Source organism: Nymphaea colorata, chromosome 8, assembly GCF_008831285.2.
Source record: "Nymphaea colorata isolate Beijing-Zhang1983 chromosome 8, ASM883128v2, whole genome shotgun sequence".
NCBI classification, from domain to species: Eukaryota; Viridiplantae; Streptophyta; class Magnoliopsida; order Nymphaeales; family Nymphaeaceae; genus Nymphaea; species Nymphaea colorata.
Window position 1 is genome coordinate 5,073,335 of NC_045145.1, and position 144,179 is coordinate 5,217,513.

Consider the following 144,179-nt stretch of genomic DNA (forward strand, 5'->3'; position numbering starts at 1 on the left):
CTCCAGCAGAAGAATCGTAAATTTCTAGCTGAACCTAGATCCACACTGATGAAAAAAAAATTACTGAACAATTGGTGAGCATGTTGGCCACCAATCACCAACCTCGCTTCAATAGGTACGCAGTCAGCAAATCAGCACGATAGTAGTCTCTCCATGCAAGGGCAGCAACTATCTTTCCTCAAGAAATCGACAACTTGTAGATTTAATAATTACACCAAATAGTTGGTGAACACCATATTCATGAACCAGGAAAAAAGTTGTAATCACAATCAGCAAATCAAAGCCCAAACCAGAGCTTTGATACCACAAAAATGTGGCTATGTAAACCCACGGTGAATCTCAATGACAAGCACCAAGTCCAAGTGACCAAGAAAATAGAGAATGAAAAAATATTATCGAATCGCACAAAAAGTTGTGGAAGACAACTTTCTTACAATCGTAGAAACAACACCTACATATACATTATAAACAATCGAAGAATTAAAGAATAAACAGGGAAAAAATAGAAGATAGAACAAAACTAGCAGTTGAACTTGGTCCAACGGCTCCAAAAGGAGTAATTGGAGCTAGCCAACTAAGCTGAAAACATACAAAACTTAAAATTGAAAATATAAAAATACTTATACACATATATATACATATGAAGTATGAACCCAAGTCACATATGTATCACACACATTTGATTATAGACAGTATATATATATACACACACACATGAGTATTTAACAGAACCTATATTTACTATGTTGAACCCTATGTTTACTAAGTACAGGATGTAAACTTTTCACACAAAAAAAAAGTCAAATCAACAAAGCAAACAAAAATACAAACCTTTCCACCAGTGCCCTGCAAGGTTAATGACAAAGATCCAAAATTCTAAAAAAGAATGATGATTAGTAAATAATATTGCAAACCCAACCTATCGACCGAAAACTGGTGTCAATTTTACAAATATCAAAGAAATTCAAATAAAAAATTAAGTTTGTTTTAAATTTTAAAACGATTTTTAATGTGGTGAAAATTTTGTCGAAAACGCAGAAGAACAACTACAATTCCACCTGAAATTTTCACCTTCCACTTGGAAAGGTAATAAGAATAAAGCAAGGCACATCATTGTGTGAGAAAACACTTTCAAAATGCTTTTAGGCAAAACTGAAAAGTTTCTCTTTTACAAAAGTTCTTGACATCAAACGGGAGAAATGAACTATACTACCTAAAGAGATGGGTGAATGTAAAACTTGGCTGGTTAAAAGAAACGAACTTCACCAAATCTCCCATAAAAGTAGGGTCTTCTATACAAAAGGTTGATTTAAGGGTGGCTCAGCCTAATTGAAAGGTGGTCACCTAGGGCTTAGGTGGGTGCCTAAGTGCTCTTTTGACTGCTATGCAAGTAGCAATATTTTGAAAATCCAAACATCAAAATGAATCCCATGACTGCAAAGTGTCAACCAATATGTAAAAATATAGCACAGCAGACACTGTTCTTTGTTCTAATGTAGGCCCAAGGGAAATTGTAATTGCTGGCATAGGGAACAAATATATATGCACCATGCATGTTTGGGTACAAATGGCATTGACAGGTGCCAAATGTTATCAATTCATTAAAAAAAGGAATGCAAACTTTGAATGGAAGTCAGAACAAAACAAACAAAATTTGATTACAATGACTTTTACATGCGCTAGCTCTTTTTGGTGAATAGTCTTTTCTATCCTGACCAAGTTGGATATAAAACCTGTTGAATTAGAAGAGTTTATGTTTCTAGGTGGTTCTTTACAATATTTAATAATTAGGAGGTCTCTTTAAACAATTCTCTATTTTCTATTGCTGTACTTTGTAAATCTCTCTTCAACCCTAATCTCTTTATTATGGAGATTAGGGTTAGTGAATGAAGTTACGTTTTCTCTCTCTAAGGCTGCCGGCTGTAACATGGTATCAGAGCCAGGTTTCTCCACCCTTCTCCGCCGGCGGCTGTCATGATTTTCCGGCGACCCCTTCTCTGCCTCTCCCATCTCTTCCCACTTCTTCTCTTCCTCTATCCCTCCTTTCTCTCCTCTCTGCTGATCGAAAGATAGTGAAGCAGCGTGAAAGGGGAACCTAATCACATGTGAAAGGTATTTGTGATTAGGTCCCCAACGTGGATGTAGTGGAGCGTAAGCAACTGTGTGAGAGTTGCAGTGGAAAGTTGTAAGTCAGATCTAGCTTCGTGGATGAATAGCAGCACATGGACTCCATTATTATTCAGATCTAGGCTCATGGGAAGCGTAGCTGCATGTGGATTCAGTTCAGATCTAGGCTCGTGGAAGATTAAATGCACGTGGACCATATTCTTATCATATTTTTGATGACTGTGGAAAAGTGGCTGCAAGTGGAGTAGCTGCACATTGAGTATATTTTCTATCAGATTGAATGTCTGTTTTATAATATGGCGGGCTGATTTGGAACAACAAAGTTTTTTTTATATGCATATGTGGATACGTAGAAGCCTCGTGGACTGTTTTGAACAGCAAGTTCATAAGTTCATATATTCCTGTTCATTTATTCATTGTTGAGATTGGTTGACTGATTTGAACAACAAAGTTATTTTTATATGCATATGTGGATACGTAGAAGCGTGGTGGCCTGTTTTGAACAAGAAGTTCGTATATTCTTGTTCATTTATTGATTGTTGTGATTGGTGGACTGATTTACTGAGCAGCAAGTTCACAGAAATTCTTTTTAAGGACTGCTTTTGGTGCAAGGAAATATATATATATATATATATATATATATATATATATCTGCTGCCTAAGTTTTCTCAAGCTGATTGCTGCATGTTATACTCTTGATTGTATCATAATGCAACCAGATTAAGATCACATTGTCAAGTCGTGCACTATGGCCGTTGAAGGTAAGGTAGAAACACAATATGAGCATAAGAACACAGGCAATCTCTTTTCTTATGGCTCCACTGTAAAGTTAGATGCTCCTAAGTTGGAAGACAGATGTTGGGATAAGCTTGGTCGTCCTTCCGCTATACCCCTAGGAAAAGGTGTTGCATCTAAGCAGGGCAAGAATTCATTACAGTCTCCTATTGGATCTATCCAGGTAGCTTCATCAGTAGTAGAGGGGTCTTTACCTTCTTTCAATCCTGAGACTTTGACTATGAATATCAACAAGTCAGAGTATGAGGAGTTCTTAGCACACAGATTTACTCAACCGTCGACCTCTACAGTTATGATAGACAGTGCTATGTCCGTTGATGCTGCTCTACATGATACATGTACTACTTGGATTATTGATTCAGGAGCATCAAGACACTTTTGTAGTAGGCCTTTTATGTTTATCGTGCTACACTCATTACCTCAGACACGTCATGTGAGACTTGCAGATGGTAGATGGTCTCCTATTATGGGCTATGGAGATATTAAGATTTCTCAATCTATGACAATTCCTAATGTGTTATATGCTCCTAAGTTTCCCACTAATCTTTTATCAGTTGGACAATTGATTAATGATTTACATTGTCATGTTACATTTGACTCTGGTATATGTTCATTTCAGGACTTGCAAACTAGGAAGATGATTGTTGGATGCTATGAGAAAGGGGGCATCTACTTCTTGTCTGATTCTATGGGTATTGCAGCCATCTCGACTTCTTCATTGTCGTCCTCCTTTCAGTGGCATCTCAGACTTGGTCATCCATCTGTCTCCAAGCTCTGTCACCTACTTCCTCATCTATCAGTTCCAGAGTCGTTCCAGTGTGAGACCTGTCAACTTGGCAAGCATACCCGTAGCAGTTATTCTTCGAGTCTTAGTCCGTCTAGTTGTGGACTATTTGATCTTCTTCATGTTGATGTGTGGGGTCCTAGCAGAGTTGCTAGTAGGTCTAGATTTGGTTACTTTCTCGTCATTGTCATTGTTGATGATTATTCTCGAGTCACTTGGGTTTTTCTTTTGAAATAAAGGTTTGAGGTCATATGTACTCTCAAGAACCTTATTATTGAAATAAAGACCCAGTTTGGTATTCTTGTTAAAAGCGTTTGCACTGATAATGCTCTTGAGTTCAAGGCATCTACCTTAATTAAATTTTACTCTGATAATGGCATTTCTCCTCAGTTTACTTGTCCCCATACCTCCCAACAAAATGGAGTAGCTGAGCAGAAACATCGCCAACTTTTAAATGTGACACGCTCCCTAATGCTTCATACTAATCTACCTGCATATTTTTTAGGAGATGCCATCCTTACTGTCTGTTACTTGACCAATCGTTTACCCTCATCCTCCATTGACAACAAGGTTCCCATTAAACTTGTGTACCCACAACGATCCTTGTTTCTAGTAGCTCTCAAAGTATTTGGTTGCACATGCTTCGTTCACATACTTGGACCCACACGTGATAAATTGGGTGCCCAAGCCATTAAGTGTATCTTTATTGGCTACTCCAGAAATCATAAAGGTTACAAATGCTTTGACCCCTTGATTCAAAAGGAGTATATCAGTGCGGACGTGATATTCTTTGAGTCTCAGTCTTATTATAGTTCCTCACCTACCTCTACTGAGATGCCATTGTCATCTTACCCACTACCTATTCCTCCTATTCCTTTAGAGTCATTCCCTTACGAGTCTCCTTCTGGGGATTCTCCCGTTGTAGTGTTCAAGTTTCGTGATCCTCCGCTGGTCTACACACGTCGACATGACCCTTTTCATGATCCTTCCCCAACCGCTTCTCAAGAGGTAAGTACATCTGAAGTGAGTATACCAAGTCCATCAGATCTCTGTCAGGACTGTTAACATATCGTGTATAGGGAACCGGGTCTGGATATAGACCCGATCCCATGGGCACGGGTACCGAGAGTGGCTCGGTATCCTAGGTAGGTCTCCCTCTTATTTAATCTCATTTATGGTGTAATTTTGGATTAAGTGGAATAACATTTTCTCTCTCCTAGGGTTGCGGTTGTGCCCCTAGGTTAGAGCTTCTCCGTGGTTTTTCACCTCTCTTTGAGGTTTTCCACATATATTGTGTGTTTCTTTTCTTTCTCTCTATCGTGGTTTGTGTTTCTACATGGTATCAGAGCCAACGCGTGAGAGATCGTTGGTGTGCTAGTCATTTTTTCGCCGCTATTGTTTCCGCCGCAGCCTTCGTTTTCTGCGCCGCTGCCTCTTGTTTGTCGTCTCTGGTGCTGGGTATTGCTTCTTTTTGGTGCTTGTGATGGCCGAGGAGATGTCCCTCAAGATCGATGGTGCCCTAGACACGGGCAGCAATGCCAAGAGCGAGATCTTGCCTGTTCAAGTCACCTCCATCCGGCTGAACAAGGATAACTATCTCTCTTGGTCTGCTGCCCTAGAAATTGGGATAACCAGTCGTGGTCGCCTGTCCTACATTATTGGGGAGAAGTCTGCACCTTCTAAAACCGATCCGTGATGGGCGACTTGGGCGTTGGAAGATAGTCAGGTTAAAGTATGGATTATTAGTTCTGTTTCCGCAGATATTCAGCCTTTGATCTTGCGTAAATCGACTGCCTACGACATGTGGACTGTACTTGCACGGATGTATGGCCGTAAGAAGAGAGTATTGCGTACGTACCAAATCAAACGTAGCATATACTCTCTTAAACAGGGTGACTTGTCTGTAGCTTCTTTCTTAGCAGCCCTGAAGACCAAATGGGAGGAACTTGACTACCATGTGAATGATGACTAGCATTGTGGTTCTGATCATGCCTTGTACTGAGACAAAGAATGGATGGATCGGACGTTTATTTTCCTTGGAGGCTTACGCGATGAATTTGAATCCATTAGGAGCCAAATTCTCAATTGTGACGAGGTCCCCGGAATTGAAGAGGTGTATGCTCGTGTGGAATCTGAGGAACAGCGTCACCAGGTGATGCATATTGACACCAGTCAGGGGAGTTCTCCATCAGCCTTTGTTAGCCGTGCTTCAGGGATTGGACAGCGTCCTGCTCGGCGGTGTAGCCATTGCAAAAAATTGGGACATTCTGTTGACTTTTGTTGGGATCTTCATCCTGAGAGGCGGCTTATCCGGGGTCATCCTCCTTCTAGCCGCCGGAGTCCTTCTGTGCCTAAGCCTAGTCAGAGTAGTCCTTCAAATGTTGCCAAATCTAAGCTTTCCTCCGATCAAATGAAAGAACTGCAAGCGTATATCAGCCGGCTGTCTACTACTCAGGAGGATGCTTCCACGTCTGGGGCGCTAAGTTAGCCCAAACTCTTGTGGCCACTAGTGATCAAGGTAATTCCTCACATGGTGATTGGATTGTTGACAGTGGGGCTACGCATCATATGACAGGGGACCCTAAGATGTTCCAAGAATACAAATTGTCTTCTGGGCAACAACGTGTGTCTATGGCAGATGGTTTTTCTATCTCTGTGGTTGGGAAAGGGAGTTTGTCCTTGTTAAATAAATACTGTCTTCATAATGCACTTCATGTTCCCAATATTCCTGTGAATTTGTTTTCTGTCAGCAGTATTACTAAAGAACTCAACTGTAATCTGATCTTTTCTGCTGATCGGTGTTTTTTGCAGGACTTGGTGACGGGGCAGAAGATTGGGATTGGTTCGGCTATTGATGAGCTCTACAGACTGCCTGTGCAGGTTGCGTCTGCTCTTATTTCAGCCACTAGTGGACAGTTGTCAAGCATGGAAGACAGATCTACTATTATGCGATGGCACGAGCGGCTTGGTCATCTTCCGTTTTCGTTGATTAAGAAGTTGTTTCCTATTTTGTTTCATTCTGTTTCCATGGACTCCTTCACCTGTGAAGTGTGTCAGTTGGCTAAACATGTTAGGGCCTCGTACCCTATTTCATTCAATAAAACCACTCGTCCATTTGCTTTGGTTCACTCTGATGTTTGGGGTCCTTCAGGAGTACCCACTTGTCGTGGTTTTCATTACTTTATGACCCTTATTGATGATTACTCCCGTTGTACGTTCGTGTACCTATTGAAAGAACGTAGTGAAGTTCCCGTTATTGTCAAAAACTTTATGGCTTTTGTTGAGACTCAGTTTCAGACGTCTGTCCAAGCTTTTCACACCGATAATGCTAGAGAGTATGTCTCTCAATCCCTCGATGATTTCTTGAAGAGCAAGGGTATTGTTCATGAAACGTCCTGTAGTTACACACCTCCCCAAAACGGCATGGCTGAACGGAAGAATCGCCATTTACTTGATGTTACCCGGGCTATTCTGTTCCATCGGCAGGTTCCCAAGCGCTACTGGGGTGATGCGCTTCTCACTAGTGCCCACCTTAAGGGTATTGTTCATGAAACGTCCTGTAGTTACACACCTCCCCAAAACGGCATGGCTGAACGGAAGAATCGCCATTTACTTGATGTTACCCGGGCTATTCTGTTCCATCGGCAGGTTCCCAAGCGCTACTGGGGTGATGCGCTTCTCACTAGTGCCCACCTTATCAACCGTATGCCTACCCGTGTGTTGTAGGGTCATTCCCCGTACTCTATGCTTTGGCCAACTCAGAATTCCTGGCCTCTTACTCCTCGGGTGTTCGGGTGTGTCTGTTTTGTTCATGGCCATAGTCCCACCTTCAAGAAACTTGATCCTCAGCCTATCAAGGCTGTCTTCCTGGGGTATTCCTCCACTCAGAAGGGATACAAATGTGTTGATCCTACCACTTCTAAAGTCTATGTTTCTCGGGACGTTACCTTTCATGAACATGAGGCATACTTTCATGTGAATCCTCTTCAGGGGGAGTATCTAGGGCACAGTAGTGAAGAGTATTCCTCAAATCAGTTGATTCAGTTTATGGATTTCTTGGATTACAAGGCTAGTGACAATGTGGCAGACACAGTCAGAGATGATAGAGACTGTTACATGGACGAGGACCTTGTTGATAATCAGCCTACAGCCACAGCCCGTGATCATTTGTTTGGCCAAGTGTACAAAAGGAAGAAGACAGATGTGGTTGAAAATGTTGATGTAACCTATCCCAATCCTGTGAGTTCCCCGGATGACCCAAGTCTAATCAATGAAGAGCTTCCTATAGCCCTGCGCAAGGGCACCAGGTCTTGTAATTCTCATCCAATTCAGAGTTTTTTCTCTTATGCGAAACTGAGTAAGAATTACAAATGCTTTATAACATCCTTGTCTAAGTCTGTTATCCCCAGGTGTGTGGAGGATGCTAGAGAGGATCCTAAATGGCTACAGGCCATGACAGAGGAGATGAATGCCTTGGCGAAGAATGACACTTGGGAAGTTGTGGATATTCCCAAGGGGACTCATTTAGTTGGTTCCAAGTGGGTGTTCAATGTAAAGTACAAACCAGATGGTACTGTGGAAAGGTATAAGGCTCCGTTTGTTGCAAAGGGGTTCAGCCAGAAATATGGTATTGATTATCTTGAAACCTTTGCCCCTGTTGCCAAACTGAAAACTGTGAGGGTCATCTTAGCACTTGCTGTGCAAAAGAGGTGGAGCATGGATCAACTTGATGTTAAGAATGCATTCTTGAACGACCATCTAGAAGAAGAGGTCTACATGAGTATGCCTCCTGGATATGTTCAAAGCGGAAAATGTTGTCATCTCAAGAAAGCCTTGTATGGATTAAAGCAGTCTCCTAGAGCATGGTTTGAAAGACTGAGGATAGTGATGAAGACGAATGGTTACAAACAGGGAAATGGTGATCACACCCTGTTCATTAAGCAGAGAGATGGCTTGGTGAGTCTTCTTCTTGTGTATGTTGATGATATGATAGTCACAGGTGACGATGAATAAGAGAAAAGGAAGATGAAGGAGAGGTTAGCTGCTGAATTTGATCTTAAATATTTGGGTAAACTAAGGTACTTTCTGGGGTTAGAGATTGCTCGGTCAGAGACAGGGCTGGTTATGAGCCAAAGAAAATACACTCTGGATCTTTTAAAGGAGACAAGTAAAGTTGGATGTAGGCCCTCTATGACTCCAATGGAGTCTGGTACAAAGATAAGCATCAAAACTGGCAACATCCTGGATGAAGAAGGAAAAGGGCGGTATCAAAGGCTGGTTGGTAAGCTCATTTATCTCACTCTTACTCGCCCTGATATTACTTATGCAGTGAATGTGTTGAGTCAGTTTATGCATGCTCCTACTGATTGTCACTGGAAGAGTGCAGAAAGAATGCTGGGGTACCTAAAGAATAACCCAGGAAAAGGATTGTTATATACTCAGCAAGACCAACTCAATATTGAAGGATACTCTGACGCAGATTGGACAGGGTGCACTGATATTAGAAGGTCTACCACGGGGTACTGCATCCTTCTGGGGGGCAACCTGGTTGTATAGAGAAGTAAGAGGCAGGAAGTTTGCTCTAGATCCAGTGCTGAGGCTTTATACAGGGCTGTTGTCATGGGGGTTACAGAAATGTTATGGTTAAAGATTCTCCTAGCAGATATTGGTGTTGAAACGGAAGAGAAGATGAAGATGTACTGCGACAACAAGTCTGCAATTAACCTCGTGAATAATCTCGTTCTGCATGACAGAACTAAACATGTGGAGATTGATCGCCACTTCATACGGGAACGCATAGATTCAAAGGAGTTGATCCTACCTTATATGAAGTCTGAAGATAAAATTGCAGATGTTCTAACCAAAGCCTTATGTACATCTCAATTCGAGAAAAATATGAGCAAGCTTGGCATGTTTGACATGTATGCTAAGCTTGAGGGGGAGTGTTAACATATCGTGTATAGGGAACCGGGTCTAGATATAGACCCGGTCCCATGGGCACGGGTACCGAGAGTGGCTCGGTATCCTAGGCAGGTCTCCCTCTTATTTAATCTCATTTATGGTGTAATTGTGGATTAAGTGGAATAACATTTTCTCTCTCCTAGGGTTGCGGTTGTGCTCCTAGGTTAGAGCTTCTCCGTGGTTTTTCACCTCTCTTTGAGGTTTTCCACGTATATTGTGTGTTTCTTCTCTTTCCCTCTATCGTGGTTTGTGTTTCTACAAGGACTTACCTATTGCTCTTCGTAAAGGCAAGCGACAATGTACTCTGCATCCTATATCTCATTTTGTTTCTGCTGACGGTGTTGGTAAAAGTATGTAATAGTTTGTTCAAGCTCTGCGGCCCATGCAGTTCCTACTTGTCACCAACAGGCCTTATTAGATACCCAATGGAGACAAGCTATGCAAGAAGAGATTGATGCATTAGTTCAGTGAGACACTCGGGAACTTGTTGATCCTCCTCCTGGTTGTGACATTGTTGGCTCCAAGTGGGTATTCACAGTGAAATATAATTCTGATGGTTCTATGGAAAGATACAAAGCTCGATTGGTTGCTAAGGGCTACACGCAGACTTACGGGATTGATTTCTTCGAGACTTTCTCTCCTGTTACTCGGTTGGGGACCATTCATCTTACCATCTTTGTGGTTGTACACCATGACTGGCACATGTATCAGCTTGATGTCAAAAATACTTTTTTGTATGGTGATCTCGATGAGACTATTTATATGCAACAACCACTATGGTTTAAATGACAGGGGGAGAGTAAAAAAGTGTGCAAACTGAAGAAAGCTATTTATGGACTCAAGCAGAGTCCTCGTGCTTGGTTTCACAAGTTCTCTGAGGTAGTCTCAAACTGTGGCTTTGCGAGATCCCCTTTTGATCATTCTCTGTTTATCAAGAAGAATTCCAGGGGTATGACCATTCTAGTGGTTTATGTTGATGATATTATCCTGACAGGTGATTCCGATCAAGAAATTTCTGATACAAAGTTGTTCCTTCAAAAACACTTTGTGACGAAAGATCTTGGTCAACTACGATATTTCTTGGGAATAGAGGTGGCTCGCAACAGAGAAGGTGTAGTTCTCTCTCAACGAAAGTATGTTTTGGATTTATTGCAAGACACCGGGATGCTAGGAGCTAAACCGGCCAATCTACCTATGAATCCATGCATACATCTTCATGATGACCAATCAGAATTAGTCGATTCTCGATCAGACATGTCTCTTATTGAAAAGCTCCTCTATGTTACTGTGACCAGACCAGACATTAGTTTTGCAGTGGGAAAACTAAGTCAATTTATGGAAAGACCCAAGAAAGTTCATTGGGATGCTGCTTTAATGGTGGTCAAATATCTGAAATCATCTCCTGGCAAAGGACTTTTGTTCACAAAAGGCAAGACCCTAGAAGTGAAAGCCTATAGTGATGCTGACTATGCTGGCTCAGTCAAAGATAGGAAATCTACCACAGGATTCTGTTTATTTGTGGGAGGCAACCTTATATCCTAGAGAAGCAAAAAGCAAGGTGTGGTGTCAAGATCTAGTGCAGAATCTGAATATAGAGCTATGGCTCAAACTGCCGCTGAAATGACTTGGGCTAAATCCATGCTATCTAGCCTAAGTGTGTCGATTCCGCTTCCCATGAAGATGTATTGTGACAATCGAGCAGCCACATACATTGCGAATAATCCAGTTTTCCATGAGAGAACTAAACATATTGAAGTAGACTGCCATTACATTCGAGATCTCGTTCAAGGAGGAACCATAACCACCATTCATGTATCATCAGAAGATCAAGCTGCTGCAGATGTCTTCACTAAAGCTCTTCCTATTGGGTGACTATTCTAGATGTTGTGACAAGCTGAGCATGATTAATATGTATGCTCCAGCTTGAGGGGGAGTGTTGAATTAGAAGAGTTTATGTTTTTAGGTAGTTCTTTGCAATATTTAATAGTTAGGAGGTCTCTTTAAACATTTCTCTATTTTTTGTTGATGTACTTGGTAAATCTCTCTTCAACCCTAATCTCTTTATTATGGAGATTAGGGTTAGTGAATGAAGTTACGTTTTCTCTCTCTAAGGCTGTCGAACAAAACCCATATGGTCCATTTTTCAACAAAATTTGCAAAGAAAAAACAATATGCATGACAAACAACAGGCACAAAGAAAATGAACTTCCCATGGATTTCATTTGTCAGAATCCTAGGCACCAACATGAAATACCAACCTTTTCATTAGAGGTTGGGTGCAAACCTATTAACTTTGGTTGGAAGCACGAGGTTTATCAACCACATCATCATCTTCATCACCAATAACTGTTTTAGCAATGTACCTACAAAGGACATCGCATATTGATTAGCTTAACTAGATTGCTGAACAGTGTTCGGTAGCATAGATAGCATTGTACTTTTACAGTTTTCACTAGCTGCTCTGAAAGGCCAAATAGATGCACATGAATGTAACATATAGGTGTGGGGGGGGGGGAGAGGGAGAGTTGTACTACATCAAACTATAGCTCATGAACAAAAATAGGTATTCAAAGACTACTTGCAGGCAACAACTGCTGGTCTAGGATAAAATTGACAAAAAATAAAATCTTGGTTGTAACATTTGACCAATATGAAATAAAGAATAACTAGTTTTACATGTAAAATCTGCAAGAGAAAAAGCAGGAGTAACTTTTCTAAAAAACTCACGAGTAATTCAACACTAAATTTTCCTTTATTTTTTCAAAAGTTGGAAATATGATTTTGCTCGGATATTTTGATGAGTTGCTGCATATGCTGATAACTCAATCTCCCAAACGCAGAGGAGGATAATTGTCATTACCAGATAAGAAAATGTTGTAAGCTACAATTTTTACACATATTTTTTTCTTTTACTTTGTGATTCACTTAAAGATGGAGAGAGAGAGAGAGAGAGAGAGGAACCCTGAATCATCGATACATTCGAGATCATTTTCTGCACACAGTCCTGTGTCTGTGTGACAAGCAAAACATAGCCACACTAGTGTCATTTTATATGACAGCATTTTTCATTATAAACAAACTTTTGTGCATATTCTATCAGTTCTTGAGTACCTTGCTCTTTTCTAATTCTCTGTCCTTTCATGTTTAACTTGGTCTCCTTAGCTCTGGTCGGAATTGCAAATAGCTTAATAATATTTACCATATCAGCACATTACAAAGATGAAAGTGTTTTCATGTTCATTCACTTCATTGTACATGCATTGGCCTCCTTGAGCACCCCAAAAGAAAAAGCAAGATTGAATGCATTCGCCCATCCATCAAAGCCACAACTCAATAGGTTAATATGTTAGTATCAAATCTCCCTCTGCTCATCTTTGGTCATTCAATTCTTGCCTTGGAATCTTATCTACAAATACAGATGCATAAAAGGGATGACGGTACAGAGTCTACAGACACATCTTCCCTTCCATGCATGCAATCCTCATACTCAGTTTTCTTGCTGCTACCTTTATTTATTAGGTGATATGAGACGAGAGAGCGCAGAAAAATTTTGAGGAACAGTACCAACGAGGTAAGAAAAAAGCTAAAACCAAGGCCTGCAAGCTGCGAATCCTTGAAGAGAAACCTGAAGAAGCCCCAAAACGAGGAAAAGAACCCAAAAAAAAATATCAGCCTACTCAGAAAGAGAGAGAGCAGCCTTGGAATCATGTCAGGACAGATTGAGTTGGTCATGAGAAGAGAATGCACGTTGTTGTAGTTGCAGCGATTAGCTAAACCATGAAGAACACGAGAGAGAAAGAGAGATAGAGCACCTTGCTGGATGGTCGCTTCTGTGGACAAGGTGGCTGCTGCTGGAGGGACGGTGGAAAGAAGCCGGAGCACGACGAGACGGAGGTTGATGGCACAGTATTTACTTGTAAAATGTCAGAGTTTACAAAACTTGTGAAAGTTGTAAATTTTGTAAATTAAAAACAATTTGCAATGTAAGAGCTTTGTAAACTAGAAAAACTGATGATGAACTTGAAAGCCTCCTTTCCAAAATTGTTCATCTGAATGATGAAACAAATGTCGAAGAACTCATCAAAATGTTCATAATGATCCTCATGAGACAACCGATCAAATGATGGTAACAATGATATCAAATGGGGTTCAACCTCAAAGTTGTATGTTTTCAGATTGCAGGATTTTGTTGCAGGATGCATGAACAAAATTTAAAAACTTGAAAGTTTAAAGGTGCACTATAAGCTAGAGAATTTGACAAGCTTCAACAAAAGTAAGAAATCAAATCCAAAAAATTTGAAGACCTCACTAGAAATTGAAAAAAAAAATCAAAGAAAATCCATCATTCAAACATTCATATAAACAAAGTAAAATACTGGAAATGATTTCAAAATTCATAAGGGTTTTGAATCGGTTCTATGATGCTTGATTTAAGATTTGGATATAAAAAATAGGTATGGAGTGTTGAATAGGGATTGACACCTATGGTTTGGATCAGAGCTCTGATCCGGTCTAGGATGTTGTATGCGGGATTTCATACAATCCAATCTACTTGAAAGTTGAAAAGTGCATTTAAAAACTTTATAATTTAACAAGCATTTAGGAAATGTAGCAAATCAAATAAAGGAAATTTAAATATACAACAAGAAATTGAGAGGATTCTAAGAAAATAAAATGAATTTGAAGTCAAATTGCACAATTCTTGTAGACTTGACAATGATTTCCAAGACTTATATAGTCAAACTAATATTCTTCAAGTGATTTAAAAAATTCCTAAGGGATTTGAAAAGAATATGCAAGAAACAGGCGTGGATATTTTCATTGCTCCTGATCCCTTGTAGCTCAAATGAATATGTCATTTTAGAAAATTATATACATTTGTCAGCCTCCACCATCTGCAATCCTCGTACATTGGAAAAAAATAAAAATAACAAGAACAGGCAACCGATCTTGTAGTGTGATAAAATTCTGCACAACCAAGATTCATTAATATAGCCACCAAACGCTATTGTACACAAGGATTTTCACACAAAAGAACTGACAACAAATAACCAAGAATAGAACAGCTGCTCTTTTTTATACACTTGCCAAGCAACTGACAGCCACCATTTGGAAAAGATTACATACAAATCATAGCTTGTACAACGTAACAAAAATGACATTGTACTCACGCTTATGCTGTAAGTAGTCAATACTGATCCACTCAGTCATATCTCATATGCTTGTGTTGACTATAAGTCCCATAACAATTCAGTAAACCTGACTAAGTGAGAACACAAGTATGAGATTTTCACCCAAAATTTCAAAAATTTTCACTTTGGCAAAATAAGAACAAAGGATCTACAAAAAAAGATTATTTACAAGACCTAATCAAAAGCTTATGGAAAATAATGACTTACGAAAAATCCAGTCCATCATTTCCCACTGAATTCCCAAAAACATGATTTATAAGTCTTTTCAAGAGCCAAACTAAGAATTTTTGAAGCTAGATTCTTCATCATGAACTGATTTTTCAGAGGGATTTATCCAAATAAGGTCAAATAAGCCATGATTTTTCAAAAGAACTGATTCTTCACCGTGGCTTCTTTTCACTCAAATGGATGATTTGTGATTCAAAAAAAATTCCCGAAAACCTAAAAGATAAGCAAATCAGGCATAAACAATCAACCATTCTAAATCGATTAAATCTGAATCTTGTTGCATATATGTTTGTCCTATATAGATGCTATCGATCTAATAGATGCATGTTACCAAAAACAATAGGAATTCCCAAATATGAAAAGAAAACAAGAAGAAAAACCACAGAACAGGGATTAGGGATTAGGGTTCAGGAAGAAATTCTAGAAGAAAGGAAAAAATGAGGCCTAAGTGGAAAATGAAAGAGAACGACACCTCTCAGAGCCAGCGACATCACAGATTTGAGCCATCACTCTCTTTGCGGAATTGTACCCGATTTGGCCTTGGAGAGGTTGAACTCGTCCCTGCGAACCAAAAGATGATTCTGATTTTTCGGTGGACCATTGCTGGATCTCTCTGGTGAACCTTGATTTGCGGCTCAGACCCTCACCTTCATTGCTAGAGAACCTTCATTTGCGACTCGACCTTCACCTTAATTGCAGATTCGATCGGATGGGATGGCACCAGAACCTCCACCTCTATTGCAGATTCAGTGAAACCCTCTGTTGTGTTGCGATCACGCAGCAGGAAAAGCAAGCTTAGATGAAAAAAAGGATCGACAATCCTAAGAGAGAAGGGACAATTTTAAAAAGCAAGGGAAAACTTCATTGCTAGAGAACTTTGATTTGCGACTCGACCCTCACCTTCATTGCAGATTCGATCGGATGGCACCAGGACCTCCACCTCCATTGCAGATTCAGCGAAACCCTGATCTCCACGCAGCATGATCTCCATTGCCTCTGCGATCGTGCAGCAGGAAAACAGACCGCGTTCTTGCCCTTTTCAAGATCCGCGTTCTTGCCCTTTTCAAGATCCGAGAGAGAGAAAAAAAAGACCGAGGGAAAAGTTTAAAAAACAAGGGACCGCGTGAGAACCGCATCAAGAACCGGTTACTCTATGCTTTTCTAGATTTGCCAATTTTGGAAATTGGAGTTGTTAAAATAGATTGTAATGGGGAACCGGGTCCATATCTGGACCCGGTCCCATGGGGCACGGGTACCGAGGCTGGCTCGGTACCCTAGGTGGCACTCTTTCTCTCCCTCTTATATATTCTTCACTTACATGTAATTGTTAAGTTAAGTGAATAGATTTTCTCTCTCATAGGGTTGCGGTGGTGCACCTAGGTTAGTGCTTCCCCGTGGTTTTTTCCTCTTTCTGAGGTTTTTCCACGTATACCGTGTGTTCCTTTCTTCTTCCTTCGTGTGTTGCATGTTTCTACATGGTATCAGAGATAGGTTGGTGAGATCGTTCGTTTGAATCTCGTGTTTCCGCCGTCGTCCCTGCGCCGCTGCCGCCTTTGGAGTTTTTTTTCGACCGTCGTTGGGGTTTTCTGTGCCGCCACCGTCGGACGATCCAGCGCCGCCGCCGCCGGTTGCCTTCTGAAGTTTCCGCTGCCGTGGGTGTCTCTCTTTTCCGCCGTCGGACGATCCACCGCCGTCACGCCTCTCGTCGCCGCCTTGGTTTCCATGTGGCGTTGGTGTTTCAGCCGCTGCTGTGTCGTCTTGTTGCTGCCTGGTGTTGTCGTCTTCCTGACTTGACTGCTTGTGATGGCGGAAGAGATCGCACCTAAAAGTGATGTGGCCTTTGACGCGGGCAACGCTCCCAAGAGCGAGAACTTGTCGGTCCAGGTCACGCCCATTCGTCTGACTAAAGATAACTATCTCTCTTGGTCTGCTGCTCTCGAGATTGGGATAACGAGTCGTGGTCGTCTCTCCTATATCACAGGCGACAAACCGGCGCCCAGCAAAACTGATCTTCAATGGGCGACTTGGGTGTTGGAAGACAGTCAGGTTAAGGTGTGGATCATCAGCTCTGTGTCCGCTGATAACGCAGTATTTATTCTCTGAAACAGGGTGACTTGTCTGTTGCCTCCTTCTATGCAGCCCTGAAAACTAAGTGGGAGGAACTTGATTATCATGTGAATGATAACTGGGACTGTGGTTCCGATCATGCCCGGTACTGAGAAAAGGAATCGATGGACCGGACGTTCCTTTTTCCTTGGAGGCTTGCGTGATGAATTTGAATCCATTCGGAGTCAAATTCTCAACTGTGATGAGATTCCTGGAATAGAAGATGTATATGCCATAGTGGAATCCGAGGAACAAAGACGCCAAGTGATGCAGATTGACCCCAGTCATGGGAGTGGTCCCTCGGCCTTTGTTAGCCGTTCTTCTGTGCCTGGCCAGCGCCCTGTTAGGCGATGTACCCATTGTCACAAGTCAGGATATTCTGTTGACTTTTGTTGGGATCTTCACCCTGAGAAGAGACTTGTTCGTGGTCGCCCTCCGCCCTCCGTCTAGTCGGCGAGGCTCTCTTGTGCAGGACTCAAACCAGAGTGGTTCTTCAAGTGGTGAAAAGTCGAGGCTTTCCCTCGATCAAATCAAGGAACTACAAGCTTATATCAGTCGTCTTTCTACTACGTCAGAGGATGGAGCTAAGTTAGCTCATGCTACTAGTGATCAAGGTAATTCCTCTCTCGGTGATTGGATTGTTGATAGTGGGGCTACTCATCATATGACCGGGGACCCTAAGATGTTTCAAGCATACAAGTTGACTTCTGGGCAGCAGCGTGTTTCTATGGCTGATGGTTCTTTTATTTCTATGGCTGGAAAAGAGAGTTTATCATTACTACACAAATATTGTCTTCATAATGTCCTGCATGTTCCCAATATTCTCGTAAATTTGTTATCTGTCAGCAGTATTACCAAAGAGCTAAACTGTAATCTAATATTCTCTGCTGATCGTTGTTTCCTGCAGGACTTGGGGACGGGGCAGAAGATTGAGATTGGTTCGGCTATTGATGGTCTCTACAGAATGCCAGTACAGGTTGCTTCTGCTTTGATTTCAGACACCAGTGGACAGTTGTCTGGCGTGGAGGACAGATCCGTTATTATGCGCTGGCACGAGAGACTTGGTCATCTTCCTTTTCAGTTGATTAAACAGTTGTTTCCTAAGATGTTTCAGTCTGTTTCTTTGGACACCTTCGCCTGTGTGAAGTGTGTCAGTTGTCTAAGCATGTTAGGGCCTCGTACCCTATTTCGTTCAATAAAACCAGCCGTCCATTTGCTTTGGTTCACTCTGATGTTTGGGGTCCTTCGGGAGTACCCACTTGTCGTGGTTTTCATTATTTCATGACTCTTATTGATGACTACTCTCGGTGTACGTTCGTGTATTTGTTGAAAGAACGTAGTGAAGTTCCCGGCATTGTCAAAAACTTCGTTGCATTTGTTGAAACTCAATTCTGTTCAAGCCCTTCGTACTGACAATTATGTCTCCCAATCCCTTGATGACTTCTTGCGAAGCAAGAGTATTATACATGAAACATCCTGTAGCTACACACCTCCTCAGAATGGCGTGGCTGAAAGGAAGAACCATCATTTGTTAAATGTCACCCGGGCCATTATGTTTCAACGTCGCGTCCCTAATCGGTACTGGGGTGATGCACTTCTCACTAGTGCTCATCTCATTAACCATATGCCTACTCGTGTGTTGAATGGTCATTCCCCTTATTTTGTTTTGTGGCCTACTCAGAATCCCTGGCCTTTGACCCCTCGGGTGTTTGGGTGTGTTTGCTTTGTCTATGATCATAGTCCTACTCTCAAGAAACTTGATCCTCGGTCCATCAAAGTGGTCTTTTTGGGGTATTCCTCCACCCATAAGGGATACAAGTGTGTCGATCCTAGCACTTCCAGAGTATATGTCTCCAGGGATGTTAACTTTCATGAACATGAGACATACTTTCCTGCGAATCCTCTTCAGGGGGAGTGTCTAGGTAAGAGAGTGGAAGAGTATTCTTCGCATCAGTTAATTCAGTTCACGGATTTCTTGGATTACACGGCTAGTTCTCAGAGACAGTCAGATGGAGGGGGGCCCTGTGGAAGAACAGTCCCGTGATCATTTGTTTGGTCAGGTATACAATAGGAAGAAGAAGGATGTGATGGAGGTTGTTGATGTTACCAATCCCAATCTTGTGAGCTCTCCGGATGATCCAAGTCCAATGAATGAAGATCTTCCCATAGCCTTGTGCAAAGGCACCAGGTCATGTACTTCTCATCCTATTTGTTTCGTATGCTAAACTCAGTAAAGACTATAAGTGCTTTATTACCTTTTTATCTATGACTGTTATTCCCAGGTCAGTGGAAGATGTCAGGGAGGATCCTAAATGGCTACAGGCCATGACAGAGGAGATGGACGCCCTGGCGAAGAACAATACGTGGGAGGTTGTTGATATTCCCAAGGGAACTCACTTAGTTGGTTCCAAGTGGGTGTTTACTGTGAAGTACAAACCTGATGGCACTGTAGAACGCTATAAAGCTCGTCTCGTTGCAAAGGGGTTTAGCCAGAAATATGGGATTGACTATCTTGAAACGTTCGCTCCCGTTGCTAAACTGAAGACAGTAAGGGTCATCTTAGCTCTGGCAGTGCAAAAGAAGTGGAGCATGGACCAACTTGATGTCAAGAACTCCTTCTTGAATGGTCACCTTGAGGAAGAAGTCTATATGACCATGCCACCTGGATATGCGCAAAACGGAAAGTGTTGTTATCTCAAGAAAGCATTGTATGGTCTCAAGCAGTCCCCTAGAGCGTGGTTTGAAAGACTTAAGGGTTGTGATGAAGACTAATGGATATAAACAGGGAAATGGTGATCACACCCTCTTCATCAAGCAGAGAAATGGTCTGGTGAGCCTTCTACTTGTATATGTTGATGATATGGTTGTCACAGGTGATGACGAAGAAGAAAAAAGGAAGATGAAAGAAACGTTAGTTGCTTAATTCGATCTCAAAGATCTGGGTAAATTGAGGTATTTTTTGGGAATTGAGATCGCACGATCTGAGACTAGACTTGTTATGAGCCAAAGGAAATACACTTTGGATCTTCTAAAAGAGACAGGTAAACTGGGATGCAGGCCCTTTCTTACTCCAATGGAGTCTGGCACAAGGATAAGTATCAAAACTGGGACGATCTTGGATGAGGAAGAAAAAGGGAGGTATCAGCGGCTGGTTGGTAAACTCATTTATCTCACTCTTACTCGCCCGGATATTACGTATGCATGCATGCCCCTACTGATTGTCATTGGAAAAGTGCTGAAAGAGTATTGGGATACTTAAAGAATGACCCAGGGATAGGACTGCTCTATACTCGACAAGGTCAACTCAGCATTGAAAGATACTCTGACGCCGACTGGGCAGGATGCACAGATACTAGAAGGTCTACCACAGGATACTGCATCTTTCTTGGAGGTAACCTGGTGGTATGGAGAAGTAAAAGACAAGAAGTTTATTCCAGGTCCAGTGCTGAGGCTGAATACAGAGCGGTTGCTATGGGGGTTACAAAAATGTTATGGCTCAAAATTCTTTTAGCAGATATTGGGGTGAAAATGGAAGAGAAGATGAGGATGTATTGTGACAACAAGTCGGCTATTAACTTGGCAAACAATCCAGTCCTGCACGACAGAACCAAACATGTGGAGATCGATCGCCACTTCATACGAGAACGCATAGATTCAAAGGAGTTGATCCTGCCCTATATGAAGTCTAAAGATCAAGTTGCTGATGTCTTAACTAAAACTAAGTCTTTATGTACATCTCAATTTGAGAAAAATGTTAGCAAGCTTGGCATGTTTGACATGTTGAGGGGGAATGTTAAAATAGATTGTAATGGGGAACCGGGTCCATGACCCGATCCCATGGGGCACGGGTACCGAGGCTAGCTCGGTACCCTAGGCGGCACTCTTTCTCTCCCTCTTATATATTCTTTACTTACATGTAATTGTTAAGTTAAGTGAATAGATTTTCTCTCTCCTAGGGTTGCGGTGGTGCACCTAGGTTAGAGCTTCCCCATGGTTTTTTCCTCTTTCTGAGGTTTTTCCATATACTGTGTGTTCCTTTCTTCTTCCTTCGTGTGTTGCATGTTTCTACAGGAGTAAACACGGCCACATCACACTAAAATGGGAAGATATCAATGTGCTGTAGTAGGGAGCTTGACAGGAAATTTATCGGCTCCTAGGTTCAAGTTTGGGTTTCAATACCCGAAGCACATGAAATCCAAGATTATAATATAAATCTCTTTTGCCTTAAGAGATCCAGATAAATGGGTCCAGCTTAACATTCAGATCCATAAATTTACCTCGCTGGTTTCAAGCCAAACTATGGTCGAACATAATTTTTGTACGGATTCAATGCATAATGCATACATACATTTATCATCCCTTGACCTATAAGTTGAAAATTGGAAAGCAAGAGATTTCTTAATAAACTAATAAATGCAAAGTTGAAAATCGCAAAGCAAGAGATTTCTTAATAAACTAATAAACGCTAAGCTGACAATTCAATATACAAAAAAAAAAAACAATTCTAACTATTCTAAACACAAATCATGAAATGAAAAAGTTAAAAAGAAATACAACTGAACTGACCGGATTCTAGTTGATCGAACTATGGTTTAAAATTTTAAAAACGAAAAACACATGAAAATAAGAAAAAGTTAAAACTACTAAAATTTTTCTCACAATGGACATGAAATGCATAGACATAAAAATAACAAGTAAATGCTGCCTGCGCTACCTACAAAATGCATTTTTCATTAGAAAAATCAGAAATGACTAATTACTCTCAACACTTAGACACTCATTGAAACGAGTAAGTTTTATTTGTATATGACATACTCCTTGGAACCTTTAAATAACTTAGAACCTCTGGAAAATCTTTGACAACAATAGACTGTACACCATGGATGTTCTGTGTTCATTTAGATGAAGTCGAGCTTAACATTCAACCTTCAGAAGTTTTAATAACATCAAGTGAGATTGCACCTTTATGTGGCTGGCGGATGATCATAGACCTCAAGAAGACTATTATAAGGGCAACTGACAAATAGCTTTATAAGAAGGGCATCTTGAATTGTTTTTGTTTTCCTACATGATCAAATAGTCACATCCAAATCCACAATCTAAATTCATATCCCTACAAAGCCTGAAATCCATCCAGTGCATGAGGTCCACTTTCCCAACTGCCGTTGCCCTCTAAACAACGATAACTTCATGTGTGAACAGTGACAGATAAACAAAACAAGAAAGTAATAAATGGGGCTAATCCATAACCCTCCAAAGTCACAACTAATGAACAACTTGAGAATTGAACAGAGCGTTGTGTTAAGTACATGAAAAAAAGAACACCGGCAGATGAATGAACTTAAAAGCGCAAAGCTGCTTCAGTTCGTGGGTAACAAATTTGTCCATAATGCACATAAAATATATCTTAATATAACTGAAAACAATAGAAAAATCTAAGAGCTTTGTGAGAAGTACGAAGAGATGCATCTATTCCAGGCACTAATAATCATTTTGAAAAATCCTGAAAATTGACACCAGAGCTAGCACTGTAGGACATGCAACTACAGCTCTACATGCCATCTCTAAAGTCTGTTATTCCTTCATACTTCTTGATGCAGGTACGCCTAGCGTCTGGGACATAGATTATTCAACAACTCATGCATTTGGAGCAGAGTATATCGTTTTAGAGCACCTCCTTATCCTGGACAGGCCTATTTGCAGCGTGTCATTGTTTACGGGGATACGGGAAAGATTTGGAGACTCCCTGCGCAAGCTTTTGAATGCAAAATGGAAACTATTTTTTTGATCCAATGTTAATAGGCTTCTGGATATATATTAAATTATCAGCTATACTTATGTGTCTCTGACCTCCATAAAGCATATTCTCGGATTGTTTTTTTCAGGCTGAGCGTGATGGAACTTCAAATGAATACAACAATTACCAGCCTGGGTGTTTAAACACTACAGATCAGCTTATCAAGGACCTGAAGAATACAAATATGGTCCGCCATATCGGTGACCTAAGTTATGCTAATGGCTACTTGTCACAATGGGATCAATTCATCGCCCAGATAGAACGTACCATATATGGTTGCAAGGTTAGCTACACAAATACACGTGCACACACACACACACACATATATATATATATATATATATATATATATATATATATATATATATAAAAGAGAGAGAGAATAGCTGATGCAAGATGAAAGTATAACCAAAACTTGTAATTGGATCTAGTTAGATTTTTAGTACTTGTAAATAGATCTAGATCTATTATCTATCTATCCCTTTCTCTATATAAAGGGATGTTGGTTCATTTTGTAAGGGGTCAAAAGTTCAAAGAAATGAATCTGTTCTTCTTAGTCGTTTGATCATTTGCTTGAATTTTAGTTAGTTTAAGGCTAGTTTAGTTTAATTGTGAGTGCAGTTGGATTAAGATCGTTAATCTTAATTCTTTTTTTTTGTTGTTGCTTAATTGGTATAGGCTTTACGAACATGACCAAAGCAAACCTTGCTGACCTTAGCAAGGCAGAAATCTGATTTATCTATATTAGACAAGGAGTTGTAGAAAAGTGGATGGATGGGAAGCCTCTTTGGATAGATCAATTCAGAGAAATGTTGTGCTCTATTTTGCATAACACACAAAATCTTCATGGATATCCTTTGACGTTAGGTCGAGCATCGTCTTCTTCAACCCATGAGCAGGCGGCTCTACTGTTGTCATCTGTACAGGATTGGGAACCGGCTTTTTCTTCTTCTTCTTCTTCCTGTGAACTGACTGACAGACGCCTTGGTTGTGGGAAGTTGGTGGCTGGAGGCGTGGCGATCCTTGGCATCACCATTTCCGATTGGTGGAGACGCTGGATGCACAACCACTTGCAATGGAACCACTGGCATCACCATTTCCGATTGGCGGAAAGGAACCAAACGATCTACCACCCGACCAACATCCGCCTACTAAATTTCTGGCCGCCGACACCGTGGGAAGGCGTCTGCAGGAGTGGCGTTCACCGACAAGTACGATTCCAGCTGGGAAAGGCACCAGATTCGCCGCCAACAATAAAGAAGCTGCCCCTTCTCCACCTGTTGCTTGTGGGCAAGGTTTGAAGGGGTCGCCTCTCGAATGGGCACCGCCCACCGGCAGGCCGGAGGTGATAGGCAGCCGCCTTCCGCCTCTTCACCCCCGGTTGTGCCCCCCTCCCGCCCTCTATTTGAGGCGGAAAAAGGGAAGCTTAAGCGGCACCTCGAGCTACCGCTCGAGGCACTCCGCACTCGAGAGTCGAGGGTTTGGCTGGTCTCTTTTGGGAGCGGTTCAATCTGACTCGGGTTTTGTATCCGATTCGGGTTCATATCATCCGATTCACGAGTATGAGGGTTCGAAGCCGGGTTTATACCAGTTTGTTCCACATTTAAGACTGGATCTAATTTAGGGATGCCCCCAAGCTCGCGTTCCTTCTCCAAAGCCAAAGCCACCACTAAGCCGCCACCTTGATCATCATCAAAAGAAAGTAAGCAGACCAACACTTGAACATAGTGGTGGGACCTTTTGTTAAGAATCATTTTGGCACAATGAAAGATTTAAACTCGTCGATGACGACTCTTCTTCAATTAAGGGAGTCTGATGATGAAAGCACAAACAAAACTTGTAATTGGATCTAATTAGATTTTTTGTATTTGTAAATGGATCTAGATCCATTATCTATCCTTTTTTTTATATAAAGAGAAGTTGGTTCATTTTGTAAGGGGTCAAAAGTTGAAAGAAATGAATTGTTTTGTTAGTTTTGTTCTGTTTTTCTTGGTCGTTTGATCATTTGCTTGAGTTTTAGTTTAGTTTAGTTGTGAGTGCTTAATTTTTTTTTTTTTTTGCATTAGTAACTGAACCCTCCCCCCCCCCCCCTAACGGGTCACACTTTGGCGATTCGTCCCCACTTCCATTCCTTGTAGAGGAAGGCTAACAGCTTGCTCGCTGAGAGCTGTATGAGCGGCAATTTGTCCTGATTTTTCAATAAGAATGAGTCCTAATCTCGCCACCAATTGCTTACTACCACCCTAATACGAAGGAAGGGTGGAAATTCCAAGGCGGAGATATCCGAGACCAGCGATTTCGGCATCGAAGGTTTTGCCGCTCTCACTGGGAGGAAGGGAAAGGGAAAGGAAGGGAAGGAGTCGGGGAAAAAATTAAAAAAACGAAAGCCAGCACTAGAGCCCCTGTCCATTTGACACAAAAATGGACACAATCATACTGCTGTGAAAATATGTAGTCTACGGAATCACTATAAAATATAAGTACTACTTTACTAATGTCTATTTTCCATCGACGCGACGGCCAGATGGTTCATAAATGAACACAACACGTGTAAAGTTATTCATCAAAAATCTTACATGGTTGTCACATTTTATGATCAACAGACAGGAATGCTCATATTCCATGAACCATATATGTACCGTTCTAAATAACACTTCCGATGTTTCATGCAGTGGGAACCATGAACGCGATTCTATACTACGACGGACTCAGGTGGGGAGTGCGGTGTGGTGGCTGAAACCATGTTCTATTATCCTGCAGAGAACATAGCTAACTTCTGGTGGGTACACTATTTGCAACCGAAGAATTCATGTCTAATTTCCCAAATGGTATCGCCATTTTAAGTCCAGCTGACAATATTGCAAGTACATCAATGGTTTCAAAATATTGCCAAAAATGAAAACATCACAATATTATCACGATGATATGCCAAGATGTCCCGGATATTTTCTTAAGAGTTTCAAGTTCCAATTCATGTTTTTAAGCGTGTGATTTACTCTTTTTGCTTCCATTATGCTTGCACTTGTTTTTATTATTATTGCCACAAACATACCAAAAGGGTTGTGTGTGTGTCATTGTAATAAATATCATTCTTGAGTTTTTTAACAGAAAAGAAAGAAGGAAAAGGAAAAAAAAAAGGAAGAGAAAAGCTGTGATATCATGACAAATAAGAAGGATAAGAAGAATTGAGGTTAAAAAAGAGAAAACAAAAACGAGAAGGTAGGGCAGCAGGAGGAAGAAGAAGGGGAAAAAGGAACTGGCTTTCATGGGTTATGTTTTACAAACTGCAACTGTTTTCAAGACAGCCAAGGGCCTATCTGCCATCATCAAACCATTGATGCTGACGAAAAGGGGGGTGCAAGTTGCAACCCTGCATGACCATGCCTAGGATATCAAGAGAGAGCCTAGCTTCACTAGTTATTTTGGCCACCCATAACCACTAAGCCAAGGCATACTAGCTAGCCTAGAGAACCTAAGAGTAAGCCTAAGCGAGCCTTGTACTTTATGGCACATAACCCATCCAAGTCCAACCCATCTACACCCGAGAGCAGCCTAGGTGATCTTAATTAACCTAAGGGTGTATTTGGATGTATTACACTCAAGGTTTCCACTTCCAAAAAGTATTGCCAAAATCAATTCTTGAACTGAATAGGTGAGGCTGCCAATTCAGCAAATCAGCCATTCACCAGTTTGGCTGAATCGGTTGTGACTTGATAGAAAACATTAATTTTTTTTTCAAATAAAAAATAATTAAATAAACAAAATATTCAAACACTATTCAAAGACAGCGCTCTTGAATCGGCCACCAAATTGAATAGGATTCCTGCGAGGGGATTCAAATCAGCCGATTCAGACAGCACTGCTTCCAGTAAGTACTTTATCTAGCTGGAAAAGGGCTGATAGGACTTGCAAAATTCTAATTCCCGTAGCATTGGATTCCTTAAGTATGATTACATTGTTCAAGCATCTCCTGAATCATCTCCTATATCCTAAAAGCATATCATTTACAAACTAGAAGTAAGATTTAAACATAGAACATATATGTTGACCTGGTTGTTTGTCCAAATCAACTGAGATTTACCGCTTAACAACAAAGATAAACCAGCTTCACAAATTGTTACATATCTAGCTCATACAAACCCCTTCTAAGGTTGTTGACCTCACATCATTAAGATTGCACTTGAAAGACAGAAGCATAACTTACCAGTTGTGGTAGTGCAGCTTCAAGCTGATTATACACAAAGTGTGGCTTTTGAACCTTTTTCTGAGACACTCTCATGACATTACACCCGGAAGTTGTATTACCCTGATACTTAATTGCTACAGTAACAAAGCTTCCACCGTTCTACGATGTATTCATATTTCATAGCTGAAATGTATATCTAATCTAACTGATAGTTGAATTTAGATGCTCATACATTGGGTCTTCGATCTCAGAAGAAGGACAAATTTGAAAAAAGATATAATGTTATTACTACAATTCTAGCCAAATCAATAGATATGGTGTCCTCCGTTTTCATATAAGGGAGGTCCAACGTTTTTATATAAGGCAAATCAAAAGTTAGAAGGAGAGAACAGTCACTGAGTTGACCCACCGAGCATGCACAAAAATGAAACGCAACATGAAGTATAATCCACCAGTCTGATAATGGCAAATTGGCAATGGCATACCTACCCCACTGAATTTTGTTTAACGTGAATATCGAATTAGAGCAGCACCTTGTTTACAAAAAGGCAGTTGATAGAAGTTCAGCGATACCAAAGTAGACATCAAGGCGAACTATTCTAACAAAGTTTGTGCGTCCTGCTCGTAGATCCTTTAGAAAGAGGATCACCATATCACCGTTATCAAGTGTAGTCCTACAAATCAGAAAGGAAATTATCCGATGCGGGCGTGAAAGCTTTAAATCATCATCTAGGTAACTGTGTTTTTTAGAAAAATATTGTGCATGAAGGTATCATCAGAACATAGAACACCTAGCAGAGCCATTCATAGATTAGTAGATCCAGTGTGAATGATCCTCCGCTTATTTGGCAGATCGATCGTTCTAGAATTTAGACTTCGATGGTAAATCTTGTCTCTTTAACATAAGGTAATAACATATTTTGAATTGAACAAGAAAGATTTCCCTCATTAAAATAGAGTAACTTAGACAAATCTCTTAGACAGCTACGAAGCAAGGTTATGGTACAGGAAGACATAATTGCACGGATTCCGTTCTTGCCGTATCAACATAGAGTAATTTAGACAAATCTTTTCGGTGACTATGAAAGAGGCAGCAAGTTATTGTATAAGATCGAATGCACAATCGACTAGAATTATACTTTCATTCTTCCACAGCGGGAAGCTCATCAAAACACACGGCAAGAACAAAAAATTGGGCCGAATCGAGGAAACCCCAAAAGGCAAACATGATCCACGAACTCTTCGAGACGCGCCTACCTAACCCGATCCGACGATGATGTTGTTGATGGGAATGAATATCAGCTTGACGAAGAAACCCACGAATCCCATCACTACAAACCCGATCGCGGTCCTGAACGCGACTTTCGTGAACTCTGAATCAAATTGAGAAAAAATTCAAGACGAAGCGACAAGAAGGGAAAGGGAGAACAAACGCATCAAGGGATTCAGAGAGGAAGGGAGAGAGAACACGAACCTTTCCTGTCTGGCTTATGGCACCTCTTGACAAGGCGAATGCTGTCCTTGGAGAATTCCCTGAGCGGATTGACGACGGAGTCGAGTGCGTCCATTTTCCGGCGGCAGAGGAAATCCTAGGGAGACTCTGGGAAGACGGGAGGAGGGACGAAAAAAGGTAAGAAAAAAAAAAACTAACTTGTAAGTGGTAAAATAAGAAAGAATAGTTGGTAAATAAGAGACTGACATCACAATATTGTGTAAAATGATAACGTAAGTAACGCACTTAATTCAAATCAACAAAATTTTGATTTTTTTACTATAAAAATTTATATGGTATAAGAACTTTTTTTTAATTATTAAAAACCATAATTAAAGTAAAAAAATGACTGATTTAATACGTGTTTCTCATCAAATTGTTCTTACAATCTTACCATTACAGAAAAAATATTTTAACAATGATTTTTGAGAGGCATGATGCCGATGCTCTGATCGAGGGAAAAGTATTTTATGAATTGAGCACAAATGTCTCTTATGGCTACAATTTTTAGTAATTTTGCACTTCGTTTCTCATCAAATGATAAAGCTACCTACGTTTAGAACTTAATTTAAAACTTGCGTCTTTTTAAGTTCTAAAAGTACAATCAAGTAAGATTTGAGCTCTAATTGTGTAATTATCAACCATATTTGTTAATTTTCAACATGAAACGGTCAATGCTTATCTAGTATATAGATAAATGCATATATGAGAGGAAAACAAAAAACTGGTGATTATTGATTACTACAGTTAGTTCAATCTTGACTTAATCCCTAACCGTCCCCTCTCTCTCTCTCTCTCTCTCGCTATATATATATATATATATAAAATAAAGCTATGAGTTTTTTGTTGCAAAGGCTCAACTATAGTTTCAAAATTTAACAGGTGTCAAAATAAATAAAAATAAAACTCCAATCACTTGAGCCACTTAATGCAAGATCTCAACTCAACTCTTAATGTCATTGAGAGGTTAACACTCATTGGACCAAACCCAAGACGTGTTGCCCACAGGTTGGACCAACTATACTATTGATTATTTATTTATTTATTTATTTATTTGTTTTGAGGAAGACATGCAACTATGAATTGGATAAGAGAATATGGAGACTTGCTTTAAAGTTGATTAGTTCTTAATAACTCAATTTTATAAAAAATGGGCAAATCAATTTCTGGTAATTTCCGTGTCTGTTACACCATAAATGATGCAAATGCGCTCATCAAATGCTAAAAAGTCCACGACAGTAACATAATTTTCAAAAAAAAAAAGAGAAAAAAACACAAGAAATCTTAATAGTCTGCGACTCTATACTACTAAGAATTTATATTAAGCATTTGATCAGGCACTAAGATGAAATTACCTTAAAATTAGGCGTCGAGCCCACAGTAACCCGATCCAACTCCAAATGAACCAAACTTGACCCGTTTCCAGGTCTGCTGCGTCAATCAGCTTCCCCTGATCATGATGGACAAGAATATTCCTACAATCATTCTCTATACTGCAAGCTTTGATTGTAAATCTATTCTGTTTTTGTTTTTTTTGTTTTTTTCTGTTTTTTGCCTCAAGCAGTAAAATCTAAGACTTCTATAAAATAGGGGTCCTCATGCAATCTTCGATATCCTAACGCTTAATTAGCTGACCACATAATCAAGTAAAGTAGGAAGAAGCAACCAGCCCATCTTTCGTCCTCTCCTTCTAGCTCCTGGTTTGTTTTTTGCTCTTTGTGCAGCTTTTCTATGTTGGTATTGAATAAATTTACCAGGGTGTCTTTTTTTGTTCCACACTTGGTTCTGGTTTGTGGGCACTCTCTTTTTTAATCCCCAACTCTCCTTTGTGTGTCCATGTGAAAGCGTGATTGGTGAAGCTTTTGGATGGTAGGTTTTGTTTGTTTGTGCTTTTGGATGACTGCACGTTAAGAAGAAGGAACTCCTTGTAATGGTTTCAAGGAAGTTAAGAGTGCAATTATTTCTTTCTGACTGGCGTGCTCGTCTTTGCGTTGGATTTCTGGTATACTTTGTAACATTGGTCACTTTGGTTTTTCTGATTTCGGTGTTCAGCAATTGTCTCTTAGACTCCAAGCATGAAGGATAAGATCTGGACATTGCTTTTTTTGTGGAGCCTCGTGGGCTTTATGGGTTCCAGTGAGGCGAGGATGTCGGGAGAACAACCACTCTCAAAAATTGCCATTCATAAGGCTATGCTTGCTCTAGATGAGTCTGCTCACATTGAAGCATCCCCTCTAGTTCTTGGCTTGAAGGTAGTTCCTCAGTTCCTGATGATATTCTTATTAGGCAGACGCATTCTTACTGTGGCTCACTGTGTATAAGTTGTAGACTCCTAAAAATTTCAAGTGCTTTTGCAATAATTCCATAATTTTGTTGAGGAAAGGGCTTACTGAATCTTAACTTTACCGAGAACGATCTTTACAAAGAAATAAATGAAGCTGTCAAAGTAATTGTGATTCTAATTAAAATCGGTTAAGACACTGTCCTAAATAAAATTTGTGATTCGCTGGTACTAGGTTCACTATGGGCAGCTATGTCTGATTCCATTCTTTTGACAAACTACTGATTCATGTCTATGAGGTTTTGATGTTCTCTATAGTTTTTTCGATGGCCGGTAATTGATGCTTTTGTTTGTTGCATAGTCACCAAAAACGCGTTAAAGATACTAAAAATAAGTGTGCTGAAAAACAGCAAAAAAGCACAGTTTTTTCGAAAAAAATACCAAAACAAAAATTACCCGTTTTAGATTTTTTTTTTCTTGTTTGTTTAATGTGAAACTGCTTGTTCCATTTTCTAATTTTTATTTGTTGCTTATCTGTTTATTTTTTATGTTGTTTTATTAGTGTCTCATTTATTTTATTTTCCCTAATTTTTAAGATTTCTTAAATTTTGTAAGAATTACCAAAATTTCCCCCCTTTTTCCCCATTTTTTCCAAGCTTGTCATACTATACCTAAGAAAAACCTTTATGCTTAAAAGGCAAAAATGATATTTGTGGGCTTAGGTTCATTCACCATATAAATTTCTCCATCCATCCTGCAAATTTGTGCATGTTGTAGACATGTTTCAAATCATCCGCTGGTTTTGAATGTCGTAACAATAGTTTTAGATCCATATTGTTGAAATGGATCAGACTTTATCCCCAATTCATACTTCTCATAGTTGTATAAAATTAACTGCACTGTAACTATCAGAATTAAGTTGGGTAAAATAATAGTGGAAGGTCAAAATATTAAATCAGTGAGAAAGGATTGGAAAGGAATTACAACTTCAAAGTTCTACTAATAGTTTTTCTTGGAACTTACATGTCATCTTCCTGAATTCATATTCTGTGCACCAGCATCCAGCATCCAGCAAGCTTAAAATATGGCAAGAAACGAGGATATGACTGGGAAGTGTCACGACTTGAATCATTGAGCTTCAAAGATTTTCTCAGATGAATTAGCGTTAGTAGTACACACAAGTCATTTGAAGCTGTTAAAGATACAAAAAAGGGGTTTTCTGAAATATTAGGAAGTTAGGGAAGGTCTCTTTAAATGTTTTGTTACTTTTAGTGGACTTCTCTTGTAATTTTCCCTAACCCTAATCTCTTAATAGAGATTAGGGTCACGTAATGCAAGATAACTTTTTGCTGCCTCTCTCTCTCTCTCGTAACATGGTATCAGAGCGGGTGTGGGCGTCGACGGCAGAGTGCACTTTCCGGTGACCTTCTCCGGCGATCACCATCTTCTCCGACGAACAGCCAAGTGAGTTCGTTCCTTTTTTTTTTTTTTCTCTCGTTCTCTCCCTTGTCACCGCTACTCCTTATTCCCTCTTATCACCCAATAAGGAGACAGTGAGGGAATAGGGGTTGGGCGTGCCGTGAGAAGGAGGACCTGATCACGCCTATGTGGAAGGCGTGATCAGATCCTCATATTGGTCGTATGAAGAGACTATTGTGGATGCAGCGTGACGTGTGACGCTGTGGTTTGTGATGATCGTAAATACAGTTTCGGTAAAGTCAAGCTGCGTGAGGTGTTGTGGATGCTTTGTGGAGTCTATGTGCTGCTTATAAATTCAGGTTTTTGAATATGATCAGATTTTTTCTATAGATCGTGGATACAAATTCAGTAAAGAAAGGCTGCGTGAGGACTGTTGCTGATCCTTAGTACAAGTTTTTGTTTGATTTCGTGGATTTCTTTGACACGTGGACAGGAAGTTTTATGAGAACTAGCTGCTGTTATAAGTGGCAGCAGTCTTCAGTCGTTGGGAGCAACAGTCTTCAGTCGTTGGGAGTTCATTCTTGTTTTTGTCATCGGCTAAATCAGATCTGAAGTGACAGTAATTTCCTAGCCCTCCTTCTTTAAACGTTTGCGTCAATCTGGTCTTCTTTATTTACTATGGTTGAAAACAGTAAATCTGAAGGGTCTACTGACTACAAGATGGCTGGGAATTCATTCTCTTATGGAACCACGATGAAACTTAATGGCTCAAATTATGAAATATGGTCTAGGGTATTCATAATGTCGGTGGCTGGTCATAGGAAGAAATATATTCTTGAGGAGGATGAACCTATTGAGAAAAAAGGAATATATGCTGCGTGGGATGAAGATAATTATATTGTTATGTCTTGGATTATGAATAGTGTGGAGTCTCATATAGCCCCAACTATTGCATATTATACCAAGGCCAAGGATATGTGGTCTTTCTTGAGAAAGACATACTCGCATGCCACTAATGTAATCAAGATCCTACAACTAGAAGAGGAGTTATGCAACATTCGACAAGGGGATCAGGACCTATCTCAATATTTTGCTACTTTGACTGCTGCATATGAACGGTTAAAGGCTCTTCGCCCACCTTGCCAGCATTGTTATACATCACACGTTGAGACTGGTATGGTGGCAAAGTTCTTATCTGGCCTATCTTCAGAATACTCTGTGGCAAAGTCTCAAATTCTAACAGGCAGTGAACTTCCAGATTTAGCAGACACGTATAATAGGCTGAGTCGCTTTGCAGCCACTCTTTCTCAGACTATGCATGACATACCAGTCTCTGCACTTGTAATATCAGGAGGACGGGGCCCTAGTTCTTTTGGAGGCACTAGGGGGCGTGGTACAGGCCGTGGTGCTGGACGTGGCAGATTTCAGTGCTCTTATTGTGGCAAAATTGGTCATCTAGAGGACCGTTGTTGGGACAAACATCCTCACCTCAGGTCTAATGTTTCCTTTGGACGTGGTGGAGGTAGAATCACCACAAGCAGAGGTCCTTCTTCATCCCAGGCAACTCATTCAAAGGCAACAATATCTATGGTTGAGTCTTCTACTGATCCTTCTATATCTATGTCATATTCTCTTAACCTAAGTAAGGATGAATATGATCGTGTTCTTGCTCAGAGGTCTGGCTCTACATCTGCCTCTACATCTACCAATGCTGCTGTTGTAGATTCAGCATTCTCTGTTGGTGCTCCTACTGCTGATCCAGGTATGACATGGATGATAGACTCGGGCGCTTCTAGACATTGTTGTAATCAACCACAAAATTTTTCATCATTTGTCAGATTTTCTACACCACAGTATGTTAAGCTCGCTAATGGCAAGTTGTCCCCTGTTTTGGGTAGCGGTGATATTTATCTTCCACATTTAGGCACTATTACACATGTGCTATATGCACCTCAGTTTCCTGTTAATTTGATATCTGTGAAGCAGCTAGCTATCGACTTACAATGTAAAGTCATTTTTGAATCTGACTCTTGTTCTTTTCAGGACTTACCAACTGGGAAGATGATTGGTGGCGGCCATGAGCATGAGGGCCTTTATTTTTTGTCAATCCCAGTTGATGTTGCTGCATCTTCAGTCCCTTCCAAGCCTTCTCCCTTCCAATGGCATCTCAGATTGGGTCATCCTTCCGTACCAAAACTTCGTCGCATGTTTCCAGACATTCCTGCATCAGAGTCCTTCTTATGTGATGCCTGCCAGTTGGGCAAGCATACACGGAGCAGCTTTCCTTCGAGTCAGAGTCCATCGAGTCAGAGTCCTTTTGATCTCATTCATGTGGATGTATGGGGTCCTAGTCGGGTTCCTTTTCGATCATGTTTTCGATATTATCTTGTTCTAGTTGATGATTTTACTAGAGTCAGTTGGGTTTTCTTGTTAAGGGAAAGATCTGAAGTCATATGTATTCTTCAAAAATTTATCAAGGAAATAAAAACTCAGTTTGGATTTATTGTCAAAAATATTCGCACTGATAATGCTCTTGAATTCAAGTCTTCCATTCTACTTCAGTTTTATGCCGACCATGGAATTCGACCTCAATATACTTGTCCACATACGTCCCAACAGAATGGTGTAGCCGAACGCAAACATCGGCAACTCCTAAACGTAGCTCGTACCCTCATGTTACATTCTCACATGCCTGCCTATTTTTGGGGTGATGCTATCCTTACTGCGTGTTACCTCATTAATAGATTACCCTCTTCCTCCATTCAAGACCGTATTCCAATTCAAATTCTATATCCAAGGCGTTCATTATTTCATTTACCTCCCAAAGTTTTTGGATGCACTTGCTTCGCACATATCCTAGGCCTGAACAAAAGCAAACTGGCTGCCCAAGCTATCAAATGTATCTTTATTGGCTATTCAGCTAATCAAAAGGGATACAAATGCTTTGATCCCGTGACCAAGAAAGACATTATCAGTGCGGATGTTACCTTCTTTGAGTCTCGTCCTTATTTCCCTCCGTCAAGTCCCTCTTCATCTGAGATGCATGCACCTATACCTCTTCCTATTCCACCAGTGTCACTTGAGTCATTTCCATCATCTCAACGTAGGTCACATGAACGTTTTCTTGAGCCTCCGTTGGTTTACACTCGTCGTCTAGGTCCCTCTCTCAACCGTCCACCAGCATCGTCTCAAGAGGTAAGCTCTACTGATAAGACTGACTCAGGTTTAAGTGATGACTATTCTGCAGCAGATCTCCCTATTGCTATTCGCAAGGGCAAGCGACAGTGTACCTTACATCCTATATCTAATTCTGTCTCTACTGCTCATCTGAGTACACACTTAGTACAGTTTGATCAAGCTTTATCTAGTCATGTTATCCCGTCCTCGCACCATCACGCCCTGTTAGATCCACGTTGGCGACAAGCTATGCAGGAGGAAATGGATGCTCTTCTTTCTCGGGAGACTTGGGATTTGGTAGACCCCCCAACACGCTGTGATGTGGTTGGCTCACGATGGGTATTCACCATCAAGTATCATTCTGATGGGTCAGTTGAAAGGTTCAAGGCCCGTCTTGTCGCAAAAGGTTATACTCAGACTTATGGTGTTGACTTCTTTGAGACCTTTTCGCCTGTGGCCCGGTTGGGCACTATTCGCTTGATTATCTCTCTTGCTGTCCAACGAGAGTGGCCTCTTTTTCAATTGGATGTCAAAAATGCCTTTCTGTATGGAGACCTTTCTGAAATTGTTTATATGCAGCAACACCTGGTTTTGAGCGACAAGGGGAGTGTTCCAAGGTATGCAAGTTAAAGAAGGCTATTTATGGACTCAAACAGAGTCCCCGTGCATGGTTCCAAAAGCTTACTGAAGTGTTATCTAAGTGTGGATTTAGCCGATCCCAACTTGATCACTCATTGTTTATCAAGCGAGGCTCAGCAGGACTTGTGATATTGATTGTCTACGTGGATGATATTGTTCTTACAGGGGAAAATGATCAAGAGATAGCTCAAACAAAGGAGTTTTTACAGCAACACTTTGTTACGAAAGACCTTGGACAACTTCGTTATTTTCTTGGTATTGAGGTGGCTCGTAGTAATAAAGGAGTTGTAGTGTCTCAAAGGAAATATGCTCTTGATCTTCTACAGGAAACAGGACTATTGGGGGCTAAACCTGCCACACTTCCCATGAATCCTCGCATTCATATACATGATGATGACTCAGAGCCGTTTGACTCTAGATCTTACAGATCTCTGATAGGGAAACTGTTATATTTGACTGTCACTCGTCCCGACATTAGCTTTGCTGTGAATAAGTTGAGCCAATTCATGGAAAAACCCCGAAAAGTTCACTGGGATGCAGCTCTAATGATTGTAAGATATTTGAAATCAGCCCCGGGAAAGGGGCTATGGTTCAAGAAAGGAGAATGTGTTGACATCGAGGCGTATAGTGATGCTGATTATGCTGGATCTGTAGATGATAGGAAGTCTACTACCGGGTTTTGTGTCTTTGTGGGCGGTAATCTTATTTCCTGGAGGAGCAAGAAGCAGAATGTTGTGGCTCGTTCTAGTGCTGAGTCAGAATATAGGGCTATGGCTCAAACTGTGGCTGAAATGTCGTGGGTTAGATCACTACTTGTAGAGTTGGATGTCTCAGTGAATCTCCCAATGAAGATGTATTGTGACAACAAGGCAGCTACATATATCGCTAACAATCCTGTCTTCCATGAGCGGACTAAACACATTGAAGTGGATTGCCACTATATTCGGGACTTAGTTCAAGGAGGAATTGTTAGCACTATTCATGTCTCCTCAGAAGATCAGGCAGCAGATATTCTCACTAAAGCTCTTCCCATAGGCGATTTCCTGAGATGTTGTAACAAGCTGAGCATGATTGACATATATGCTCCAGCTTGAGGGGGAGTGTTAAAGATACAAAAAAGGGGTTTTCTGAAATATTAGGAAGTTAGGGAAGGTCTCTTTAAATGTTTTGTTACTTTTAGTGGACTTCTCTTGTAATTTTCCCTAACCCTAATCTCTTAATAGAGATTAGGGTCACGTAATGCAAGATAACTTTTTGCTGCCTCTCTCTCTCTCTCGTAACAGAAGCCAAATGCATCCTTTAGACATGTTTATCGGTTATCACATGTGAATACAAATTTTAGTGAGAAATTGTTGAAATGTGTACTTATGTCTTGTCTAACCAGAAGCATGAAGTCTTGAACTATCTTATGCTGATGTGAATTTGATTGATTCCCTCAGGGAGAAAATATGGAATGGGTAATGTTGAAGTTTAGTTATCCTAACGCATCAGTTGAGTTTGGATAGGAGTATTTCTCCTTCGAATTTCAGGTACTTTAAGTTTCTGTGTGATATTATTGACATACTTGGTATAATTCCATTTTTAGCACTAGCACCATGTTCACTGCAAATAGTTGTACCTATGGCCAATCCATTTATTACTTTAAAATGCCAAAAGTTTTGTTTTGTCAACAGAAAAGCAGATTGTGATTGGTGGTAGCTTATTTAAGTGATTTGTTGTTAATGTGATATGATGAAAAGCACTTCATCCTTTTAGTGCTGCAATTTGTGAACCTGTAAACAAGAGAGATCAGGCTCCGTTATTATGTACTGCACCTATTAGGGTTTGTTGGAAGCTATTTTGCACAGAAAGTTTTGCTTAGCTTGTCCAATGATTAATTGAAAAGAAGAATATTTGCTTATATTCATAAGTCATTTATTTATTTGCAGTATCAATATGCAAACTACTCAAATCCAAGCTACACAAATACAAGGAAAGGGGTTTCGAAACTTCTATTGATCAACAAGAGGGCTGGCTTTTCTTTTGCATTATTCTCAAGAGGTATCTCAAAAGTATGTCCTTGTCCACCAGCAGTTCTTGATTTTCTATTTATTTGTTTTATAACTTCACTTCTCTATCGTGAACATGTTTTTCTTCTACTTGAAGGGTATGCTTAAGTGACACACTGATCTCTCCTGTCAAAAATGCTGTTTATGAATATTGTTGCGCTGTGTTCCATGTTAGCAGTATATCTGGTTTGGTTTCATTATGTAAGTATTTTTGTTCCTTGTTTTGCCTTTTGTGGAAACACAACCCCTCATCCTTGATAGGACAGTGTGTTGTAAATCCTTTATTAGGTAAAATTTGTTATTAATCAATAAATTTAACTATTTGCTTATACGGAATATTTGACATGAAGTGAAGCCACACATTCATTATCAACTACAGGCTTGAGGGCTTATCTAATATAATAGACCACAGATGGATGAATAATCCTTCATGACAAGGCCATTTTAGGGAGAATGGCTGCTATATAGAAATTTCCATAAAATCTGCTGTGAGATACAAAGTGTAAAAGTTTTGAACCCTAACCATCAAATAATATGTATTTCCCTGCTTTACATGGATGATGTCCCAATCTTGTTGTCATTGGCATCCTTCACTGCTTACTAGTATAGGACTATGCCCTTGAGGACTTCATAATCGTATATAGTCCAATTAATTGTATGGAATCTTTGTGCAAATACTGCAATATTTTCTTCCAATTAGAGAATATTTGTACTGAACATCCACAAAGATATATGCTCATTTTCATCTTTATCATATGTGATTAAAGTGTTGTATCTTTGCACAGGTTTGTTTTCTATCCTACTTGTCATTTCTAGATTTGGAATATAGGAATAGCTATGCTTTTTACTGTTATGGCTATCAATGGCTATGATTTTGCTCTTTCTGTGGGATCATCTAAATAGAAGCTTGATTCTGGTTCTGATTTTAAACCACAGCCCAAGCTGATTGCAGTCTCAAATACAATTACTTTTGCAAATCCAAAAGCTCCTGTTTATCCATGCCTAGCTCAAGGGAAGTCCTGGAATGAAGTAAGTTTCTTGCTACTCTAAATCTAGGTGATGTAACTATCAGTTAGGACTTGACATGAGAATGGTAACCATTAAATGTGTTTCTCTGTATGTGCACAAATTCCTGATGTTTTGCTTCATCTCATCTGTCAAGGATGATATAATAACTCTATCATATATAAGTAACTAGCCTCATATTTAATATTTTATGGTAGAAAAACAAGTCTACAAAGAAACCCTCTGCAAGCCTCCAAGGTAAAAGAAAAACGAGCAGAATAACTATTATTTACCTGATAAAAGATGGAAGGCTAAAGAAGCAAAAGAAAAAACTGCCCCTTCTGTGCATCATTGCTTCAGTTTCTTTTTTTCGCCCTTAAAATTTTGGATTGAATATTCTTTTTTGGTTTGTTTCATGACCTTTTGATGGAAGACAATTGTTTGACTAGTTTTTCTAATATCTCAGCATTGATTTTCAATTTTAAATAACTGTCTTTTGCCTTGTCTACTTGTGTAAGAAATTTAAAGAAACACTTAATAAATTCCCAAAAATATGTTGAAAAAATTTATTATATTCATATCTTTATTGAAGGATATGCAAAAAGGTGTTATAATGCACGTTACTGTTTACAATATTTTGTTTTGCTGTGACATTTTTTGGAAGATTTCCATGTAACTATTAAAGCAGTTAACCTTGTCAAACATGCAAAATCACATACGGGTCCTAATATCTGCTGTTAAAAACACTTAATTTTCGATGTTCATCACGCTGATATAAGCCTGATGATATTCATCTCCCTACCACATGCACAAACATGTGCAAAGTGCAAAAAACATGAATCCATTTGCACAAGCACTGATGAAATGTTAGTTCAATTGCCTAAGTAGTCTAAGTTTTTACCTCTTGGTGTAAACAATCTTTATGAATGCTGTTTTTTTTTTGTTTGTAGTACCATATTCTTTTCTGACCTAACTCTTTGATTGATAGATGACAGTTACATGGACTAGTGGCTATGATATTCATGAAGCTCAACCTTTTGTTTCGTGGGGTCCAAAAGGAGGACTAAAGACTCAATCTCCTGCTGGAACTTTGACTTTCAATCGTAACAACATGTGTGGTATATTGATTTTATTTTTTCTTCTATGTTTTGTTTGAAAATGTTACATTACAAATGCAAAATCCGCTAGTATTTATTCTGCCATGCAGATGTAATCACAGTTTTACTGTCACCACTTGGTTGCAGTTGGAACACAACATTAAACTTCCAAAGTAAATACTTATAGTTAAGCAAATTAGAATACAATATGAATGTTTTCGATGTTAATGGTATCCTGGTTATGCTTCTTAACATAATCAACACAAGAATTTAAGTGGTAATTCTCAAAAACCTGAGGAAGAGAAACTACACTTTGTTCCTGTGTGAAATCGTTTTTTTTTTGTTAATTGCATGTGATCAATAAATAATGAATGAATGAACCATTTCGTGCTCATTAAAAAGAGTTCATAAAAATTCAACCTTTCTTAAGAGAATAAAGGATTTTTGTTTTTTTACATATTCTTTTGTAGGATCTGATGATTATTTAACTTTTTTCTTTTAGAAACTGAACTGCATTCAGATCATAGTCACAAATCATATTTCAGAGTTTTAAACGGCGAAGTTTTTCTCGGGTATTATATGGGGAGCTTGAAAAAAATGGAGAAAATACTGTAAATTTTTAAAAAATTAAAAATAAAATAAGTGAGAAAGTAATAGCACAAACATAAAAAAATAAGTATATTTTCGACAAATAAAAAATATAAAATGAAAAAAAAACTGATTGGCATTAAAAAAACATGAAAAAAAGTGAAAAAAAGTTTAAAACACGGTTTTTCATTTTTAATGTTTTCCCAAAAAAACACACGTTTTTTAATTTTAAACGGCAATGTAATTTATCATGTTTTTTGTGATAAAGATTTCGATCACCAAGGTTATTGTTTGCATCTCAAAATTTTATTGGTTTTGGAGTGCTTCAAAAAAATTGAGTTTTGTTTTGAAATAAGAAAGAAAAGGGACTCGCCTATCGGTACGAGGATCGACCGTTCCCAGCGCCTTTACTGGGGGTAATCAACCCAAGGGCTATGTTTATTATTGATGCATTTCGTTTTAAATTAAACATCTTTTTTATTCTATATGCGGTGTAGAAAATATTGAAAGTTTGATGTTTCAAACTTTTGAAAAGTTTCTTGAAGAGTTGCTTGAAAATATGAAATGTTTTGAGGAAAAAGTGGAACTAGTAAATATCATTTGAAAAGCTTGTGAAATCATTTTGAAATCACTTTAATGTTCTCTTAAAACTTTAAGTAGGTTTGAGATTTTGCTCTAATTCGATTACCACCTACCTAGAACTTCATCCCATCTTGCTTAAGTTCTTTTGGAGATGTGCTTGCGATCATAAGTGAAATAAAGTGGGTGAAAATGCATGAATGCATTTATCCTATATGATTGAAAGAATGTAAAACATTCCTACCACAACATTCATCTAAAGTCATTCCTACCACAACATACATATAAGATTTCGTTGTTATAATTATTATATATAAGAAGAAAATTTTTTTTTTAAAAAGGGATAGGGATTGTAGACCATCAAGCATGATTTCAATATTGGGTCATTACTTGGTTTGTGGTCTTAATGAAGTTGGTAAATGGAAAGTTCGTGAAAGGAGAATGTTAAAAAGAATACAAGAGATAAAACACTCTTATGAAAAGAAAGAGAGAGAAATAGAGAAAGACATGCATACATGTGTACATACCATCACATACACACATATATGAAAGCTTAAGAGAAAAAGAAAGATGTATTGATTTGAAAAGAAAGAGAGATGTTAGAGGAAAAGAAAAATATCATATGTATATATGGGTATGAGAAATTTTATAAGAGAAGATATTTGTCTTGAAAAGAGGAATAAATATTTGAAAGAGAAGAAATGGAGCACATGTACATACGTATTCATGCACATATGAAAATTTATAAAATGGAAAGTGAAAGCATAGAGAGAGAAAGATGAGGGGTCATCATGTTGGCATAGATGTATATAACATGTGTATACATCCATACCTTCACAAGATTAGAAATCAAGGAACAACTTAAAATTACCAACTTCAAGTTTAATGTTCAAGTTTAATGTGGGCCGAAGGGGAGCTTGGACTCATGCAAGAGTCTAAGCTAAATCCCTAAGGCCATGTTAGAAGGTTCCTTTTGAAAATGTTTTGGAAAATAAGCATAGAATGTTATTATTTAGTTTGTTGTAAGGGATATATTTTTTCCAACGTTGGGTATGGAAGAAAGCAAGCAACATAACGAGACACTCGTTACGGTTTCTAATGGGATGATTAAGAATGAAACTAGCATAAAATGACATGCAAATGCATATTAACATATACATTTTCGTGAGGGTTTATCCCAGGTTGGACAAGTCCCAACCTCAAAAATTAATATGAAAATAAAGAGTCCCCAAACCACACTCTCATTCCTACCATACATTCACATCTAAGTAGAAAACTAAGCAACTATGCATGAAAAATATATAGACAACATTCAATGAACGAAAAAGAGAAAGAGGATGACGAAAAGTGCAATGTTCAATTAGGAGGGAGGACATGATGTAACTATGAAATGATATGTCACCTCATCTTCTCATGTTTTCGGTGCACTTGAGTATAGCCTTTTGACTCTAAAATAGAGATTGAGTGCTATCTTCTTTGGTCATGGGGAGGAAGAGAGAAAAAAAAAAATAAGAACAGGGCTATATTGAAGAAAGAAAATAACAATAACAACATGAATATATTCATGAAGGGAAAGAACAACAACAACAAGAATACTTGAAAGAATATGATTTGATCATAAAATAAAATATCATCTCATCTTATCATGCTCTCGGTGCACTTGAGCATAGCCTCTTGTCTCTAAAAAGAGGTTGAGTGTTATCTCCTCTGGCCATGGAGAGATGAAGATGAGAAAAAAAAATGAAAGGGATGATGATTACATACCTCTAATGAGAAATGACCTAAGGAAGATAAACACATTCACTTGAAATCCCCTTTGAGTGAAGCTCCAATATGATGCCTCCAAGAGGGTTGTAGCTTGCTCCAAGTTGGAGATGAAAATGGAGAGAGGAAGAGGGAGAGAGAGAGCTCAAGAGAAACTCTAAGTCTTCAAGTGAGAATATACTAGAGTTTCTCCCAAGGGCCAATCTTGCCCAAGAGGGGGGGGGGGGGGATGAGAGGTATTTATAGAAGATTTTGGAGCCAAAACCCTAAATTTGAATTTTTTGATTCAAAAAGACAGAAATCACCCTCTAAAAGGAGGTTTTTGGTCGTAAGGAGGGGCAAATCGGTCTTGTTTACCCAAAAAGACTAAAATCACCCTCTAAAAGGAGGCTTTTGGTCAAAAGGAGGGGTAAATCGGTCTTGTTTACTCAAAAAGACTAAAATCACCCTCTAAAAGGAGGTTTTTTGTCAAAAGAAGAGGCAAATCGGTCTTATTTATCCAAAAAGACTAAAATCACCCTCTAAAAAGAGGTTTTTAGTCAAAAGGAAGGGCAAACCGGTCTTGTTTACCCAAAAGGACTAAAATCACCCTCTAAAAGGAGGTTTTTGGTCAAAAGGAGAGGCAAATCGGTCTTGTTTATCCAAAAAGACTAAAATCACCCTCTAAAAGGAGGTTTTTGGTCAAAAGAGGGGCAAATCGGTCTTGTTTATCCAAAAAGACTAAAATCACCCTTTAAAAGGAAGTTTTTGGTTAAAAGGAGGGGCAAATCGGTCTTGTTTACCCAAAAAGACTAAAATCACCCTCTAAAAGAAGGTTTTTGGTCAAAAGGTGGGGCAAATCGGTCTTGTTTATCCAAAAAGACTAAAATCACATTTTAAAATGTGGTTTTTTTATCGAAAGGAGAGGCAAATCAGTCTTAAATGCTTGATTTGGATCTGAACTTGGGTTTTAGATCTAATTTATATCTGAAAGTTGTATTTTGGATTTAATTTGGATCTAAGAGTTGTATTTTGGATTTGAATCTTGTGCTTAAATTTGAGTTTCGCACTTGGATAAAACATCATAATCTTTTAGAAAAATTTGGGGTGATTACAGATGCCCATCTTTATTAATAAGCCGGTATTAGCCGTGCTTAGTAAGAAAGATATACGCCACACATTTTTCAAACAAAACATTTTCATAGAAATGTTTCAGGCTTTACCCCTTACCTGAATGGGTTGTTTGAGCTTAAATTGCAGGTTTAACCCCTTACCTGCACGGGTTTGCCGATTTCAAATTTAGGTTTAACCCCTCTGAATAAGTTGCCTTGACTTGCATCGCAAGTTGAACCCTTTAACTTTGTGGGTTGCTTTGGCTTGTATCATAGGTTTAACCCCTTTGCCTGCATGGGTTGCTTTGGCTTGCATTGCAGGTTTAACTCCTTAACCTGCGTGGGTTGCCCTCATATTGCAGGTTTAACCCTTTACCTACACGGGTTACTCTCAAGCCCTGAGCGATAATAATAATAATAAAAAAATGCCATAGTATAATTGTCATGTTTTACGACTAGGAAGAATCTAGATTGAATAATCGATGTGGAAACACAAACGTTTGACATTGATTGGAAAATGAATACAAGAGAACTAGACATAAAATTTCTTGAGGTGGAGGGCATTAACAGGATCGGCAAGTTCCACCCCATCAGCATCAATTAGTCGGTATGAATTGTGGGGCAAAGCTTCCTTAATGACATACGAGCCTTCCCAATTTGGTGCCCACTTGCCTTGTGGTCGTCCTCTAAGGTACACCACGGATCGTAGGACTGAATCATTCACTTTGAACCGTCTCTCGATAACTGACTTGGCAAATTGTCTGGCTACCCTTTGGCGATAAGCTTCAGCATGTTCAGCCACTTTTAGCCTTTTTTCATCTAGAAAAACGAGCTGCATTAGCCTTTTCTACTGATATTGAGTAAGAGGGAGCTCTATGAGAGAAGCAAACTTCAAAGCAGGTTTCAACACATGTAATGATAGAACCACTTCTGTTCCATATACTAGCTCTGCTGGAGTGACATTTGTTGGAGTTCTCATAGTGGTGCGATATGCCCATAGAGTGTTATGCATCTTTTCATGCCAATCTCTTCCAGTTTCTACTGTCCGTTCCAAGATGCGGATCAGGATCTTGTTTGTAGCCTCTGCTTGTCCATTGCCTTGGGGGTAATAAGGAGCTCAAAATGATGCGTGATGTGGTACCTACTGCACAATTGCCTCATCTTTTCATTCTTGAAATGAGTTCCGTTCTCAGATACTATATCATGAGGGACTTCAAATCTGCAAAGAAGATTTTTGTGAATGAAGGACACTACATAACGTCTATCCACTGTTCTGAGTGTGACGACTTCTACCCACTTGGTAAAATAATCCGTTGCAGCAAGAAAATACTTATGACCGTTAGAAGCTGCAGGGGATATCGGTCCGACTACGTCAAAGGCCCACATTGAAAATGGCCAAGGAGATGTCACAAAATGCAAGTGAGAGGCTGGGGCATGAATCACTGGAGCATGCAGTTGGCATTCTTTGCATCTTTTGACAAATTGGTGACAATCTTTTTGCATGGTAGGCCAATAATACCCTGCTCGAATTATTTGGTTGGTGAGGGTTTGGTAACCAACATGGCCCCCACAATCTCCTCGATGTGATTCTTCGATTACTTCCTTTGCCTCATCTTCACCAAGGCACCGAGAGTATTCAGTGCTAAATCCACATCTATATAATACCCCTGCAAGAGTAAAGTACCTTGCTGACATACGTTGTATTGCTTTTTGTTCATTTTTGGGCATTTTAGCCGGAAATTCTCTGCTTTCGATATACTTTTTGATGTCATGGTACCAAGGCATATTCCCCCCTTGGATATGATGAACATGTGCCATCGTTTCTGTAGAAACACACACCAAGATGGAGAGAAAGAGAAGGAACACACAATATACGTGGAAAACCTCAAAGAGAGGTGAAAAACCACGGAGAAGCTCTAACCTAGGTGCACAACCGCAACCCTAGGAGAGAGAAAATGTTATTCCACTTAATCAACAATTACACTATAAGTGGGATTAAATAAGAGGGAAAAATGCCTAGGGTACCGAGCCACTCTCGGTACCCGTGCCCACGGGACCGGGTCTGGATCCAGACCCGGTTCCCTACACATGATATGTTAACACTCCCCCTCAAGCTTGGCATACATGTCAAACATGCCTAGCTTGCTTATATTTTTCTCGAATTGAGATGTACATAAGGCTTTGGTTAGAACATCTGCAATTTGATCTTCAGACTTCATATAAGGTAGGATCAACTCCTTTGAATCTATGCGTTCCCGTATGAAGTGGCGATCAATCTCCACATGTTTAGTTCTGTCATGCAAAACGGGATTATTCGCAAGATTAATTGCAGACTTGTTGTCGCAGTACATCCTCATCTTCTCTTCTGTTTCAACACCAATATCTGCTAGGAGAATCTTTAACCATAACATTTCTGTAACTCCCATAGCCACAGCCCTATATTCAGCCTCAACACTGGATCTAGAGCAAACTTCCTGCCTCTTACTTCTCCATACAACCAGGTTACCTCCCAGAAAGATGCAGTACCCTGTGGTAGACCTCCTAGTATCAGTACATCCGGCCCAATCTGCTTCAGAGTATCCTTCAATATTAAGTTGGTCTTGCTGAGTATAGAGTAATCCTTTTCCTGGGTTATTCTTTAGGTACCCCAACACTCTTTCTGCACTCTTCCAGTGACAATCAGTAGGAGCATGCATAAACTGACTCAACACATTCACAGCATAAGTAATATCAGGGCGAGTAAGAGTAAGATAGATGAGCTTACCAACCAGCCTCTGATACCGCCCTTTTCCTTCTTCATCTAGGATGTTGCCAGTTTTGATGCTTATCTTTGTACCAGACTCCATTGGAGTTTGAAAGGGTCTGCATCCAAGTTTGCCTGTCTCCTTTAGAAGATCCAGAGTGTATTTCCTTTGGCTCATAACCAGCCTTGTCTCTGACCGAGCAATCTCTATCCCCAGAAAGTACCTTAGTTTACCCAAATCTTTAAGATCAAATTCAGTAGCTAACCTCTCCTTCATCTTCTTTTTCTCTTCTTCATCGTCACCTGTGACTATCATATCATCAACATACACAAGAAGAAGACTCACCAGGCCATCTCTCTGCTTAATGAATAGGGTGTGATCACCATTTCCCTGTTTGTATCCATTTGTCTTCATCACTATCCTCAGTCTTTCAAACCATGTTCTAGGAGACTGCTTTAATCCATACAAAGCTTTCTTAAGATGACAGCATTTTCCGCTTTGAACATATCCAGGAGGCATACTCATATAGACCTCTTCTTCTAGATTGTCATTCAAGAATGCGTTCTTAACATCAAGTTGATCCATGCTCCACCCCTTTTTCACGGCAAGTGCTAATATGACCCTCATAGTTTTCAGTTTGGCAACAGGGGCAAAGGTTTCAAGATAATCAATACCATATTTCTGGCTGAACTCCTTTGCAACAAGCCGAGCCTTATACCTTTCCACAGTACCATCTGGTTTGTACTTCACATTGAACACCCACTTTGAACCAACTAAATGAGTCCCTTTGGGAATATCCACAACTTCCCAAGTGTCATTCTTTGCCAAGGCATTCATCTCCTCTGTCATGGCCTGTAGCCATTTAGGATCCTCTCTAGCATCTTCCACACACCTGGGAATAACAGACTTAGACAAGGATGTTATAAAGCATTTGTAATCCTTACTCAATTTCGCATAAGAGACAAATCTCTGAATAGGATGAGAAGTGCAAGACCTGGTGCCCTTGCGCAGGGCTATAGGAAGCTCTTCATTTATTAGACTTGGGTCATCCGGGGAGCTCACAGGATTGGGATTGGTTACATCAACATTTTCAATCACATCTGTCTTCTTCCTTCTGTACACCTGGCCAAACAAATGATCACGGGCTGTAGGCTGATTATCAACAAGACCCTCGTCCATGTGACGGTCTCTATCATCTCTGACTGTGTCTGCCACACTGTCACTGGCCTTGTAATCCAAGAAATCCGTAAACTGAATCAACTGATTTGAGGAATACTCTTCACTACTGTGTCCTAGATACTCCCCCTGAAGAGGATTCACATGAAAGTATGCCTCATGTTCATGGAAGGTGACGTCCCGGGAAACATAGACTTTAGAGGTGGTAGGATCAACACATTTGTATCCCTTCTGAGTGGAGGAATACCCCAGGAAGACAGCCTTGACAGACCGAGGATCAAGTTTCTTGAGGGTGGGACTATGGTCATGAACAAAACAGACACACCCGAGGAGTAAGAGGCCAGGGATTCTGAGAAGGCCAAAGCATAGAGTACGGGGAATGGCCCTGCAACACACGGGTAGGCATACGGTTGATAAGGTGGGCACTAGTGAGAAGCGCATCACCCCAGTAGCGCTTGGGAACCTGTCGATGGAACAGAAGAGCCCGGGTAACATCAAGCAAATGGCGATTCTTTCGTTCAGCCACGCCATTTTAGGGAGGTGTGTAACTACATGACGTTTCATGGACAATACCCTTGCTCTTCAAGAAATCATCTAGGGATTGAGAGACATACTCTCTAGCATTATCGGTGCGAAAAGCTTGGACAGACGTCTGAAACTGAGTCTCAACAAAGGCCACAAAATTTTTGACAATAACAGGAACTTCACTACGTTCTTTCAACAGATACACGAACGTACAACGGCAGTAATCATCAATAAGGGTTATAAAGTAATGAAAACCACGACAAGTGGGTACTCCCGAAGGACCCCAAACATCAGAATGAACCAAAGCAAATGGACGAGTGGTTTTATTGAATGAAATAGGGTACGAGGCCCTAACATGTTTAGCTAACTGACACACTTCACAGGTGAAGGAGTCCATGGAAACAGAATGAAACAAACTAGGAAACAACTTCTTAATCAATGGAAACGGAAGATGACCAAGCCGCTCGTGCCATCGCATAATAGTAGATCTGTCTTCCATGCCTGACAACTGTCCACTAGTGGCTGAAATAAGAGCAGACGCAACCTGCACAGGCAGTCTGTAGAGTCCATCAATAGCCGAACCAATCCCAATCTTCTGCCCCGTCACCAAGTCCTGCAGAAAACACCGATCAGCAGAAAAGATCAGATTACAGTTGAGCTCTTTAGTAATACTGCTGACAGATAACAAATTCACAGGAATATTGGGAACATGAAGAGCATTATGAAGACAGTATTTATTTAACAAGGACAAACTCCCTTTTCCAGCCACAGAGATAGAAGAACCATCAGCCATAGATACACGTTGCTGTCCCGAAGACAATTTGTATTCTTGGAACAGCTTAGGGTCCCCTGTCATATGATGCGTAGCACCACTGTCAACAATCCAATCACCATGTGAGGAATTACCTTGGTCACTAGTGGCCACGAGAGCTTGGGCTAACTTAGCCCCCTCAGACGTGGAAGTATCCTCCTGAGTAGTAGACAGCCGGCTGATATACGCTTGCAGTTCTTTGATTTGATCGGAGGAAAGCTTAGATTTGGCAACATTTGAAGGACTACTCTGACTAGGCTCAGGCACAGAAGGACTCCGGCGGCTAGAAGGAGGACGACCACGGACAAGCCGCCTCTCAGGATGAAGATCCCAAAAAAAATCAACAGAATGTCCTGATTTGTTGCAATGGCTACACCGCCGAATAGGACGCTGTCCAATCCCAGAAGCACGACTAACAAAGGCTGAAGGAGAACTCCCCTGACTGGTGTCAATATGCATCACCTGTCGACACTGTTCCTCAGATTCCACACGGGCATACACCTCTTCAATTCCGGGGACCTCGTCACAATTGAGAATTTGGCTCCTAATGGATTCAAATTCATCGCGTAAGCCTCCGAGGAAAAGAAACGTCCGATCCATCCACTCTTTGTCCCAGTACAAGGCATGATCAGACCCACAGTGCCAGTCATCATTCACATGGTAGTCAAGTTCCTCCAACTTAGTCTTTAGGGCTGCAAAGAAAGCGGCTACAGACAAGTCACCCTGTTTAAGAGAGTATATGCTACGTTTGATTTGGTACGTACGCAATACTCTCTTCTTACGGCCATACATCCGTGCAAGCACAGTCCACATGTCGTAGGCAGTCGATTTACGCAAGATCAAAGGCTGAATATCTGTAGAAACAGAACTAATAATCCATACTTTAACCTGACTATCTTCCAACGTCCAAGTAGCCCATCGCGGATCGGTTTTTGAAGGTGCAGGCTTCTCCCCAGTGATGTAGGGCAGGCGACCACGACTGGTTATCCCAATTTCTATGGCAGCCGACCAAGAGAGATAGTTATCCTTGTTCAGTCGGATGGAGGTGACTTGAACAGGCAAGATCTCGCTCTTGGTATTGCTGCCCGAGTCTAGGGCATCATCGATCTTGAGGGACATCTCCTCGGCCATCACAATCACCAAGGAGAAAGAATACCCAGCACCAGAGACGACAAACAAGAGGCAGCGGTGCTGGACGGCGGCGGTGCGGGAGAGAGCGACGGCGGTGGGCAGCGGTGGCGCGGGACGGCGGCGGCGCTGAAGTGGGCGACGGCGGTGGGCAGCGGTGGCGCGGGACGGCGGCGGCGCTGAAGTGGGCGACGGCGGCGCTGGACAGCGGCAACGCAGCAGAGAACAATCGCGCTGGACGATGGCGGCGCAGCTGGCAGCGCTGGACGGCGGCGGCGCAGCAGCGGCAGAGAAAAAAACGACGGAAACAGCAGCGGAAAAAAAACGGCGGAAACACGACTATCACACCAACGATCTCTCACGCGTTGGCTCTGATACCATGTAGAAACACACACCAAGATGGAGAGAAAGAGAAGGAACACACAATATACGTGGAAAACCTCAAAGAGGTGAAAAACCACGGAGAAGCTCTAACCTAGGTGCACAACCGCAACCCTAGGAGAGAGAAAATGTTATTCCACTTAATCAACAATTACACTATAAGTGGGATTAAATAAGAGGGAAAAATGCCTAGGGTACCGAGCCACTCTCGGTACCCGTGCCCACGGGACCGGGTCTGGATCCAGACCTGGTTCCCTACACATGATATGTTAACAGTTTCAAATGCATGATGTTCTAATCTTCCAATTTCAAAAGAACGGATTGCTTCATTGGTTCGAAAAGTGATGGTAGATCCTAAGCTTGCGAGGCCATTCGCAATAGGGTTGTCTTCTCTCTTTACGTGAGCCAATTATACTTCTTCAAATTGACGGATTAAGGAGGTAGCGATTTCTTGATATGGCACCAACTTTTCGTCTTTGACTTATCATTCTCCATTCACTTGGTTTATAATAAGCTGAGAGTCGCCGAAAGCATGCACTCTTTTCACTTAAAAACTCAATAAAGAATGAAGTACTTGTATGAGGGCTTCATATTCAGCCATGTTATGGGTACATGAAAAATCAAGTTTCAAAGAGTACGGGATCATTTCATTTTTCGGAGTGATGAGTAAGATGCCGATGCCTGCTCCCATCACATTTCTGGACTCATCAAAGTACATCTTTCATATCGGAACTGTTTCCAATCTTAGTACATGATCATCTGAAAACTCATCATTTGTTCTGATTTCTTTGTAATAAGGGAAGTCTGCTAACTGATCCACAATTGCTTGTCATTTGATTGACTTTTGAGACACATATTCAAGATCATATTGCATCAACAGAACTTGCCATTTGGCGATACACCCATTAAGGAATGGTTGTTCCAAGATGTACTTGAGAGGATTTAGTTTGGAGAGTATCTTGACCTCACAAGCTAATAAATAATGTCTCAACTTCTGACACATCCAAACCAATGCCAGACAAGTTTTTTCTATTGGAGAGTACCTCTTTTCGCACTGAATAAAAGTCTTGCTAATGTAATAGATTGCATGTTCGATGCGACTTCCTTCCTCATATTGTGCCAAAATGCCGCCACATCCTGACTCATTCACTGTGATGTAAAGCAGCAATGGTCTACCCAACGTTGGTGGTTTTAGAATTTGTGGATTTAGAAGGTATTTCTTGATCCTTTCGAATGACTGTTGGCATTCAAAACCCTATTCAAACTTGACATCTTTCCTCAGCAGTTGGTTGAATGGCTCGCATCTCATAGTCAGATTGGAAATGAATCGTCTGATGGATTGGATTCGTCCTTGCAAGCTTCGCAACTCCTTGATATTGGTAAGTGGTGGCATATCGATTATTGCCTTAGCTTTTGTAAGATCCATTTCAATCTCTTTCTTACTGACTGTAGAAATACGAACAAGAAGAAGACGAAGAGAAACAATGATCACGATGTAACGTGGAAAACCCTCAACACGAGGGAGAAAAAACCACGAATGAGGAGGAGTTGGTGCCCACTAGCAGCCAGACTCTCTCTCTCTTAAGATTATCATTAACTCTTAAGGATTAGGGTTACATGACTTAAGTAGAGCCCAAAACGGGCTACAAGGCGGGTCGGGTATGGATCCGAACCCGAAACCCACAATCTATCAACACTCCCCCTCAAGTTGGGCGTACATATCAAACATGCCCAACTTGGATACATTCCTCTCAAATGAAGCTGAAGGAAGAGCTTTCGTCAGAACATCAGCAGTTTGGTCTTCAGACTTCATGTAAGGTAAGATCAACTCTTTTGCATCAATCCTTTCCCGAATGAAGTGACGATCAATTTCAACATGTTTTGTTTTGTCGTGAAGAACAGGATTGTTGGCTAAGTTGATTGCAGACTTGTTATCACAATACATCTTCATAGGTCCTTCAATCCCTATTCCAATGTCAGTCAACAATATCTTCAACCATAATAACTCTGACACTCCCATAGCAACTGCCCTATATTCTGCCTCTGCACTGGATCTAGAGCAAACATCCTGTCTCTTGCTCCTCTATACAACAAGGTTTCCTCCCAAGTAGACACAATACCCTGTAGTGGATCGTCTGGTATCACCACAACCTGCCCAATCCGCATCAGAATAGCCCTCGATTTCCACAGTCTCTTGTTTCACATACAGGAGTCCCTTACCAGGATTTTTCTTCAGGTAGCATAGCACTCTGTCCACAGCCTTCAGATGTGCATCGGTTGGCGCATGCATGAATTGACTCAAAACATTCACCGCAAAGGTGATATCATGTCTCGTGAGGGTAAGATAAATTAGCTTCCCAACCAAACGTTGATATCTTCCCTTGTCTTCTTCACAGAGAGGCTCTCCATCTCTAAGACTCAACTTGTGCCCAGTGTCAAAAGGGGTAGGAGTAGGTCTACATCCCAATTTACCAGTTTCTTCCAGCAGATCTAATGTATATTTCCTTTGGTTTAGTACAAGACCAGTACTAGACCTAGCAACCTCCATACCAAGAAAATACCTTAGTTTGCCAAGATCTTTGAGGTCGAATTCTGTAGCCAGTAACCCTTTTAGCTTGATAATCTCCTCCTCATCATCTCCAGTAACAATCATGTCATCTACGTAGACGAGCAGGAGAGTAACCTTGCTCTCCTTCTTCTTCACAAACAGAGTGTGATCTCCATTTCCTTGTTTGTATCCATGACGTATCATCACTCTTCTCAGTCGTTCAAACCACGCTCTGGGCGATTGCTTAAGGCCATACAATGCCTTTTTCAGCTTACAACACATTTCTGGTTCTTCATATCCTGGAGGCATATGCATATATACTTCTTCTTCGAGGTCACCATTGAGGAATGCATTTTTAACATCCAGTTGATACATCTTCCACTCCTTCATCACAGCTAGGGATATAACCACCCTCACAGTCTTCATTTTCGCAACAGGAGCAAAGGTTTCCAAGTAATCAATTCCATATTTCTGGCTAAACCCCTTGGCCACAAGTCGAGCTTTATATCTTTCAACACTCCCATCTGGTTTGTACTTGATGGTATACACCCATTTGGATCCAACTAGGTGAGCGGCTTCAGGAATCTTCACCACTTCCCATGTCAAGTTTCTTCTTAGGGCATCTATTTCTTCTTTCATTGCATCAACCCACTTGGAGTCACTTTGAGCTTCAGCGACAATCCTGGGAATCACAGCCAAAGAAAGAGTAGAAACAAAGCACTTGTAATCTTTCCCAAGTCTGGAATAAGAAACAAAATTACCAATGGGGTGTTGAGTACATGACCTGACACCCTTTCTCAGGGCAATGGGAAGATCGTCATTCTTCTTTTCAACCTCATCATGGGTCTCCATGGTCTCCTCGGTAGGACTTGGTTCATCCAGGGAAGGAGTGGCATTGGGATTGGAAGTAGATCTAGCATCACAAGTCATCACCTCTGTCCGAGTACCTCGTCTAGAGTAGAACTGTCCAAACAACTGAGGGTCTTCCTTCTCAATGCTATTGTCACCCCTTTCCTCATTCTCAGGCACATCAACAGTATTAAGTGATTCTGCTTTCTTGTAGTCCAAAAAGTCTATAAACTGAAGTTCCTGTCTCTGAGAATACTCTTCCCTGCCCACAGACTGCTCCCCCTGAAGAGGATTCGCACCAAAGTAAGAGGCATGTTCCAAGAAGGTAACATCCCTCGTAACATAAGCTCGACCAGTAATAGGATCAATACATTTGTATCCTTTTTGCGTAGGGGAGTATCCAACAAAGACACCTTTGATAGACCTAGGATCAAGTTTCTTGACATTTGGACTGTGATCATGGATAAAACATACACAACCAAAAACACGAGGAGGAAGAGGAAATGGTGGACGACTGCCAGGAAGCAACGAGTGGGGAGTCCTACCATTCAAAACACGACTGGGCATGCGGTTAATAAGATAGGCACTAGTAAGAACTGCATCACCCCAATAGTGTTTAGGAAGATTTCTCTGAAACAAAAGAGCCCTGGTGACATTAAGAAGTTGACGATTTTTCCTTTCAGCTACCCCATTTTGAGGGGGGGTGTAACTACAGGATGTCTCGTGAACAATCCCCTGTTGTCTAAGAAACTCCTCAACAGGCCGACACATATACTCACGGGCATTATCGGACCTGAAAGTTTTAACATTCGCACCATACTGGGTATGCACAAGAAGAATAAATGTCTCGATGATTCGAGGAACCTCGCTGCGGTCTTTTAACAAGTATATAAATGTAGCACGAGAGAAATCATCAATGAAAGTGATAAAATACTGGAAACCTTGACGGGTATGAATGCCCGAAGGTCCCCATACATCAGAGTGAATCAGAGAAAAAGCTTCATTAGCACAACTAGAAGAAAGAGGGTACGAAGCCCTCACATGTTTGGCAAACTGACAAACATCACAAGAAATGGAAGACACATCAAAGGAGGAACACAAGTCTGGAAACAAATGTTTCAAAATCCCAAAAGGTAAATGCCCAAAACGTTCATGCCAGTACATAAAAGACTGAAGACAATCTTCTCTTCTCTTATCTGTCTTGCAGATCGCTGTCAACAGAGCAGTAGCCACATGTATGGGAAGACGATATAATCCATCAGAAGCTAAACCAATCCCAATCCTCTTCCCTGTCACCAAGTCCTGCAAAACACAACGATCGGCAGAGAATATAAGTTCACAATTCAATTCTTTAGTAAGTCTACTGACTGATAAAAGATTTAAAGGAAACTGGGGAACATGTAAAGCACCCTGCACATGAAATTTGTCCAACAAGGACAGAGTGCCTTCGCCGGCCACACAGGTAGAGGAACCATCTGCAAGAGAAACACGTTCCCTTCCCGAGGACAACTTATACTCATGAAACAATTTTGGATTACCTGTCATGTGATGAGTAGCACCACTATCGATAATCCATTCCCCCACAGAATAGTTACATTGATTGCCAATAACTGCAAGAGCATGATTAGCTGTAGTTCCCTCTGAGGTCTCAGTCTTGTTGACATCGAGTCTGCCCAAATAAGCCCTTAGTTCACGAAGCTGGTCAGCAGAAATGGAGACTTTTTCTCCACTAGAGGCTTGCACCTCAGACACAGGCGTTCTCCCAGTCAAAGATCTCCCTCTGTTCCCCTTCTTTTCTGGATGAAGATCCCAGCAATAATCCACAGTGTGACCTGTCTTCTTGCAGTGAGTGCACCTGCGAAGAGACCTAGATGGGCCGCCAGGACCACGACTCACGAGAGCAGATCTCTCGTTATAGGGCACAAGTTCCCTCTTCCCTTCTTTTGTAACAAGCCTTCTCTGTTCTTCCGCTTCAACACAGGAGTACACATCTTCAATACTGGACACCTCCCCTGAATTCAAAATCTGGCTTCGAACACCTTCAAACTCATCATTTAAACCTGCTAAAAATAGGAACACCCTGTTTTCCCATTCATGAGCAACATAGAGCGCCTGATCATGGGGACAATGCCAAGGAATATCAGAATGATAGTCAAGCTCTTCCCACTTGGCTTTCAAAGCCCCATAGTACTCTGCAACAGACGAGGTCCCTTGTCGAATGCCATAGACTGTCTTCATTACTTGGTAAGTACGAATTGCGGTCTTCTTTTGGCCATACATTTGCTCGAGGACCACCCACATGTCTCTAGCAGTCTTCTTCCGAAGGATAAGGGGCTGAATATCGGCGGAAACGGAATTGACAATCCAAGTTTTCACTTGATTATCCTCAAGAAACCAAGTATGCCACACATCACTTGTTCTTGTTGGTTCGGGGTTGCTCCCATCAATATAGGCCATGCGACCACGGCCAGCAATCCCCATGGTCATAGCAGGCGACCACGAGAAATAATTATCCTTGGTGAGGCGAAGAGTGATGACCTGCATGAGAACATTCTCAGTTCTAAAAGCCCCTATTTCAGTGGGATTGGTGTTGACGGTTGACGAGGAAGAGGCTGCCATAATCACAGACCAGTCTAGCTACGGGTGAAGCCCAGTAGGCAGCAAGGGCAGCAGGGAGCAACAGCACAAAAAGGCAGAGAGCAGGCAACGGACAAAACGGAGAACGCCTAAACCTCACCGGCAGAAGAGACAGCAACAGAGAGGCAGCGCCGGAGAAAAAACGAAGCAGAACGGCGCGGCGCTGGGCAGAAACAGACCACCGGAACCAGACAGAGCAGCGCACCGGCGGAAGCAGACCGTAGGAAAAAGACACGGCGGTGGGCGATGCGTCGGATGACAGAGAGGAACGCCGCTGGACAGAGCGTCGCTGGGCAGGCCGACGCTGGGCGGAAGCGACTGAACAGGAACGACGCTGATCAGGGCGTCGCTGGGCCGGTCGTCGCTAGGCGGAGACGGTGGAATCCTGAGCGGCGCTGATCAGGGCGGCGCTGGGCGGAGACGGCGGCGGGGCGACAGACGAAGCTCAGGCGTCGGGCACAGACGTCGGGCACGGGCACAAGCATCGGGCAAGGGCGTCGGGCGAAGCTCGGGCACGAGCGTCGGGCACGGGCGATGAACAGTGCCGGGCGAGACGATGAACAGTGCCGGGCGAGTCAATGAACAGTGCCGGGCGAATCCTCCTCCAACACGGGCAAAAGACAAACCAGAAACGCCGGAACTTCACGGCTCTGATACCATGTAGAAATACGAACAAGAAGAAGACGAAGAGAAACAATGATCACGATGTAACGTGGAAAACCCTCAACACGAGGGAGAAAAAACCACGAATGAGGAGGAGTTGGTGCCCACTAGCAGCCAGACTCTCTCTCTCTTAAGATTATCATTAACTCTTAAGGATTAGGGTTACATGAGGCGGGTCGGGTATGGATCCGGACCCGAAACCCACAATCTATCAACACTGACCATGAAACCCAAGAGTTTGCCTGACTCAACCCCAAACACACACTTTTGAGGATTCAGGCGAAGCTTGTACTGTAAAAGCCTCTCGAATACTTGGGCAAGAGTTTCAATGTGATCTTCTCTCGTCTTGGATTTGATCAATATGTTATCGATATACGCATCCATGATTTTATGCATCTGATCATGGAAGATGGCAGCCATGGCCCTTTGATAGGTTGCTCCAACATTCTTCAAACCAAATGGCATTATTGTATAACAAAAAGTGCCCCAGGGTGTAGTAGAAGCGGCCTTAGGTTGATCTTTGACTGCTAATTTGATCTGATTATATCCCGAATATCCATCCATGAAAGAAAATATTGCATGTTCTGCAGTACTGTCTACCAACAGATCAATGTTTGGAAGAGGATAATCATCCTTTGGTGTGGCTTTGTTCAAGTCTCGAAAGTCGATGCACAACCTAACTTTGCCATTTTTCTTGGGGACCACCACGATGTTCGCCAACCATTCGGGGTAATCAATGACACGAATGAATTTTTCCTTTAGCAAGTCCTCTAGTCCTTCTTTTACAGGGCCTTCTAGTCGATGGTCAAGCTTGCGCAATTTTTGCTTAATCGGCTTGCAATTAGGATTTAAAGGCAAACGATGTTCGACCAACTGGGGGTCTAAACCTGGCATATCTTCATAAGTCCAGGCAAAAGCTTCTTAGTTACTTATAAGAAAGTCCACCAATCTTTTCTTCTCATCTACTGATAAACTGGTGCCAATTTGAAGAATTTTATGATCTTCACTGGTTCCAATATTAATCTCTTCAATTGGATCATTAACCAAAGATGAGAGATGTTCTTGTTTCTGAATCTGAGTGAATTCTGGCAATTCTGACTCGGGTATTGTCATAGAATCTCTTTCACCGACTACTTGTTCGATAAATGCTTTCTGGGGGGACTTCCATGAAAAAATAATAAACTGAGACATATTGAGTTCTGACATCCTATAAAGAGGATAAAGGAAAGAGTTGGACGGAATTAAAATTGACAACAAAAGATTACTTGCATTGCATATAAAATAAAATAAAAAAGTTTTTACTTCATAGAATGGGTCCTCTCATGAGACCAGACAAAAAGATGTTTAAAATTACAAAATTCATGGGAGGATTTGAAACAAAAGTGAATACTATTAGCCCCCAAGATCTTCTTCAAATTCCTTCATGATATCCCAGTCCTCTCGTGTTCATCTGAAAGGGATGCTAATCGGCTGCAAGATGCCATTTTCATTTTTTCTGAGGCCAGTGAATGGACGGTAGCCGCCTTTCAGAAGCAACTGAAAACCTTTAAGATTTTTTGTGAAATGAACACATAATGATGTTCTTGGTAACTTGCATGATTGCTCAAAACAATATGGGCACTTATGATTCGTCTATCTTTATGTTCTGCATCCATTCTTTCAAAGATCCGTCCTTTGTTGTTCTTATGATGGGTACATTCACGGGATCAATTGGCCTAAGGAGCATTGGTTGCACTAGCCTTTCGGTTGGATCCTCAGCACGTATAGTGATGACTGATGTGCCAAAATTCCATTTGAGGCATTGATTAAGAGTGGATGGGACTCCTCGTATTTGGTGGACCCAGGGTCGTCCTAAAAGTAAGTTATATGATGGTGGCACATCTACCACATGAAACATAATATGATGGCTAGTATTTTCGATGGTCATGTTCATATCGAGAGTACCTTTGCTGTTCATGCTTTGGCCATCATATCTATAGATCTTGATATCATTTGAGCTATATTTGTTTTCACGAAACCCCAATGTTTTAGCCGTGAGATCATGACAAATATTCAAACCACTTCCTCTATCAATCAAAACATGTAGCACTGTAATCCCATTGACCTGGACGATGATGTAAAGAGCATCTTTATGGAAATATCCCCATTTTGAGATGTCTTTTTCTGAGAAGGTAATTGACTGATTTTTAGAAGCTTGAACCGAGTCTCCCTCATCCATATGCTCTTTCAAGGGGAGAACGTCCAAATAGCATGGATCTTCATCTGAGGAGTCATCTGATGATTCGTCGCCTTGTAAGATAAAAGTCTTCGGAATCATGGGAAGTTTCTTAGGCAAACTTTCTATCCTGCCATTCATCATAGCAATGAAATCCAAAGGTTCCTTTCCTTGGTCTACCACCATGACTTTGTGTGAACTGCTCCCAATATAAGGTTGAATGTGCTCTTGTGGATGGAATGAAAGTGGAGGGCCTGTAGTGATCATGACCACTGCCGCCTTTTCGTGGTCAGGGAATGGATTCCTTAGTATCTCAGGGGTGCTATCATCACAAATCTTGAGATCTTTGTTGATGAAGTCTTGAATAATATTTTTGAGGACCAAACAATCCTCAATGTCATGACCAGGGGTACGATGAAACTTGCACAGTTTTTCTTTATTTCCTCCCATCATTTTCGGAGGCTCTGATACTTTTGGTAAGACTATAGTTCCTTTGGTGAGAAAGTATTCCAGGATCTTCTCCCGAGTATGGCTCAGAGGAGTGAATTTCCGGTCGTAGCTCTGGGTGTTTGTTTTTCCTTTCATTGTCGCCTTTGAGAAACTGCGTGTTCTTCTTGAAACTGACTTCCTTGTCATGCTTGTAGTTATTGCCATGGTCCTTTCTAATGCCAGATTGGCTATGAAGTGTGCAGGCAGCTGTGTCCTTCCTCCTTTCTTTCCATCTTCTTTGTACTTAAGAGCAATAATTCCATCAAAATCTCCTTCCTCAATCTCTTTTTCTATCGAGTTGACTTGTTCAATCAACTCAGCAAAGGTTTTGATCGGGGCATTGCGGATGAGACTTTTCAAGGGTTGGGCAAGATTTTTCCTAATGAGTGACAAGGCTTGTGTCTCAGAAATGGGCTTCTTCATCTTATTGCATTGAATTCTCCATTTTTGGATGAATTCCCAAGCCTTTTCTCCTTGTTTCTGACGAAGAGTGCAAATGGTACTGAGGGTTGGAGCCATGGGAGCATTTTGTTCAAATCTTTCAACAAACATGTTAATCAACTTGTCAAACTTCTTCAGCTCGATTGGATTGATATTTTCTTTGTACCATTGTGCGACAATGCCTTCAAGACTTCTTTGAAAATATCAGAACAAAGCTCTGTTATTTGTCCGAATTTTGTAGCAATCATTGAAAAAGGTTGAAAGATGAACGTGTGGGTAAGTGGTTCCATCATATCTGATGAATTCTCTGGGCAGGCCTTTCACGTCTTTGTCCCCTTCAATGCCAAGGTAGTAGTCCTCACATGAATATGAACGTTTTCTCTTCCCCCTAAGCTCAAGATTGTTCATTCTTTTTTCCATTTCATAGAATCTGTGCTTAGTCGGACTTTCATCATCACTTGATTCGGCCAATTCTGGCTTGGTCTTTTTCTTATTGCCCTTTATCTCATTTACTTTTTCTTCAGAACTCTCACTGTCGGAGCTACTGCTAGGGATGTACTTCTTGGTCTTTTTGTCTTTCTTGGTAGAATTTCTCTTCCTTTTGGGCTTCTCTTTCGAACTTTCAGTGGTGATAGGACTAGGTGAGCTGCTCTCTATCATAATTTCTTTTTCCTTTTCTTTGTTGTCCTTTTCTTTTTGAGAGGAAGCAGTTCAGGTTTTTCTTCCTTACTAATTGCCGAATCCGAACTCAAACAATCTTCATCCTGATCTGTAGGAGAGGACTTGTTCTTCTTCTTCTTTCTTTTCTACTTGACATCCTTTTCATTCTCTGGCTCTGGAGTAACCATCAAGGCCTTTTGCTCTTCTTGCTCTTTCATGAATCGCTCCATGAACAAACGGAACATATGGTAAGCTTCTGGCTCAATTGCTGGTAGGCCAAGTGTTTCTGGCCGGAGTTTAGAAGATGAAGACTCGTTCTGAGGAGCTTGCTTAGCTTGCGATCTAGTTTCAACCATCTTGTTGGCTTTCAAGTATTCACCTTATGACACAAGAAAATAGAGTTATTAGACGAAAATGATAACAAAATGAATGTTCATATTACATTACAAGTTTTAAAAGTTACATCCAAAGATACTAATAAAGATGACAACGATAGAAGGAATACAAAGTCGACAACATAAAATTTTTAAGGAAGGATGGATAGTGGTCGGTTGGCATCCCACCACTCAGCATATTCCTTCTTCACCACTGGGCCTATGAACCAAGTATATGATATATGTGTCTTCCATTCTTGTCGAGCTACTACAAACAATGCCGTCCATTGGGGAGAACTAAGGTCGAATTCGGGAATAGCTCCAATTGGTGCATGCACAGAGACCATCTTCTGCCTTTGAGAGAACTGTCTCATACATCTATTAGCACAATAATAAACTATGAAGTAAGAGCCCAAGAGTGTGGTACGCCCATGATGATGGTGAGTGTATCGGGATAGGTTCTGCCGACGATCACAATAGTTTCAAATGATCTCTCCTTCATTCAATTGTTCAATCAAACGACGGTATTGCTCCAAGGTTGTCAATGATCCATCAGTGTTTCTGAATAGATTGGCTTGGGGTCCCGTATGCTTGGGGAACCACAATTGTAAAACATATGTGCATCCTTCTATGAAGTCGGTATCTCCAATGGTAAAGCGGGTGAGTCATCGGTAAAGGAAGGCTAAGGCTGTCATTCCTACTGACAAGTGTCGGGTCCCTCTATGCCCCCATACCCGAAAAAGTTGGGCAATACGGACATCTAAACGGTCACTTCCATCGGTAAAAAAGGTCACTCCTACTGTGCAAAGCATCATACAATGTTTAATTCTCCCTATGGCTTTTCGAGGTAGGGTAGAAGGTTCAACATAGGTTCCAAATTCTTCATACAAATTTTTCATGTTGATGCTTTGATTTTCATGGTTTTCTACTAAAGGCCAAGTTTTTCGTCCAGTAAAGTGAGCAATGAGGTCATTTGCATTGACCTTGGTTGGGTTCATAAGGAATTGTTTTTCCAATAGATCATTTGGGTCGCAAGTTGGGGTAGGGATGTCTAGTATTTCGGCAAATTCATCTAGTAATATTGTCATTTCTCCCCATGGAAACGAAAAAGATGAGGTTCTTGGGTTCCAACACTCGGCGATTGCATGTATCAAATTTCCATCAACTGACTGCATTCCTCTAGCTGCCACTGTCTCTGGCCCACATTCTTAAAAGTAAGAAGGAAACATCCGAGAGAAGGTGGGATGCCAAGTCCGATACCATTCAGGAGCCAAAGGTTTAGACTAAAGAGAAATGTAGGTGGATCATTCAGGACCTTCCCCAAAGAGGATGTGATCATAAGGGAATGTGACACCACGTTGGACAGAATACATCTTGAATGATGACTCTAAAAGATAAAGATTGAATTAGTGGAAAACATTGACTAGGTTGACAAAGACAATATGAAGTAGATGTGTGTGGAATGAGGTTGTAAATCATCACATAAGGTTTCACGCACATCAACATCTATCATGAAATAATTTTTTTTTTTAGAAAATTAGGTATAGGAACTTAATTGAGATAATTTTGTGTCACAATAATCCGATGTCAAGTTATGCTTATATACCTTAGCCAAATGGCTTAGTATGAGCATAGATACTTCCTTAGGCAACTAAGTGTAGGGTTCATCAACTTCTTCTTGATCACTCGTCGATATATCATAAATTACCACTCATGGTACTAATGAGGGGGTTTTCCTTCCCAAGGTGTGGTCTAGTTGTAAGGCTTAGTCTTGTGCTACCGCCAAAGACCAAGCCCGACAACATGATGACTGGGACAAATAGGTATGAGGAATTTTGAAATACGAGAAATCATATAAAATGAGTTGTTTTTAATGCATTGTTGCCTAAGTTTGATGATTAAAATAGAAGATCAAACATGGTTTTCAAACAACTTCTAAATTGAGAAGGGCGATATGTGATCATAGATATATGTGAACATGATTGATCCTCCTCAATTAGTTCTATGTGCAAGAAAACAATCACAATCACCAAACAATGCAATGAAATGCCAATGGGGTCGAGGCCAAAATAGGGGTTACTCAAGTTTGTAGAAATGCATCAATTATAATCATAGCCAAACGATGACGGGTCTCATCATGATCGCCATCTGTTTGCATCCCAAAATTTTATTGTTTTTGGAGTGCTTCAAAAAAATTGAGTTTTGTTTTGAAATAAAAAAGAAAAGGAACTCACCCGTCGGTACGAGGATCGACCGTTCCCGGCGCCTTTACTATGGGTAATCAACCCAAGGGCTATGTTTATCATTGATGCATTTCGTTTTAACTTAAACATCTTTTTGATTCTATATGCGGTGTAGAAAATATTGAAAGTTTGATGTTTCAAACTTTTGAAAAGGTTCTTGAAGAGTTGCTTGAAAATATGAAATGTTTTGAGGAAAAAGTGGAACTAGTAAATATCATTTGAAAAGCTTGTGAAATCATTTTGAAATCACTTTAGTGTTCTCTTAAGACTTTAAGTAGGTTTGAGATTTTGCTCTAATTCGGTTACCACCTAGCTAGAGCTCCATCCCATTTTGCTTAAGTTCTTTTGAAGAGGTCCTTGTGATCATAAGTGAAATAAAGTGGGTGAGAATGCATGAATGCATTTATCCTATATGATTGAAAGAATGTAAAACATTTCTACCACAACATACATATAAGATTTAGTTGTTATAATTATTATATATAAGAAGAAAAAGTTTTTTTTAAAAAGGGATAAGAATTGTAGACCATCAAGCATGATTCCAATATTGGGTCATTATTTGGTTTGTGGTCTTAATGAAGTTGGTAAATGAAAAGTTCGTGAGAGGAGAATGTTAAAAAGAATACAAGAGATAAAGCACTCTTATGAAAAGAAAGAGAGAGAAATAGAGAAAGACATGCATACATGTGTACATACCATCACATATACACATATATGAAAGCTGAAGAGAAAAAGATGTATTGATTTGAAGAGAAAGAAAGATTTTAGAGGAAAAGAAAAATATCATATGTATATATGGGTATGAGAAATTTTATAAGAGAAGATATTTGTCTTGAAAAGAGGAATAAATATTTGAAAGAGAATAAATATTTGAAAGAGAAGAAATGGAGCACATGTACATACGTATTCATGCACATATGAAAATTTATAAAATGGAAAGTTAAAATAGAGAGAGAAAGATGGGGGGTCATCATGTTGGCATAGATACATATAACATGTGTATACATCCATACCTTCACAAGATTAGAAATCAAGGAACAACTTAAAATTATCAACTTCAAGTTTAATGTCGGCCGGAGGGGAGCTTGGACTCATGCAAGAGTCTAAGCTAAGTCCCTAAGGCCATGTTAGAAGGTTCCTTTTGAAAATGTTTTGAAAAATAAGCATAGAATGTTATTATTTAGTTTGTTGTAAGGGATATATTTCTTCCACCGTTGGGTATGGAAGAAAATAAGCAACATAACGAGACACTCGTTAGGGTTTTTAATGGGATGATTAAGAATGAAACTAGTGCAAAATGACATGCAAATGCATATTAACATGTACATTTTCGTGAGGGTTTATCACCGGGTTGAACAAGTCCCAACCTCAAAAATTAATATGAAAATAAAGAGTCCCCAAACCACACTCTCATTCCTACCATACATTCACATTTAAGTAGAAAACCAAGTAACTATGCATAGAAAATATATAGACAACATTTAAGGAAGGAAAAAGAGAAAGAGGATGACAGAAAGTGCAAGGTTCAATTAGGAGTGAGAACATGATGTAACTATGAAATGATATGTCACCTCATCTTCTCATGTTTCCGGTGCACTTGAGTATAGCGTCTTGACTCTAAAATAGAGATTAAAAGCTATCTCCTTTGGCCATGGGGAAATAAAGAATAGAAGAAAATAAGAGGAAGCAAAAGAACAACAAGAATGTATTAATGAAAAGAAAGAACATGATTAAAATGAAAGATCATCTCATCTTTCCATGCTCCTGGTGCACTTGAGCATAGCCTCTTGTCTCCAAAAAGAGATTGAGTGCTACATCCTTTAGTCATAGGGAGATGAAGATGAGGAGAAAATATAGAAAGAAAAACAATATCATATTTAATAAAAGAGAAAGCATGATTCAATCACGAAATGAAAGATCATCTCATCATTCCATGCTCTCAATGCACTTGAGCATAGCCTCTTGTCTCTAAAAAGAGATTGAGTGCTATCTCCTTTGACCATGAGGAGAGGAGGAAGAGAGAAAAGAAAATAATAAGAACAAGGCTATATTGAAAAAAAGAAATAACAATAACAATAAGAATATATTCATGAAGGGAAAGAACAATGATAACAAGAACACTTGAAAGAGCATGATTTGATCATAAAATAAAATATCATCTCATCTTCTCATTCTCCCGGTGCACTTGAGCATAGCCTCTTGTCTCTAAAAAGAGGTTGAGTGCTATCTTCTTTGGCCATGGGAAGGTGAAGATGAGAAGAGAAAATGAAAACAATCAACAAGACTATGTTAAAAAAAATAGAATAGCATAATAATATGAACATATTAATGAAATACTTGAAAGAATATGATTTAATCATAAAATAAAATATGAACTCATCTTCTTATGCTCCCGGTGCACTTGAGCGTGGCCTCTTGTCTCTAAAAAGAGGATGAGTGCTATCTCCTTTGGCCATGGGGAGATGAAAATGAGCAAAAAAAAAAGAAATGAAATGAATGATGATTACATACCTCTAATGAGAAATGACTTAAGGAAGATAAACACCTTCACTTGAAATCCCCTTTGAGTAAAGCTCCAATATGATGCCTCTAAGAGGGTTGTAGCTTGCTCCAAGTTGGAGATGAAAATGGAGAGAGGAAGAGGGAGAGAGAGAGAGCTCAAGAGAAACTCTAAGTCTTCAAGTGAGAATATACTAGAGTTTTTCCTAAGGGCCAAACTTGTCCACGAGGGGGGGGGGGGGGATGAGAGGTATTTATAGAAGATTTTGGAGCCAAAACCCTAAATTTGAATTTTTTGACTCAAAAAGACTAAAATCACCCTTTAAAAGGAGGTTTTTTATCATAAGGATGGGCAAATCGGTCTTGTTTACCCAAAAAGACTAAAATCACCCTCTAAAAAGAGGTTTTTGGTCAAAAGGAGGGGTTAATCGGTCTTGTTTACTCAAAAAGACTAAAATCACCCTCTAAAAGGAGGTTTTTTGTCAAAATGATGTGCAAATCGGTCTTATTTATCCAAAAAGACTAAAATCACCCTCTAAAAAGAGGTTTTTAGTCAAAAAGAAGGGCAAATCGGTCTTGTTTACCCAAAAAGACTAAAATCACCCTCTAAAAGGAGGTTTTTGATCAAAAGAAGGGGCAAATCGGTCTTATTTATCCAAAAAGACTAAAATCACCCTCTAAAAGGAGGTTTTTGGTCAAAGGAGGGGCAAATCGGTCTTGTTTATCCAAAAAGACTAAAATCACCCTCTAAAAGGAGGTTTTTGGTAAAAAAGAGGGGCAAATCGGTCTTGTTTACCCAAAAAGACTAAAATCACCCTCTAAAAGAAGGTTTTTGGTCAAAAGGTGGGGCAAATCGGTCTTGTTTATCCAAAAAGACTAAAATCACATTTTAAAAGGTGGTTTTTTTATCAAAAGGAGAGGAAAATCAGTCTTAAATGCTTGATTTAGATCTGAACTTGAGTTTTGGATCTAATTTATATCTTATTTTGGATTTAATTTTGGTTCTAAGAGTTATATTTTGGATTTGAATCTTGTGTGCTTAAATTTGAGTTTCGCACTTGGATAAAACATCATAATATTTTAGAAAAATTTGGTGTCATTACAGTTATATATGTGAGCAAACATGCTGAAGCGGTTGCTTATTTAAATTGTATTCATAGGTCAAGTTTTCAAGGTTAGCTAATTTCCTGTTACACTTTGGCTTAGATCCTCAGCAAGATCTGAACAACAATTAGGAGATAGCATTCTGGAACTCATGTATTCTATAGCTCTAAACGCAAAAATCCTGACAAAAGTTAGCCTTAGTGTATCCACAACAGATCCTTTGCTTTTGTTCTTTTTATGGCATGATGCATCACTAACACTGCTGTCTCTTATTATGGAAGTTATATTTATTGTAGCCAAAAATTTAGGTCACTATGTTAGATGTATGAGAACACACTGTAAAGCTAAATCGTTATGTGTGGCATTTACTTGCAAGTGAAATATGTGTTCAAGCCAAGGGTCTTAATTGCCTGACACTGGTGTCAAGTTGTTCAATATCATGTTTAGCTTCTAATCAGAAAATGCCAAGTGATGACACTATTCATGGATCCTTTCAATATGTTAATGAGAGCTTATGCAAGTTTTCTTCAGTACACCGAGATTCACTATGATTCAGATCACCATGGTCTGATCCATAAGAAAACCCTGTAAAAATACTATCATTTAGAAAGGTATTCATGCACAAGTGAAAAATGTGCTCATTGTTAGTTAATTGCATGACATTTACTAGTCTAGATAATCAGTATAATCTGGTATCTCAGAAGGTGGTGCTTTGGATAAGATTAAGTTTGTTCATGTTTCTGATTTACTTTCTCTTTTCTCTTCTCTTTAATCATAATTAACACCTTAACATGACATAAAACAACTTTTTTTTTTTAGATACAAATTCTCATTGTTCCAGGCCCTGAAAGAGTTTGCTTTACATTTATTTTGCAGGTTCCCCTGCACGGACAGTGGGATGGCGTGATCCTGGTTTTATTCATACAAGCTTTCTGAAAGATCTATGGCCTAACTCAATGTATCAATCTTTAAAAAACTTGCAGCGAGAGATTATTTACTTCCATTTATTTTCTCTTGAATTTCCACAAAATATATCTGTTCATTTTCCTTCTGCTATAGTTACATTAGATTATATGTTCTCAAACTGATTATGTGGAGTTTTCTATGGCTATTTCCAGTTCTCAACTGTTTCTTCTAATTTTTTGAGACAGATACACATACCGTCTGGGTCACAGATTATTTAACAACTCATACATTTGGAGCCAAGCTTACCATTTTAGAGCATCTCCTTATCTTGGACAGGAATCTGTGCAGCGTGTTATAATTTTCGGGGACATGGGAAAGGTTTGGAGTTGGTTTCCTGGGCAAGCTTTTGAGTGCAAAATAGAAATGTTATTCAGTGTCCTATTCTGAAGTCATAAGTTTCTGGATACATTCTAGTTTTCAATCCAGACTTATGTGTACTCTGGCTTCCATAAATTTTTCCGTGGTCATGTTTTCAGGCAGAGCGTGATGGTTCCAATGAATACAGCAATTACCAGCCCGGAACACTACTGATCAGCTTATCAAGGACTTGAGAAATATTGATATAGTCTTCCATTTCGGTGATCTATCTTATGCTAATGGGTACCTATCACAATGGGATCAGTTCACCTCCCAGATAGAGCCAATCGCTTCAATTCTACCGTACATGGTTGCAAGGTTGTCTTTGCTAGTCCTTATGCTTAGATGTTTTGCTTAGCCCCTTAAGTACATCTTGTTTCTAAATGACACCTCATGCTGCTTCATGCAGTGGAAACCATGAACACGACTGGCCAGGTACTGGGTCCTTTTATGCCAACATGGACTCAGGTGGGGAGTGTGGTGTGTTGGCTGAAACCATGTTTTATGCGCCTGCAGAGAATAGAGCTAAGTTCTGGTATATGCAGACTTTTTGCCACTAATTTTTGTCCAAATCTATGTTCTTGCAAAACAAGTCACGGTTTTGCTGCATGTTGCAAGATGGACTAGCTATAAACCTTATTGAGAAAATTCAAAATTACTAAACCAGCTTAAGTCTGATCACACATAGATCAATTATTTTTTTGCTTCTTGATAGTTTAACATTTAAATTTGGAGTCAGCATGCTGATCAGCGTATCATTTTCAAATTTCCATTCTATCCCATGTACATGATGCAGCACATGCCTCGTCTATTTTGCTTGTGCAGGTATTCAACCGACTATGGCATGTTTCATTTCTGTGTTGCTGATACGGAACATGACTGGAGACCAGGCACTGAGCAATACAAATTTATTGAGCACTGTTTAGCAACAGCTGATAGGAAAAAACAGCCATGGCTCATCTTTGTGGCTCATCGAGTTCTGGGATATTCCTCTAACTCATGGTATGCTCAAGAAGGATCTTTTGAGGAGCCTATGGTGAGAGAGAGCCTACAGGGGCTGTGGCAAAAGTACAAGGTTGACCTTGCTTTCTATGGTCATGTACACAATTATGAAAGGACATGTCCCATCTACGAGGTATGTGTGCGACCTTGTTAGAATCGCCATCTCTCTTCTCGTTTCATTATTATCTTCTTGTAAGGACATAAATCAAGAACTTTTTCCGCTGAATGAAGTGTCACCACTTTTGCTTTTTTGGTTGCAGAGCATATGCATGAGCTCTGAAAAATCCCACTATACAGGACCGCTTAATGGAACAATCCATGTAGTTGGTGGTGGAGGTGCCCACCTCTCTGACTTCACAACCCTTCAGACAAGCTGGAGTCTCTACAAAGATTATGACTTCGGGTTCGTAAAGCTCACAGCATTCAACCATTCGTCTCTGCTCTTTGAATATAAGAAGAGCAGAGATGGTAAAGTTTATGATTCCTTCACAATTAACAGGGATTACCAAGATATCCTCGCCTGCACCGTCGATAGTTGCCCAAGAACAACGATGGCTTCTTAGTTCCAGTGGTCTGATTCTTCAATTATTTTATTGAAATATTGATGGTTGCTGCAACCTGCAGATCCCTTTGTATATTGACCTAGACGGTGGTGAATCAGCTTCATCGAAATAAATGCATAGTGAACTTCTCCTACACTGCTTATGTCACAATTTAAACAAATGTCACAAGAAAATTCTAAAGACTTTTCCTCAGCCCACTTTTTGTTGCTGAAGTTTAAAATGGCAACTTTAATAATAGGACCCGCCACAGTTGGCCTGTTTGTTAGCTGGGAAAAGGATCAATCAGACTTCCAGCAGCAACTTGGCAGATCAATTTAGGTGACAGACTTTCTTTTATTCAACTGTAAATTTATTTAAAAATCAGTCCGATATTCCTCCTATTGTAACTGTTTTGTGCAAATGTGTCTGACTATCGCAGCAAAAGACCAGCTTGTTGAGCTTGATGCCAAACCATCATAGAGTTTCAAAACATCCTATTATTTTCCAAGCTGTTCAATTTGATTCCAAATTAACCACCTGGTCAAGTTTACCAAATTAAATTAATATTACAAAATAAATAATGAATAGTGTATGACCAGTGGCATCCTTGTTTCAGATGGTGAATCAAATGGTAGACAATTGAGGCTGACTTTGACAACATTGCTTTATTCCAATATAAATACATATCAAGAAACATTAGTAAAGGAAGTTTAGGAGTTAAACTGGTGATTAATATGACATACCCTTCACGTGAAAGGTTTCATCTCAACCAACAGGTGCTCTTTGAGTTGTTAAGAGTGAACGCAATTGGGTTTGGATTGACACCCTTAAACGGAAGTTTTTTTGTCACCCTTCCCCTGAACTAGTTTCATTTAAACGTCCTAGGGTGTTTAGATGAAGATGACACCCTTAAACGCCATTTTCAAGGTGAAAAACTCATTTCACCAATAAGAATGTTTTATTAGGTTTGTGAATAACCCCAACCGACCCCGGATTTTCTATAGAAAACATCATTTTGGTCGATCCCGTTATTAAACCAGAAATGCAGGATCCAACTTTCTAATTGATAATCAAATAAGTTCGACTCGTGAACATTTGTGATCTTATTCAGATATTTTTCTCACTTCCCCGAAAGCGTAAAGCCGGGGACGTCGAATCGCTTGAAGAGTATCAGGATAGCCTTTTTGATGAAACTTTCGGTTGGCAATGGCTGCCACAGACGTCCTACATGCAAGCCACTGGGCCGAAGTCTGGTTCTTCCCTCAGCTATCATCTTCTATCCTCACGAGACGGAGCCCTGCCTTCAATCTCAACCTCAAGCTGCTCCAGCTACCATCATTCACCAACACCCCTCGTTCTCGTGCATCGTCGTCGTTGCTGTGCCGTCGTTACTCCGATTTCGACTCCCCGCTCGAAGCTCGAATCACTGGCGATGACGAATCGGCGGCTCTTCTCAGGAAGCAGAACTCGAGGTCGTTGGCTGTGCTGCTCGACCCGCTTTCGCTTCCAGAAGCCGCAAGAGAAGAAGACCAAGATGGAGGCGGTTCTATCACAAGTATCAGCAGCAAAGACAGAATTGATGAAGAAGGACTTCGCTTAGCCCTTGGTGGGGACGACGAGTCGAGGGCACCCGTGTTTCCGGGCTCGATTTCCCTGTCCAGACGTCCAACCATCGAAGAGCTTCTGCCCCGACACGGAGGCAAGGAGGAAAAGATGCTGAGGCAGGCCCTGGAGCTCAGGCGGCACGCCGCTCGCGAGGTCCTCATCGCATCCATGCGAGCTTCCAGGTTCAGCATCACCTACTCTACCAACCTTGTCTCCCATTTGGCGGAATTCGTCGACGGCTTGATTATGGAGGCTGCTTCCATGAAGATGACACCTCAGTTCTCGCATTCGACCTTCAATTCGCGGGTGAAGGCCTGTATCGAGAAGTGCGGAGTGGTTCCACTCATCAGGTGATCCTCTATCTTGTTCTATCAACGTTGGCAGCAAACGTAATTCAGAATTTTGTGGTAGGAGGTCGACCAAGCTCTTCCTCATGGACACCTGATTGAAACAAAATGGACTGCTTCAACTGATCTCTTGGTGGCCGACATAATGCAGGTGGTTAAAACATAATTCATTGACGTACCCGCAGATCGGGAAGCTAATATGTTTGTCTGGTGGAGATCTGGAGGGTTTGAGACAGAGGGTTCGGTGGTTAACATATGTTCATGTTAAGGGAAGGAACATCGGGGTGGTACTCACAAGAGCAGATTCTGCTTTAAACCGTAGCCTGCATGAATTGAATGATAATGTAGATTATCTGGAAGCGAATGGGGTTAAGAGGGATTGGATGGGATTTGTTATCGGCCGATGCCCGCAGATTCTGACGTTGAACATGGACGAGCTTAAAGCCCGAGTTAACTTCTATCTAGATCTTGGAATGGATCAGAAGGACTTTGGCACCATGGTCTTTGATTATCCTAAGGCGATTGGCTTCTTCAGTTTGGAAGAAATGAATGAAAAGGTAAATGTTCCCATAGGACATGAGGAGATAATTCAGGAAAGTTTCATGGATCTGATTCATAAAAATTGCATGGCATGGACACCTTCATCCTCTTTGTATTGTGTGTTCATATGAACCAAATGAGATGTGAGAGTTCTAGGCTTTATGCCAGAAATTTAATAGTTCACAAGGTGGGACTGGAAAGTGATGATCCTAGTTTTGCTCCACTTGGAGATTTAATAAAACTACTTTCTGTTTCAAAAGCCATCATCTCATAGGAATGGATAGAATGTCTATTACGTTTTTGATGAGTTTTAGCTAGCTGGTTAATAATTTCAATGCTGTTGTACTTCAGATGGCCCGATCATTGTTACCTTTAGATATTTCCTCTTTCAAAGTTTTCTTTTTGTTGTACCTGTTTACCTAAATGCAAGTATTTCGTCTACTGGACATGAGCGAGAACCCTAGGATGGTGGCCTTAGTGAAACTGTGTTCACTAATATATACCATGGACAAGGATATCTCTGGTTTCACTGTTGTTTTAGAACATAACCGTTGCTATCTTGTAACAGTTATTTGATTATGTCCTCTTTTTCTCTCTCTATCTAAGTTCCAACTGCAACTCTTATTTCTAGATGCTTTATTCTACTTACCGGGATGGTTCTGAAATGATTATGTTGCCTACTTCATACTCATCACTCTACTATGTATTCTGATTCAACACTGAAATGATCTTTAATCTCAGGTTGGATACCTGAAGGAATTTGGGCTGGAAACGGAAGAACTTGGAAGATTATTGGCATTCAAACCACAACTGATGGGATGTAGCATTGAAGACAAGTGGAAGCCACTTGTTAAGTACTTCTATTACTTGGGGATCAAACGTGATGGCATGAAAAGAATTCTTATGATGAAACCAATGATCTTTTGTGTTGATCTGGAGTCAACAATAGCGCCAAAGGTGCAAGATTTAATTTTTCTTGTGCTTAGTCTTTAAAGTTTGGATTTCGTATATTGCTTATGTTTTATTTGGTTTATTAGAGATCTTTTACCCTGTTCAGATAAACAACGTATTCAAATGCCATATAACAACTTAACTTTTATATGGTCTTTTGTTAGAGATTCATGGCTTCAGAAAATCTAGTAGGTGAGGAGAAGGGAAATTGTCCATATTCCTCTTCTTCTTTGTTTGCTATAGTTTTCTCTTGTTCTTTTCATGTTTCCATTGATCTTGTCAACACATCAAAAAGTATACATAATACAAAAGATACTTTAAGCTTACCAATAGGTGATACATGTTCAAATTGAAGGTACGATTTTTGCGGGACATAGGTGTTGAAGAAGATGCTATAGGTGGTGTTATAGTCAGATTCCCAGCGTTGCTGACATATAGCCTTTACAAGAAAATTCGGCCAGCAGTAAGCTCCTTATCCTCCAACTTTCTCTGTGTATACATTGCATTAGTCTCTCAATTTTGGTATTGCATTTTTCTTGATATTCCCTAAATTATCACCATTGAAATATAGAATGTAAGGCCGCAATTGTGCCAGTTGTGCTAGGTAATCATTCAGAGTTTGTTGTCTTACTATTGGATGTTATTCTGATTGGTTGACAAGTAGAGTATGGTTGCAAATATAGGGCTGATGCATGACTTCGGGAGGATATTCCCTAAATTGTCTCCTGAAGAGACACCTTTATGCTTTTATTCTCTTATTCAAGAGCGTCATTGAGTTTTACCTGGTCTACATTGTCCACAGGTTGTCTTCTTGATTACCAAAGCTGGTGTGAGTAGGCAGGAGATTGGAAAAGTGATTGCTGTGGAGCCGCAACTTGTTGGCTGCAGTGTAGCTAATAAACTGGAAGTAAACGTGAAATATTTTCTGTCTTTAGGTATTCCGCTTAGATTGTTGGGAGAGATGATCATTGATTTCCCCATGCTGCTTAAATATAATCTGGATGTACTTCGTCCGAAATATCGCTACTTACGGCAAACAATGGTGCGGCCACTGCACGATCTCATTGAGTTCCCAAGGTATATAATAATAATGTGCTTACATGCATGTGCATCTAATCACAAACATGTATCATGAACATGCCCGTTCTCCTTTTCCTGCATCACTGAGTTTCGCTGAGAACTTACTATGGGCCATTGACATTATGTTCTGTCATCCAGGTTCTTTAGCTATTCACTCGAGGGTCGTATAGTTCCCAGGCACAAGATTATGGTGGCAAATCGTATAACTTTCAAGTTGCGCTACATGCTTGCTAGTACAGATGAGGAATTCGATCGCAGAGTCGAGACTGCATTGGAAAAGCGCAGAAACTTTGAATCTGGGTTGGCTGGGGATGATGGTACAAATAACAAAGCAAATTAGCTCATGTTGTTGGAACCATTTGCAGAGCTGACCTGTATAGTGGCAGTGGCATTTCTTTGACAGATAAGTCTACCAGTGGTTGGTAAGTTTCTATATTCTGATGAAATAGGTTAAGCAGTAAATTGCAAAACAGCATCAGGCATGTGGTCTAATGCTAAAGAGAACAAAGAAACAGAACGTGGCGATTCAAGACAGAAGGATGACTGCCTCATCAACCAAAGGCTGCAATGTCTTTCTGGGAAACCAGAAACAGAAATCATGATGTATAATTGCAGCTTCTTTGTTTTTCTTTTTTGAGATGGGAACTCTAGGAACTGTAATCCCGACCCTCAATGGAGGAGGGAATTGAGGCCTGGTCCTTGTTCCTTCAGAAGGGGCTTCATTTCTTGAACCCAGCTATTAAGTAAGAGGACAAGGTGGTCATGCTTCATTCAACCATCTTTAAAATTTCTCAAAGAAAATGGTAGGGAGAGATTTTTCAGAGATGATTTGGTCTCTCTACTTCTTCCCTGTTGAGGGAAATCCACTGAGCTAATGGGTGTTGCCAGCAATTTTCCTTTATCCAATGTGCCATAATTGCTTGCAAATGTGTCTCCCTGTCATGGATCATGATGCTTTCTGTCTGATCATCTTTTTCCTTTTGTTTCTTTGATTTTGTATGCATGATTCCTATTGATTACAAGGAGATGGGTAAAGAATTCGTGTACACAATTACCGAGAAAAGTTGTGTCTATTTATTCTAATTTAAATTGGTTTACGGTGTTGATTTTCAAACATGAATACTCAAAGTGCATGTATATTGTGATGTTGTTTTATACAATACCTTTATTTCTTATTATTCATCTGCTTAAAAATTGGATGGCTACCTAATGTTGTCATAAATTAACAGTCATAGAACAGTTTACTGCAGCTGAGGTTTTCTGAGAAATAATTCATTTTCTTTTGGACAAACGACAGGAATCTTCTTAGTTCATTCTTGAGAGATCCTTTGCACCAGAGCTTGACCTGCCTGCCTCTTTCTGCACGCTATCTTCTGGCAATATTTTTTCCTTTTCATCCTTTCGATGAATCAAGTGCTGTGCTGAATTGAATGGGATTGGATAAACAGAGAAGAGCTACGCTTAAAATGGCATACAAAGAAACTGAAGAATGAATCTTCTGACAGACAAATCTTCTGTGCTTTCAGGAAGCTGGATGTCCTTGTTTGACCAGTAGCTCAAGACATCTTGAGTGTGCACAACTTATAGCTCTAGAATGCCAGTTTCCCCGCTTATCTTGTAATATGGATTATTAGTTTTGTTTTATTTGTTTTGTTTTATTTGTTTAGTACGGTGAACGATAGATGTGACCAGCAGGTAGCGTTTATTCATCAAATAGTCAAATTCAATTTGAAATTGGGCCTATCAAAAGGGAACAAGAACCAAAGAAGGATCACGTGCCTCTAAACCTTTAGATTGCTTATGTAACTTCATTAGAAGTATGCATGAGATATATTTTGTTAGTGGGCTTATTATTTCCTGGATCAGGGGATCTCTCCACCAACTACCTAGCATGGAATTCTAGTTCGACATGTTTGATGCAGAAGCTTTTTTGTGGCATAACGCTCACCTACAGAACCTTTGTTCCATCGTGCTTTTCTCGACAAACTGTCATCAAGATTGCTGAGGCACTGCTGCAACTAGTAAAGATGCTCACATGGCTGATAGATGACTGTTCGTGGAGCCTGCCAATGGGAATAGGGAGACCCTCCTCTTTTATGCTTCTAAGCTATTCCCTTTCTTGGATCTGTCCCATTGCAATGACCCCATCGATGTTTGTAAATAGTAATAGAGCTCCTTTTATGATTGAAATTGCTCTTCATTTACTTTTGTTCAATAATTGAAAATGCAACAGTGGTTAAAGTTTCAAGTTATGATTAGAACATGATTAACTGATAATTGGAACTGTTAACTGGTTACCAACTTCAACCTGCCCTAGCAACATAACCAAGGTTGCAAACGTAAATTGCTTCTATTTTAAAAGGTCAAGTCATGTTTATTTTAAACAACAGATATCATGCATCAAAATATGTCTCCTAGGTAGTGTTTGATGGTTTCAAGAATAGTTATCCACTGATGGTTTCAAAAAAAAAAATTGCATGTAAAGATTTTGAAAATTTTGCCCCTATCTAAATTTTGAAAGAATGAATGGGTGTTTATGAAAAAATTTCAAAAGTCTTATTCATTTTATTTTTTCACCATGCATGATTTCAGTTTTTAGACAAGTTTAGCTTTTAAAAGTTTTTTTTTTTTTGCAAGTTTTGTTAAGAGATAGAAAGTCGAGGGATATCCCAACCAACAATTCATGGAACATATAACGCATGTGTATTTCTGTTAGTCAGCATCATCAAGCTCAACAAAGAAGAGACCCCGAGGGATGTACAATAGCTGTTGGGCTGACAGGTTAGTGAGTGAGCGCTGCTCCTCTTGACCACACACGGTAGCAGCATTAATTCACAGATGTACTAGAAGTCCTCCCAAGTCTCTAAGCAGCCTTGAACCCTAGGAGCAGTATGCTCTCGGAAAGGGATGAGGGTTTCGGCCCCTCTTTTAGCAGCTTCACGCACCAGACAGTCAACAAAGAAGACAACTTTTGAGATGTCTCCCTGAGACAAAGGCAAACTAGTCCTTTAATTGGAACAGTTTTTTCATTACTTTATAAATTCAGCCTCTTTGTTCATTTTATGTCCAACATGTTCCTTATAGCAATGTGAACTAGTCTTCAATTTTTTTCTTTTTTTTGGTTTTGGTTTGCTAACACTCCCTTTATATTTTGGTTTTCGTCCAAATCCATCCTTAACAAGGGGCAATAAAAATTCTCCAAACACAACTGAGATGCATAATCCGGCATACAGCACTAAGCTGAAGATACTGTTTGTAATAACATAACGAGTGCTGTGAGTTGGATGAGTCGCTTCATTAAACATTTGAAGTTGGAAACAAGCAACAGACCAGCTCAAATATATTATAAAAGTGAAGCAATAATAACTCTGTTAAAAAGTGGAGCTAATAGCAAAAAAGGCAAGCATATAATGATTAAACCCCATTATACATATACGATGAAAAAGAACAATGTAAATAAAGTTCGTCTTTTGGCAAAAGAAATATTAGAATAATTATTTTTGAAACATATATCATACATGAATTTATGAAATATTAGAATAAATTTAGTAAGGAGAAGCCTAATAACTAAAAACAAAATAGATTATAGCTCCAAAATAAGTAAGAGGAAAAACACTGGTAGATGTTCAACTCTCATGGTTAAGTGCGAGATGTTTGACTTAATGGTATGCTTCCTACCATCATGTGCATCATTCATGTAAGTAGTTGAACTATTGAGCCAGAAGGTACATTTCAGCAACCATCTAGCCCTTCTTTCACCTTCTTGCTTTCAACTCTGAACGTGGTATCTTGATTGCTTCTCCATAAAACAGAGAGGGCTTTGCTCGTGGCGTGACGTTACACTGAAGTAGTGATTTGAACATGCAACTGAGTTTCAGCAGAAAAGGGGATGCTGCTGCAAACAACTTCTTCCCTTCTCCAACTATGCAACAGATTCTTGTCCTCCTCTTTTCCATTTGAGCCCACTAAACACCTCCAAACAGGCTGTCTAGATCTCTGTCCCTTAGACATTCAAAGAGGCGGCATCATGGGCAATTTGGTTTCTCCATCACCATATTTTCCATATTATAATTTGAAAACATCGGTTGACCAAGTGGTGGAGACACGTGTAGGCAGGTGTGGACAGTTGCCCACACCAGCCTCGTAAGAAGTCTTGTTTTTATATTGGTACTCTAAAAAAATTATCTATTTATGTATAGTGGTGCGCCTTAAAATTTGTAAGTTTTTAATTAGTGCCCCTCAGCCCAAAATTCCTCACAACACCATTCGATTGACCCAACATCCATCTCTGTTCCATGATTCCTTCTTCTTTTTCATATCTAGCCATGGAACTCACGTTTGTCAAACTTTTTTGGCTGAGGGGCACTTTGAGTCACCAGCCCGGGACTACCATGGGCACCACATGTAGCTGATCCTATCTTCACTCTAATTGGATTTTGTAAAAGCCGGTATAGGCACTAGCCCACACCAGCCACACTGTAGCTCCGCTACTAGCAGTTTATGAAAACCAGTATGCCTTTTGGGCCGCATATTAGTTCCAAGGACACATTTTCCAAGTTTCACACATTCCTCCATTTCTTACTGCAATCCACAATTACTAGTCAAAATTCCAGCCTCCTCTCCCCACCCATATTAGCATGTCCTCATCACTATTTGATGTCATATTTTGAAGATCATTCATTCTCTCATGAACAATATGCCTATAATTGATCAGGCAGGGCCTACTTCCAAACTGACTCTCCGAACATTGACTCAACTATCCCTTGCTCCACTCCACTTAGTGCTCTGAGCTAGTTCATGTTAACCACCTTGCATATTAGAGATGCTAGGAACACGCCATTATGATCTATTAGTCTTTTGAGACCCACCCCTCCTTCCATTGTTGGCTTACATAGGATTGTCCAAGCAGCCAAATGCATTCTTCTCGCTTCGCCTGGTCCGCCCATGAAAACTTAACCATATTGGAAGCTTCAATATCTGCATGCAAAGTGTAGGCAGAGTGGCCAGATTGTGATAGAATTAGGTCTCCACAATGTTCCACCTAGGGGATGTTTGATGATTTGGAATTTTGATTTGAAAATAAAAATTCTATAATCATAATTCCGACTCAAATTGCAATGTAATCAAAATTTTAGGCTTTAGTTTCCTAATTCTGGAAACAAAATACTTCCTTTGTTTAATAATTCTAATTTCTTAAAACATGAGCATTTTGATTCTAAAATTCTATGATTCGGGGTATATCAAACGCCCTAATGTGCCTACACAGAAAGGAATGCTCGAAGCACAAGATCGGCAAATTGCTGATCTGCCAGCCCAAAACACCTCTTAAACGAATTCCTTTCTCATGCCCAACCCCAAAAGGGATTAATGACTGATTTAGCAACATTCCCCTTCAATCCCATTCCATCACTGGAAGGAAACATTTAACACATCTCAAGGATCTCAAAGTGGTTTTCCTAAAAGAAAGAACATCATTTGCAAAGGAGGAGGCAAGAGGCATATCATGGTGAGGGAAACGAGCTTATCTTGGGGAGGCAAGACGCGTATTATGGTGGGAAAAAACATCTCCATGATCAAGATCAAACAAGAACACACTTCATAACCAACCACATTCTCCTTCTCAAGAGGTCCACAGGACCATTGGAAAAGCTATCAGATCATGAAGCACCCAATTTTTAATTACCACTCTTTGCTCACCACACATGATTCGAGAGAGAACTCTTTGTATCCTCACTACCATCACCTTGGATACAACTTTGTATATGGAGTTATGAAGAGCAATTAATTGAAAATCTTGAATCCTTGCACCTTTTGGCAATGAGCATCAAGTTCGTTAAGCAATATTGACGACCTGACTTGAAACAATAAAAAAACTGTCTTGATAACTTCCTTCTCTACTGCTGGTAAGCGGCCAGTCTTTCATTTTAATTGTCAAAGGCATCAAGTTCATGTGTTGTAAAAAGGTCACTGGAGTGAGGGTGATGCCTTTAAGCCTCAACAGCGTACCCTAATTAGATGGAAGCTTCCTGTGCAAAAAGAGGTCACTGATGTACAAATTGAAGCACAATGAATCTTTAAACATCAAAAGCAAACCTTAAACCTTAATTGGATGGAAGCTTCAACTCTAACAAGAGGTGGGTCTCCCCGCTCATCCATAACTTCTCACCGCACCTTTCCCCACATACCTTGGTAAAAGAAGCTAGGAAAACAACTTAGGTTAAGTTGGAGACGTCTTTCAACTACAAAATAAATGTGACCATGTGCGGCAAAAAGTTGCAAAAATAGAATGCTTGAGCGAACCTTTTTCTAAGACTTGAATAACTTTAAGAACCATAGAGGCGGGGCCGTGAACAATCTTTCTCTCTTGATTCATATTTTCATTAAATAACTCATTAAAAGGAAAAAATTGTAAAGTTAAAAGCACGTATATGTCTCACCACTTAGTACCAACGTAACTCATGAACCATGGGGGCAAGAACTCGTTCATTCGGGCAGAGGGATAACCCTCCTGCTCACCCGAAAGATAAAAACACAGTTCGTAAGTCCTTCAGAATATCGTATGTTAGTTCAAACTTCATAAAACACACACTTGACAATTAACTAGGACGCTTTATTGATATTTTCACAAACAGCGCGACACAAACCAGATACCTCACATTCAAATAAACAAGGAGCAAAATAAACTTGTTCATATTCATCACAGATTCCCTTCAAAGACAAACAGGATGAAACTTTTTATAATAAATGTAGGAAAAATGTTAACAGCAGCAAAGGAGAAAAAGATCGTTATTCGTTGAAAACATCCTTGGATCAGGACTCTTACTATGCGACCTAGTGCGGGATCTGAACTATCGAAGATAATCTCGGCTGTTTTTGGTGGATGTCATGCACTTCGCTTGTCAGCAAAGTCATCGGGCTCATTGTCATCGTCTCTGTCATTCCCTTCCAATGGCTCACCATCATCATCCTCATCAGAGCTTGCAGGTGAAACATTGTCGCCATCCTCGTCCACATTCTGGCTACCGTAGCTTCCTCCAGCTGAGCCACCATGGCCCAAACTATCACTTCCACCAAAGCTGCTGCTGCCACTAGCATAATTGTCAGGAGCACCACCACCACCTCCTGCCACACCAACCTCACCATAGCTGCCAGCACCACTGCCGCCAGGCCCGCCACTGCCCCCATAACCACCTCCACCATACCCACCACCTCCACCACCGTAGCTACCTCCACCTCCACCTCCACGATAACCACCGCCACCACCATAGTTACCACCATCTCCACCATAGCCTCCACCTCCATATCCACCACCACCATAGCCACTGCCCCCACGACCTCCATAGCCACCCCCACCATAGCCACCCCCACCACGGAATCCTCCCGTCTTTTCCATTGCATAGTTTACACGGATCATCCGCCCATGAAGATCCTGCAAGAAGTGCAAGAGCAATCAGAATTACCAGAAAGATGGAGACGCATGACAAGGGGAATGGCCATTTAATCTTTAAAGAAAAAAAGAACAAAACAAAAAAACCAAAACAAAACGTTGGATAGATGGAAGACGCCAACTTAGGCCACAATAATAGCGAGGCAGCCTACAACCTCTAAGAAATGGTGGAAGGTTCAAACCCATGAGCGACCACCACTGCTGCATAAGCCACTTGGAGCAGCAGAAGCCACGTGAATACCCGCTAGAGAGGAACAATTTTGCTCAACCCAAAGTTCTGGTCTCCACATGTAAAATCAGAAAAACACCAACTCTTCGAACAAGAACAACTACAAAAACTCCATTTAGGATTATATGTACAAAGCCCTCCAAAAACTCCATTTTTCTTCGGTTTTAGAAGGCCCCAACGATAGGGTCCGGAATGGATGATACAGTTCATTAGGCTCATCACAATCACCCAAAAGCATTTCTTCCATAAAAATAATTAAAGAAGAAGGATGCAGAAAATGAACCTTCCCATCCATGCTACTGATAGCAGATGCAGCTTCCTCGTTCGATGTAAAGCTTACAAAGCCAAAACCACGAGATCTACCAGTTTCTCGATCCAGGATAACCCTAGCTGGAAGCAATAAAATAAAAAAATGAGGAGCTAAAGAAAACCTAAAGTTCAACAGACAAGACCAAAATATCTTTGCCAATCTGAGCTTTTCTGACGGAGGGCCCAAAACCTTTCAAAGATGTTCTGAAGGGCATTGTTAAGAGAACTAAACTTTTTTTACCTAAAGAGAATCACCACCAAGTGTCAAGGGTGGGGGACACATGCGCAAAATAAAGTCTTGCTCCGACTTAATACAATAAGATGCACAAAAAAAAGGAGCAACCCTCCAAAGCACAACAACAATCAACGCTCAGAAAAAAGTAAGGACAAAGTTCACAAGAGCTTACATATAGTTGGGCAAAAAGCATACGCCATTTCAGAATGTTCTAGTGGGATGCTTCTAACAGAGTTATATTTATCAGGAAAGTCTTGGGAAAAATGATGGACCTTTTATCAACTAAAAAGCATGGGTATGTCCTTAGTTCCTTTAGCAAGGAGTCACTGCAAAATGCTTGATATAAAATGCCTTTCACAGCTTTTAAACATACAATGATAAAGGAAAGAAGGTCCAATCATTAAAAGGCCTATTACTCCTTCGCTGCTCCCGTGCCGTTAAAATGGCCAGACAGCTGCATTACGCGTTCCCATTTCAAGATTTTGCCTATTGTAATATTTGATCATTAACGCCATGAATCATTGTGATCACAAGTTGAGAGAACTTCTTTCAAGGGTGTTTCGGATGAAATGATAAACAGTAACACTTTTATATCATGACAAACTAGATTGATAATCATTTAACAATCTTGTGTTTAAAATTTTTTTTTTGTTGCAATTGTTAATCCGGCAAAAGCACACAAGCATACCCCAAACAAAAATTCATTCCTGGCGGGCCATAGAGGCACTAAAAAAGTAATTTTACCATGGTGTGAAAAATAGAAAAAGATTAAAACAAAAATGAAATGGAAAATCTGTCATATGGAGAATTGGAGATGGCAATATGCCTGCAACAGATGCAGATGCAGGTGCTGCTTGTGAGCAACGGGACTACCCGCATTGATACTATACTCAGTTACACGTAAGATGTAACCCTCTTCTACAATTAAAAATTTGACAATTTTTTTTGTAAACTTTTACGTGCATGCCTGCACAGATGAGTGTGTGTGTGTGTGTGTGTGTTGGTGTGTGCTCTTTGGGACTGGTTTTTCCACACCCTTTATTTGGCAGCATTTTTTTAAAAAAATATTTATGCAGATGCGATATGAATGTCAAAAAAGAACATCAAAATCAACATAAAAGTAACATTTCCTGGACATGTAAGATGAGTTTGGAAGCCACATTCAGACCATTAATTTTAAATCTTATAAATATTTTTTTATTTTTAATATATACTCATAATGCTATGAATGTAAAGATCACATCCATAACATAGATCATAAAGAAAATGAGCCCCCCCACTCCTCAGGTTCCACTAATCCTGCAGTAGGAAGAATGGTTGTGAAGATGAAAAAAAATGGAGAGGAGAGAAAAAAAGCAGGTGAAAGAGAGAGAGAAAGAAAGGAGGGCTCAAAAACAGTCCTAGTCAAACCCATTCCTCCTACGTGTTAGTGCCTGTGTATTATATATATATATATATATATATCTTAGGAAATGTTCCCACACCAGCACCCACGTTTTGTTCGGAAATGCTCCCACACTCATGTGATAACAGAAAATAGAGAAGCATATCCTCTTCCTTCTAAACAGACCCAAATTACCCTTAGGCTAGATTCAATTAGTAAGACAATAGTTCAGATTAAGGGTCACATGTCCAACCAATCTGAGTCCAACTAGTGACACTTTCTAAAAAAAATAAGAATCCAAAAAATTATTCAGTTTCAGTTTTGGTTTTCAAAAAAGTCATTTCGACACTTGCCATCTTGTGTCCTGTATACCCATGTCTAATGTCAATATGTAGGTTTTTATCCAACTTCAAGGTGGGACCAATATCAGACCCATAACTAGCTGATCTCTGGCAGATGCGATTTTGGATATTTGATTATACAATAAAAGGATTACTACAAAAAAACAGATTATATACTACAGTAAAAGTATAAAACAGATTATGTAAGCTAAAACAGGTTACCGGTTTCACAGCAAACAGATTAAAATTAAAAACAGACTATAGGACACTAGGATAGGTTAATACTTGTAACCAGATTTATGTTAATAAAAGTAAAACAGATTATACAATACGACAAACTAAAACCGATTATACAACAAAATATAACAGTAAAGCAGATTATATATGTCAGCTAGAACAGGTTTGCGCCAAACAGATTAATACTAAAATAAAATTAGATTACAAGTCATTAAGACAGGTTATACCTGTAAAGCAGAGTATATAGTAAACTGGATCAGAACAAACAATACAATAAGGCAGAATATATAAAACAGATAAAACAGAAAAGTCGGCCTGCTGCCAGATTGTAGTGCATTTCCATTGAAGACACCAATGGAAGGTGAGGAAGAGAGAGAGAGCATAAATAACATAATGCAGGGAAGGGGGAAAATGGGGAACTTCGAACCATAAATAACTTTCCATTTTTAAGACAGCTAGCGGACGAAAATAAAGTGCAGCAGTGTTTGAAAGCATATGTTTTATCATTGACATGAATTGGGTGTGCACCTCCCTTTGGCAGAAATAGGCAGGTGTAGCTGATAGCAGTCCAACCTGCTTTAACTGAGTCAGGTGCCACACCCACACCAGCATCCAACCATGTCCACTTGGGTGCAGCGCCAGTTTAGAGAAAGTGCTAGCTAGAAATCTGTCTCTCTCTCTCTCTGTCTCCCTGTTTCACTCCAACACACACACACACACAAAAATGCACAAACAGTTAAACAAATACCTTCAATAACTTCCCCATAGCTAGAAAAAGCCTCTCGCAGACTAGTATCATCAGTACCATATGAAAGTCCTGAACCCCAAAAAACAAAAGGAAAAAGAAGATGTCAAAGTCATAAAACAGATTAAAATATGATAAGATTGAAATGCTCTCACTAAATCCTCATAGAAATGAGGGAGGTGCTTCTGGGTATGGCCTAACCACCTGAGACTTCCCCTACAATAGGCATTTGAAATGTGCTACCAAACAGGGCCAGGCCACTTGCTTGGACCCAAGCCAGTAAAGACTTGCCATATGGACGAGGCCAGGCTCTTGACTAAGCAAGTCTCAGGCATGCATCTCCAAAGATGGATGGCCAACCCCGTTCTTAATTCAAACTTCAAGAGGTTAAAGATGCAGCATACCTCCAACAAAAACTTTTGAAGAGGACATGCTACGTAAGGCTTGGAGCATAGCCATAGATGGATTAGCAGGGCCAGGCAGTTGAGATCCAATATTTCTGCTTACAGTTTGTTTCAGAAGGTTGCCAAGCTTGCTAGCAAAAGCCATTGTTGGAAAACCTGCATCATATGCAATGACATACACAAATTAGTACTTTGTTTTATGCTTAACTATGTAAGCCTAAGAGCAACTGAAATACATCACACTATCTCTAGTAAATACAATGGCTACTCAAATAACTCCAAGACTCAGAATATCATCCGCATCAATTGTTAATTATGTGAAAAGACAACCAGAATCTTAATTAATGTAATTCTTGGACGACATCTAAGTCACAAGCAACAACAGTGAAATATGAAAACAACATGAAGCAAAAAAGAAGAGACTGTTTGTAGAACTTGCTACAAACGTCTACTAGTTGTAAATCGGTAAATTGGTAATGATAAGTAAGATACAAATGGAGCGATACATATAAAATGCGTACAAAGATTCCACAAAGGCACTTCAAAGACAAGGCAAATCTCCACTTTATTAATTTGTGGTCGCTTATCTTCCCAAAAGGCAATGAAAACTTCTTTGTGAACTTTTCTGAATTAGCTCTCAAAGTTCACTCGTGGGTGAAGACAACTCAAATTCAACCATAGAATCCTCAGCGTTCACTTAAGCAGCAAGCTCATCACTAATTGAATAATCTCACTCTCCAAGCAATAAAAAGAAATCCGTAGCAAAGATACACTGGGTAGGATCATCTACAGACCTTACCTGAAGGCATAAGATCACAATAAGTCCACAGTCCAAGTGCAGGTAAGGACAAGGGTTCAAAGCAATGGGATGCGTAGAGCCACACACATATACAATCGACCCATTTATAACTCGAGTTACTTCTATTAAGAGAAAGTGTTCTGAGGATCACAATAGATCAATAAATCAAGGCAAGACTACAAGGGTCACACCAATCTTGTTACCGTTAAAAGCAAAAGAGAGGCAACAATATCCATTTAAGCTGCTACGATAAGGACGTTTCAAATAAAAATAAAAGAGAATGATCACTACAACGTAAATTTACCTTCCGACAACTGGATCTTTAGCTGCAAAACACTGAACCAACACTACTCCGTCAATTACTTCCTGCACTAAAAGACTAAGACATCACTACCCAGAAAAGATCAACAGTCAAACATATTCCCCTCAGAATCTGAAAGACACCTCCTGCGACACGAGAATCAAAAACCCCAAGGACGAAAAAAAAGAAAAACACCAAAACCTTCGCCTTTATATTGCAGCAAAAATTCCTAACCTCGAAGAAGAAAAAATAACCAGACGACTTAATTGATGAAAGTTCCTCGAAATAAAAAGCATCTCCAAGAATCCACGCTCTAAGAAATTAACACTTTCAACCTTACAATGAGCTAGCATGGAGAACTGAAAAAAAACCAGACAAAGAGAGCGGGGAAAGATTCGTACCAGAAATGGAAGGACCCTTTGTCCCCCCAAAAACCCTCCTCCCTGAAGGGTTTAATTACAAGGCGCCGCGGAAGAGCGACGGGGAAAAACCTTTTATATCGTCGCGCGGGCTGATCTAGACCGTAAAAACAATCATCAGGACCGTTTGTAGCTGTCAGATGGGGAGGAGGCGTTCGTCGGGCCGCCACCAACAGAGGTAACCGAAGATTCTCTTCGGACGGAGCACACGCTGAAATTCTCACTCTGGAAAGCATTTAACCAACAAGCCCAACCGTTGAAAGAGGCCACGTTGACCGCAGCAAAATATCTTTTACACGTGGTACAAAATAACCGTGAACTTGATGTTTGAGTTGTTCACTAATGCATGTATGTCCAGTGCAAATGTATGCTCAAGATATTAAACTAATTGAGTTCGAGCTTCATATTGTATTTTTGAGTCGAGTTGGAGCTTGATATTGTATTTTTGAGCCGAGATAAGAATTCGAATTCTATCGTGTTCTACGTTTAGTATGGTTTCTTTTTCCGTTCCTAAATCATTTGGAATATTTTAAATTATCTTTGAATTTTTAAAAAACCACAAAACAGTAAAATAAGTTTATAAAGCGACTTAAAAATTTGATTGCTCGGATGGATGTGTCGATTAAACAAAAGGAAATGCCAAATTGAAACGCTACCCTTACCTTACTAGAGTTAGCGCAGTCACTCCTTTGCAGATAAATAAGTTTATAAAGTTATTTTATTACATTTTTTCTGTCATTAAGATTTCTTATGGGTGATAGGTAAGAATTTTTCATTTCCGAAGCCAGACTATAATTTTAAAAATTTTGACAGGGGCCTAAAACATTTTTTTATTTTTTTTTTAAATTTACATACAAATTTTGGATTTTTAAAAACCAATTTTAATGATATAATGGAATTAAAATTGAGAATTTTTACGTCATCTAGTTTCTTCCTTGAAACTAAGGCAGCGGAACAGTGTCAGCTAAACTCATATTCCACTTCAATTACTTGAGATTTTAAGGAGACTATTTTTCTTCAAATATAATTATATCGCATAAAAAAAATAAAATAAGTATCTAAACATAAATTCGACTATAAAGTAGTGTATCCTGTAATTTTCTTTTCTCTTTCTTTCCCTCTTAAAATGCTGGCGATATTAAATATCGAAGGATTGAGAGACCGTAACCAACGGTCTTGGTGAGTCCCGTAGAGCTCAGAGCGGGTCCCCGCCAAGGCTTGTGTGGCTGCCGCCGGCCGGAAGGATTCTCGGTTGCGATTTTTCCGGCGATAAGGTAGAAGGACGAAGTAAGCAGGAAAGAAGCGGAAGGATTCTCAGTCGTTACTCTCCTCTCTCGTTGCCTCACCTCTCTCGCTCTCCAGATTCCTGCCTCACCTCTCTCGCTCTCTCGTTCCGCTCCTCTGTCGCTGCCTTACCTCTCTCGCTCTCTCGTTCCTCTCCTCCCTCGCTGCCTTTCCTCTCTCGCTCTCTCGTTCCTCTCCTCCCTCGCTGCCTTTCCTCTCTCGCTCTCTCGTTCTTCTCTTCTCTTGCTGTTCTTTCTTCTCTCGCTCTCTCGTTCTTCTCTTCTCTTGCTGTTCTTTCTTCTCTCGCTCTCTCGGTCCTCTCCTCCCTCGCTGTTCTCTTACTCTCTCGTTCCTCTCCTCTCTCGCTCTCTCGTTCCTCTCCTCTCTCGCTCTCTCCTTCCTCCCCTCTTTTCCCAACGTCGCCCGCTTGCAGCCCCAGGTGAGCCCTATGCGTCTCTTTGTCGCTCTCTCACACGCACGTTCTGTCGATAACCCATCTCTCTTTACTCTCTCTTCACACGCAGGCCTTCATCTGCAACAGGAAATTTGGGTTTATCCCTCTTGGCTGCTCCTTACTCAGGTATGCCTCTGACAACAGGAAATTAGCTCTGCTCTTGCTTTTACTTTCTGTTTCCTTTCCCATATGATGGTTTTTTATGGTTTTCCCCTGTCTGGCTTGCAGTTTCTCTGTTTTTTCCGACTTGATTGTCTCTGTAGGTGTTCAACTTTTTACCTTGTGCAAAATCGCCAATTGTTTGGTGAAACTACTTGTTCTGGTTCTCTTAGAGTGTTTGGTTCACTGTTCTCAGAGCAGACGTCCTTTCCTGTTATGGCATGGCATGCTGCCTGACACATTCCATTCCTGTTATGCACATTCCATGCCTGTTGTCTGAATCCATTTTGGTGGAACTGAATACCTATGTGTCACACAGAATTATACAAACTGTTATCTTAGTGCAAATTTAAGCTTTTCTCCACAATGGTTTCTTTGACTCTTTCTTTTTCAGTTGCCTCGAAAGTGAATATCGGAGCTTCTTAAACCAGCAAATGAGCTGGTTTCTGAGCTGCATAACTTTCTTTTCTGATTTATCTATATGACAGTATAAATTTGAGCATAAAGAAACTTTCATTGGCCAGACATATTTCCTCACAGCAAATGTTTAATGTGCTTTGACAAGCAAAGATGACAAGAATTACACACGATTGCAGCTTCTAGTTTTGAAAGTTTAACTGAGTTTAATTCTTATGTTCGTAAGATTCTTTAATCAATTTTAAAGGTTTTGTGCTGGATTTTGGTCAGCGTTTGGTATTCATACAAATCCAACTATTTAATGATCCTTTTTAATACTAAGAAGCAAAAACGATTCTTAGTTAATATCTTTATCTGTGCTGAACGTGCTTGGAAGATCGTGAAAAACAATATCAGAAAGCTTTTTTTTTTTCAGATACTGAAAATGATTAATGAAGCTACTAAGCTAGACTTTAGCAGACATTCATCCCATTCTTTTATGGATACCAATCTCTCCAATGCGGATCACATCTAAGCAACATAGTTTTTCTGTTTCATGTGCCTCCAATTCATGATTAGTATGCTCGTAGCTCTGATCTCTATGGTCTTTTATCAGCCAAGGCTTTCAATGAATTAGGGGAAGTTTTGTTGGAATGTCGTTAATCTCAAGTGTTTCTGATATCTTCTTCTTCACATATTGCAAACGTTTTGCAGCAAGTTAAGACGTGCACATCTTTTAGTACTGTATCATGCTTGTGTAAGTGATATTTATGTTCAACACTTTCACCTGAATGCACGTGTTGCACAAGAGTATTTGACTGTGATTTAAGGCTGCCAACATCCATTTTTTAGACTTTCTCAAAATCTGCTGCCATTTGCCTCAACTAGCAATGGAAGGATATAATTTTTCTCAATAAAATGGGCATTACTATGTGTTGGTGTTCATCTTGTAACTTCTATCCTAACTTCAATTTTGTGTTATCTGAATTTCACAACCGAATGCTCAATCCTTATTGTTTGGTGTTTATTTAGTGGTTTGTTGGTAAACTTATGCAATTTGTTGTGTTGGAAGATCATCTTCCAATTTGCCACTCCCAGAGTCTTAGTATCCACCTCTAAAACACCATTCTGGCTTGTTGAGAACGTGAGGACATGACTTTGCCCACTCGTTGCTCCTTGAAACCATCTGACTTGCAGAGGGCTTGTTGTTGACCTTCTTATATGCAGGTTTCTTGGTTTGAGTTTCTGATCAGGAGATAGAAAAACAAGGGGGGAGCAATGGCTACAACTTCATCTTTCTGCATCTCCAGTCTAGTTGTCTATGCTACGCGGAGGTATGATCCAAGACCGGAGCCAAGTTTGTGGGTGAAATTCTCGGGCTCATTTTGCCAGTTGAAGCAAAGTAAACAAGGTCGTCTCAATCAGAGAGCTAGAAGGCGGACAGTCAGAATAATGGCAGTAACAGAAAGTTCAGGTAAACCAAAACAGACAGATGACAAGATCCCTTCTTGGGCAAGGCCTGATTCTGATGAACCCCCACCATGGGCTGTCGAGGAGACCAAAGCAGGATCGTCCTTTCAAAGCTTTGAGTTACCATTTTATGTTTATTTACTTGCATCAGCCGTCACGGCAATAGCTGCGGTATTTTCCTTTGATCTTCTTGTCCTTTCCATTGCCTATTTCCACAGTAAATTTCTGTGGAGATGATAACTACTTGCTGAATTGATCATCCTGCAGATTGGCTCAATTTTCGAGTATGTGAACCAGAGACCTGTTTTTGGCATAATTAGTCCAGACAACGTGGTTTATGCCCCTTTGCTTGGGTTCTTTGTCTTCACTGGAGTACCCACATCTGTAAGTTAGGTTTGCTAATTTGATTTTCTTTTAGCTAATTATTCTGCTAGGCAGGTAACAGATGTGCAAATTGATAGTAATCAATGTGTTGCAATTCGTTATATAGAACATGTCTGGATTTAATAATTTGTTTATCAAACTGAGTGTATCACATGATACCATTTAAACATCTCCTCTTGTAGGCTGTTCTTGGGTTAAAGTAGGATAGCTCACACCTTTCTTTTAAGTCCACTAGTATCCCAGATCTTATGTAAGTCAAGTTGCAACTAAGGGTTTGCTCATTGCATATGTGGTTACTCATATATATTATTACAGGCTTTCCTATGGTTCAAGTCTGTTCAAGCTGCAAACAAGGAAGCAGAGGAGCAGGATAGGCGTGATGGTTACCGTTGAAAGGGAGTGCAAGTTCTTGTTGTACCATATTTACTTCGTTGCTCTCCCTAGTTCTTCTCTGTAACTGATAATTATGCAAACTTTTCTGTTCTGCCGTCCATTTCTCTTGATCACCTGTATAAAATGATTATGGTATTTTACGTCCGCTTGGTCAGGTTCATTGAGTTGTGTTGTAGAGCGCAAGGCGAATAAATCTTTGTTGATCCTCCTTTCCCAAACAAGCGAATGTCGATGGAATTTTTGGGTTTCTGCGAATCAGCTTAACATCGGACTCCTGAGGTTTTTCTGTTGAGGGCCATCTTGTTGCAAGAAAAGAAGGATCCCTTTTCTTTCTTGAGATCCTAAAAGCATAGAATGAAAAGCAGCAGATTTCTTTTAAGAAGAAATGAAGATTTAACATGCTGCGAAGTGCAGCGCAGATTTTTTTTTTTATGTGAAAACGAGAATCCCAGCAAATATCAGGCAACTTGTTGGTCTCATGCATAGTTGTAATCCGGATCTTGTTTAGATGGAATGCGAGACACTTTCGTCCCTTTTATGACGAAAATAGTCATTTTGTCTAGTTTAATGAGATTTGTGCATAAACCAAATGAGGCTTATTCATGCACTGAGAGATTTCACATGCGTAGAATTCTCATTGGACTTGATACATGTCTGGAAGAGCCAAACAAACATGGCTTGAAACATATTGCTTGTTCTCGACTTGACTATTATTATGTATATAACGAAGATTATTTCTGTCTCTCTCTCTCAAACTAGGAGACGTAGTGAAGGAAGTCTTCATTCATTGGGGATCTTTCCTGGCCAGAGACTAGAGCTAAGTGAGGATCTTGCACTTATTCAAATTGCTTCTTTGGTTAAAGCATGGAGATTGATGTGTGGCTGCAAGCATTAAGGTGGAACTGACCATAGAGTGAAAATGCACTTTTTTGCAGAAGCTTGGTGTCTCCCACACCCGAGACTGACTTCCTGCTGTTTATTTTGCAGCATTCTGATTTTTCTAACAGCTCAAAAATTTTGATTTGCTCTAACAGATTTTGGCTATCGTGGCTGAAGGCCAGACTGGAAGGAAGAGCAAGTTGTGGCAGATTTACTCTGACAATGCAGTTGTATTGGACTCATTTCCACGTCTCTTTCCCTAAACCAAGCCTGATTTGCAGCTGTATTTGATGCTCCTCTTTGCTGCAATTTTTTTTAATGCAACCCAGATCCCATCAGCTAATTAGGATCCCAAACTACATCTTGCAAAGTTTAGATGGGATAATTTTAGTTTTTCAAACAGAACATAGCCCATTTGGCTAAGAGAATCTGATGCTACTTACCAAAACAAGACAAAGTACTCGTTGGAACATCCACCTAAATCAAGCATCATCTGTAAGGGAATCCTCTAACAATACTAACCTGTAAGATCTGCCAGTACCAAAGCCAAAAGATCCCAATTGCCAAACGAAGGTTAACAAGACCGTATAGCGAGCAAGCGCGTTAGACTGAGGCAATTCTTTCGACAAGGACAATCTCAGCCTCGAGAGACAAAATCAGGACTGGACTAGCGAGCGTTGAATATGCAAGCACCAACCTGTAGCATGTAAATGAAACGAATACGAGAGACAAATAACATCCATAAAACGGAAGATATTTCCTGCAAAGGAAGGGCATTTCCAATTTATTCATCCAAAAACAACGAAAGCATCATGCCTGACCTGCAACGGCGGCAAAAGGGTGGAAGCTATCCTTAGCTTGGCAAAGCAGTGAAGCTTCGATATTCCACTCATTTTACTAAGGCATGGCTTTTCTATACATATATTACAACATCGTAAAGCGGGCAGTAGACTAAACATGGGGTTCATAACAATTTGGTGACCGATACAGCAGCTCTTGATCTTTTGATGAAGTCACCTTCTACCGCGCTGGCTGTTCAACGACCGAGGAGAACCTTCAAAGAGGTCCAAGAGAAGAGTTTCTAGATCCTCAGCTGTATACTTCATGTATTTGTCTGCACTTCTTGTGCCGTCCAAATAACTTCCTAACCGGCCTGTGAATGTGCGGTAACCCTGAACAACCTTAAGCGAGATTGAGATCTGCAGGTCTTCCCGAAGTCCAGGGTCTGGGACGATCCAAGACGTCTGATTCTTATATATCTCTTCAAATGAGAAGTTAAAGCCCTTCAATCTCTCTTTGACTGCCTTTGAACCACCTGAACCAATGCCATCATCTTTCAACCAGGCGAGCACTGTGTTCCAGGAGGCTCTCTCGTAGTTCGTCGCATGCACTTGTACTTTCCGGTTGTGTCTTCTTATCCAGTCCTCACCAAGAAGACACAGGTCAGAACTTTTTACTTTCTGAACCATGTAATGGATGTTATTCATTAGAAAGAAGTGTTGCAGTGCATCATCCCTGTACAATCTGGACCTCATATCAAGATTGGACTCCAACATGGAGACCACTTCTAAGAGATTGTGCACAGTAGGCGAGAGATTTTTTGAGAAACTTCCGTTACTACCTTCAGGGGAAGCCGTGGTCGAAGAAGACACTGTAGGACTTTCATGCCCACCTTCTTTGATCTCAAGAAGAAGATCGAGTGCGTCCTTAAAAGCAGTAAGCGTCTTTATGTAATTCATCACGTACTTTGTCAAGGGATGGATGCCCCCTCTAGCAAACGGAGTGCTTGAAACATTTCTTTCAATAGCATTCTCAAATTCCATAAAGGTACCTCTTACTGATTCACCCAATCTCAAAAGAACTTCGTGTGCCTCGACGCTAACAGAAGAACCATTTTCTTCAGAGAACAAAGTTTCTATATCTGTAAGCAGGTCCTGCAACACATCATGCATGCCAAGTATCCCAAACAGCTTTTCTGGAGACCGGCGGCCGATAGCAATAGCATCACCAAAGTTAAGGAGTTGGAGCATTGCACCTTTTGCAGTGTCAACAAAGCAAATGTTGCCAAGTGAGCTCAACTCTCCGAAGATCTGATTGCACAGGCGTTTTTCACTGGCAAGAAGGACCCTGACAAATATCTTTATCGCACGGATCCATTTCTTTATATAAGAATCAAGTATCTCCCACTCCATCTTCTCCACTTCCTCAATACTAAGCTTCTGAATTCCGAGGATGAAAAGGCCTTCATCCAGTGCATCTCTTCTGATGCTGCTGTAAGCTTGACAGCATTCCAGATCATGATCTGACTGAATCATAAGGTCTGCAATGCATTTCAAGTTTTGAATCACACTTGGATTAATCAAATCAACTGTGAATTCATCGAACTTGTTGGCAATTCCCTCAAGCTTAACCTGACTGTCATCAATTGAGTCATCATCAAAGCAGCCGGAGAAATCCTCTTCTGTAACATAACCTTCACTTGACCTGAAAGACGAAAGTTCCAGCTCCAAAGGCTGCCTACTCTGAACCAGCATATAACTAAATTCTTCCTCAAGCCTAACCATGGCAGTCTGAAGTACGCTATCAGCACGCTGAAGGATGTCAGTCCCTTCTTGATCGGATGTAATTGACAGGCTTTCTAAGCTTTCTATCAACTTCTGAATGTCGTCAACAGCCTGGAGATACTCACCAGCTTCCTCTGCTCCACATTCCCATAACATGGACTGACCAGCGGCTACAGAAGCAGCAGTACCCCAGCCCCACACTTTTTCCTCAGCGAAAGCGAGTTTTTCTTCCATCTCACCAACTACCCCTTTCTTTTGCATGAATTGGTTGACAACTGAAAGATAACTACCAGAGTCTGGGGCAACTTTTGTCATGTTCATCTTCATCTCCAGATCGCTCACCATTTCAGGAGTCTGTAGTGATCGTTCTTCTTTGTCACCCTGGTCGAGCATCAACAACTAACTTTCAATAAGTAGATGCAATTTTTTTAGTCAAAACCAGATCTTGGAATAGGAACTAGTAAAATCATGGATCCCCCGGAAACCATATTCCAAATCAAGAAACCATAAACAAAGTAAAACTCATCATCCTTGTCCTACAAAATTATATTTTTTCCTTCCGCCGCCAACCCTGATGTTTCCGAGGTTACAATAACATTTTTTCTTTTTGCCGCAGAATTTCAGACGAGAGAACTTTAGACTGATGCAAGATCGAAACAAATGAGGTGGACATGGTGATGACGTGCAGGACGATTCACTTGATATTCAAAAATCACGAAAAAAAAAAAGGTAAAAAGCTAACCCCAGTTGAATCTTAGGTTTGAAATGTAGGAAATAAAGTTTCCCTTTTAGAATATGAATGCAACCTTATAGCAATCTTCCCACCTGACCAAGGTATACCCAACCAAAGCAATTTACCTAATTAATATACACATAAACACTCACAGAAAGAATACTCTACCAAAGTAATCTATACATTACATATTAATAATAAATGCTTCGACCAAAATCATGGAGAATTGTTTCTGCTCAACTAAATCCGTTTCTGACGATACATCAGCAGGAGAGAAAAAATTGAAACTTCTGACCATTGAAAATCAGGTCACGGCTTTGGTATATCTCCAACCGAATAAACATCAAAACTGCCTCAAGAAATTAAGAATGCCAAAAGCATGTGTGGCATCTAGAAGGCTGACATGGTTAAAGAAGCTTTCTCAACTTTAATTAGCAGCAGCAAATGTGACAAAAGGCATGATAAGCAGGAACATAGATTGGAGACCAACCTTTCAACATGTAGCCAAACATCATCATCGCCAATCTCAGAATCAAGGAAAGCAAGCATCAGAAATAATATTTTCAAGGCAAAGCGTCTTGAAGATGTACGACTGCATTCGCAGCAAGATGACCTTCAGTCCACAACATCCGTACCGATTTTCAGGAATAAATTCACCGGAAATGAAATCGATCACACCGACACCAAAAAAATTGCAGCAGAAAAGCACTGAAAGGATCGACGAATATGATAAGGGTTGAAGAAAAGGAAACCCCACTTCCAATCTCAAACTCAACCTCCCAATTTATAAGGAAGCGAATGAACAAAAGCAAGAAAAACAAAAAGGAGACATCAAGAAGCGAAACTACACCGGCCACCTGGAGGGACAGAATTACTTGAAAAGAACTGTTGCACAACTGAAATTCTTAGTGAAGCTTTAAAAAAGTGAAGTTTTAGGCACCGTACAGGAGAAAAACGAAGGCTAGCAAAACCACATGATCTTCACAATTTCATGAGTTCACCAAGACTAAAAAGAGGTAAAACTGCAGAAATCACCACTATAAGCTTTTTCAACGAATAATCCTGCCTTCAATTTTTTCCTTTCAACTAAGTGAATAAAAAAAAACGATCAGGAGAAATAACAGCACGATTTTTTTAAAAAAGGAAAGCGACAACAACAAAGCGATCGAAGAGACTCTAACCTACAGGAGAAACCACCAGACCTCAAACCAAAGTGCAGAACCTCGGTTATTTTCAAAATCCCAGCATCCCCAAAACGACAGAAAAAAGGACGTAAGTTACCACTGAAATCAAACTTCTGATGGAAAGAAAAGGAAACCAAACCCCGAGATAAACAAGCAACACCTTCCAGAGTCGAGTTCCAGTTATTCCAATCTCGTACTAGCTCCCCCAAATTCCTAATTATAGTAAAAGAATAAAAATTGATCAGGGAAGCACCACAAATTCATTGACTTCTCCAAATTTCCACCTTCCAGAAAACAAAAAATTCCAAAGGAAGAAGAAGACAACGACGACGAAGAAGAAGAAGAAGGAAGTCTATCAAGGGCACTAAGAAGCACTAAGCCAGACACCCGCAAGGGAAGACAATGGTGGCGCGAACCAGGAAACACACACACACACACACACACAAAGAAGGTTGCCTCTGGAAGCTTCGGAGGAAGAAAGAGGGGCTCCCTCCGCTAGAATTCCCCCCCTAGGGCTGCCGCTCTGCAATTTCCTCGCCGAGAAATTAGAGCTTCGGAAAGGGAAATCTGTGGCTTTGAATAAAAGATGTTAAAATATCTTTTATTTAAAATTATAAAAAAAAATTGGTATTTTAATTGAGAATTTTTTGAAAATTAAGTTGTTTTAATTAAAAAGAAGTGGAAAGAAGTCGGTGTTTCGGATACAAGGTTAGATTTGGCTCTGATATTAATTCTGGATTTATTTGGCTTCCAATTTAAATGACAAAATAAAAAATTACAGCTCATTAGCAGTTTAATTCGATAATCCAACCATTTTTTAAATTGTTTAGGTATAATTTGTACATTTTTCTTTATTAAATTTCAAATCGGACTCTTGAATTGGATCGGGCAATATATGGTTATCGGGTTGGTGAGTACAAATTATAGTTTTCAATTCAAATCAGTTATATTGTGACATCGACCCTGACTCTGCGTAGTGACGTAGGCATTAGGTGAGTCTCTTCTTTATATATATATATATATATATATATATATATATATATATATATATAATGCAAAGCTTCTAAATTATTGTCAAAAATGTATTAAGACAACAGGTAAGCATTCGTTTATGTTTGTAAATACCAATCCAATATAAAACATCTTTTATTTCAAGTTGCTTTTAAGAAAAAAATAATATGAAAAACTCGATGTAATAAGAGTTGTTCATTTCTTTATTATTAGGAAAACAAGTAAAACTCAAAAAATGACTGGTTTAGTGCATGATTGTCCTTAAAACTTTATTAAGATTAGATTTATACGGCTAAATTATATAAACTACTCTAAAAATCAATTTTTAATGGTCTGATTTTGTTCTTGACCTAGTGATCTAGGATCCACCAATTACTCTCTCTCTCTCTCTCTCTATCCCTCTCTCTCTCTATATATATAAGGTAATTTTCATTTAAGAAAATGAAGTTCCTAATTAATTTTGTATTTATAGTAGTCGTTGTGGATTAGCTTCTTTTTTTTCTATCACCTTTTCACGTGCATTTTGTTTATACCCATAGTTTATATACCAATTTAAAAGTGATTTGAAGGGAGTTGTTGGATAATTTTTCCAATAAATATTTTATAGTCTTAACATAAAGTTCCAAATTAAAGCAAAAGACTCAATATTGTTGGGTTATATATATATATATATATATATATTAGGTCTGTAAGTTTTATGTATCAAGTTAAAATCCTTTTAGAGTGACGGCATGACGTAAGGTTTTTTTTTTAAATAAACATATTATATACATTTTGCAATTACAAGGTATACCATCAACATGTATCAATAAAATAATAACAATAAATAACATTAACATAATAATCATAAAAGGTGTTGTTCAATTCTTCTATTTCCATGTGATGTTGCTTGGTAAAACTTGGTTCTCAAGATTCATTCCATCAAATATTTTAAACATGAGAAATTTTAAATATCTTATATTCAACTTAAAGGAAAAAAAGAGCATTTGATTGCAAATTTTAAGTTAGAACAAGACAATTTAGGAGCCATTTGATAAAAATTTAATATCTTCAATAGTTTTTTTTTTAAGACTAAATCTACAAAAAAAAAAAAATTGGAACTGGGTCGTCGTACAGAAGTGAATGCAAATTATTTTTGATGGCAACGTTTGCCTGCCGACATACGGCAGTACGGTGTGGATACGAAGAATCGGGTCGCACTTCTTTTCATCACCGTGGTTTTCTTTTTCTTGGTTGGCAGACTTGGGACTCACATTGATTTGGATCCGCAGAAGACTAGGTCACCATCTTAATAAGTGGACTCGGTCAAGTTTTAAAATAACATGAATCGAGCAAGTCAGGTTAAGTTGGGGCACATCGACGCAGGCCAACCAGGTCAAGGTGAGGCACATGACTTGGTCGAGTTTTAAAATAACACGAGTCAGGTCAAGTTGGTGCGCATCAACCCAGGCCAACCTTGATTCCTAGCCAGATTGTTCGAATGATTCAAGCCGACTCCGGTGATTCCCAAGCCAACTATGTTTTTTTATTACTTTTTTGGATTAAAGAGAAACAAAAATCTTCAAACCATCGGTTGCTCGAGTGGATTGTGAGAGGTTGGAAAATTTTTCTATCTCAATTTCAATGGAAAAATACACAAATCTGTATATATATATATATATATATAGACAAAGAAAGAGAGAGAAAGATATAGATAGATATATATATATAGAGAGAGAGAGAGAACTTGGTGAAAACCAGAAAGCATTCTAATATGTCTATATAAAATTGTTTATAAAATTTCTTGATTCAAGTTGTTTTTATGAAAAAAATAGATCTTTCTATGTTGATGCTATAGGAGCCGTTGAATTTTGCTTATTACAAACACCTTATTAAAGTTCAAAAAAAGATAACCTTAATATAGGTTTTGCATCAATTTATTTTTAAAATGTTAAATTGCAAAAAAAAAAAACAGTTTAAACGTCACATTTCAATGATCTTGTTTTTGTTTGACTACCCAATCTATATCAATTTTCATATATATATATATAAACTCAAAAGGAAAGGCAAACCTTACCAAATTATGGCAGCCGTAAAATATTAAAATGTTGAACCCTTTTACCTTTTTTCTTCATGTCAACTCATGTAAATACAAAAAGACAATTCATCTTTTCAAATTTGTAGATTATAAAGTCTGAAACAAGCTTTTATTCATGTGCATCACTCGGCGACTTGGTTTCCAAGTCTCACTCATCGGCACATCGCCATCAATAAGTCACACGGACCTCAAATTTCCATAAAATATTTCTTTTGACCTTGTGAACAAGTGGGAAAAAGTTGCATTTTTATTTTATGTCTCCTTCAAGTTAGCACGGGACATATTGAATCTCGTGTTTGAATGAGATATGTTAGCATATTAGGCTTTTTTTTTTCTTTTTTTTTCCTTTTTAAAAGTAATTAATGGGGACTAAACCCCTTGTCCTAATTAGGAGACCTGAGGGCGAGAGCTCCCCCTCCTCCATGAAATATAGGTAGACCCATGATACACTCTTAATTATAGTGTCACGCTACCATCATTTATAGAGAAGTATAGTGAGAATCAAACTAACCATTGACCTCTCACCTACTTGCAAGCCTGACCAGTTATGATATGCCTAGAGGCGGAGCTAAGGTGGGGACCGCATGGGTCCTGGCCCCACCTAAAAATAAAAATTCTTAAAATTTTATACGTAAATTTTAAAGATTTCTATATAAAAACTTTTAAAAAATGATATTTCAACTTTAGTCAAAATTTAAAAGCTTTAATTCGGTCCCATGTGCCTAGCTATGTCCATTGGGATATTTGAGTTAAAAGATGGAGTTTTCTTCTTGATTTTTTTTTTTTCAATGTGATATGTTTGAAAACAAGACTTGGGATGAGACAATTTAGACAATGAATTTCATTAGACCTACCAAATCATTCAGGTGGATCATTTTGTGGGCTCCTTTTTCATGAGGATGTCTTTGAAACTCCTGAAAGAAAATTGGTTGTCTCGTAGAAATGATGAGCAAGGAAGGTGAATTCTAGGCCCCTCTTTCATTGAGAAGGGATGCGCTCTTGTCCATTTGATTTTACAAGAAACACTGTTATCGTTTCAACTAGAAAATAGTCAATTGCAAGATATTTATTTAGACAGCACGAAAGAATGAACAAAACAATGCAAAAAAAAAAAAAACAAACTTTGTTTTTCAAAAGCGTTGTTTTATGCACCACCACCATACACATTGAAACGACGTTGTGTTGCAAAGCTTGAGTGAAAACCAGGTTTTCATGAAATTAGGTTTTTCAAGAACACTGTTTTATGTACAACCAAACACACTGAAATGACATTGTATTGCAAAACTCGAGTGAAAACGAGGTTTTTCAAACACATTGTTGTATGCACAGCCAAACATTCTGAAACGATGTTTTACTACAAAACTTGAGTGAAAACCAAGTTTTCATGGAGCCAGGTTTTTCAAAAACATTGTTTTATGTATAGCCAAACACACGGAAACGACATTTGTTGCAAAACTTGAGTGAAAAGCAGGTTTTCATGAAACCAAATTTTTCAAAACACTGTTTTACACAAAGGCAAACAAACTGAAACGACATTTTGCTGCAAAACTTGAGTAAACCATGTTTTTATGAAACCAGGTTTTTCAAAAACACTATTTTATGCACAGCCAAACACATTGAAACGAAGTTTTATTGCAAAACTTGAATGAAAACGAAGTTTTCATGAAATCGGGCTTTTCAAAAACATTGTTTATGCATAGTGAAACACATTGAAACGATATTTTCTTGTAAAACTTGAGTGAAAACCAGGTTTTTATGAAATCTATTTTCTCAAAAACACTATTTTATGCACAGCCAAACACATTGAAACAATGTTTTATTGCAAAACTTGAGCCAAAACCAGGTTTTAAAGATTTCTTTATGCACAGCCAAACAAACTGAAACGACATATTGTCGCAAAACTTGAGTAAAAACCAGGTTTTCAGGAAACTAGGATGTTCAAAAACATTGTTTTATGTACAACCAAACACACTAAAATGATATTTTGTTGCAAAACTTGAACGAAAACTAGGTTTTTCAAAAACATTGTTTTATGCAAAGCAAAACAAACTAAAACGATGTTTTCTAGAAAAACTTGAGTGAAAACCATTTTTTCATGAAACCAGGATTTTCAAAAACACTGTTTTATACAGAGCCAAACACACTGAAACAGCATTTTGTTGCAAAACTTGAGTGAAAACCAGGTTTTTATGAAACAAAGTTCCTCAATAACACTATTTTATGTACAATCAAACACACTGAAACAACTCTTTGTTGCAAAATTTGAGTAAAACCAAACTTTCATGAAACTAGGTTTTCATCAAACAAGGTTTTTCAAAAATACTGTTTTATGCACAACCAAACAAACTGAAACAATGTTTTGTTGCAAAACTTGATTGAAAACCATGTTTTTATGAAACCAAGTTTTTCAAAAACACTGCTATATGCACAACCAAACACACTAAAACAATGTTTTGTTGCAAAACTTGAGTAAAACCTAGGTTTTCAGGAAATCAGGTTTTCAGGAAACCAGGTTTTTCAACAACATGGTTTTATGCACAGCCAAACAAATTGAAACGACGTTTTGTTGCAAAAATTGAACAAAAACCAAGTTTTCATAAAACCAGGTTTTTTAAAAACATTATGTTATGCACAACCAAACAAATTAAAAACGACGTTTTATTGAAAAACTTGAACGAAAATCATGTTTTCAGGAAAATCAGGTTTTTCAAAAATACAATTTTATGCACAACCAAACGCACTGAAATGATGTTTTGTTGTAAAACTTGAACGAAAACAAGGTTTCATAAAATCGGGTTTTTTAAAAATACAGTTTTATGCACAGCCAAACAAACTGAAACAACATTTTGTTGCAAAACTTGAGTGAAAACCAAATTTTCATGAAACCAGGTTTTTCAAAAACACTATTTAATGCACACCCAAACACAATGAAACAATGTTTTATTACAAAAGTTGAGTGAAAACAAGGTTTTCATGAAACTAGGTTTTTCAAAAAACAATGTTTTGTTGCAAAAGTTGAGTGAAAAAGATGTTTTCATGAAATCGGGTTTTTCAAAAACAGTGTTTTATACATAGCCAAACAAACTAAAACGATGTTTTGTTGCAAAAGTTGAGTGAAAACCTGGTTTTCATGAGACGAGGTTTTTCAAAAAAACATTGTTTTATACATAGCCAAACAAACTGAAACGATGTTTTGTTGCAAAACTTGAGCGAAAACTAGGTTTCATGAAACCAGGTTTTTCAAATACACTATTTTATGCATGGCCAAACACACAGAAACGATGTTTTGTTGTAAAACTTGAGTGAAAACCACATTTTTCAAAAACACTGATTTATGAATGGACAAACACACTGAAACGACGTTTTATTGCAAAAGTTGAATAAAAACCAAGTTTTCATTAAACCTGGTTTGTCAAAAACACTATTTTATGTCTAGCCAAATAAACTGAAATGACGTTTTGTTGCAAAACTTGAGTAAAAGCTAAGTTTCTCAAAAACACTATTTTATGCACAGCCAAACATACTGAAACGACATTTTGTTGCAAAAGTTGAGTGAAAACAACGTTTTTCAAAAACACTATTTTATGCACAGCCAAACATACTGAAACGACGTTTTGTTGCAAAAGTTGAGTGAAAACAACATTTTTCAAAAACACTATTTTATGCATAGCCAAACACACTGAAACAACGTTTTATTGCAAAAGTTAAGTGAAAATCATGTTTTCATGAAACCAGACTTTCAAAAACACTATTTTATGTACATCCAAACACACTGAAACTACGTTTTGTTGCAGAACTTGAGCGAAAACGAGGTTTTCATGAAAGCAGGCTTTTCAAAAACACTTTTTTATGCACAACCAAACACACTGAAAAACGATATTTTGCAGGAAAACTTGAGTGAAAGTGAGGTTTTCATAAAACCAGGTTCTTCAAAAACACTTTTTTATGCACAGCCAAACACATTGAAAATACTTTTTGTTGCAAAAGTTGAGCTAAAACCAGGTTTTCATGAAACCAGGCTTTTCAAAAACACTGTTGTATGCACAGCCAAACACACTGAAAAATGATATTTTGCAGGAAAACTTGAGTGAAAGCTAGGTTTTCATAAAACCAGGTTCTTCAAAAACATTGTTTTATGCACAGCCAAACACACTGAAAAGACGTTTTGTTGCAAAAGTTGAGCAAAAACCAGGTTTTCATGAAACCAGATTTTTAAAATACACTGCTTTGTGGAGAGCGAAACACTTTGAAATGATGTTTGTTGTAGAAGTTGAGTGAAAACCAGGTTTTCATGAAACCAGGTTCTTAAAATACACTGCTTTATGCAGAGCCAAACACATTGAAATGACTTTTTTGTGTTATAAAAGTTGAGTGAAAACCAAGTTTTATTGAAACCATTTTTTTCAAAAACATTGTTTTATGCACAGCGAAACACACTGAAACGGCGTTTTGTTGCAAAATTTGAGTTGCAAAAGTTGAGTGAAAACCAAGTTTCTCAAAAACACTTTTTTATGCTCTCCTAAACACAAAGAACTTCGTTTTGCGTGGCCTTAAGGTTATTAAGCATATCCCGTAATTAATAATATGCATAAAATTTGTGGCAATGTCTTTGTATAAAATTTGTGGCAATGTCTTTGTATAATCCAAAACAGAATTTAAAGCCATAGAGGCATAGCCTAGTTAGTTGGACTAGGGAATCGATGAAAGTGCAGTTATCAGTTCGACTACTATGTGCACTACTCCCTTGGACGAAGAATGGTAGATGTGTTATGATGAAGCTAGAAATTTTTTATTAGTGGCGCTGAACTATATTTTCAAAAGGGGCTGAAATAAATTTTTTCAAAATTTCTCTATAGGGTAAGAGAAATTTTGAGAAAATTACATGTATTTTTTTTTTTTTTTGAGAAAATTTTGAGGGGGGCGGCCGCTAAAGCCTATGTTCACCCTTGTTTGACAGGTGTACTGTAGTCTACCAATGAGAAAAAGAAAGAGGACCTTCAGCAGTATCTCTCCTACAAAATGAAATTAAAGAAAGTTTCTTATGATCTGAAATTCCCAAAATCACATATTTCTGACTTTTGGATGAAATCTTGTAGTTCTGCAAGAATGACGACATGAGATTTAAGGATAAGTTTTCACTTTGATTTTTTTTGAGGGATCTCGTTCGCGGCATGGCAGTGCTTCGGTCAAGAAATTAAATTAGCCGGAACGCATGGTGCTGAAGTCCCGGATTTTGACCCTTCCTTAGTAGAATCGACCGGGGAAGGTGGCCGGTGACCTACCATAGGTTGACTGCCTTTTGAATTGAAAGATTTTTTATTCACCGGCCGGGCAAAGGTCCCAACACGTCATTCACCATTCATTTTTATTAGATTATATTATATTTCTTTCTGACATCGAAACTGAAAGAAATGCAACTTGTGGCTTATTAAAATTTTGATATACTGCATTTTTAATGACCTAAGTTTTTATTAAATGTTATGTTCCCTTGTAGGTGAGCAGGAGGATTACAATTTAAGCCGAACTGTTTTTTTTTTTTTTTTTTTTGGGTCTTCATTCATCTTATGTGTGTTATTAGCAATTTCAATTGCTGTAACTTAAAAAAACGTTAAAAAAGAAAAAAGTTTTGTTTTCATTTTTTACGTGTTTTTTCATCTTTATTAACGTTTTTTTTTTGCATTTTTTTATTTTTTAACAACTATTTTTTTATTTTTTATTTTTATTTGTTGCAAATCTACTTATCTTTTGATGTATTTGTTATAAGTTTATCTCTTATTTTTTTATTTTTTAAAAATTTATTGTATTTTTTTCGTTTTTTTCAAGCTCGCTGTATTATATTCGAGAAAAACCTTGCCGTTTAAAACTCCAAAACGTTATTTGTGACTATGGCAAAAAAATCGATATGAAAGAAATTTAGTATCTGATTAAGAAATCGAATTGCATTCAGATTTACGAAATGGACATCCGATTGGATTCCGATAAAAAAATATTCGACCGGATTTGGATATGGGTTCAGATCAAATTTATTTTAAATAGATGTTATACATCTAATGCTCTTACATTTTGAAAATCGGCTAAATTTGATTCAAAATTAGGATTTAAATATAGTTTTTTTTTTTTTTATTCGTATTTGAATCCAAATTCCAATCGAAATATGTGAATATCTGAAAAGCAGATACGCCGGTTAAAGACATATTCAATTCAAATTGTTGTCATCCTTATCTATTACTGTTATATGAGAGAGGTCAGAGTACCAAAAAGTCGATCATTTCGATCATAGATGAGAATGTAAAAAGGGAAGGATTTAAATGCTTGATGAATCAATGGTTAGATATTTCCTGTCCCTTGGTTCATGCTTGTGGGCTTGGACCTTATAATAAGAGACACACTTATGAAAAGGTATTTAATAAGAAGAATACTATGTTTATGTTTTTGGAATACATGTTCTTAAACCCAGAAAAATGTTTCACATGCCAAAAATTGTGTTATCTTAAACATGAATTTTAAAAAAAATTAAATTATTTTAAAATACCATGCACGAATTTGCATCTATCATTTTAAACTACTTTCAAAATTGGCGTGGGGCCAGCCTGAGCCTGACAAGTAATCGAGCCGGGTTGACATCGGGCCAGGCTGGGCCTGATAAAAGTATTTTTATTAAACTTGAATCAAGCTGGACTTAGTCTGAGCCCAGTCCATGTAGCTCGGGCCTGGGTCGGCTGGCGCCATGCCACTCTAGTCTCTAGAGTAAAAAATTTTGACAAAAATGCATGAAACTTAGAACTTTGAATTCTCTAAGTCCCGTCATTGATTCCTTGTTTTTAGCTGCGAGAGACTTGAAACTTAATGTCAAATGGTCAAATGGATGTCTGCTTTTGTCACAAGGTCAATTGGTCAGGAGATCTCCAAAGTTTTGACTGCATGGAGATTCGACACCATTTTCAACCCAAAGGAAAAAGTCGGCAACCACTGGCGGAGGTCAGATATTTTTTTTAAAATATAAAATTACTATATAGGAAATTTTTTTTTAGAAATTTAAATGATAAACTTAAATAAAAGGCAACATGGTGAAAATTTCTTTATTTTTAAGTGAGCATTTTTAAACATTTGTCTTTATATATATTACACTAAAAAACCCTATTTAACTCAACAAATTTATTTGATGGTTTAAAGTAGGGATGTCAATATATTCTATTAGGATCTGATATCCGACCGAACCGAACCGAAAATATCAAATATGAATTTAATATCGGATTAAAAAATCAGATCAGATTCATATTCGAATGTGGATTTGGATTGAATTTATTGTTAGTCAAAAATTCTATATCTAATGCTATTACAATTTGAAAATTGTTAAAATCTGGTTACAAATTTGGGTTTGGATTTGGATTTGGATTTGGATATGAATATAAAAAATGAATTCGGATTTGACTTTTTTTTTATTCCTATTCAAATCCGAAGTTGAATCCAAAATATGTGAATATCCAAAAAAGTGGATATGATTAAGGATACATTCAATCAAAGGGATAAGTTCGACACTTGTCCACTGGCATAGGGAACGCGGCGGCAGCCGACTTCATTTTTTGTTTCTTTTATTTATAAAAAGTTGAGGTATGGGAGGCCAGTGCCTATGAGACGTGACCACCTCCCCATGGGAATGTTCAACTAGCAAATCGAGCCAAGCTGAGCCAGCTCGAACTCGAATCTACTCACATATTACTTGGCTACAGCTCGACTTAAGCTCGAGCCGGGCTGTATGAGGCAAGCTCGAGCTCGACTCGGTTAACCAAAAGTGAGCTCGAGCTCGACTCCTTTAATCTTGTCAATAAATAATGATCCTCATCTTCTTCAGGCTACGAGAAAAAAGAAACAGTTGCAATATTATAACATTGTTCTTCTCTAAAACATAAAAACAATGTGTGAAGAGTACAAACCTAAATTTTACTGCTTACATCAAAATTCAATTTACACCGATTCATACAACCTATCATTCAAACCAAAAAAACTATTACCTGATTTGTGGTTGCATAGCTCGATAGAAAGAGGAGGTGGGAGGGAAAATAAGAAGAAAACGAAGTATAATGAGAGAGAGAGAGAGAGAGAGAGAGAGAGAGAGAGAGAGAAAAGGAGAAATGAAAATAAAAAGAGGGACATAGCATGACAAATGAAAAACAAACGAGCTAAGGTTAGCTTAAACAAGTTGAACTCTTTTAACTAGAATTTGACTCGAGCTCGAAATCAATAAATGAGTCGAGCTCGAGCCGAACTGTTACGAGTGAGTTCGAGTCGAGCCCAAGCTAGCTCGACTCATTGTACATTCCTACCACCCCAGCCTCAACTTCATTTGAAAAATGAAGGAAAGGAAAACGAAAAAAAAAACATATGAACATTATATATATATAGTGATTGGTAGGTACCATACCACTTATGTAGGGAATAAAAACCAGACTTCTTAAATTCACGTTAAAAGGTGTTTTAAACAAAATATGAACATTATAACTTTTTTTATAAACATTAATTCAATATAAATCAGTTCTAGTCACTTTTGTTAAAAATTTGATATTTATACTACCAACATTTTGATGTTATAAGAGCAGTTTATTTTTAGACTATTACAAAAACATACTTTAAGTAGAGAAAGAACTAAGTTGATGTATATTTCTCATCAAATCATTCTTTAGATCATATCCATAAGGTTGCATTTCAAAAAAATATTTTAATAATTAATTTTAATAGGTTTAGTTTCTAAGCCACTAGGTTAGGTAACAAAACCACTAAATCCCTTAAAAATTATTTGTTAAAACACTTTTCTACATAATTCACTCTTAAGGGATATGATCTTAGGACTATTATTGTGATAAATATATATCAAGTTAATCCTTTTCAAGTTTAATAATGTTTTTTTGTATCATTTGAACATTGAGATGGTTTTTATATATGTTTCACAGATTCAACTTCTAAACTCCGAGCAGCATACAGTGTCTTTAGAGACTGTTTGGCAATAGTAATAGATAAGTGTTCCATGAATCTGCTCTATTTTTTGAGGACAGTAACTATTAGTTACTGTTGTCAAACGGCTTTTTAGCATCATCACGGCACTTTTCAGCTAGTTTTTATTTATTTTATTCTTAAATGGTAATAATATAGAAATAGTATCTTAGAATAAAAGTTAAAGGTTTCATATAGTTTTTCAAAGCACAATCTAAAACTCATTTTTTGCCGTCCAAACAAAAACTAGATTTTAGAAAGTAAAAACCTGGTTTTTGTCATCTCATCCGTACACACAAAAGTTTTCAAAACTTACTACAAAAATTAGTTTTCACAAAAACCATTTTTTCAGTCAACTGAAGACTCTGATAATATTGGAGATGGGTGCACCTTCTTCTTTGTTCACCTGTCAAGAGCACCATTCTTTTTATTGTTGGTGACGACCATTTGTTCTCCATCAATGTTAATGTAAATATATGAGATTTCCCACCGTATAAATCACTTTAAAATTCAATGCATATAACCACCACACATGGCATGGGGCCATATTGGACTGTATGAGCCACAAAAAATAACTAGAACTAGAAGCGATATTTTCGTGTTATTTGATTAATATATCGGCCGACATTATTAAATGGGCCATACTCCCCTTGTTTTCAGATGAAGTAAGAAAACTGCCCCCAGATTTGTCAATGACATTGAAGTGGGAATGCATGTGCCAACTACTAGGGCTGCATTCCGGGATGAATGTGAACAAATCCAAACACAAGGCAGACCTGAGATTTTCAATTAAGTTTCTTCTCTTCTTGTTTTGCCCAAAGTTGTTCATGACTTGACAAGTCCATGGTCAAGGCACACCACTAGGCCCATGTTAGCATCGATCACATTTTTTTGAAGAATGGGTTGCTGAAGATGTGGAACACAAGATCAAGACCACCTGATAGCGCCCGCCATATTTGGTCGTCTCCAATCTTTGGCCTACCATTGCGACGACAACGTTCCCTCTGACAGCTCCAACTTGCAGGCTTTTCCGGCAAGTCTTCCGGCCGTAGACCCAGGTCAAGTGAACTTGCAAAGTAATAGTAACAGATAGTCGTAATCAAGAGCCGAAAAGTCTATGGTTGCCAGCCATCCTCAAATCACAATCACAACCTGAATTGTCTCATGTTTGTTGCGTGCAAACAAAGTTTTTGAAAAATTTGCCCCAAGAGGCATATAGCATAAATGGTGGTATTGAGTTTTCAAGCATCACAATCGGAAGGAAGGAGAGTGGCTTCACCCTCTGTGAACCGCTAGTGTTGGAGAAATTCAAAAGCAATATGGCACCGAGATGAAAGCTCCATCAAAGATGATTTTTTGCCGACATGCCCTTAGGCAGGGTTGGAATAATGTTCTCACCAGAAAATTCATTCTCCCCTCAGACACTGCCTAGGACGACCTGTAAACGTTGAACTCAATTCATCTGGAAAGGATTACAATCGAAGATTCTAAAATAAAACCATCCTCAAATTAAGTGTACTTCAGATTCTTGGGCATTCATCTCCAAGGATTCAACCCTACTCGGGTTTGATGCCCACCATGTTTGAGTTTTACATTGAAAAAATTGGACTTGAGAGACAGGGAGAGAGAGAGAGTTGAGGATCTCAAATTCGATAATTTTTCTACTGGACCAGGCAGGATTTTATCAAAAAACTACTTCAACACAACATTTGTTTCACATTTAGTTATCTTAGTTTCTTGGGGATTTCTCCATCAGCAGAACACAACGCAAAACCAGCAAAAGGTCGATCCGCTCGGTTCAGAGAGTCGTAGTGGATCTTAAAAAAATCAACATCTAGGGTGCATATTGTGGCATATACTGTAATAGGCGTCTGCCTAACCCCAAAATACTTATCAAAAGAAGAAGACAAATCAGAAAGTGGCAGGAACACTACAAAAAAAACACGAGCCAGCAACGCAAGCCAGTAATAGAGACGGGCCTTTTCCGGCTCGAGAACAAGTGAAACATTCTCACTGATCGTCAACATGCTGCGCGCACTCTGCCATCACCTCACCATGGCCTTCAGGATGCGCTGAACTTTAATATATTGATAAGGTCAGTTGATAATAACATGATAAGTAATGTGAACCCAATTTCCACATAACTGTTTCAAGTCAGACTCTCAGCCCACAACTCAGAGAGAGAGAGAGAGAGAGAGATGGTAGATTACATTCCATATTTGAAAAGCATGCATAGTTCTTATGAACATAGGGCAAGAGTCTCGAGACATGTACTTGAAGGTCGAAGCCCTGAGAATATTACAAAGAAAAACACATGGATACAAACACCAGTCCTGCAGCCAAGACAAACTTCTCAAACCCCAGCAGCTGGGCCAACCTAGCCCCCGGACCAGCCAAAACTAAGGCCAGAGAAAGAACAAAGTACATCAGGTATACTGCTGTCCAAGGTGAAACCAAGCCCCCGACCAGGCCCACCTCCTCCTATCCCACCATGATGAAAGTATAGAAACCAGGTTCAGGACTCCATCCTAAGATTAAACTCGTGTGATCAGGCTTTACTCTAGAAATACAAAGCCACTCACGAGGCCTATTTCTTTGTTTTATGATTTAAGGATCCCAGACATGGATTACATCACAAAGCAAACAAATGAACCAGACCTAGAGCAGAAGTCTTAGAAGCTCAATTAGGCTTTGGCTAAGACTGGTCTACGAAGTGTGTTTTATGAGCCCCATAGTAGCATCCACCCTTGAGTATCTACCCACTTCGATGCCACCAATAGTTATCTATTTTGAAGCTTCCGTGCACGATCACGCCATGAACCTCCTTGCAGTGCAAGAACCTGTGAATAGGAATATTTTACCAAATGAACTTCATTTATCACAAAAACATACACGGTGAGGGGCAAATGAAATTCTTGCTCACTTTTTCGTTCACGACAGAGAACAGGTTGCTTTTATCCTCATCCTTTGACACGCTGTTGTCCCTGTCCTCTTCAGAAATACTGCTGTTAAGGCCCCTCACTTCCCCTTCAGGAGCAGAGGCAGCTGTTGGCACCCCAAAAATGGCATTGTCGTGAGCAGCCTGGATATCAGCCTCGCGATTTGCCTTCAGAATCAACACAAAAAGGAATAAGAGAGTGAACGAGAAAGAGAGAGGAGAGAGGGGGGAGAGAGGGAGACGGGGAGAGAGAGCGAGAGAGAGAGACCTCCACAGCAGCAAATCGAAAATTTCGCCCCACATCTTTTAGCAATCCTGAATCATCTTCTTCAGCTGAAGCTTTAACCCAACAGGTAGGAAGGAAAAAAAGAAAGTTAAAGAGAGACAAGAACAATTTCTCTATCATAAGCAGACTGCATAATTCATGGGACAAAGTCATGCAGATACCAGAAAAGGTTTTTCTTAAGCATCGTCACATGGACATGACCAAAGGAACATGGTACAGAACATTTTTGCGTCCCCAATTAACAGTAGTCTTAGGACAGTCAGAGATGAGATGGATATAAGATTAAGCATCCCTATTGCATGGACCTCAGCTAAGCCAATAAGATATAAAGAGATTTTTCTTTTCTGGTGAATGCTGCTAGGACATAAACAAGGCATCTAGCAACAATAAATGTCTAAAACATGCTAAAGAAAATCAAACAACGTGTGACTTCAAAAAATCCCAGCCAATGGTACCAAGCTGATCTATAAGCAGGAAGTATATCAGCCATACTAGAAATTGTGCAAGTCAAGCTGAACATCAAACTTAAGAGTTGAGTGAACTTGTGCTCTACATAAATAACAACCTCTAGGCATGGTCAACACCATAAAAACAAACCTTCCAAATTCTCATCATCCAATGGTGCGTCCTTGTTGAAGTCAAATCGTTCCCACTCCTTGCTCATCCCCTTTGTAGAATCTTTTGAAACTGCAAAATAATAGCATAAAGTTCACTAACATGCACGCTACATCTGATCCAGCGCATAAAAGCCTAAGAAGAGCCCTGAAGACCATAGTAAAACTTGAATACCAGTTTGTGACAGTTGAAGCCTCATCTTTGCTTTCACTCTTTCCGCTGGGGCCTAATAAGAATGACCAAGCCACCAAAGTCATTGAATTGAAGACAGGTTAATAAATAAGGCAAACAAAGTAGACTGCAGAATCCTACACAGACAATGTGAAACAATAGATAGCGTAATAGGGAGCGAAGTGCAGACAGATGGAAAAGATATAAAGCAATTGAATACAAGGAAAAATAAAGCAATTAATTAATAAACCACTCCGGTTAACTCCATAGTACCACACCAATCCACCCTTGGGAGGTTCTCTTAACGGTTTTTCTAGATCTTATTTTTGTCAGAAAGATCTCAGCAAAATCTCAGCGATTCAAAATTTTAAAAATATAGAAGATAACTGAAAAGATTATCAAATGATGAGTTCTCTACAATTTTTTCTTACAAGAACATTGACAAACATCCATAAAACTTCTTAAATTTATTTTAAAAATAAAAATAAAAATACATTTTAAATTTACACTTCTTAAAAAAACAATATCTTGATACCTGCAATATCAACAAAGTATTTGATTTCTGGCGATAAAAAGTTGAAAACATTGCAGGATTTCTGCCAGTAACATCAGCCAGCTTCACAATGCCAAAAGTATCGAAATACATTAAAGAATACCTTACAAAAAGAATAACGAGATTGAGTAATTTTCTCCATATTTAAACATGTTGCCATGTATAGTTTCAATAAGAGCTAAATGTGATTAAAACATATATGACTAGGTTTTGGAAAAGAAAACTAAAGAAACAAGCATGCTCTTCCAAACATCTCAAGAGCCTTTAAAAGAAGGAACCCTTTAATATGCTGAACCGCTTCAAGAAGTTCATAGACAACATAATCTTCTCAACAATGTGGCTGGGGGTGCAAATGGATTCTTTTAAGTTCAATATTTCCAACTCTTTTCAGTTTGTTATTGGATTTTTTATTCAGATTCAGAGTGACAATCAAATGTTGGGTCCAAACTCCAAAGTCAAATTTGACTTAAACTTTGAATAGATGATAATATGCATTCAGACCTCTTTTCTATAGACAATTAGAATAAAGTGCACAAAGAGACCTTGAATGGTGAACCTTACCAAAAGTTTGTGACTGGAAGGCAGCGCCCTAACCAGATAGTCAATATAACATTTGTAATCATAATATCTACCAAATTTACTTTAAGAATAAGAGAGAACCATCTGCCAAATAGTAACCTCCAACTAATCGTTTTTTCGTTTAAAGCCTCATTAAAACTCTTGCTACCATAAAATCTATCAAATTTACTCTAGGAATAAGAACATGCCTCCAATACTAACCTCCCACTACCATATTTTTCATTTAAAGCACTTAAGATGGGCACGATGCTCATTATTATTCTTTAGCGATTCAAATCTTTAATCTTTACCTAATTGAATCTTGATTTAATGTTGAATATCCAATTAGTTTTTTATTCTTTTAACTCTCTCATATATGGGTTTTACTTTTACTACAAAATAAATATTTCAATTTCATTCTTTGCTCATGACTTTAGTTGTTCTTTTTTCTAATTTTAGGTAGACTGTATTGACTTGAAGATGTTTAACATATAGTGGTTATAATTGCTTTACGAACAATTAATTTTAATATGCAATGACATATACACATCTTCATTTTTTATTATCCCTTTTACTATATAATGTTACATAGGGAGGTCACCTTATGGAAATATCATAGTTTTCTTTATTTTGAAATAGTTTTGTCCTACTTTATTTTACAGAAAATGATAATGTGCGTAAACCCTGATCAAATACAGAATGCTAATGGTTTCAATCTTTATCATTGAGTTCCTAACCTCAACCGCCTTTCAGGATTTTGAGGTCTAACTCAAAATATAGTTATGTTGGATTGGCTTCAGGGTTTACATCACAGCACATGTTTTTGTCATATTTAGACTTGGATTGTAAGTGGAAAAAGAAAAAAGAAAGAAAGAAATGGGTTTGGCTTGGATGTACCAAGTGGGTGCTACGAGTCCCCAAAATGTACAAACCTCCTTATTTTCTTAACTAACCTCTAAACAGAAAAGGATACGGCCATGGGCATAGCCATGCTCCACACATGCTGATATTGTAAAGGCCCTGCAACCTTCCACAATCATAAAATGATAACAGTTGACAATTCCAAAATTCCAGTAGGAACTCGCTAATTCTTTTAAGTCCAAAACTAGAATATAATTTTTAAGTGCCTCTATCTCCATCCTTTATTTCATATATTAGTATTCTATTTTCTCAAAAATATGATAGAAGTCTGGCACATTGCTTGGAAATTGGAATCCCGATTTCAGAAGATTTGTGGCCTACTTTTTTTTTTCCCTTTAGAAGGACAGCTATTTGCCACATACACAAGTGTTTGCAGTTGACTATACGTGAGAAACAAAAAAAAACAACGTAAAATAGGAATTAATCTTCAAAATTCATAAAAAGGCATCCCCCACCAAACTATCAGCAGGTAACAAAGACACCTTAACCATCACTCCTGCATAAGTTCCACCCTCCACCAGCTGCCTCCAAACCCAACTGAAGGGTCATCAGGGTCCTTCTCTTTTGTCACTTAAAATAATTGATCACCAGAATGGCAGAATCTCATGTTGTTGAAGTTTATCACAAGCCAGTGTGTTCGTTTTAAGTCTCAGCCTTCATTTTCATCAATTGCATCTATGCTGGTCATTTAAACATGTTTGCTACTCTTAGCTTTCAAGTTTGATATGCACAACCCCTGACATTATATTTTAGTGGCTCCATTAGTAGTGATGAGTATAAACTATTGTATTCCAGTAATCCATCTCTCTGAAACCAATCAACACCATCAGCTTCTAGAAATTGTGGTGAATTATTGAAGTATTATGTACTCAACAAGCCACTAGCTTATGAGTAGCATATCATAATATAGCAGTTACAATTTCACTCTTAGAACTTGCTGAATACTGCAAACTGATACTTAGTGGCTTTGCTGCACTTCTTGTATGTGCTCTGAGACACAACATTGTTTCCCTTGCTCATCCAAAAAAGTAACTAATAATAAATTCCTTATCAACATTTTTCTTGATGAGACCCATCTCACCATCTACAGCCTCCAAGAATTTCATAATATTCAGCAGTTTAGAATCTTTAGATACCTACCGACAGAGAGATGACAATTTACTTTTTCAGTTGAAATACTCTGTACGTGTCCTGATAAAAAGAGTTCTAGATCTCATGAATAATGAGCATGAGTGATCCTCTTAATTGTTAGGATCAGGCTAAATTACTGTAGGTACTATCACCAAGATCCTCCGACTATTTGAAAACCACAGTAATATTATAAGAATAGATTAGATCCCAAAGATCTGCATGCTCTCTATAGCTTCGGCATCCATGCTTTCTATGAGACCTTGATCCCTATGGACGTTGTCCTTCTATGTAATTACGGATGAGATTGGATCTCGACATGTCATAGAAAACCCTTTCTAAGTTTTTTTCACGTGTTCACTGATATGAAAAGTACAAACCATTGCGCGTATCGTACCAAGGAAATACCACTTTGCAGTACCAAAGTGTTCCAATCCACATAAGTTTAAGTTTCTAACATATACCTGTCGGTGTAAAGTACACTTCATACAACATCGTCCTGTTGTGGAGTAAAAGTCGCCGCAATATGTAAGCACCATACTATATACACCAACACAATCCGCAGGAGCCAAAATAAAAGGAGACTAGTTTGCTAACCTCACGATGGGTGGAATTGGCCCTCTGTTGGGATGCACTTAAATGGAGACACATAATGGCATCAGACAAGGTGACAAAGACTAGCAGCAAGAGCCAAGCACAACAAAAGAATCTAATTATATCGTAACAGCAGAAAGACTGAACATAACGATCCTCAATTTGAAGATTGTTTGCTTTGTGTTCCAAAAGATTGGTATGCTTGCGGACAAATAACTATAAGTCTATAACACTGGGACCTGGTGTCTGGGAACTTTATGGTACACATGCATAAGAGTACGCACGTGAAAAGCACGCTGAAAACCAACAGAAGCTTCTTCAGGAGTTACTTACCATCTTATCGTAGCCCTCGATCAATCGTGAATAATCAATATCGGCCTTTCCATCAACTTTTCTGGTTTCTGACCTCTTCTTTTCCCTGGGAGAACAACTCCGACTTCCCCGCCGCCTTCCTCTATAAGCAGAATCATCACGGCTCCTGCGATAAGACTCTGAACTACCATTTGTACGGCGGTAATCTGATCTATGGCGGCTGCTCCCTCTATCTGGGGAGTAACTTCTCGACCGACTTGTCCTCCTCCTCCGCCTTCTTGCTTCATCCGGACTCTGCTCCCTTTCCGTCCTCCGATCTTCTGAAGCCCTATAACCGGAACGATGCCGATGACCAGACCTCCCACGACCGCTCTCTTCCCCAGACGAGTAACTCCTCGACCGACTCCTCCTCCTCTGCCTTCTCGACTCCCCAAAATTACGCTCATCCGAGTCCCGCGACCCCGACAGACGCTGACGCTCCGCAAATCCGCGGCCCTTGTCGGAAGCCGAATCCTTCCGCCTGAGTTTGTCTTGAATCCTCTCAATCCGGCATTCCTTCTCGATATCAGCCTCGGTTTCGCGGGTCGACGCGGACACAAAGTTGCTCAAAGAGAATGAACCGGAGGCTTTGACAAACGATGGGGAGGAGGAGGATCCGGCGGAGTATCCCAAACCCTGCTTGAACCTCGCCGCTCCCTCACCTCTCCGGGTGAGATCATCGAAGTACGCCGCTGCTTTTTCTTCCTCCATGAAAACGTCAGGAACTGACAGGAGGAAGCAGCAAGAACCCTAGAAGCCCATGGCGCAGGAAACCCCGAAATCTGGCGCCAAATTTGGAGACAATTCAGATCTTTGGAACTCCAAGTTGAGGAGATTCGATGGGTGGCTAAAAAACCCCATAGATCTCACGGGAAAACTTTTCTCCGGTCGTTCGTCTTAGGAAAATTTTTCCATTTTACCCGCCCATCTTCTGGAAATTTACGGGTAGGTGCTCAATTTTTAATGAAATTTAACTAATACACATCCAGTTTTTTTTATAGAAATCACCAAAGTTCACAATAATTTTTTATATAAACCAACAAAAATATTATTACTAAGGGAAAAGAATATTTTCCATCATCCAAGAAAGAGTGGTTCTTTACGAAGTGAAGATAATACACTTGGTGCTTTCCTTTTTACTATTTCTTTTTGTCATTTTTATACAAAAAATCGAAATTTCTTGCAAATTAGTTAGTTCCATAGAAATCCCTCTCAAAAGTTCAATTTCTTTATTAGCTTTTAAAATAAAACGTTGATTTATTATTTGCTCGACTATTAAACACCATTTTTTGTAATTCTTATTAGTCATATATTTATTAGTTTTATATTTATAATTGATAAAAAATGAAGAGATCACCAATTCTTGCAACTACTACAACTATGTCTCGGACGTATCTAATTCCCGTTCCCATTTTAAGTCAGTCAGTTGGACCTAGTGTAAAACTTTCAATACATTTACTGAACACACTCAGACGTTGTATGTAATTTCCAACCGGATCTGAACCTAGGTCGGATATCTGCCCAGGACCCCACCAAGGTCTGACCGCATTCATATGAAAGTCCGGTCTTATGTCAGTGAAATCCAAATTTATAGTAAGAACCTGATTACACAAAATCTGATCAAGTCGTGTTCGATAAAGAATAGATAGAGATCCAAACTGAAACATTAACCTCCCTTATTTATACATTGATATTGATCAAAGAAAAAGGTCAGTAATTTAAACAATGAACGTAAAATTTTCCCAGGCTAAGAAGAAGGTCGCTGTATATATATACATGAATACAGTTAAACCCACCTTGCCTCTCTATGTATATACGTATTTGGGATACTTTAGAGAAGCTGCCAAGCTCCAAATAACATAACATATGAAGTCACAAGGCAAAACCACCATCCTGATCTGAACCAGTCCTGCGGCGGAGCTAGGATTTTTTTTTACTAAAGGGCACTCGAGTCGAGTCTGTGAAAGTCCCATGTAATTTTGAATTTCTCCTATGAAACTTTTAATGGGCTGGGGCCGACAGCTGCTCACACCAACCTCCATGTATGTATCTCTGCCACTAAACGAGTCACTAGCTTTTCTAAGGGTGCAGCACCAATCGAATCATGGCCGAGGGTGCCTATGAATCCAAGGAGATACGAGAAAAAAGTGGGAAACTTCACCTCATTTCAGTTAGTTCAACAAGAACCATTGCTGATCGATCTTTCTTTGCTTCTAAAAGGTAACATTAGATGTAAATAAAGAAGCAGCATATTGGAGTTGGTTCACCTTTCATGAGGCTGAGAACACCGCATTTAGGTCGCTATGGCTATTCCTATGCAAACACCTGCATGGAGTATTGGCCTCCCTTTACCATTTTATAAAAAAAAAAAATGGAGCTATACACAAAATTACAGAAGCAGTTGAGGCAATATTACACTCCAAATAAACAAAACGAGTGTACATATGCTATACAGTAGAAAAACATCAAAAATAAGCTCCAGCAAGGGAAACCAGCACACAGCTCCTTGCTTCGGAAGAATAATCTTTTCCAAAATCTGGAGAGAAATGTTATCGTATTATTTGTCATCTGAAGGCCATGGGCCACATTGGATTCCAAAGTTAATCCAAAAATCAATCTCCTTAGAGAGGTCTTTCTGATCAATGGATAGAATGTGCTCCACGCAGGTCGACCACAACAGCTTGGTGAAAAGGGGAATGGAGAAAGTGCGCCCGAGATGTAGCCCCATTTCTAAGATGTTGTGTAATACCATGAGTTCACGTAAGGCATCAGGCCAAGAAATACCATCAGAGCTCAATAGACAGATGGGAGTGTTAAGATTCAGTAAGATCTGGCCCAGGTGCTCAGCAGAGGTCTCCTCTATAAAAATGGAGGGGCCCCATTATCCATCCAGAATTGGGCCTTGCTCCCATTGCGAATGCACCAAAGCCCATCATCCTTGACCTCAGCCCAACATTTGAGCAAGTTCTTCTATAGCCAGGAGTGACGACTTTTCTAAACCTCCATATCTATGATGAACAGATAATGGGACAAAGGATCTCCCTGACGCAGTCCCCTAGAAATAAGAAGGAAGTTGCTACAAGCACCATTGATCAAAACCGAGAAAGACATAGTGGAGACACAATAATGATCCTCTGAACCCAGCAAGTGCATGCGGCTCAAGCGCCGAATGGTCTCATGAGCAATAACAACGTTGCCCCGAATTGTCTACCTTTAAGAAAAACACTTTTGAGTCGAAGAAATAATCGTCGGAAGAATTATTTGCATCATGTTGGCAATGATTTTGGTAATGTACTTGCAAGAATAGTTACACAAAACAATGGGTCTGAAGTTCTCCGATTTAGAAACTTCCTCTTACTTACAGCAATGAGAGAACGATTAAAAATCTTGACCAACTTGCTGGATTGGAAAAAATTGATAATGGTAGTAATAGCATACTTACCAAAAGATACTTCAATGATGTTGATAAAAACCCAAGAGATCAGGGTCAGGGGCACTAAATTTATCCACTGAGAAGACCACCTGCCTAACTTCAGGGGTGGGCATCGGGTCGGCCCGGCCCGATCCGGCACGGGTCGACCCGTTTAAGAAAAAAAACATTTTTTAATCATAAAATAATGTTTTTAAGTATAAAATATATTTATTGATAATAAATATATATTATTAAAACAAATATATATATATATATTTTAAACATAAACGGGTCGAACCAGGCCGGGCCGGCCTATCGGGCCCGGGCCCAGCGGCGGCCCGGCCTGACGCCCACCCTTACCTAACTTCCTCCTCAGAGACAGGAGTCATGAGGTGACAATTTTCCTCCTTTGAAACAAATCGTCTTCTCCAAGGCTGCATTTGATTGCAGGGGTAAAAGTTGAGGAGCGGTTGAAAACTGTACCACAGTGAGAAATTTCAACCGGTTTGAAGTGAGCACATCAAACATTGAAAATTTTAACGTGAAAAAAGTGTACGAACGGGTGAAGTTTACCCCTCAAAAAAATCTGACCTGTGGAGGTCAGATTTTTTCACGCGGATTTTTTTGAGACCCGTTAGCTCTCTCTTTTTTCCCTCTTTTCCCTGCGTCGACGCCCTTCTTCCCCTCTCCTCTCTCGTTGCCTCACCTCTCTCGCTTCTCATTCCTCTCCTCTCTTGCTGCATCACCTCTCTCACTCTGTTCGTGCCTTCACTCTCTCTTTCTTCCCCAATGCATCCATTGGAGATCCCCTCTGCTGTTGCTGGTTTTCCCTCCGGTTGAAGCCCCCTCTTTGCTGGTTTCCCTTCTCGTTGAAGCCCATCTTCCCCTCTTTGATGGTTTTCACTCCCATTGAAGTTCATCTTCCCATCTTTGCTGGTTTCGCCTCCTGTGGATGGCATCTGCCCCTCTATTGCTGCTTTCCCCTCTCGTGGACGCCATCTTCCCCCTCCCCTCCCATTGAAGTTCATCTTCCCCTCTTTGCTGGTTTCGCCTCCCGTGGATGGCATCTGCCCCTCTATTGCTGCTTTCCCCTCTCGTGGACGCCATCTTCCCCATCTGATTGTGTACGTTTCGCCCGTTTGAAAAAGAAGTGCAGCATTCAGTATCTCTCTCGCCTGTGAATTTCTGCCTTTGCTAGTCTGCATTTCTGTAAATCTCTGCCTCGTGAGTCTCTCAATATCTCTCTCGCTTCTCCTCCTTCGTGTTTTTCTTCCATTTCCTGCTTGTTTTTTTGCCTTGCCTGTTTCGCTTTCGCTATCGTGGATGCCTGTTAACCCTCTCTCTCTCTTTTCTTCTTCTTTTTGATTTGGGAGTTTGATTTGCTCTTTTTGATTGCTGATTTGGTCAGCACTAGAAGATGTTAACTATGGCCTTCGCTGTTAGCTCTTTCACCAAGTTCATGTTCATGTGCATTATGATTTACATGAAAGTTTGCAAAGAATGTATATCTTTTGTTCATTAAGTAATCGTGGGTTTAACTTCTAATGTTTTGCTGTTACCATTTTCAACCTTATCAACAAAAAATCACTAACCTCTCTGTTGTTAGGAACAGTTGATCAGTAATTGGAATTCTTCCTTTTTCTTTTGTTTGATCATGTCTTTGCATGGGTTTTACACAATTTAAGACACTATATTTCTAGATAATGTCATCCAACGTTTATGATTAATGTCATTGCTAGATAATTTTGTTGTTATGTTTCTGTTATTTACTGAGGTTGCAGTCACTAGACTGACCACATGCTGCTTTGTAAAAGGGAATAGTATTGTTAAGCAATTTATAACCCTGCTGCCAAGAGTGAGGTGTCTGCAGCAACCTCATTTTCTGTTTGAGTGTGCATTATTTCTTGTTTGGTAATTGTGCAGTGCTACTTGTATATCATGATTTCTGTTTGTTGTAACATTGATCTTTCCCTGCTCCCTGTTATGCAAGATTGTTCGAACTCAAATTTGATGATGATGATGCACCTTCAAATGATAATTTTTTCGTAAGTGAACCGGAAATTGCAAGCCAAACACATGAAGCAACAATTCCATAAGAAGAACTATAACAATCAAATGTTTACAGATTATCAATTGAATAGTAAGTTTATTTTATCAATTGACTATTGTTGCATGTGGTTGTTTGACATTTGTTTTGTTTTGAATAGGACAACGAAGATGATGCATCGCCAAAAGTACTATGTCGTGTTCGAGGGTAGGTCGCGAGGCATATATACAGTTGGGAGCAGTGCCAACCATTAGTGTATTGATACAAGGGCGCCCTCTTCAGATTGTTCCATACCTTCGAAGCAGCTGAATATCACATGAATGAATATCTCCACAACAAGTATGGTGTGCAATTACGTAGGTCATTGGACATTGACTATGTCAACGCAACGCAAGAGGAAGAAGTGATGCAGAGGAATAAATGGAAGTGCAGACAGAAACGTTTGATTGCTTGTTTTGTTACTACTTGTTTTCTTTGTTGGATCTGTACTCGTTAAACTTATGTACTGGATGGGACAACACGCTTGGGTTAATAGTTTTTAACTTTCATACAAGTTTCAGTGTGCTACGATTCTATTTTGTAATTAATCATGACCAATTGAACTCGTGGATGTGATGGACTACTTTTACACCTTATTTTTTTTTTTTTATGAAATCAGGTTGGATGAATATCAGTTCTTTATCACATGAATGAATATCTAGATGTATCTTACTTTCTTGGATGCATGAATGTTGTGGGCAGTGGCGGAGGGAGGGCGGGGCCTGCCTGGGCCATGGCCCCACCCCAGGCCGATGAAAAAAAAAATTAATTATAAAAATTTAAAAATTTTATTACTTCTATGTAGTATTTGGATCTGGGTTCAATTTGGCCCTACCCAAATCCAACTCCAACCCCCATGGCCCGCCCCGCTTTTGTTTGCCCTATTTCAATTAGTTTTCAAAAAAAGGGAAAACCCACGCACCAGGGAGAGAAAACGAGAGACAAAGAGAGAGGGAGAGGGTTTGACAGAGAAAACGAGTGAGAACGAAAGGGAGCACCAAGCACTGGATCAGGTCTGCAGCCTGCAGGAGAGACCAAGAGATGACAGGCGCTTAGCACGAACACCCTGCTGGCTTCAAGAAGAGGTGGGGCCATTTCCTCACTTTCTTCCATTCTTTATTATAATGGTCTTCATTTTTGTTGCTTAGTGAAATATGGTGGGGCCGTTTTCTTCATTCTTTAGTTTTTATGTTTCTTTTTTCTTAACCTTTTCTGTCATTTTCTTTTTCTCTATGGTGGATGAAATATTGGACCATCTGAATTTGCCTAAAAGATTTTGTAATTTGTATATTTTAGAAAATACATTCTACATTTAAGATTTGCATATCAATAGCACCAAACACCTGGAACTAACTGATCTAGTAAATCCCGGTTAAGGCCTGCAATTAGTTTTCAATTTCGGTCATGCCATGTGAGATTAGTAGATCATTAAAGCCATAAGCTACAGAAGATACAGAGCTAGAGCTGCTGCTATGCTATTTTGTGTGTGAAGTTACAGAGTTTGGACAGAGCCTAGATTATAGTGGTTCCAAAACTTGTGGTCTCCTGGTTCAGCTGAATGGTAACAATAGCCATGCCTCAGTTCACTTTTTTGGGGGTGGCTCCACCTTTTCCTTAGTTGCCATGACGAGCGTAATTGGCTCTTTCACTTATGTGTAACACATTTACTGATTGACTGACTCTATCTGAATCCAAACAATTGTCCTTTTTAACCAAGCTTAAGAAACATGTTGTAAGAATTAGTTGAATAAATTATATTCTACTTAGAATAGGAAGGGTCGCCTTCTTAACTAATGGCTAACCAGTACCAAGTGCATTGACCTGTTCAACAGGCCTGTAAGTATAATGGATCCACAGATTCTGTGTCACATTTTTAGAAGCAATTTTGCTCATAGGTGAACGACATATGCCACATAATACTTGATTCTTTGTCACCTGGTTTACTGGAAGCCACAATCTTTGGTATTTTTCATCAATGCCATGTCTATTAAAATGACAAGATGACATCTTTTATAAATGCAGAACAATGTGAGAAGTACCTGTGGTTTGAATCCATGAATATTGCAATATTCTCAGTATTGCAAAGTCATGTATCATGACTGGTGCAGATAACATTATAGGTACAGGATCAAGCATGAAACCTTCTTTTGTAATAACTCGGTAAGTGAGGTAAGGTGGGGTTCTATAGTACCCAAGAGTGAACGTTCATCTGGTACCAAAGGCAAGGCTGTCAGATCTTACAATGTATATGAACAATCAATTTGATTACTTAGGTCGAGTTTAATTACCAGTAAATGGGTTAATCTTTGGGTGAGCAGTAAAAGAATGTGCTAGCCTCTTGTCATAGTCCATGAGTCCAAGAGTTTGTAGGTCCCCATCTTCAGGGACCTTAAAAGCATCTATTAAATACAACAAGAAAGAATTCTGAATTACAAAAGATGGAGGGATAGAAATGCATTTTAGATGGAGGGATAGAAATGCATTTTTCATGTGCAGAGATTAGCTATCAAATATTAGCTGAAAGCCTGAAAGCAAAGTGAAATCAAAGGTGTATGTTTCCTAAGGAAAATTTGTCATTCTTAGGAGCTCAGAAGACATAGTTTTTAGCTTTTGATCTAATACAAACACTTATGACTATTGTAATGAGTAGTCAAGCCTCTTGGGCAAACCCATGTCATTACAAGGACAAATGGGACATATAAAAATTGGTTGACATCTTTGTTTGAAGTGAGCTGTTTCTGTGATCTACTCTTCCAAACTCAACTATCCAGCAAAAAAATCACAAATTTTGTGAGTTCACAATTTAACTCTCTCATGCTTGCTAAAGAGAAAGCTGAGGTACTTGATCCACACAGTTTCCACCTTCTGAGGTCTGTGACTCTGGGGAACATCTTAATGTATCAAATGCTCCAGAGATTACTGCAACAAGATAATGTCTTCATAAACTCTGAAGAAACAAACTTCAACTCAATGGTCTGTTAGTGAAATTTATAAAGTAGCTTCATAAAGGCCTAAAATCATTCTCTGTTTCATTTTTCAGACTTCACTCCACTCGTGGTAATTCGAAAAGCAAGTTAGCGAGGAGAGAAAACAACTCTTCGTTGTTCTACATAGTGCAAGAGGTTCAACAGGTAAATGTTGTCTTCTTTATCTGCTGATTATAAGGTGGTTGGTTCTAAATTCTTGCTTTTCATAAGTTAAAATTTTAGTACTTTCTTTGATGTGTATAAATGTTATTGTCTATTTTCAATTTCAGTTTTTTTGTGTTAGCTTATTGAGAAGATGAAGAAAAATATTCAAGATTATTTCAAAAAGAAACAAGTTATTGATCAATTGAGAGAAAACCAAGAGGGAGAAAACCAAGAGGGAGAAGACCAAAATGTTGGTTGTTCTAGTCCAAAAGCTCTTGATGTTGTTCTTTTTTACTCAGATTTTCCACCTTTTAAGTATTCAAAAATTGAAACTGTAGAAAGCATCGTGCGTGATCCAGGGTTGCGGCGTCCTATATGGGAGATACCAATAATTAAGAGAGATGAAGTTAGGCAAGCATATATCAATTATGGTTCATACTAACATAAGCTTCATAGATATCCAGTGTCAAGGTTCTTCAAGTCATCCTCGTAAATTTCAAGCTTCTTGGTTTCAAAGATTTTCATGGTTAAAATATTCTCAAAGACAGATAGTGCATATTGTTTACCATGTTATCTTTTCAGTACTCCACATTCAAATGACAGTCCATTTATTACTGAAAGATTCAGAGCTTGGAAGAATGTGAGTGGTAGTATGAAAACATGTGTTTTCCGTAGTCATGAAGGGACAAGTCAAAATTCACCTCATAATATGAATGTGCAAGCATCTTAAGTCGTAAGCATACACATAGATAAAATGATTAAAAAGCAAAGTTCAGAGCTTGTTTACAACAATCGCTTGAGATTGAAGGCATCTATGGACGCAGTTCGTTGGTTGGCATTCCAAGCTTGTGCTTTTAGAGGCCATGATGAAAGTTCAAGTTCATTAAATCAATATAACTTTATTGAGTTCATTAAAACTTTACCTAATTATAATGACAGAGTTGCACAAGTTGTTTTGGATAATGCCCCAAAAAATGCTAAATATACATCACCAACAGTTTAGAAAGAAATTTTACATGTTTTTGCAAGTAAAGTGAGAGCTAGAATTATAGAAGAAATTGGTGATGCTAAATATTGTATTATTATTTATGAAGCTCGAAATGAGTCCAAGAGAGAGTAAATGACTGTTGTTCTTAGATTTGTTAATAAGCAGGGTCAAGTTCAAGAGCGATTTTTAGATGGTGTGCATGTGATGGATACTACAGCAGTTACATTGAAGAACGCAGTTTTCACTTTGTTGTCTCAACATAATCTTAGTATTCAAGTTATACGGGGTCAAGGATATGATGGTGCTAGTAATGTGCAAGGTGAATGGAATGAATTGCAAGCATTAATTTTGAATGAATGTCCTTATGCATATTATGTTCATTGTTTTGCTCATAGATTACAACTTGCACTTGTTGTAGCTTCAAGAAAAGTTGTTGATGTTCATAGCTTTTTTGAACAGTTGACATGTAATTAATGTTGTTAGTGCAAGCAGTAAATGCAATGATGAATTGCGCAAAGCTCAAGCAAACAAAATTGCATTTAGAATTGCTATAGATGAACTTCTAACCGGAATAGGACTTAATCAAATTGGATCACTCCAGCGGTCTGGTTATACTAGATGGGGATCCCATTTTTCGTCTGTGTGCAGTTTGATAAAAATGTTCTATGCAACATGTGCAGTATTGGAAATTTTAAGAGGCAATGGATCAACATATCAAATACGGGGTGAAGGTAATTCGGCTTACAAAATGATAATATCATTTGACTTTGTATTTATTTTGCATTTGGTACAAGAAATTTTGGGACAGAGTGATATTCTTTGTCAATCATTGCAGAGGGAAAGACAAGACATTCTAAATGCAATGGTTTTGGTTTGTAATTCAAAAAAGTTTCTACAAGAACTTAGATAGACTGATTGGGATTCATTTATAGATACTGTGGGAGCATTTTGTATGACACATGATATCTCTATTCCAGATATAGATGCTCAATATTTTGTAAGAGAATCACGTTCTCGTCGTGAACGTAATTTCATTACAGTGAGACATCACTATCATGTTGTTATTTTTATTGCTGCCATTGATTCTCAACTGGTAGAGTTGAATAGTAGATTTAATGAGAATTTTATGGAAATACTTCGTTTGATGTCGACATTTAACTCTAGAGATCAATATGAGTCGTTTAATGCATACACTCTTGCACAGAAGTTTTATCCTGAAGATTTTTTAGACTCAGATTTTATGAGTTTAAATTATCAGTTGAGACATTACAAGAATGATATTTGTCATCATCCAAGTTTTCAAAATTTGGGTACATTATCAGATGTATGTGAACTATTATGTATACATGTTGCTTAGTCTCATTCTAACACTTCATGTCTCCACTGCAACCACAGGAAGGGCATTCTCTGCTATGAAACTTATTAAAACAAGGTTGCTTAACAAAATGGAGGATGAATTCTTTGCAGATTGTCTACTTTTGTATATTGAGAAATAAATTACTCAAATGTTTGATTCGGATGATATTATTGATGTCTTTTATAAGATGAAAAACAGTAGAGCACAATTATAATAGGTAAAGTATTTTGTTGCATCCTTTTTATGTTAATGTTTATTTGAGTTATTATTTAGTTGCAATAACAAATGATATATTTTTTATTTATATTTTATTGTGTAGGTGAATGAATGATGATATGGAACTATTTTCAATAAAAATAAAGGCAAAAACTGATTGTATTGTATAGAAAGAATGCAAAATTTCTTGTTTTAGGTAAGTAATATATATTTTGGTTTTCTAGTTTGTAGATGTTTTGTTTACTATATTTTTTGTTGTGATATGTGTATGTCCACTTTATGTTCACATTTATGTCATTGTAATAGAAATAGAACACCTTATCTGTTTAGGACAGATCGTGTTTTGTGCTAATGACACAAACAATTATTAAAATGTGTCGTAGGACAAGTCGCGCTTCACATTTATCTATATCATTGTAATAGAAATAGAGCACCTTATCTGTTTAGGACAGATCGTCTTTTGTGCTAATGACACAAACAATTATTAAAATGTGTCGTAGGACAAGTCGCGCTTCACATTTATGACGTGGGCAATTATATACGACATATGTTCACTACACTATGGTTTGCAAATATTTAAAGTGTGTGAGTATATATATATATATATATATATATATATATATATATATATATATATATATATATATATATATATATATATATATATATATATGTATGTATGTATGTATGTATATATATATATTACAGTTCGTTGGACCGTTCGGCCCACCCTGAGAAAAAATCCTGGCTCCGCCCCTGGTTGTGGGGTTTCAAGTTTTTAGAATTGTGTTAATGGTATTTGTTTACATCATCTTTCAATTTGTACCCTCTTCTGATTTGAGGAGAACCAATCAAACAACAAGTTCTAACTGTCAGGAAAAAAGTTTCTCCTCTTTTTTACCATGTGCACTTTCACAGTTAAATTTACCATGCAAAAAACTACCTTGTGCATCAAACACAGTTAATTTTACCTTGCAAAAAACTTCCTTGCAATCAAACAGGGCCTCAAATCGGAAGAGGGTTAAATTTCATCCTGTTTTTTTTTTCAGAAAAATTTACCGTGGTAAATTTACCACATTAAATTCTTCCTTACAATCAAACAGGGCCTAAGGTCCGGCAGCAAATTACTTGTGGAGGCATTTGCATCAAGTAAGACAGAAAAATAATCCTCACCAATTATGTGAATGGTAGATGAATCTCAGGTAAGACCATTAGGACAAGTCATGCAAGAGATGCAGTTACCATGATCTCTGCCTTTAACAACTTCATGAAAATATTTAGTATTCTGATCTCCTTCTCTCACACATTTCTCCTTGGACTTCTGCTTCCAAATCAACTCTTCGTCATTCAAAGTCTCTACAAGGTCTCGTACTCGGAATCATGCTGACCATTACGTTTCGATATGCCGTGTATTGCTTCTAGCTCACTCATTAAACTCATGACCTTTCTAGAGATGTTGCCACAGTGTAATCTATTCCATTTAGCAAGAGCCTTCCTGATTGCTTCCAGCTTCCAGATTCCATTTCTCAGCAACAATCTGACAGCACACATCCTTCGAGCCCCAGAATAGCATATATATGAACAATTTTCTTTTAACAAAATTGTAGCTAGAAGCATCACATGCAGTCATGGTCAGAGATAGTTCTGGGAAAGATATACAGGGAAGAACGTTCCTGAAACACCTCACACCACTGAGAGTGAACCAATCAATCTTACAAATAACTTAGCTTGTCTTGCTTTATCGCTGGACCAGTTGTAGTGGACATCTATCATCTGCAAGAATAGTACGATGGCAGTCCAAATGAAAGGGGTTGAAATAAGAACAAGAGTTCAAATTTGGGGGCCGGCCATTGTCAGAACAGTTTCTGAGTGCATTGAAGTCACCGATCAAGACACAAGGAAGGTCACATTGTTGGTAATCTGACGAAGTACAATGAACTGCTGAGCTCTGAGCAATGGATTAGGACTCAAGTAAATCTCCACAACATATAGAAAGGTATCGGCTTTCCTTCCAAACTCACATACTGAACAAAAAACAAAAAGAAAAACTGATGCGAAATGAAAACAGAACCAAATCCTGTAAATGGATCCAGATCCGTTGGTTTATTTTGTAGACGGTCAATCACTTGAAAGAAATGAAATGCAAGTTGTTTTCTTAGTCTTTTCTGTTCTTCCAATTAGTTTAGTCATTTGTTCATGGGGGAAGCACAAGTGCATCGGCCCAATTTATAAGGGAATCGAAGAGGTTATAGAGAGAACTAGAAGGTGCCCGATGGAGGGAGACGGTGATTTCCCGAAGCTTCTTTCTTGCCTCTCGAGATTTTTAGAGCATTCCGTATTGCTTGGACGCAGCAAAAGAATCTTCTGGAGGGTTTGCTTGAATTGATTCCGCTATATTTACATTTAATAAATTAAGATAAGATCCATAGTTTTCCAATTTGAGTTCAATCTGATCTGTTATATGTTTATAATTGATAAACCAAGCTAAGATCCAAATATGCATTCCGTGTGTGCTCTCCTGTCATGGATCTCTTTTAGGGCCTCGTAGTGTTATATCTGATTTTCCAGGATCTATATGGTTGAGCACTCTTGGAATTCCATGATTTCTGGGTTTTGTCGTAGTTAACCATGTTACGTGGATGTTCCATTAAAAAGTTATCTTTCAATGGTCACCTAAAAAGTCTCTCATTCATTTTACCATGTCTATCAAACACAGTTAAATTTACCAGGTTAAATTCTTCCTGTGCATCAAACATGACTTCAAATCGGAAGAGGGTTAAATTTTATCCTGTATTTTTACAGAAAAAATTTCTAGAAAAATTTACCACGTTAAATTCTTCCCTGTGCATCAAACGCCCCCTCAAGACCAACGCTCGACACCCTCCCCCCTCGCACCTCGCCTTCTCACTGTCGCACCAGAGGCCGCTCTCACCACTGCCGGTCCACCGTCGTTCCGCACTCACCATCGCCGGTCCGCCGTCGCATCAGAGCTTCAATCGCCTGTCCTCCTCGATCTGGACCCTGATGTCGCCGGATTTGAGCCCCGGCATGTCGAGGACGAAGACGTAGGAGGAAGGGTAATCCTTGACGTCGGCAGGCGTTGAGGCCATGGCCTTGGTGTCGCGCACGTAGCTGCGGGTGGGCGCATTCAGCAGCTTCTCCATCTCCTTCGGGACACTCATCAGTTGGTTGAGCGTCGACAACAGCGGCTGCTCCACCATCACCACATCCATTTTCCTACACCTTTTGCTTTTCCCCTTCTTGGTGGTGCGGAATTGGTTTCTGCGTCTGCAAATGGAGATTCGAGAGCGCGATCGCGGTGTGTTTTTTGCTCTTGGGGTTTGATCGAACGATTGTTGATGGGGGAACCACAAGTGCATCGGCCCAATTTATAAGGGAATCGAAGAGGTTATAGAGAGAACTAGAAGGTGCCCGATGGAGGGAGACGGTGATTTCCCGAAGCTTCTTTCTTGCCTCTCGAGTTTTAGAGCATTCAGTATTGCTTAGACGCAGCAAAAGAATCTTCTGGAGGGTTTGCTTGAATTGATTCCGCTATCTTTACATTTAACAAATTAAGATAAGATCCATAGTTTTCCAATTTGAGTTCAATCTGATCTGTTATATGTTTATAATTGATAAACCAAGCTATGATCCAAATATGCATTCCGTGTGTGCTCTCCTGTCATGGATCTCTTTTAGGGCCTCGTAGTGTTATATCTGATTTTCCAGGATCTATATGGTTGAGCACTCTTGGAATTCCATGATTTCTGGGTTTTGTCGTAGTTAACCATGTTACGTGGATGTTCCATTAAAAAGTTATCTTTCAATGGTCACCTAAAAAGTCTCTCATTCATTTTACCATGTCCATCAAACACAGTTAAATTTACCAGGTTAAATTCTTCCTGTGTATCAAACATGACTTCAAATCGGAAGAGGGTTAAATTTTATCTTGTTTTTTTTCAGAAAAGTTTTCTAGAAAAATTTACCACATTAAATTCTTCCCTGTGCACCAAACGCCCCCTCAGGGACATCATCAGAAAGAAAGTTCTGAAGTGCACACCTAGCCGCTGGTCGAACCAATCCTTCGATGTTCCAAGTTGCGATCCTCATCCTCATGCGAACGAAGGGAGGGTGGGGGGACAAACAGAGGAGGAGACTCCTCTGCAAGAAACTCTGGCTGGGATAAACCAGTAGCATTCTCCTTTCTGATACTCTGAATACCTGGACCATCTCCCTCTTTGATGTTTTTTTCACTCTTCCTCTTGACCACAAATTCATGTTGCGATGAGAGGAGACAACATTATGTATGTCAGTTACAGAGCGAAGCTCAGCCGACGCAGGGGGTTTGTATAACTCCTTGAAACGAAAGGTTTTGTTCCGACCGTGCCGAGGCTTCTGACTTCTGAGCGCCTATAGAGGCCTCAATCGAAACACCATCAAGAGAATTTGAGTCAGACTTCTTTGTTGCTTCAAAGAAGAAAATCCGGGCGGTTTGTTGTCAATGTCTTGGAACATGTGCGCATCAGACGGAGAGAGGATGTTAGTTGAGAAAGGGTTCAGTCATGCCTTCTTGTAAGGACCAGATAGGGGATGATCCACCATATCTACGACCGGAGATTCCGATAGGAGTCGGGGTTGGTAAAGAGGGAATTGCCTTCAGTTTCCTTTTGTGTTCTTCCAAATTCCTCTTCGCCTGATGAAAAGAGATAGTTTCGTTCTCCTTCACAGGAGTAGTGGAGGCCACCTTCGACTGAGTTGGAGGGGAGACCGGATGCTACAGAGGATAATCAGAAGAGGCACCTTCATCTCCTTCATTGACTAGAGTGCTGAAGCGGTTGGGTTATCTGCCACCTTTTAAGGCCCGACAATTAAGGGATCGTCCGAGTCCTCACCCTTGGCTAGCTTGAGGACATTTTTCAGGAAGGTGCTGATTCGAACTACATTTAGGGTAGTATCTAATCCTCCCCTTGTAGTGAATCTCTTGGATCAAGATCTCCCCTTCCTCGAGACAGAGTTCCACCGTCTTGCTAGGCTGAAAATTTGGGGCAACTTCCACACAAATGCGAGCATAGTCAGCCCTTTGTATGTTGGCTATGAAGGGGATCCACCAAGACTAGGTTGCCCTTCATCGCTTTTGCAATTGCCTTAGAGATTTCCTCATTCCTTATATGAGGAAGTTGAACCCAAACAGGAATTGTGCGGCCGATTCAACAATGCCCATATCTAGAGAATGAGTCTCATCTATGGACAACAACGAAATTTTTCCCCAGAAGTCTCCAAGATCGTTGTTTCAAAGGCACCCACATATAGTTCGATTGCATAAACCGAGTCAGAACACCCCCCCCCCTTCCCCAATGCAGAAAATTTGGGAGACTCAGTAGTTTTTAAAGCTTTTCCTCGGAGCTTCAATGGCGGATTGTGTTTCTACACTGGCATGCTCAGTCCCGTGGAAGAAGCAACCCATGATGGACCACTGAATGTCTAGGGAACCCTCTTCGTTGGTTGCCGATCCATCGACAATGCCAATCCAAAAGAGGGGGGAGGAGATTCGCTGCCCAAAGAAGAATGGGGAGAGAGCACAGGGCAAGTCACCTCTCAACTTCATTGAAGGGGAACCGGGAGGGCCACCCGAGGCTACAGTTTCACCAACATCGACCTCCATGGAGACCCCGAACGCAGACAGGCGGTGGGTAACCTGAGCGCAATCTCCCCAGCGGAACAGCAGGTCTTCATCGAGCCTGATGTCTCTTTGTACGGTCGAATCAGAAGGGTGAGAGCCGGCGGCCATAACCAGATTTGGAGATCTCAAGTCGAGAGTCACAGAAGCCCTAACAGACTCCCATCAAGACCTTGTCGCTATGGAGCCTACTCGCTGAGGCAAATGAAGACTAAGAAAGATTTGCTCTCTTACATAGAAAGATATCTCACTTGAGATATCAGCATCATGAGATTTAGAAGTTCATGTTGCTGAAGTTCAAATCTATTTTATTTTTCACTAGTTCAATCAATTCGTATAGAACAAGAGGTTAACATCCCACCACCTCTTTAAAAGAGGCCTGGGGGGCCTCCTTTCCCCTGCTTCCAAGGTCATAACTGTACCTGTACCTGTACCAGCCACAGTAGCAGTGTACTCTTGTCCAACCACCTTAAGGCTAAAAACATAGCACAAACAGAAGAGAAATAGAGACATGTTTTTACATATGCCCCTAACTCAACCAACAATACCATGCCCCTTGAAGCAGGGGAGATATTGACAAAAATGAATGCATAATGACTTATTTTACTTCCTATGGTTGGCCAAGTTAGACCGTGCCACTCGACATATTGACAAATTAAAATAAGAGGAGCCATGCAAAAGCAAACACGAGAGCACACCCATTTCAATCTTTGAACTTCCATGCGACGTACATCCAAAGTGTCCACCTGTATAGACTCAGTTGGCTACAACAATGCTTTTATTTGATCGCGGAAGGCAGCCACAGAAGTAAACCCTTCTTATCTTCCTTCATACTTTTCCCCTCTATTTAAATTTAAAAGAATCATTCAAAGACCAGACTACTTAATGAGCAAGCAATTTCAATGCTAACCCCAGTCCAGCCCAGATTAACATGGGTTCATGGAAAAGCTGAGAGTGGAAGTTAGGGATTGAACCTATGTCAAGGCCTACATCTCCACCCTTCATGTATTCTTCAGGAATCAAGATCAATCAATAAATGATAGACAAGAATCCCTTGAAAACAATGACACATACTATTCTCCATCAACCATCAAACCAAAAGAGTTTTGAAGGAAGCTCTGTCGACGCCTAAGAACAAAAACCAAGCAACCGAACAATGATTACATGCAAGGAAGAAAATAACATATTGGAGACCGATTTAGGCTGTGCCGGGCACGCAAAGACATTCCAAACTTTTTAACTGTGAATTTTCTGCGACAGTCACTACCATATTCTTGAATTAAAGAAGTTTAAATGACAAACTTAGGTGTTCATGCTCAAATGACAAGTTGTAGATAGTCCGGTAGTAAGAGAGGAAAAACTGCTGGTTCACTCGTCTTCCTGGCTGCGCAACCTTGCAAGTTTGTTGGTCACCACAACATCAAGTTGGGCAGCTCTCTCCACAATGGCTTTGCGCTTCAATGTAGAGACATTGTGGGCAATCTCGGCACAGAAGACCCTAATAGAGATTAAGAATTGCAAGTCATGAGCCAACAAACAGTCACGATCATGAGGCAGTGTTACATAAGGAAAAGGTATATAAAGCATATGAATATGAGAAGATGTTACCTGTTATGCATCATTAAGAGGTCCAGATCACTGGGATTGTGCACGACAAATTTCTTAAAGCCATTAGGAAGATAATGCCTTGTTTTCTTGTTAGAACCATAACCGATGTTTGGCATGAGAGTGCATCCTTTGAATTTTCTTCTCACACGTGAATCAATACCCTTTGGCCTTCGCCAACTTGGCTGTTATAATGCAATTGATAGACCATGTAAGATTTGTGTTACAAGTTAAAGGAAAGCAAATTTATGCTGAACTCGGAATTCCAAATTATCCTACCAACGGTAACATCGATAAAAATGCCGTGCAGACAATGATTACACTGAATATTATTGAGAAAATTTTCTAGAAAATCCCAATTACCCCAAAATAACGAGAAAAAGGAAGTCTTATCAGAAAATGAGAAATCAATACCCTTCGAAACTAAATAAAAACATGACCAAATAAGTGGACAGCTGGTGCAGCACATAATCATATCTTTGACTCAAGCCAATGTTGGAATGTCAAAATGACAATCCATTTCTCATCAAAATAAGGGCAGTATTCCAGCTTTTGGAGTTGTAGACATTCATGCAATCAAACATCAATGGAGCAATTTAAGAGCTGTTCAGGTGTCAAAACCCTTGAAGACAGCATTAGATTCATTAGCTTGAAACATGCCAATGTCTGGGAAGCATCGTAACTCACAACGTACATACCATGCATAAAGTGCCCCATGCACGTATACAAACACAAACACACACACACACACACACACACACACACACACACACACACAAACACGTACAAAAACAGTCTGAATCTTGATTGAAAACTGACATTCAAAGGAAAACAAAAGAAAAACATTAGTAATTGAATATCTTGAAATCCAATGAATTGAAAAGATGTTTAACCCAGGTGAAGCAAAGTTCGGGCCAAAAAAAAAAATCATACATTTCTGTTATTAAGCAATTTAGAGTTTGGACATTCTTAAGAAAAATCTGAAATGAATTGCACGATCTCACTGAACCTGACAGTAAGCCTGGTGCCACATCAACAGCATTCATGCAACATCGATCAAGCTTCTAATTTTTGCAAAGCACCACCAAATGAAATTCACGTGTACACATGCAGGTGTTAATGCCATTCATATGCATATGCATTATGAGTGACCAACCATTTGGCAAAAGTCACACAAAGCAGCATCTCAGGATTTCAATTCCATCCTATATCAAAAAATGTAAATAAGATGCCAATTACATTGGGAACATATTTTATCAAACAGACATCCAGCCGCATGCAGCCGGTAACCAAACATGGCATTCGTTTCCTGCCCAAAAAGCTTACAACTTTACTTCATAACTTGACAACAGGACATACTTCGGATCTTCTCCAAGATCTCACTCTCTTCCTCCTCTCTCCATCTCCCCCACACATCTTCCAAAAGAAAAAAAGGCCGTAGAGGCAACACAGCATTCTCATTCAAACATAATATGCAAATGTATTTAAGGGTGTATTTGAGAAAATTAAACACTCAAGGCTGCATTCAATGCTTCACATAGCTACTACGTCTTCTAGCAGTGCACAAACGTAAGCTCATCACTTGCAAATTAAAGTATAAGCTCTCAACCAACAATACGCCATTATAATACAACCATCCCCAAATTAAAGAATTTGGCCAAGTAGGCGCACTTTCACAACATTCCAAATCTTCAAAGATCTTGCAATGTTGTCAAACAATTCAATTCCATTGTCGGAACAAAAAGTGCACCATTCGGCCATCCGACCACCCCCGCATTTCTGTCTAACAAAAGCGCATAATTTTATCTGAACCCAAAACTCCGTCATTATTATTTCTTAAGGATCCAATTGCTTCCCAATCCATAAAACGCAACTCAACATGGAGATTTAGACGGTCCAGGATTGCGGCAGGAAACCTTCTACAGTCATATTAGGACACCATTTTATACTCAGCTGAGGAAAAGAACAAACAAAAAAAGTACAAGAAAGAAAGCCCAACAAATGATTCATCACGAAGCTACAAGACCAAAACAGAGAACCAACCACACAGAACAAGTTGAAAATCAGATTCACAAATATCTCGCCAGATGAACTCCTTCGGGTGTGCTGTACACCTAAAAACATCAACAGCAGAGGGAGAGATCGAGAGTGAGTGAGAGACGGGTACCTTGACGGAGATCTTGCGGTCGCTCTGTGGCCTCTTGAACTTCTTGACCCTCTTCTTTATGATCTTCTTGCTCAGCAGAGGAACCGCCATGGCCGATTCGCCGCAGCAAATAGGAGAGAGAATGAGAGGAAAGACAGGAGATGGGGCTCCCGCTTAAGAAATGCTAGGGTTATGCGTCGTCGCTCTTGATGGATCTTGGATCTGGATCAGGAAATGCTCAGACCCAACACACGGTCCCTCGGTTCGGTGAAAGGGGGCGGCTAGGTTTTACTTAATTTGAGTAAGTGCTTTTTTTTTTTTTAACTTTTTAACTTTTCTCTTCTTGTTTTTTTCTGAAATTCGATAAGGCGTCCGTTAGAAGTTCACACCAAAGATGGAGGAACATGGGAGCATATTTTTTATTAAAATATATTATAAAATAATTCAAATTATTTAAAAAAAATAAATTTTCAAAAATCACACTGGCCTCTTGTCTTAGAAAAGGGCTCATAGCTGGTTCTAAGAGCATGCTTGAGCAGCGCATATTAAAACCATGAACAATATTAATACAAGGAGCATCATTAGCGTTTAACAATAATAAAGGTTTAACACTATTTTTAACAAGCCAACTAATATGCCCAACCATGTATCATTGAAGCACTTTAAAATTCTTCTACCGTAGGTTTCAAGTGTTATTATTAGCACAATTGGTAGCGTGACTTTAACAATGTGTTGCTAGTTCGATTCATTTGAGGTCATACACTTTGTGAGTATTTCATAAATTTGTCTTAAAAGATTGAAACAAGTTAATGGAGCAATAAAACAAATGTTGCATGAATATGCCGAAACCTTTAAGAATACTAAAGTGTTCCTACTTCTAATAAATGACTCCTTTTGGTACAGTGGTGGAGCTACATATAGATTGATATGTGTGGTCGGCCTTACAATTCTCCATAATTTTCATATGAGTGTCATTCAGTTTTTGCTTATTTCTTTACGCAGGTGTTTCTCTGAGTGTCAAAAATTAATGAAAAAGTGTCTCTTAGTCCAAGTTGACAGTGCACCATCTCCACAAAAACTTTAACCCAGCCCTTAACCTGAGAGGCAAGAAGAAAAGAAGGAGGGCTTGGCCATCATATGGGCAGCTCTCAAACTCACCTAAAAATTTTCCTTTCAACGAGCTGTAGAATGCAAACCTTTGTTCTTACATGCCCATTTGTGCTTCATGTATTATTTTTTTTGTGAACAAGCTCTACTTGCATGTCTTTAGAAAAAGGACTAAGTTCGATTTATTAACTTCATCGATCTTTATTATTCCAATTTCAATTCCAAAGCTCTTTTTTTTTTATCAACTCATTTTTTTGGCCAAGGAAGAGCCAGATGCTTCTAAGTGAGTTGACAAACAAAGGTATCCCACCAAACGTTCCTGACTTTTTTCTATCAGTTTAGGAAGACATTATAAACAACGTAGCACCATTTGAATATATAGAATATGACAATAGTATTCTGTGTATGTTGCTCATGAGGAACATGAAAACTTTGGGGGGTAGGAAAGCCAATAGTATTTGATTTGGATTGGTATCCCACCAAACCATTCCAAAAAAATCAGATATGAACAAAAAAATTTAATATTTGATCAAGAAAACAAATCGGATTCGGTTTGAGAAATGACATCTGATCAGATCAGATTTAATTTTAAACAAGTATCCCATACCCATCACTCTTTCATTCAGCCAGGTTCACTTGAAATTCAGATTTGGATGTGAATGTAAAAATCAAATTCAGATGAGATTCAGATTGTGAAAACGGATTTCAGACTTCGGATTCAGATGTCTTTTCTTTGTTCATATTCAATCTGAATTTGAATCTAAGCATGTGAATATCCAAAAGAAATATATATAATTAATAGCATTTTTGACTTGAATCTGATCCGTTGACATCCCTATTTGGGGGTGTTTCCATGGTACCATAAAAGCAGGTTTTGGAGGTAAAAATGCTAGTTTTTTTTAGTCTTTGGGTACCATTTTAACAAAACCTGTTTTAAGAAGTGAAAAACTTGGTGTCCCTTAGATCTGTTTGGCAAGATGAACACTTTGTTAGTGTCAAAAATTGGGATAAATTCATTAAATACTTTAGTAAGTGTTTCATGGCCTCATTTTTTGGGTCATATGCATGAAATACTAACAAAGTGTTCTTCTTTCCAAGCAACCTCTTAAGTTACTACAAAACTGGGTTTTGAGCATGTTACTCAAACCACACTGACTCAAGCTGTTGGAAAAGATGTTTTACATCCCAACAATCAAAAGCATAAAAAATAATAGTATGTTTTTCCATTGTTTAACATGGCAACAAGTGCCGACAAGCATGGGCGGAGCCAAAGGGGGTGAGTAGGGGCCCTCCCCCTCCCACCCGCCATTTTTTTTTTCAAATTTACATATAATTTTTTTTAATATTTATCTTATATAAAAAATTTGAAAAATGATATTGCAGCCTCTGTCTAAATTTTGAAACTATAATTGGGCCCCATCCCTGCTAACGAGACTTTTATTTGCCAGCCATCGGCAAATGCTTTGGTCTCAAAAACATTTTTTCCAATTGGGCAGGCTATCGGCACATTTCATATATGTTGCAGTGAATGAATCATGTCATCTTGATGATGATGATGAATGTGTCAACGATTCTTCTTGTTGGGGTCGGAGCTTCACAATAGCCATTGACTTCCAAAAATGGTAGATGAATGATACCTATTATGCGACATATCATACATCACAAATGTATGATGATTATGTTTCAACCGGGTTATTCTATTCCACCTCTTATAAAAAAAAGCTTAATTAAAAAAAATAAATACTTAATAACATGGATATATATTTATACAAAACTTCTACCCCTAGCACACACAAAAGAAGAGTCATAGACAGTCAAGCAAAATCCAATCTATGAACAAATTTGATCTATGGACAAGATTGTTATGGTAAAGGTTGTAATGCCAAATGAATCATTACCGTAGGGCATAGAGGGGGAGGTCATACGCGTCTATATCATAAAATTGATTTTCGACGGATGCAAAAGACATTTGGTAGAATCGTAACCATAGAATATATTCTAATAGAAATGCTTATATTTGTCGCATACATTATGGGGATGGAGAGAAGAGATATATTTTACCTCCCAAAAAGGATATCATTGAAGATATCATTGTTTTTGGTACAAAAGTTTCTATGTCAATGGAAAATGTCAATGAAAAATGTCATACCTTTGAGTTTGAATTATTGATTTAAGTAATTGAAAGTAACCAAGTAGTTCTTTGACAAAACCCAGAAATGGTATCTCTTTAGGACAGACCTCAAGAGAAAACTGAAAAGTATAGACAGCAGGAGATTGAGGAGATTGAGTTTCATGGTTTCTCATATAAAATTATTGACTCTAGATATATGGTAATACGAAGAAGATAAAATTGTTTGATACACCGATGCATATAGTGATTAGTAGAAACCAAACACTTGGTTGACAAATAAAAGCCACTTAGATTTAGATTCTTTTTTTTTTGCAGTCATATCAATAAACCTTATTGATATGATCTTAGTTGATGCAAAATATATACTAAGTTTGACCATTTGTTAGACTTAATGGTTTTTTTATAATAAAAAAAAAAGAAACTAAACCCTAAACCAAAACCTGACAGTTTTTCATTAAAACAACTTGAATCAAAGCCAACATAGTCTTTATAGATATATTAAGATGTTTATATTTTATTTAAAATAAATTTTTAACAAGAAAACAATGAGTTTGGTTTTTCTGGTTTTTACCAATTTATCTCTTTCTTTTCCTGTCCTTTTCTCTCTCTCTCTCTCCACACACACACACACACACACACACACACATATATATATATATATATATATATATATATATATATATATATATATATATATATATATATATATATATATATATATATATTACGGATAAGAAATAACCTGATTGATGTATGGATTGTTATGAAAAAAACAAAGTGAAAAATATTATAATAAACTAGACCGACCAGATCTTAGTTTCATATTGGCAACAGAAAAAGAAAGAAATAGAGCCAAAAACTCAACTCAAAGTTAACAAGAACTTTTTTCCAAAAAAATGGTACGGGCGGGTGAAAATTCACCTGCCCGACTAAAATTGCATCAAACGGGGTGAAATTCACCCCATTTAACGCTAAATGGGAGCGGGTGGAATTCCACCCGCTCGACGCCCTCTCCCCCCGCGCTCGACACCCTCCCCCGCTCGACACCCTTCCCCCTCATTTCCTCCCTCCGCCCGCAGCTCCTCCTTGCTCGACCTTGTCGCCTTATCACTGTCGCACCGTCGCCGCTCCGCCGTCCCCGCACTCACCGTCGCTACTCCGCTCCTCTGCCGATGATCTTTCCCCCTTTCTCTCTTGCTCTCTGATGCCCCCCTCGTCTTCTCCCAAATCAGTGCCCTAATCACCATCGCTCACAGGTTGTATGGCATCTCCCTTTCTCTCTTTCTCCCTTTCTCTCTGATGCCCTCCTTTTCTCCCTTTCTCTGTTGCCCTAATGTATTCATTTCTGGCATCTGACCGGCAGGGAGGACAGAGTAGCATCCGCCAACACCACGGTCACCGCTCCTCTGATCCGCTGTCGCTGTTGCTATTGCCCTCGTCTGGCATTTCTCAAATCCCCTTTGTTGCGATTTTAGCAGAGCAGAAGACCTCATTTATCTGATTTGCTCACTGTTCTTAGTGCTGCTACTTCACTTCCTAGTAGATGAATAGGTTCTGTGGTAATTGCTGCTCATTGTAGATGAATTGTTTTTTCTCAACAACTAAGAAGCGGATAACTTTTTCCCTATTGTTATCTGCTCTTGAAATGACAATTGATTGTTTAATTGAAAAGTCTGGTTCGCCATTTTCTCAAACAGTTGAATGTCCGCTATTGAAACTAGCTCCTATCTTTGGCTCTTCTTAGTTGTGCATGAACAAGCTCCACCTGAAATGGAGCATGAGTAAGACCAGGTTTGATTCAAATATACTTCAAAGAAGCAGCATATGAAAGAAGTCGACTAGTCAAGTGCTGTCACCTGTTCTTTAACTTCATCTGATATTTCAAGCTGATCAAATGGCAAGCATCCAAGAGCATGAACTAACTGAGATGTTACCTCATGAAACTCATCAGCATGAACTAACTGAGATGTTGCCTCCATAACCTTCAAAAACAATGTATATGTTCATGGCAAGGGTATGCAAAATATATCTTTATTAGATGAAAAACATGCTTAGGCATCATAAACAGAAATTCCTGCTTGCTGAAGCTACCAATAGAAAGAGTATTCATGACTTGAACAAAATTCTTAAAAATTTAATGCTAGATATC

The 144,179-nt window shown here is 39.2% G+C and overlaps 7 protein-coding genes, 1 long non-coding RNA gene and 1 pseudogene across 13 annotated transcripts; 4 read left to right on the top strand and 5 right to left on the bottom strand.

Annotated features, from left to right (window-relative positions):
* Nucleotides 1-28,092: 28,092 nt before the first annotated feature.
* On the bottom strand, nt 28,093-28,821 carry LOC116259203 (protein transport protein Sec61 subunit gamma-like). Its single transcript, XM_031636894.2, has 2 exons — nt 28,651-28,821; nt 28,093-28,549 (listed from the first exon to the last, which is right to left on the bottom strand). The coding sequence occupies exons 1-2, from the start codon at nt 28,742-28,744 to the stop codon at nt 28,434-28,436; spliced, it is 210 nt and encodes a 69-aa protein (XP_031492754.1). The 5' UTR covers nt 28,745-28,821; the 3' UTR covers nt 28,093-28,433.
* Nucleotides 28,822-30,428: 1,607 nt separating this feature from the next.
* On the top strand, nt 30,429-70,917 carry LOC116258475 (probable inactive purple acid phosphatase 1; annotated as a pseudogene).
* A 904-nt stretch (nt 70,918-71,821) lies between these two features.
* LOC116259647 (transcription termination factor MTERF2, chloroplastic-like) lies at nt 71,822-77,485 on the top strand. The gene is made up of 7 exons (XM_050079305.1): nt 71,822-72,665; nt 72,814-73,219; nt 73,944-74,159; nt 74,509-74,616; nt 74,956-75,230; nt 75,372-75,655; nt 76,531-77,485. Exons 1-6 carry the CDS (start codon nt 71,917-71,919, stop codon nt 75,571-75,573), a joined length of 1,956 nt encoding a protein of 651 aa, XP_049935262.1. The 5' UTR covers nt 71,822-71,916; the 3' UTR covers nt 75,574-75,655; nt 76,531-77,485.
* Nucleotides 77,486-81,896: 4,411 nt separating this feature from the next.
* Nucleotides 81,897-88,219, bottom strand: LOC116259228 (glycine-rich RNA-binding protein 2, mitochondrial-like). 4 transcript variants are annotated; one of them, XM_031636942.2, is made up of 6 exons: nt 88,066-88,219; nt 87,668-87,729; nt 86,565-86,720; nt 86,164-86,232; nt 83,193-83,299; nt 81,897-82,662 (listed from the first exon to the last, which is right to left on the bottom strand). In XM_031636942.2, the coding sequence occupies exons 3-6, from the start codon at nt 86,707-86,709 to the stop codon at nt 82,117-82,119; spliced, it is 867 nt and encodes a 288-aa protein (XP_031492802.1). In that variant the 5' UTR covers nt 86,710-86,720; nt 87,668-87,729; nt 88,066-88,219; the 3' UTR covers nt 81,897-82,116. The 4 variants fall into 4 exon arrangements, with proteins under 4 accessions (XP_031492802.1, XP_031492803.1, XP_031492804.1 ...); XM_031636943.2 differs by having other exon boundaries at nt 87,668-87,734; nt 88,066-88,196; XM_031636944.2 differs by lacking the exon at nt 88,066-88,219 and adding an exon at nt 87,899-87,975.
* Nucleotides 88,220-89,234: 1,015 nt separating this feature from the next.
* On the top strand, nt 89,235-92,783 carry LOC116258457 (uncharacterized). Its single transcript, XM_031635620.2, has 5 exons — nt 89,235-89,806; nt 89,892-89,947; nt 91,604-92,017; nt 92,114-92,230; nt 92,546-92,783. Exons 3-5 carry the CDS (start codon nt 91,655-91,657, stop codon nt 92,621-92,623), a joined length of 558 nt encoding a protein of 185 aa, XP_031491480.1. The 5' UTR covers nt 89,235-89,806; nt 89,892-89,947; nt 91,604-91,654; the 3' UTR covers nt 92,624-92,783.
* A 1,452-nt stretch (nt 92,784-94,235) lies between these two features.
* On the bottom strand, nt 94,236-98,542 carry LOC116258771 (exocyst complex component EXO70E2-like). 2 transcript variants are annotated; one of them, XM_050079165.1, is made up of 2 exons: nt 97,290-98,542; nt 94,236-96,447 (listed from the first exon to the last, which is right to left on the bottom strand). In XM_050079165.1, exon 2 carries the CDS (start codon nt 96,409-96,411, stop codon nt 94,516-94,518), a length of 1,896 nt encoding a protein of 631 aa, XP_049935122.1. In that variant the 5' UTR covers nt 96,412-96,447; nt 97,290-98,542; the 3' UTR covers nt 94,236-94,515. The 2 variants fall into 2 exon arrangements, with proteins under 2 accessions (XP_049935122.1, XP_049935121.1); XM_050079164.1 differs by having other exon boundaries at nt 94,236-96,465.
* Nucleotides 98,543-112,248: 13,706 nt separating this feature from the next.
* LOC116259435 (uncharacterized) lies at nt 112,249-119,018 on the bottom strand. 2 transcript variants are annotated; one of them, XM_031637257.2, is made up of 6 exons: nt 118,157-119,018; nt 114,073-114,124; nt 113,881-113,970; nt 113,266-113,330; nt 112,983-113,165; nt 112,249-112,899 (listed from the first exon to the last, which is right to left on the bottom strand). In XM_031637257.2, exons 1-6 carry the CDS (start codon nt 118,883-118,885, stop codon nt 112,840-112,842), a joined length of 1,179 nt encoding a protein of 392 aa, XP_031493117.1. In that variant the 5' UTR covers nt 118,886-119,018; the 3' UTR covers nt 112,249-112,839. The 2 variants fall into 2 exon arrangements, with proteins under 2 accessions (XP_031493117.1, XP_031493116.1); XM_031637256.2 differs by having other exon boundaries at nt 113,266-113,336; nt 118,157-119,017.
* A 4,573-nt stretch (nt 119,019-123,591) lies between these two features.
* Nucleotides 123,592-124,186, top strand: LOC126410313 (uncharacterized). Its single transcript, XR_007574104.1, has 2 exons — nt 123,592-123,726; nt 123,794-124,186. It is a non-coding gene; the product is annotated as an uncharacterized LOC126410313 (long non-coding RNA).
* Nucleotides 124,187-136,095: 11,909 nt separating this feature from the next.
* Nucleotides 136,096-138,972, bottom strand: LOC116258412 (60S ribosomal protein L32-1-like). Its single transcript, XM_031635549.2, has 3 exons — nt 138,814-138,972; nt 136,650-136,831; nt 136,096-136,539 (listed from the first exon to the last, which is right to left on the bottom strand). Exons 1-3 carry the CDS (start codon nt 138,901-138,903, stop codon nt 136,410-136,412), a joined length of 402 nt encoding a protein of 133 aa, XP_031491409.1. The 5' UTR covers nt 138,904-138,972; the 3' UTR covers nt 136,096-136,409.
* Between the last annotated feature and the right edge of the window lie 5,207 nt (nt 138,973-144,179).

Coding starts and splice junctions, on each gene's coding strand:
- LOC116258457 (XM_031635620.2), top strand. CDS start 91,655: ATGGCTACAACTTCATCTTTCTGCATCTCCAGTCTAGTTGTCTATGCT. Junction 92,018..92,113: donor CCGTCACGGCAATAGCTGCG/GTATTTTCCTTT, acceptor ATCATCCTGCAG/ATTGGCTCAATTTTCGAGTA. Junction 92,231..92,545: donor TCACTGGAGTACCCACATCT/GTAAGTTAGGTT, acceptor ATATTATTACAG/GCTTTCCTATGGTTCAAGTC.
- LOC116258412 (XM_031635549.2), bottom strand. CDS start 138,903: ATGGCGGTTCCTCTGCTGAGCAAGAAGATCATAAAGAAGAGGGTCAAG. Junction 136,832..138,813: donor ACCGCAAGATCTCCGTCAAG/GTACCCGTCTCT, acceptor GCATTATAACAG/CCAAGTTGGCGAAGGCCAAA. Junction 136,540..136,649: donor CTCTTAATGATGCATAACAG/GTAACATCTTCT, acceptor AATCTCTATTAG/GGTCTTCTGTGCCGAGATTG.
- LOC116259228 (XM_031636942.2), bottom strand. CDS start 86,709: ATGGCTTTTGCTAGCAAGCTTGGCAACCTTCTGAAACAAACTGTAAGC. Junction 83,300..86,163: donor CTATGGGGAAGTTATTGAAG/GTATTTGTTTAA, acceptor TATTGCTTCCAG/CTAGGGTTATCCTGGATCGA. Junction 82,663..83,192: donor TCAGTAGCATGGATGGGAAG/GTTCATTTTCTG, acceptor CACTTCTTGCAG/GATCTTCATGGGCGGATGAT.
- LOC116258771 (XM_050079164.1), bottom strand. CDS start 96,459: ATGCTCGACCAGGGTGACAAAGAAGAACGATCACTACAGACTCCTGAA.
- LOC116259647 (XM_050079305.1), top strand. CDS start 71,917: ATGGCTGCCACAGACGTCCTACATGCAAGCCACTGGGCCGAAGTCTGG. Junction 72,666..72,813: donor GGAGTGGTTCCACTCATCAG/GTGATCCTCTAT, acceptor GACATAATGCAG/GTGGTTAAAACATAATTCAT. Junction 73,220..73,943: donor TGGAAGAAATGAATGAAAAG/GTAAATGTTCCC, acceptor CTTTAATCTCAG/GTTGGATACCTGAAGGAATT.
- LOC116259203 (XM_031636894.2), bottom strand. CDS start 28,744: ATGGACGCACTCGACTCCGTCGTCAATCCGCTCAGGGAATTCTCCAAG. Junction 28,550..28,650: donor CCATAAGCCAGACAGGAAAG/GTTCGTGTTCTC, acceptor AATTTGATTCAG/AGTTCACGAAAGTCGCGTTC.
- LOC116259435 (XM_031637256.2), bottom strand. CDS start 118,885: ATGGAGGAAGAAAAAGCAGCGGCGTACTTCGATGATCTCACCCGGAGA. Junction 114,125..118,156: donor TCGAGGGCTACGATAAGATG/GTAAGTAACTCC, acceptor CATTCTTATTAG/GCCCCAGCGGAAAGAGTGAA. Junction 112,900..112,982: donor TCTCTGTCGTGAACGAAAAA/GTGAGCAAGAAT, acceptor TCCTATTCACAG/GTTCTTGCACTGCAAGGAGG.